Here is a 144179-nt window from a genome sequence, read left to right as displayed (position 1 = left end):
GCCATAAATCAGCTGTGCAGGACCAGGAGGAAAATAGTAGCTAATTCTTAGATAGCATCTACAACATACTAGGCACTGATTTAAGCATCATACACAAGTTCATTCATCTCTTCCTCACTCTAACCCCATCAGTTTGGTATGGCTATTAGTCCAATTTGCACATGATGAAACACCCAAGGGGCAGTTAGGTAAGTGGTGAGACCACACAGCTGGGCAATGGTAAGAATAACATTAGAAAGTCTTATTCCTTTTCCAAGTTCTTCCCTTGGGCACTCTATCATCTCTAGAAAGCTAATTGACAACTGCTTCTGATGGTTGAGAGCTGGAAGGTGACACACACTTGTAGGGAGTTCTAGCTCAGCCAGAGGGAAGAGACCCTCTGTTCCCCAGGTATTGAGCTGGGGAACCAGAAAGTTTATACACAAAAAGTAAGAACCACATCCTAGAGCAAGGTCTTGTCTTGACACTAAGCATAAAACCTAGACATACCCTGGTAAAAAATTGTAACTAAGACAATCCAGTAATAATCTACCTGCCTGCAAGAACAAGGCATCAACTTCACTTAAGAATGAAAGCCAAATCTAGACTATCTAGACTACAACTTAAAAATTACTATACACATAAGGAAAGCTGGAATAGGTGTATTGCTGATGTCTGTGGTTTACTGAGGGAACAATCAACGCTTAAAATTTTCTTTTTTTTTTTTTTTTGACCAATTTTGCACGTTTGAATTTGGTAGTCAGAATGACTGGTCTGAAAACAATATGCAGTATAAGAACCATTGTTGAGCTCCTACCATCTTGCATGGTGAAGCTCTGCACCATGTCCAGTGTTTTATTTTTATTTTTTTACTTGTCACTGTCTTTGATTGTTTGATCAATCTTACATTCTTATGTCTAGTGGACTGAGCAACTTCATTGAAGTTAACAGTATGTAATATAGCAACCGTTGTAAGCTTCTATCATTTTGTTTTGAGGTCATGTATCATTTTTGTTGTTTTTGTGTTGTTTTGATTTTGTCTTCATTGCTGTTTTGTCAGTTTTTTAATTTTTAAAATAGAAAAAATTACTACACATGCAAAGAGTAGGCAAAGGTGAACCAAAATCAAGTAAAAACGCAGACAATCTTGAGATGTTTAGAAATTGTAATCAATGCCCAAGGACTTTAAACCCGCTATCATAAATATGTTAAATAATTTAAAGGGAAATATGAACATGGTAAATGAAAATATGAGAAACCTCAGTCAGGCTACAGAAGAACAAAATAGACGTTAACAAATGAGTATTATATCCAAAATGAAATAGTCACTAGATGGCCTTAGAAGCAGATAAGATGTTGTGAAATAAAGCCAGTGAGCTTGAGGATATATCAGTAAAAAGAACACAATTTGAAGGACAGAAGAAAAAAAAACACTTAAGAAATTAGCAGGGATTTACCAAGTGGAACAATATTATGCAATTATATCAGTCACCTTCCCAGGGACATTGGAACCCAATACCAAATACCCACAACTTGCAATTTAGAGGAGGAGAGGTTTGTTTGGGCTCACAGTTTAAGTGGATTCAGTCCAAAGTTGGCTGGCTTCAGAAATGACATGTCGGAACAACATGTCAGAGGAAAGTTGTTCACTACATGATAGCCAGGAAGAAGAAGAGAAGGGAGGAGCCAGGGATAAGAATACACCCTTCCAAGTCAGCCCCACAGTGACTTTCCCTTTCCAGCCAGGCCCTACCTCTGAACCTGAGGCTTTGAGGGAATTTTAGGTCTAAACCATTGCATTCTACCCTTCACCCTCAAAGGGCTCATGTCTATCTCACTGTGCAAAATACACTTAGTTTGTCTCTAAAAGTCCCTGACATTTAGTTCCAGCACTGCTGAAAAGTTCAAGTCCAAAGTCTCCTCTGAGACTCAAGGTAAATTCTTAACTGTGAGGCATTGTAAAAATTAAAAAAGAAAATTAAACATTTCCGACATACAATGGCACAGGGTAAAGATTCCCATTCCAAGCAGGAGGAATGAGAGAATGGAAAGAAATCAGACAAAATAAAGACCCAGGAGGACAAAGATTAAATCCTGCAGCTGCATGTGCAGCACTCAGGGCAGGTGGTGAGATGTGAACTCCAAACAGTGCAGGCAGCCCCACCTCTATGGCCTTGCTGGTTGCAGCCTGTATGACCTCTCTCTTTTAGACTAGCTGTACACACTGCCTAGGTATCCCTGAGTGAGCAGCATCCCAAAGACTTTCTACTCAAATGAAAGCTACACAGTTCTGTGTCCTTGAGCCTTTGATGGGTAGGGTCTCACCAATTTTTGAGATGTACTCAAAGCATCTTCTCAGTCTATACAAAGCACTTGGTTTCTTTTTAATGATAATTTTTTCAGCAACCATCCATCCTTTGCTTCAACTTTGCAGGCTCTTCCTTTCAGGAAAAACTTCAAATTTTTCAAATCATTCACCTGTGCCATTTGCTCCTGATTATCATTATAGACCTGGATAGAAGCAGTCAGCAATGTCCATGTCACAGTCTGAATGTTAGGTTGTCTTAAAATTTTTTCTACCAGATGAATTAGTCCACTGCCCTTAATCTCAGTCTTCCACAAAACCTCAGAATGTGCATAAAAACTTAGACAAATTTTCTGTCCAAATGTAACACACATGGCTTCTAGTCCAACTGCTACTAGCAGTCCTTGTTCCCAACTGAAACCTCATGACCCTGGCCTTTAAGATGACCATTCCTATCAGCTTTCTGTTATTCTGAGCTCTGACCAGAATCTCCCATCAATCTCCACTTATTCTGCTTATAGCATCCTAAGAGTTCTCTATGTGCATCTACAAACCTTTTCAAACTCCTCCTCCAAACCAGCTTCCATGGCTTCTGAATCACGTGATCAAGTACAGTCAGAGTAATGACCCTACTCTGGTGCAACTGTTTATATTAGTCACTTCACTGTCAATGGGGCAACATATTTGACACTTGCAACTTAATGGAGGAAAGGTTTGCTTTGGCTCACAGTTTTGGTAGGTTCAGTTCATGGTAAGCTGATTCCAAGGCATAAACCACATAGCAAAATAGCATAGTGGAGGAAAGCTGCTCACCACATGATGGCCAGGAAGCAGAAATTGAGAAGAAGAGGCAGGGACAAGAATACACTCTTCCAGTCAGGTATGGTGGTGCATACTTGTAATCCCAGCCCTTGGGAGGTTCAGGCAGGAGGACTGCCACAAGTCTGAGGCTAGCCTATGCTCCTTAGTGAATTCAAGGCCAGCTTGAACTACATAGTAAGACTCATCCTCAAAACAAATAGAATACATTCTTCCAAGTCATAACCCCAGTGAGTACCCCTTCCAATGAAGCCCAGTATAAATGTGAGACTTGGGGGACATTTTACACACATAAACCATAATAGTAATTTAAAATTAAGTAGTCAGATAAAATAAAGAGAAAATTATTTTGAAAGAGCATTTCCCAAATTTCATAAAACAAGAGCTGAGAAGCCCAGGTGGTCCTGAGTAACTGTGATGAACATAAAGAATATCACACCTAGCTATTTCACAGTCAAAATGCTAAATACACATACACAAAAGTAAAAGATAGCTCTGAAAAGCACCTAAAGAATTCACAAGGGAATGTTATATAGTTGATGGGCAATTTCCTAAAAAAGAAAAAGGGGGAAAGGAATGATATCTTTAAGATACTGAAGAAAAACAATATCTGTACATCCAGGAGTGTATATTCAGCAAAAATATTGTTCAAAAAGTGAAATAAAGCCGGTTTTAGATAAAAAAAAAAAAAGCTGATAGAATTTCCTGTCAGGTGATTTGCAACACACACACACACACACACACACACACACACACACACACACACACACTGTTTTTAAAACATTTTAAGCTAAGGAGCACTTAAGCCAGATGAAATTCAGATTTTGAGGAAATAATGCAGCACACTAGAAATGGCAAACAAGCAGCTAAGTATAAAAACTTATTTTTTTCTTTGCTTCAGTTTTCCAATAGACAACTGATAATTTCAAACAAAAATAATAGCATTTATATAGACTCATAACAAATCCACAAGGAACACACTGAAACAGCACAGACAAAAAGGAAAATAAGTGGAATTGTAATGTTACCTAGTTATTAAACTTCAGATGGAGTAGTAGAATACTAATTCTGAGTATGTAAAGAAGTATATCTGAAAAGGATAACAGAAGAAATAAAATACAATATAAAGTAATCTATATGCCCAAAATAAAGCAAAAGGGGAAGACAGAAAGGAAAAAAGATACCCTCCCTCACTCTGTAGGGTACACTTCTTTTCCTACTTTTACTTGGCCCAAACTCACTCTGCAGAGCTTCTTTCTTTTTATATCTTTAAAAAGCTTTGTTACCATTAAAAAAAGGTCAAATAGAAAATAAATGTGAAAGAATAGGTTTCATCTAGCCATATCAATAATAACATTAAATGTAAGTGCTCTAAACAGTAAATTAAGTGGGCAGTCATTGTCACTATGAACCAGACAAGCAAGACCAACTCTATTTTTACAAAAGAAGCACTTTAAATATTGTATCAATTAAAGGAGAGGGAAGGAAGATATACCATTCAGATAATAAACAATAAGAAAGTTATAGTATCAGAAAGGGAGCTATAATTATCAAAAACTTGGACTTCAAAACAAAGAATATTTCCAGATTTAAGTAGGTACATTTCATAATTATAAAAAGAGAAATTCATCAGGAAGATATAGAATCATAAATGTTTATAAACTTAACAATAGATTTTCAAAATATGAAACAAAAAGTAGCACAACTAAAGGAAAAGTAGATAAATCCACAATGATAGTAATTTTTTCAAACTTTTATCCCAGTGGTTAATAAAGAATACTAAATAACAATCAGTAAGGATATGGAAAAATAATATAAAACACCCTTATTTAATAGAAATTTATAGAAACACTATACTCAATAGTAGCAAAATATATATCCTTTTAAAGTATATGAATCAATCATCAAAGTAGACAATATGTACAGCCAGAAAATGAGCCAAATGATTTTGAAAAGATCAACATTTTATAGAATATAATCTCTGACAATGAAGACATTAATTTAAAATTCAATAACAATAGGATATCTAGAATATCCCAAAATATTTGTAAATTATATAACACACTCTGAATAACTCATGGGTCAAAGAAGTGATCACAAAGAATAGAAAATATCTCAAACAAAATAATAATAAAGCCACAAGCCTTCCAAATTTGAAGAGTGTAGCTAAAGCAATGCTTTGAGAAAGATTTGTAGCCCTACATGTTTATATTAGAAGACACAAAAAAATTAAAAATCAGTGCACTAAGTTTTGACTTTAATAAGCTAGAAAAAAAGAGCAGATTAAGTTCAAAGAAAGTAGAAAAAAATAAAAATAAGAACAGAAGTCAGTGAAATAGAAAATATAGATAATAGAGAACATTAGCAAAGAAGGTGCTTCTTTGAAAGCTAAAAATAAAACTGATAAGCTCTAGCATTACTGATTAAGAAAAAAGGAGATAAAATGGAAAATATGAGTATCAGGAAGCAAAGAGAAAACATCACTATTAAAAGAATAATAAATAAATAAATTTGATCACATATATGAAATTTTAAAACTTTATTTAAAAACAATATCTGTCCAAAAAAATGCACGAAATGAAATAGAAAAGGGGACTAGCCTTTAACTACTAAATAAAGTCATTTTCAAAAACTTCCATGAAAGATTCTAGGTTCAGATGATGTCACTAGTAAATTCTACAAGATATCTAGGGGAAAATAATAACAATCTTACACAAAACCTTATAGACTATATATGTAGAAGAAATATTTCCCAACAAGTTGTATGATGCCAGGATTACCCTGATATCAAAACCAGACACAGGAGGAGACACACTACTAAAAATAGGAAAGAGGAGAATTCAAAAATTCCATCCCAGGTTGGGAGTACAGCTCAGTGGCACAAGCGCCTGCCTGACAAGCGCAAGGTCCTGAGTTCAATTCCTAATGCAAAAAAAAAAAAAAAAAATTAAAATTAAAAATAAAAAAAATTTCATCCTTCCACAAAAGCAATGAGTAAGCTAATCAAAATTATCAGAATCACTGTCTTGGAACTCTGAAATTTAATTAAAAACTCAAAATAAGGAGGCAAATGCTTGCTGAAGGAATCAGCTGCTAAATATCAATAAGAGAGCACAGCAGTAGTTAAACTCACCTATCACCTACCCACTCACCAATTCAGCAGTGGCCATGGGGACAACAGCCCACATTCCCAATGTGACTTGTTGGTCCCAAACAGGGAAATACAAATTTTGTGTATGTTGATGTATGCTTAGACTTTCTCAGAACAGCATCAATATACTAGTTGAAATCACCTTGGGCAAGGGATAACAGGGAAAGTAGCAGGCAAACCAAAACACCTGGAAAGGAAGAAACTGTGCCAGCAGATAGGTAAGAGAAAATGTGCTTTGAAAATCTTATTCACTGAATGCTGGAGCATTTAGAAGGCTACACACATGCCGAGGGCTGGATGTAAATACAGAAAGACCCAATAAAGCCCTAAGCTTTTATTTCTGGCTGATACTTAGACTCCATAAAACAGAAAGAGATGACCACAGCAGAATTGTAAGTGGAATGACCAAGTATTAAAAGAATCCCCCAACACAGAGCCAGTCTCAAAAGCCAGGGAGAGATTTGGGAGTGAGGGGTATTTGCGCTTTAGGTTTTATGTTAAGGTTTTTGTGGTTTGTATGGTTTTCTTTGTTTTGGAGTTTTGGTGTTGATTCCAAAAGTTAAGGAAAGCACATTGAACTCACTAGGCAACTACTAATCTAACAGAGCTGAGATCTCAGTGACCAGAAGACAAAGAACTTGATATTTACAAGAAATATTTCAGACAAATCACCCAGTAAATAATTACAACCCCAACCAGCAATAATAAATTCATATATGAGAAACCCAAAATACAAACAAGGAGAAAAATAAAAGAGAGATGACAGGAAGGAGAGAGAGATATTTTGCTTAAATGGGAAAGGCATCAAGAGATGGAGGGGGAAGGAAAGGAGAGAAAGGGAATAAAAACTAATTACTATGGGTCATGTATCTGTATCACCTCCCCACAAGGAATGTAATCACTATGAAATGCAAACACGTCCTAATAAAAAATAAAACTGAACAAAAGAAACTATATGACCAAACTATCTGCTGTCTGTAAAAAAATTCAAATAAATACAAATACACAGATAGGTAAAGATTAGAAGGATGGAAAAGATTCTCCATGCAAATAGTAACAAAAAAAGAGTTGGAGTGGTAAACTAACATCAGACAAAATACACTTAAAGTCAAAAACTGTCACAAAAGACAAAGAAGGACCTTCGATTGATAAATAGTCACACCATCACCATGATGTACCAGTCCAAGATACATCTAGTGGGGGGGGGGACTTATGCTGTGTGTGATGCAGAGGGCTGTTTGTATCACTGAAAGCTCTAAAAGGTTCGCCATCACTGGACCAAACCTAAAATATAGGAAATAAACTGACAGACCTCAAGGGGAAAATAATGGTTGGAAACTTCAGTATAAAACTTTCAAAAATGGCTAAAATGACTAGAAAGAATATCAGTGAGAAAGTAAAGGATTTGAGCAATATTATAAACTAACTTGATCTAACAGACATTGACAGACACTCACCTCCACTCAGTCACAGCAGAATATGCTTTCTTCTGAAGTTCGTGTGGAACATTCTCAAGGGTATACCAGATGTTCAGCTAAAAGAAAATCTCCATAAGTTTTAAAATTTGAAATCACAAAACGTATCTTCCCTGATCACATTGGAATGAAGCTAAAAATCATTAATGAAGCAAAACCGAAAATTTCACAAAATTAAAAAAGAACAACAAAACCAATTTTAAAAAAATTGGGGCAAAGAAAAAATCCTAAGGAAGACTAGAAATTACTTTTTAACAGTTAAATAAAAACAAGTCTTCCCAACTTTATAAGGTGTAGCACAAGCTGTCTGGATTTATATGCATACATTAAAAATAAGAGAGATATCAAATTAATAATAACTGTCGGTTTAAGAAAGTAGAAAAAGAGGCGCAAACTATATCTAAAGATAGCATAGGAAAGGAAATAATAATAATTTCAAAACAGAACAAGATAAAATAGAGAATAGAAAAACAATAAGAGAATCAATAAAACCAAAAAGTAGTTCTTTGAAAGAATCAACAAAATTGACAAATCTTTAGTTACACCAAAATTTTTTTAAATACAGAAGATATGAATAACTAAATCATAACTATAAGTGGTGAAATTTTTATGGACTTTACAAGGGAAAAATTACTAAAAAGGGGATAAAATAAACAATTGGATACCAAGTAGACCTGCATGAAATGAACAAACCTGTAGAAGCATACAAATTATCTAAACTGACTCAAAAAATAGAAATCTCAACAGCTCTATAACAAGTAAAGAAGTTAAATCAATAATCAAAACCTCCCACCAAAAGAAGTCCAGGACCAGATGGATCGGCTGGTAAATTCTACCAAACATTTAAAGAACTATTACCAATCCTTCTCAAACTCTTCCAGAAATTTGAAATGGAGAGAACATTTCCTGACCTATTCTATGAGGTCACCATTACTTTGATACTAAAGCTAGAAAAAAAATCACAAGAAAATAAAACTCTAGAGTACCGTACCTTACAAATATAGTTGAAAATACCCTCCACAAAATACTAGCAAAGCAAATCCAGCAACATATTGAAAAGATTATGCACCATGACTGAGCGGGATTTATTCCTAGAATGCAAGGGTGGCTCAACATATGGAAATCAATTAATGTAATATACCACATAAACAGAATTAAGAGGGAAAACCACACAATCATCTCAATTGATGCATAAAAGGCATTTGACATGATCCAACATGCCTTCACATACAAAGAAGGAAGACAAAAGAACTTTCTCAACCAATGAAAAGGACATCTATGAAAAACCCACAGCTAACAGTACAATCAATTTTGAAACACGACAAGCTTTCTCCCTAAGGTCAGGAACAAGAGAAGAATTCCTACTTTTCCCACTTCTATCCAACATTGAAATAGTTCTATTCAGAGAAATTAGGCAAGACAAATAAAGACAACTGAACTGCAAAGGAGTAAAAGTATCTTTATTCACAGATGATACAATATGTGTACAGTGTTACCTCGGTTCACAAACTTAACTCTTTCCATCATTCTGGTGCAAACCAAATTGGACTAGAATCGAATCATGTTTCCCCATAAGGTCAGTATTGACCCTAACCACTGAATTTGATTAGGTTCTCATCCAATTCTGCTTGTGACTAAAAAACGTGGAAAGAATTACAGTGATTCATGAACCAAGGCACCATTATAGATAGATAAATAGATGGAGATATATAAATATATCATCATTTGCAGGAAAACAGATGGAATCAAGTAAACAAAACATTAAATATGTGAGATTCAGAAAGACAGGTATTGCATGTTTTCTCTAAAATATGACATGAAAATAGAGGGGAGATTATTATGAGAGAAGAGAAATATAAGGGAGAGGACATAAGTAAGAGTCAACTGAGGGAATATTTATGATCAAAATATATATGCATGCAAAATCCCACACTGAAACTCAATATTTTGTCAAATTAATAGGAACTAATAAAAGCTTTTTAATTTTAAAAATAAATATTTCCGTGAACTCAATGAATAAAATGAAAATTAAGAAAGAATTTATACTGGCATGAAAAATAATAAAATACTAGTAATAAAATCAACCAAAGAGGAACAAGACTTTTACATTAAAACATTGCCAAAAGAAATGAAAGAAGCCCTAAACAAATGGAAAGACATCTCACATTTGTGAATTTGAAGACTTACTATAATTTAAATGAGAATTTTATGTAAAGAAATTTACAGTTAATGCAATCTCTAACAAATTTCCAGCAGCCTTTTATGCAAAATATAAAAAAAAACTGACCTAAAATTTATATGTAGAGACCTCAAATAGCTAAAACAAAACTTTAAGAAAAGAATAAAGCTGGAATTCACTCTTTCCCACTACAAAGTTTACTACAAAGCTACAGTAACCAAAACAGTGGATATTGCCATAGGATAAACATATAGATCAATGAAATAAAACAAGTATTATCTATGATCAAAAACATGGAAATAAAACCAAACATCCATGGTCAATTATTTTGAGGATACCAAGGTAATTCAATGGAAGAAAGAATAGTCTTTTAATAAATGTTCTGGAACATTTCTGCATGCGAAAGAATAAAGGTAGAAATTTGCCTCTCACCACATGTTAAAATAAACTCAAAATGGACTAAAGACCTAAATGTGGGAGCTAAAACAAAACTCTTGGAAAACACAGGGGTAAGTCTTCCTGGACTTGGATACGGCCCCTGTTCCTTAGATACCCTTCCAAAAGCACAAGCAACAAAAGAAAAAAAAGAATATATTAGAATACATCAAAATTAGAAATGTTTTAACAATATCAAAAGAATAAACAAAAATATCCACAAAATATAGAAAAATATAAGAAAAATTTGCAAATAGTGTACCTGCTAATATCAGGTAACCAACACCTGTTACCTTAACATGCAACAAGCAAAGAACAAACTGTTTAAAATGTGAGCAAAGAACTTGAATATCTGTTTTTCTAAAGAAGATATGCAAACTCTCAGCAAGCACATGAAGTGGTAATGTTTAATGGCATTAATCATAACAAAATGGAAAACAAAACACAGTGAGTTATCACTTCATACCAATTGGCTGACTGTAATAAAACAGATAGAAAATAACAAGTTAACAATAGTGAATTAATGAGACGGTGGAGACACCAGAGATATGCACTCTGCTGGTGGGAATAGACAATGGCACAGTCACTTTGGAAAGCAGCTTGGTAGTATCTCAACAAGTTAAACATGAAAGTCCCATATGACTCAGCAACTGTGCTTTTAGTCACACACTCAAGAAGATTGAAAATAGGTGTCCAAACAAAAGCTTATACATAAATGTTCACAGCAACATTATTCACAGCGGCAGGCAGATCAAAATGGCCAAATATTCATCAAATGATGAATGGGTCAACAAGATACGGTACTAATAAAATAAAAAATAAAAGTGTTTTTTTTTTTTAAAAAAAGATATGCTACATCTATACAATGAAATATTATTCAGCCTTTAAAAGGAATGGTCTGACAGGTACTACAATATAGATGAATGTTTTACACAGTGTGGATTGTGCTAAGTGACAGAAGGCTGGCACAAAGGGACAGGCATCATATATTCACTTTTATAAAATATTCAGATTAGGTAAAATCAAGGTAACCAAATAAGCAACACAAAGATAACCAAATCCATGGTTGGCAGGGGTCAGGAACAGGTAAGGATAGGGAGTTGCTGTACAGAATTTGAGGCAGTGAAAGTGTTCTGAAGTACCGTAGATAGTGATAATGATTGCATAGTATGTATTCAGTGTCACTAAAATGTACACTTTAAAATGTTTACATTAATAAATCTTATACAGTGTGTATTTTACCACAAAAAAATGGTGCCACAAAAGCACCAGAACAGGTATTACAATGAAAGAAGTTTGTATAATATGCAAATTGTCTCTTTCATATGCATAAATGCTGAATTAACAAAATATTAATAAGTGCAATCTACTGATTTGTAAAAAGGGTAACAAATCATGTCATCAAAATAGAATTTATCTCTGCACGCAAGATTGACTTAATATTTGAAAGGCAAGCAATGTAATTTGCCATATTAAAGTAAAGGAGAAAACATGATTATCTTACTAGATTCATAAAAATCATTTAATGAACAACACATATTCAAACAATTGCAGCAAACTAGAGAATCTAAGAGAATGTAAGAGAATTTTCCTCTATCAATGAGAGGGAAACAAAAAATACAAATTTATAACAAGAATCATGTTTCTGTGGAAATATTTAATACTGCCTCTTGAAATCAAAAACAAGGCAAGTATGGCTGTTCCTAGCATTTCTATTTAATCCTGTTTTACAGACTTTTATCAGTGTAATAAGGTAAGAAAAAGAACAGGAAGGCATAAATATTGGAAAAGAAAAATTACATTTATTTGGTTTTTGTTTGTTTGTTTTCCAGTACCGGGAATCGAACTCACAACCTTGTGCTTGCCAGGCAGGCACTGTGCCGCTGAGCTAAATCCCCAGCCCCAACATTTATTTGAACATTACATGATTGTTATATTTCATGTAATCATATATTGAAGCCCTAAACATTGATGTGAAAACATTAGGTGGGTCCTTTGGGAGGTAATTAGGTTTAGAAGAGGTCATCAGGGTGGGGCCCATATAAAGGGATTAGTGCCTTTATAAGAAAAGGAAGAAATAACAGAAGTTCTTTTTTCCAACATTTGAGAACACAGCTATAACACAGCCAGTTGCAAGGCAAGAAGGTAGCCCTCCTTAAGAATCAAATTTGTTGGCACTTTGATCTTAGACATACCAGCCTCCAGAAACTATGCGAAATAAACGGCTGTTGTGTGACCTACCCAATCTGTGGTATTTTGTTTTAGCACCTTGAATTTAACATGACAATGATTGTTTAAAATCCATCTACCAAAATGCCACTCAAACTAATAGTATATTTAATAAGGTTAGAGGGTATAAGGTCAAATACAAAAACTAATTATATTTGTGTAATTATAAATAAAACTATATTTTACATACTTTATGTAACAATACATATTTTATAATAAATATGTATTTTAATACATTTTTTATTTTGTAAACAAATATAATTTACAAAAGTATATTTTTGTGAAGTACTACTGTACAATAATGAAATAAAATTTAAAGCTCATGCTGCTTTCAATAAAATAAAAAGTATGCTATAATTAAAAATAAATGTTAAAAAATACCCTCTAACCTGAAAACTAAAATGTTTTGCTGAGGAAAATGAAATAAAGTTTAAATTAAAAAGAGGCAGATCATAGCAATAGATCGTAAATCATAAATAAAAATTAAAAATAATCTCAATCTAAATCCAAGAAAATTTATAGGATTATAATAATTATTGTTATAATAAATACATAGGATTACTTTGAAATTTATTTGTAAAATCAAAGAATTTTTTTATTTTAAAGAGAAAAAAGCAGTAACAAAATAACAACAACAAAGACAAAAACAAAACAACACAAAAACAATAAAAACAATACAGAATTTCAAAACAAGACAATAGGAAGTTAACAATGGTTGTTATATTATATAATGTTATCTTCCATGAAGTTGCTCAGGTTACCAGATGTGAGAATGCAAGACTGATCAAACCATTAAAGAGAATTAAAAATAATTTAAAAAAAAATTAGGAACAATACAGAGCTTCACTAAACAAGGTGGTAGGATATCTTTGAATACCCAATACATTCTTTTTTTTTGTACCGGGAGTCAAATTCAAGACTTTGTGCTTGCCAGGCAGATGCTGTACCACTGAGCTATATCCCCATCACCAATACATCTTGAGGGAAAAAAACAACAAAATTGAAGGGTTCACATTACTTGATTTTAGAACTTACTAAGAAGCTATAGTAACCAAAATAGTATGGCAGTAAAAATTGTAGACAAACTGATAATAGAATAAAGCAGATAGATCAGAAATAGACTTAAAGATATATAATCATTTGATTCTCAATAAAGTTAAGGAAATTTAATTAAGAGAGAGAAGTGTCTTCAACAAACAGTGCTGAGATAACTGAAAAAAATATATGGGAAGGAAAGAAACCTCAATCCCTACCTCACACCAAACACAAAGCAGAGATAGATTATAGACATAACTAAAAGCTAAATATAAAAATTGTGGACGATAACTTAGGAGAACATCTTCACTATTTGGGAATAGGGAAAGATTGGTGCATTTCACTGCTTGACATTTTATCTCAGTTGTTTTTTTTTTAAGTATTTATTAAATACATACACAAAAATGTACCCCAGAAGTATAAGCTGCCTATGTTTGCTGTCTTCTATATGGCTTTCCTTAGCTATACTCAGTTTCCAGAACACAGAGAACTCACAAAATATATTTTCACATTATTCTTGTACTTCTAGGAAACAGAGTGGGGGTTATGAACTCTGTTTCACAAATGAACATGTGTTCCATGTTCACAATCAACATGTGTGCCATGAGGGACATAAAGTCCATTACTTCTTATAAAATAACAAAAGTAATATCACGACTACTAATAATAATCAAAAAAAAGCTACTTTATATTGAGTGACTAAACTATATTAAGTCCTATACTATTGTATTTCACCTGATACTTATGCTAGCACTGGCTTATACTAGCTTGTAAGAATCAACTGTTAAATTTTATTTTAAAAATGTGTGTTGGCCTTTAAATACTTTCACCATTAAGAATTAAGTTATATAAATATATAAGTGATTAAGTATATTTAAAATAGCTATGAATTATCAATGTTCATCACTTCCTAATTATTTCATTATTGTCTGTAGTCCTTCAGGTTATTTTACCATCTGTTTTTATGGTGAAAACACTGTATAAACTGTGTGCTAACATGCATCTCTACCTGTAATGATTAAACTTGATCGTGTCAATTTGACTGGCTTGGGAGCTGCCCAAGGGATCACTAGAGCACATTTCTGGTTGTGTCTGGTTGGTCATGAAGGTGAGACCTTGGGTGCTATTTTCAGTTCCTCACTTTTTCCTCTCTGGTGCTGTTCCCCTTCTTTACTTCTTGGCCTCCATGAAATAATCAGCTTTGCTCCACCACATCCTCCCACCATAATGTTTCCCTGCCAGCCACAGACTGAATCCCCTAAAACTTTGAGCTAAGTTAAGCCTGCCCTCTTCTAAGTTGTAAGTGTCAGATAGCATGTCTTAGTAACATGAAAGCTAATGCAGAAAATTGATACCAGAGAAGTGGTACCATCATTTGGTGTGACTGTACCTGACCACCATCATTTTCAGTCTTAAGCAGTTACTCCTCTTCTAGCATGGACAAGCTCAGTTAACCTGGAATATTTATAAACGCATTGCAGATCCACTCCTCCCCAGTCTAGGGGGCTTTTGGGTGAGAAATAATGCTCAAACTCCTTTGGAAGCTGAGATAGCTGATAATGCACTCGCCTTAGCTCAGACTCAAAATCTGCTAACATTTGAAACATGTCCGAAACTTCAGTTCACTCATCATTACTATGATTCTAGCTTTTGTTTAATGCATCCACTTTATCTTTTGGCTTGAACACAGTTGTCATTCTATTCTGAAGTGACAGATTGAGTTCCTTGAACAGGTTGAATATGTTACACTAGCAAGCAAGCAAGCAAGCAAGCTTGGGACCTACTCTGAGTCACTGAAATGGGCTGCTGGTGATGACTAAAAGAAATCTTTGGAACAGCTCTCATTACTCAAACAATCTAGTCAGTGATCTACATTTAGATAGTCATCTCATTTCTGAGTATAAGAGAAGACGTGTGTGCTCTGCACCCATCTCCTCAAGGAGCTGCATGGACAGATGTGAGATAAGAGTGTGCACTTCAATGTGGCTGATAATTTTAATCACAGCATACAAAACACTGCTGAGTTCAGGTGGCATTTTATTGGTTAGACTGCACTTCTTTATGGACGACACAGTATGCAGACCCACATTTGGAAGTGACTTCTTTGACCTTAGTAGTGAAACAAGAAAGCTGTCTAGGCATGGCAGATGCTCTGTCTATGCATCTACTGATACAAAATGACAAATTCAGTTTTCCTGATATATAATAACTCAAAATCTTCCTGAAATTATGGTGTTGGTTGCCAACAAAAGTACACGTAATATATCCTCATTCATATTCCTCCAGAAAAATATGTAAGGAAAATCACTGTTACCTTCTTGTCAGCACCAGTAGACTCATCGATCTAGATTGTATACCCCAGTGGCTCATTAATCCTCTCTAGCAATTGAGCCTCAATATCCTCTACTATTTCATCAATATACCTACTTTTGGTGCTAGCTAAAGAAGGAACATGTATCACCTTTTGAACTGTGGCTTCTCCTCAGAGTTCACCATAAGTGTCGTCACCAGCAAGCAGGATCAACGCTTCACCAGTAGTAAAGGGCTTCTTAGCTTTAGCAGTACAGTTAGGCATTAGGAATGATGCTCTCAATGTAGATACATGTGATGTAGTAGCCTTCAACAATTCCTTCCGTTCCTCATGTTCATGTTTTTCTTTCTTTTAAGAAAACTTTAAAGTCTTATTTTTTCATGCAACATGCTCGGTCTCCATGTGGAAAACAATTCTGAAGGATTTCTAGCTTCACTGGATAGCCAGTCACCACGTATTACACAAAGAGGGCTTAGAGAATAAGTATCGTATGTTTCAATGAACTCATAATTTAGGTAGTAATCTTAGTATTTTCTTTGAAATGCAGCTCTCCTTTTCTTGGCAGTCTTAGAGCCTTCTGATGTCTCCTCATTGGGTCTTTCTGCTTTTCAAAGAAACTCTCTAGTAATGTTTGATTTTCACTCATTTTTTTTAGAGTTTTGTGCATTTTATTTCACAAAGTTAGGCCATAAAAACTTAAATCTCTTTGATACACTGTGCTCATGTATCTCAGCCTAAAGTAAATGTTTGCTGGGAAGTTTGTTTTCATAAGTTCCTTTTGAAGTTCTCAATTATCTTCTTTTTACATTAGGACTATACCTAAACAGACCATCAGCAAGAGGCTCTTCTTTTCCATGTTACTTTTGTACCTCCATTTCCTATTTCAACCATTCTTCTAATTCTGTATTCTTTCCAGCATGATAGACTATTAGATCTGATCCTCCAATGATGTGTGGGAGTTTACCTGTTCCAGGAAATGTGACCTTTTTGAATGTCTTGAAATTCTTTAGTTGACGACCATGATCATTTTTTACCTCGCATAGATTTCTGTAAGTGGAGTTTATTAACCACCGGTGATCTAAATTCAGTCATTAACACCTTTGTTGGAAGCATCTCACTGCTGTCCTGAAGTTTGTCATTGTTAGATATTTCTTTAGTTCACCATAGTGATTCTTTCTTGAGCTCACATTTCTTCCCAACTTTACTTTCTTGGGATATCTTGTCACTTTCTGGTATTATTTTTGGCCAGGGTTAGCTGATAGGCTTAGCAATACTGTGGTTGAGACAAGTGTGTAGTACAAAAAGAGGTGCAGACAGAAGTGCTAAATAAAATAATGTATGGACAAAAATTAAAATGTCAGATTCTGACTTAAAGCCTTCCACAAAATGCAGCTATATTGTTGAAATATATCAACTCACTTGCCACTATAAAGCCTGCCACAAGGTAGAGCTTGTCCCTTGCCTCTTGTTGATAGGGACTTTTTTTGTTTTGTTTTGTTTTTATCTTGCTATATTTATCTTTTTATTTTATTTTAAACAGAAAAGAATAAAAATAAAATAACAAAAACAATAACAATATGTAATACAACAACCATTGTTAATTTCCTATCATCTTGTTTTGAAAGTCTGTACTGTTTTTATTGTTTTTGTGTTGTCTTGTTTTGTCTTTGTTACTGATAGTGTTTGAATATGAGTCTTCAAGCAATTGATTTATTATGGTTTCTATGCAGTCAAACCTCTCTGCTAATGTCAGTTTGTATTCGCAGCTGCTCCCCAGTGCTAGCATCACCACCTCAGCATCTCCAAAGGACACACAGCCTAGGTTCCTCTCATGCACAGTTTACACTAGAGTTTGAACTTTTGTGAGATTCTAATGCCTCTGCTGATCTCACAGGAAGTGGCACTTGGTTAGTAATGGAAACAACAGGAAGCAACTTAAAAATAGATGAAGCTTCACTTGCTCATCTACTGCTCACCTCCTTCTATGTGGCACAGTTCCTCACAGGTCACAGACTGGTATCACTCCAGGGCCTTGAGACAGAGACTCCTGAGCTACAGAACTTAATGTTTGCTTTGCTGGGCTTCAGTTTTGCTGTGCTCCTATTCTTTTCTATCCTCCAATTCTTTCCTTTGGGAATGTTTACCCTGTGCCCATTGTATCTTTGGATCATGTAACTTATTTTTTATTTCTATGGGGATTCACAGTTAAGAGTTTATTTAGCATCTCAGAAAAGATGGACTTTTAAAAAATGCTAGAATGGTTAACAGTTGGGGAAAGGGATTATTGTGCCTTCAGTTGTATGTAAAACAGTAGTATCGTTTTAGGTGGAATTATGACCTTGTGTTTGTTTATTTGGGGATTAAGTATAGCTTAAGGAGATACATTTGGATGTCAAGTTGATACAGGGTGAGATATGGTTAAACTTGAATGTGTCAACCTGATTAGCTTGGGCATTCCCAGGTTATTGGTGGAGCACACTTCTGGGTATATCTGGTAGGTTATGGAATGTGACCTTGCATACTATAACTGGTCCCTCTCCCTTTCATGTCTGGGGCTGTTCCCCTGTTTTGCTTTCCAGAAGTCATGAATTAAGTAGCTTTGCTCCACCATGCCCTTCTGCCATGATGTTCCTTCCTTGTAGCCTGCCAACCATGGACTGAATCTCCTGAAACCATGAGCTAAATTAAACCTCTCTTTTAAGGTGTGGGTGTTTGGTACTGTATACCAGGAATAGAAAAAAAAAGACCAATACAATGCCCAACCCTGAGACTGGTGACACCACATTCTTCTTTTGAAATTGGCCATCATGGGAATATACCCAGTGAAAATTAGCCAACATCACAAAGCAGGGCTTAATTTATTGTTTTATTGATTATTTAGTCCTAGAAAATTAATGAATAAAATGTTAATAATACATATTAAACTTTAAAGTATGTGTCATCTAAAGTCATTATATTGTTAAGCAGTGCAAAAATTTTGAAAATATTTTTCTAATATTCAAAAGTTATTACTCAATTCAACAAGAAGTCTTTCATACCATTAAAATGCATGAAAGTTTGATATACGTTTTGGTTGTTTCACTTTTATCTGTCTAATTAAGGAAAGTGAAAATATCAACAAGCATGCATGCCAGAACTCTGCTCATTCATCATTTGCACCCATAGATTGTCCACGGATGAGAGAGTTTGGCAAAAATCAACAAAACTGTTCTGGGAGAATCAGCTGGCTATGTGACGTTTATAAGAAAAAACACAGTATACTTTATTTGTAGATTGGGTGCTATGTTCCTTTATATTAGTAAGTTGGATGATTTATTTATATGCATACACATATATTCATACAATTATTTTCAAGGGGTTGGCTGTTAAACATTTACAGGCACATTACTGACCTTGTTTTCACCTCAAACAAGCATGTAATAACATATATTATGGATGTTTCACAGAAAAGTTAAGAAACTTGCTCAAGAACTGAGCTGTTTCCAAAGCCCAGGCTTTTGCCCATCACATGCTAAAAACAATTCTTAGAGCCATGGCTTTCCATGCTAGAAGCATGATGCTAAGTGAATCACATGACCCAGGGTTTCTCACACTCACATTTTACATCAAGGAAAACCGAGTCTCCAAGAAGAGTAAGAATGTCTCCCAAAGTCAGTGACTGGTTGGTGCCACAGAGGGGACATGTTCTCATTAGGAGATTCACCCGTGCTCTGGTAGACACAAAGGGAGGGATCTGGCGGCCTCTTTCCCTCCCCACTCTCCCAGAAAGCCTGCCACAGAGAGGCACCCAGCAAACGTTCTCCCAGTGAAGCCAGTTTCTTGCTGCACATGCTTAGGCTATGAGACAGCAAACTATTTTCTCTAAATCACATAAGTTCTCCCAAGCCTGCATTCAGCTAACCTGGCAAAAACTCAGTCTTCACTATCCTTGACTCAGTAAAAGAGCCCAGAAGGACTCACGGGGCCCAGCAAACGGGAAGAGGAAGCCTCCGATTGTCCCCTTGTCGGGGTTGCCCTGTAGCTTCACTGGGAGTCATTCTAGATGTGCAGGCATCGGCCATGGGTAAGCCAGGGAAGCAGCTGCTCCCAGATATGCAGCCAGATGCGCACGTACACACACACAAACACACACACACACATTCACACACACACATTCACACACACACACATTCACACATCTGAACACTGATACAGGCACAGAGAAACACACTCACAGCCTGCAGCATAGACTCACATGGACACACACCAACACAGCCACCCTTAGGCACAAAAGCACTTTTGGTGACTCCATATCCCCACACACGATAACCCAGGCATACATGCATGCTGAGGTTCCCACCCAAACACATATGCATGCTCATAAGATGTGCACACACCTTCTTGGACACACACCAGAGGCACACACTGCCATCTCAACCAAGTGTGACACAATCCCTATGTTCACACAGACACACACTCCCACATGGGCTGATAGACCTGCAGGGAGAGACGTGTGCTTGGATCTAGACAGCACCAACACACACACACACACACACACACAGCCTCACACACACACATGCAGATGGGTTTGCACACCCTGACACCCAGCAGCACACATTGCACACCCGCAGAGCAGCAGGCAGCGTGGATTCTCACATGCACAGGCACACTGTGTGTGCACAGCCCGCAGACGCCACCCGCAGACAGTCCCCGAGCCCGCCTGTTCCCTGGTCCATGCTGCCACACAGTGGAGAGAGCAGCCGCCTCCTCACACCCCTCCCTCTCCTGCTCCCGCCCACCCCGTCAGGCTGCGGCTGTCACGTGCATGACAACACAAAAATGTAGCTGGGGTGGGGGAGGTGGGCAGTGAGGAAGAGAAGGGGCAGAAGATGAAATAATAATACTGCTGGGTTTGTTCATTTCGGTGATAATTAGCGGTGCATTCACGCCGCCTCACCGGCCGCTCCCGGCTGATCCTGCGTGATGGATGCCTGGTGGTGCTGAATGCAAATTAGCATAATTTCATTACCGAGGGACCCGTGAAAAGGTTCAATTATAGAGCAATCTCATTAATACCAGGGCTTGTTAAACTAATAGAAAGAGACAGGCCCCGCAGCTCCAAGAGGGAGACATGGGCTCAGAATGCAATTAATGCCAAGACCCCCATACCTGGGCCACGCCTCCCTCCCCCGGACCCCTGCCAGGGCCCTGCACACATGGGTTCCTAAAGGCCCAGAACCCACATAGGACACACAGAAGCAGAGGACCCAGGCTGTATCCACCTTCACTATTGTCTAGGTCAGAGTTACAGACGGGAGACTGAGGCCCATGGTGGGGAAGGGACTTGCCCAAGGTATGAGGAGCAAAGGAGGCAGCAAACTGCAGGGGGCACATCCAGGAGAGGGGAGACGATGCTCGTCCCCACGTAATCTCTCAGGAGCCTGTCCACTGTGACTTAGCTCCTCCACCTTTATCAGCCATGTTAACCCGCAGCCTAAAGAGAGGAGCTCTGTCAGGGCCCTAAGCCATCAGAAGCACTGGCCTGTTTGAAGAAAAGGAAGCTCCACACACTCCCTTCATGCCCACTTCCCTCCCTTCCCTCCCTGCCACCGGTGCACCAGCCTAGAAACTAGAGACTCAAAGAGACAGCGCCTCTCCTCCTCAGATGCTCAGGAACTGGATGGAAATGCTGACTCCTTCCGCCTTTGGCAAATGATCTCTTGGGGATGCTACAACCGCCTGCTTATCTGACTCCAGCAAAAGTGGGTCATGCTTGGTGCTCGACCTGACTCACCCTCCCCAAACAGCCCTCTGCGATGACCTCACGCCCCAGCTCTCTTCCCAACCCTGGCATTGCACATGCGCTGAGTTGGGTCATATGACTTTGCTGTGTCTTTTATCAACTCTGTAATATTTAATTTTTTTCTGGAATTGTTAGTAAAACAGCGCAAGTCCCAAAATACCCTCAAGCTGGAGAATGACTCACACTGTATATTACTGAACACATAAAAATATGCAGTGACTCAGAAGAGCCCAGCAGAAGTGACAAACCCCACAAAAAGGTCCATTGTTCATATTTTAAAGGTAAACAGGGAGGGAGCAAAGTGAGTGCAAACCCAGAAGACAGACTCGGCTTGGGCTGCTGACATTTGTCAAATGGCCCATCCATCCTTGCTGTGCTCAGGTTCTCTCTTTTTCTAGTAATGTAATAAAGCCAGATAATGCCATAGTAAGAGAAACCTCACTGGAGACCTTGATCTCGATTTCCAAGTGGGATGGAGACAGAGACCCTCAGAGGCACCTGGGCCCCAAAATCCCACAAAGCTGGGGGCCACTGCAAAGCTGCAGCCTTCCTGACCAGGCTGACACCCCCTCTATCTTGCAGGGGCCATGGCAGAACACAGAGAAAGGACACAGGGGTAAAATAAGGACTCGGGAACCCAAGACGCTGGTTCTTGTGCCAGTGGTGACTGGTGGGGGTCCCTGTAGTCATATGATGGAACATCAAGAGGGGGCCTGTGCGGCTACAGCAATGTCAGGGCCTGGAGAACCTTCCCGTGCCAGGGAGGACACCAGGGGCCTCAGGATATGCTTCTAAAAACAGAGACGGAGTAAGTCCTCAAAGTCAGAAAGCTCCCTACCAGAAGCCCTGAAAACCCATAATGGAGAAGGTAAAGAGCAGAGAGGATAAGGGAAATCCTCATCTGTCATAGCAGAAAGTCAATAGAGACCGTCCCAAACTGATGAAGCAGGAGACAGCGGCAGATAGACATTACTCAGAAGCGGAGGTGAAGGTGGGGAGTTAACATGGAGGCCCCCTGGGGAGGGGGATGGGCAGGGGGTCGAGAGTTGGAGGTAAGAGGCTACACTTCATGTGGGAACCAAATAGTGCTATTTTAAATATTTTTTAAAGAACCTTTATTTATGTTGTGAACTGTGCCTCTAATTGAAGCAGTCCCTGAGGACTCATAGGAGTAGGTGTGGCCTGTGTGTAGACACACTCACCCCTATGCCATGCATGCTACCGATCACTGCCCCACTGCAGAGACAGGGGCACAGTCTCTCTCCATTTGGAGCCCATAACTTCCCTCTGCAAAATTAGCTTAAATGAGAACCTTTCACCTTTGACATCCTCAGCTTTAGTGACAACAGAGTTAAAGTTAAAGAACCCAAATTCTATTCTGCTTCTGTCACTTCTTAGCTATGTAACTTTGAACAAGTCACGCAACCTCTGTGTCCATTTTCTCCTTTCTAAGTAAGCAGACGAATGGGATCTTATGCACAGGGTTACTTCCATTGGATCCTTGGTTCAGACTCCCTGGACTCGCAAGAAACACCTCTGCGTGCACTTTTTATTATCTCCTTTCCCTCCCATTCCTGCTCTCAGTGACCACTGGCAGGAAGTAAACTAAAAGCTTGAACTACAGTGAAGGACAAAGAGATGGCAAGGGCAAGACCAGGAAGGGAGATGCCCAGCAGACAATGAACAGATAGACGGTGAAAGGAAAGGCAGCCAAGATAACCAGGCCACCCAAACTCTTTGGGCTGTAACAGAATCCCATTCAAACTGGTTCAAGCAAAAAGTAATCAACCAGCTCATTTCACTGGGAGTCTAATACCATCTTCAGGCATGGCTGCATCCAGAAGTTAAACAGTGCCCATGAGAACCTTCCTCTCTTTCCTTTCTAAGCTCTGCTGTTCTCTGAGTTAGCATCAACCCCTGGGGAAGTCTTGTTCAAAGTGATAAGAAGGATGATCTTGGTAATCCTATAGCTTCTGATTTCAGAAGTTCCTTCCTCTCCCAGCCTCCCTAGCATCTCTCCAAAAAGAACCCTGATTGGTCCTCTTTAATCATGAGTGTAGTTCTGGATCAATCACTACACTCAGTCAGGTGAGGCATCCTGATTGGACAACTGGAGTCACCTGACCTGCCCTGGGCAGGTTGGTCTTTTGATTATCAGATCCTCCCACACATAATCACATGGAAGATGGAATAAATAGGCCTCCAAAAGGGGAGAGGGAGAAACAAGGAACAAATACATGACAACCACTTCCTGTGCCAAGGTTCTTAACCTGGGAGTGGGGTTTGGGGGAGGAGGGAAAGATCTGAGCAGGTGGGACAGACAGTGGGCTAAACAGCAGAGACCTGTAGCAAGACAGGGGGTTGGGTTGAGTCTGAAGGTGGAGAACATGGGTGGTGGAGCAGGGACCCCAAGGACGCTTCACAGTTTAGAGGAAGCCACAGCCAACCAGATCTTGGGTCCCTGAGTTCCCAGCTCAGATGCTCCTGAGGAAGGCAAGTGGGGCTCTGTAGGCTCAGATGGGCAGGCAAGGCTCTGGTCTCAGGTCCGCAGCATTTGCTGGGCCTCCTGATGAGAAAGAGGAGAAAGAGACTTCCAGCAGCCATTCCTGATGCTTCGATGAGACTCCTCCCCCGTCACCACCCACTGTCCACGTTGCAGCTCTTCCTGCCTCCGACCTTGGGTGGAAGGGGATCCCATGGGCCTGTTTAATGGGCGCTCATGATCTGTAGGCACTTTCAATGCATAATCTCGTTTCTTCCTTAGTTCACTTCTGATATCCCCATTGTGTAGATAAGGAAATCAAGGCTCAGAGACGATAAATGACCTGCCTAGGATCACACAGTTAGGATCAACCCTCAAAGCCCATTCCCTATGTTCTGCTTTAATTTTTAATTATATTTATACTTACTTCATCCAATTCTTCTATAGCTTTTCCTGGGCCGGGAATTTTCCAGAGCACGGGGCATGTACCATTCCACCCAATCTTCATTAAATCCTAGCTTGCTGATAACCACATTGAGGCACAGAGAAATTAAGCAACTTGTGCGATGCCATGCAGCTAGTAAGTGGCAGGACTGTGGTCCCTGGCATGGCCTGTAGAGCCTGAACCTATGCCACACCTGACCAAGCTCCCTGGGGGACCGGCTGGCACCCCCTCTGAGCTCGGCACTAACCTGGGCCAGCCAGCACGGTGAGCTTTGGCTGCATGGCCTCCACCTGGCAGCAGGAGGCACTATAGGGAACTCAGCACACAGACCGCACCAAAGGCCCTAACGGGCCTGGAACCAACATTCTCATTGCCTCTGTGTCTTCGCCTTTAAAGGGACTCAGATTTGGGCAAAGGTCCTTTGAAGCATGAGGACAAAGGGGGTGACAGCCACAGAGAAAAACAGAGACACACACACAGGAGACAGAGAGTGGTGGAGAGCCTGGTGGGCACATATACCTGGGCCACCAGCACAGAGTTCTTCCTCAGTCTCCTGCTGAGGAAGAGCAAGTGACCCAGGACTGGGTTCCAGCAGCCCTCAGTATGTCCCTCTCACTTTCCCTGGTCTGCGGGGAAGCTCAGGGTTCCTCCCTGTAGGGCAAGGGAAAAGGGCCAAGAGGGGAGAAACTGCAGGTGAAGACACTGCTGTCTCTTCTCCTAAGAAGCGTGCCCCAGCAAAACCAGGGTCTTCCCGCCACCAGCCCCACTCCCATGCTTGCTGTGACTCCCCTGCCCTCCGGCAGAACACCTACATGTCCCAGCTCAACCGGCAGCTTCACCGCTCTCTCTGCCCCTTCCCCGCCCCTTCCTCCAGCCCACACCAAGCACCCACCCCGGCTCGCTCCTTTGGGATGTCTGGTCTGGGCCTTTGATTCAGCCTCCACCCTACACGCAGAGACCCTGCCCCCTGCTACTGCCCCAGACCCCAACCAGTCTCCAAAGCCGGGTGCAGGCAGAGGGCTGCCCGGCTTTCCAGTCACCTCAGCCCCTCCGGTCCCTCCATTCTCTGACCTCGCCCCGGCCGCACTCCCACCAAGTCTCTTTCAGAGCTCTGCTCACCAGTTCCGGCTGTCAACTGACCCCCCTCCAGTGCCCTCCTGTGGCCCTGCTTCCTCATGGGCACAGGTGAATCATTCTACAGTGTCCAAGGTTGGGAGGATTAACATCAAACGAAGCAAGCAGGGGGTGACGGCACACACCTGTGGTCGCAGCACTGTGGGAGGCTGAGTCGGGAGAACTGCAGGTTCAAGCCCAGCCAGAGCAACTTAGTGAGACCCTGTCTCAAAATAAAAAATAAAATGGGGCAGAGGTGATTGGTTCAGTGCAAAGCCTCAGGTTCAATTCCTAGCACCACCACCCCCAAAATATAAATGTAGGTGAGGCAGGTAAAATGTCTAAAACAGAGCCTAGAATATCATTAGACCCCTCCCAACACTGTTGTTACCACCACCACTGTCAGGGAGCATGTGACGGATTCTATTCTCAAAAATCTTTTCAGGAACCTGCACTCTTGGAGAAGCTTGGCACTTACCATCAAAAACTGGGAGAGTTGGAGTCTGCTCCTCGCAACCACGCTGGACCCCCACTGAGAGAAGTAGTGCTCCAAGACTTCTTAGGCAGAGGCATAAAGAAGGCACAGCCTTCAGCCACCCACTGAGCCCAGGCCGTATGGACAGACCGGGAGTGTGCTCCAGGTGCCTGCCCAGCTAAGAACTAGGGGGTAGCCGACACCACCCACCAGGCACAGGTACACATGGGCTCCAGAACCCAGCAGAATAATGCCCCTACCCCAAGGCCTCCATGCTCTAATGCCTGGACCCTGTGCTGTGCCACACGGCAGGGGAGATGGACCTGCAGATGTGCCTAACAATATCCTCACTGAGAGATGGAAAAGCAACCTGGATGACAGCAGCAGAGCCCTTAGAAGCAAGGAGCTGTCCCCAGATGCTACAGAGAGCTGGCAGGGAGGAGAGTGGCGGAGAGATTGCAAAGAGGGAGGCAGGGACCCACTGTGGCTGGCTTTGAAAGTGGAGGAACAGAGCTGCAATCGAAGGATAGCTCAGAGCTGATAACCACCAGCAAGGAGACAAGACCTCCGTCCCACAATCTCAAGAGACTGAATTCTGCCAACTGCCTGAATGAGCGAGGCGACTTCCCCACAAGGTCAGCCTTGTAGGACTAAGCAGAGACCCAGTCAAACTCAATGGACTTGCAATGCAGGAGAATTGCACAGTGATCAGCATGGTCTTAAGTCTCTGGGTTCATTAATTTGTTAGGGCAGCAGTAAACACTGCAGCAGCTTTCAAGTTTCTCTTCAGAGGCCCTAGACATCGTGGAGCAGAGACAAGCCCCCTACTCTGCCCTCTCTCTGTCCCTGACCCACTGAGGCTGGGAGTAAATATTGGTTTTCAGCCCTTCCTTGCTCAGCATGCAGCTCTAGTAACTGGGCCAGGACTTCCTAACCCTCCCCACAGGGGACCCCTGTGTCCTCCAACTCACCAAGCCACCATTTATTCACCCGGAAAGTAAGAGTCATGACAGTAAGTGAGGCATCACAAGTACTGAGAATTGAACTCAGGGCCTTCTCACAGAGCTACATCCCTGGCACCTTTTAATTTTTTATTTGGAAAAGGGTCTTGATAAGTTGTTAAGTTGCCTGTGTTGGACTTCAACATTCAATCCTCAGCCTCTGTAATTTTGAAGAGAAAACAAAATTGATGACCAATTTACATTATATCACCTTTGTGTAATTAAAGCCCCTATGTTTCCATAATATGCAAGGTATAAAAACCACCTCCATATCCATCCATGTACAAATGGGTAAAGAAAATGTGGTACGCACATTCACACACAAGAGGACACTACTCAGCCTCAAAACAGGAAGAGATTCTGCCATTTGCCAGAGGGTGGATGTACCTTGAGGACAGTGTGCTAAGTGAAATAAAGACACAAAAAAATTCCTGCATGACCTCACTTAAATGGAATCTCAAAAAAAAAGCACATTATGTAGGTAGAAATTAAAGCAGCAGTTAATAGGCTAGGGTAGAGAGGGAAGCAATCATGACATCCAGGTCAAAGGAACAAAATAACAGAGATAAAGGATAACAAAGTGAAGAGAGTTTAGGTGCAACCCCAGGACTATACTTAATAATTGTCCATTGTGCTCAGGAGATTCACTAAATAGATTATACTTGCTCTTGCCATAAGAGGAGAAAACATGAGTGACTCTGAATGATGACTGCATTATTGTTTTTTGCTATCATAACTATTTACTATACACATATATCCTGTAACACTGTCTTGTACACTTTAAATACAAACAGAAAAATATCTTTTAAACCTATGTTGTCATAATGAGATGCCACAAAAAATCTATTAACATGGCTATTATCAAATAAAGAATATTAGCAATAAAACAGAAAATAGCAAGTGTTGGAAAAATCATAACCCTTATGCATTGCTGAGAAGTGATTTATTACCTCCTGTGAAAAATATGTAGCTTTCAAAAATATTACATAGAATTGCCACGTGATTTGTCTGTTCCATTTCTGGGTACATACCCGAAAGAAATCAGGGACTCAAAAAAGATATTTATATACCTGCACTCATAGCATTATTCTCAAGAGCCAAAAGATGGAAACAGCCCAAATGTTCATGGATGGATGAATGGATTTCTTAAGATGTGGCGTACCTACAATTGGATGTTATTCAGACTTTAAAAGCATTGGAATTCAGACACACGTCACAACATGAATGAACTTTGAAGATATTATGCTGAGTTAAATAAGCCAGGTACAAAGGAAGGAAATATCATTGATTCCACTTATAGGAGATAAAAAGATGAGTCCAATTCATAAAGACAGAAAGTCGAATGGTGGCTGCCAGGGCCGAGGGGAGAAAAGAAAAGAGAAGTTATTAAAGCTTATCTAATTGTTAGAGAGTTTTACTTGGGCAAGATGAAAAAGTCCTGGAGATAGATGGTGGTGATGGACGAAATGGTCTATTTTATGCAAGTTCTACTGCAGTTTAAGCCCTTGCTTGTCCCTGTATAGTCCACGTGTATTGCAAAAACGTTACAAGGCTGCGCTCAACATTGATTATCATCAAAGGCACGGTGTGGAATGGAAGGTGGGAAGTCTGCGTTTGACTCTCTATACCTATGTGTTCTTTAGCCATCTTATATAGGGAGCTTTTTCTGGTCCTCGTCTCAGCCCAGGAAGTTTGCACTGTAATCCCATGAAAAATTATTGGAATTCTAGCGAGTTAATTCCAATCTATCACTTCCAGTGCAGCCCATGGCAAGAATAAAGACACTAAGGCATATTTATAGTTATGGGGAGCCAAGGGGGTCCGAAGTCCAGCCACAATGATGGCCATCTGGAACAAAGGCCTCCACCCAGGACTGAACCCAGATTTTATTCATTTGTGAAGAAGAGAGTGGCTTGAGGATGAGTGACTGTGAGAACTGTGGGAAGCAGGTGAGTGGCATGAGCTGGGCTAGGTAGGAGGCCTGAAATCACCTCTGCCATATGCAGAGAGAAGGAGATGCAGAAAGGGTAATCTGCATAAAACAACTCAGGTAGTAGCTAATGTTTTGAGGTCGGGCCTTCAGCTCTGATGTGTAATCTTTTAAGCCCAGGAAGTCATAGCCTCTATCTCGAGGCTCGATCCCAGTCAACAGCATGGAGCACTGGCTCACACATCCCACCTCATCCCAGCTCACTCGTGGGAACAACGCAGGTCTGGGGAAACACGCCTGCCATCTTTAAAGACTACCATCAGCACCTTGGCTAGACTGATATGCATTGCTTAAAGCCAATTGAAGGGATAAGGAAAGGGTCCTAGCCAGTTCTGTACATATCAATACATGGAACTAGGGTCAGCTCAGCCAAAATGGAGGCAATTGCTCCTCTTTTAAGGAGTCACCTCGGTGGTCCTCCACAGTCTTACAAGGAACAAGCATTAAATCTGCAATCATAACATAAGCAAGGATGTATTTTTAAATGGTGACAGCAACACCCAACTCAGTGGGGCAGTGTGAGGGTAACATTCTCACTGTAAGAAAAGCAGTCACCGGGCTCGGAAGGGAGTTCTCCCTCCGGGAATATAAAAGTCCTGCCCCGTCTCTGTCCCCATCCTGAGCACCTCCCTGCTGTAGGAAGAGCCCAAGGGCGCAATGCAGAGATGTCCATCTTACATCCACAGCAGCAGAGACTGGGTCTGTCGAGGACGCCCACCTGTGAGCCCATCCCCTCAGCTTGTCTATTGCACGTGAGCAGGAGAATTCAGTTTTGAGTACTGGAAGGAAAACATGACCCTTCCCAGGTGCCCTCATTATTAGGGGCCACAGCTGCTGCTTTCTGGGTCATTCTCAAAGACCCAGGAAAGCTCTGGGAAGGCCAGCTCACCCATCCTTCTGCCCACTCACCCTGAGCCCCACATCCTCAAGAAAACCGAACTCCCTCTGCCCCTCCCCTATGAAGGTACCAGAGCACTTCTCACTGCCCGAAGTCCTCACGACATCCCTTCCAGGTCTCTCGTGCTGCCAAAAGCCTTGGCCGCTATGAATCAGGAGCTGCTGCCCAGTAGAACAGAAGCTGCTGTTCCCCTCAGAACTACAGCCTCCCCCAACACATCATCAAAGGGCCACAGCAAATACCTCCAGTCCAGCAGTGTGTTATTAGTCAGAGATAAAACCAATTGTGTGTGTGTGTGTTGTGTGTGTGTGCAATCACGCACCACATAATGTTTCAACCAGTGTCAGACCATATATAGAACTGTGTTCCCATAAGATTATATCAATGCATTTCCTAGAAAGTGGTTAATTTAGCTACACATTACTATACATGAAGCAAGAAAGCAATTTGTTATAAGGAATTGACTCACACAATTATGGAGACCAGCAAGCCCCAATCTGCCGTGGGGAGCAGCAGGCTAGGGACCCAAAAGAGTCACTGGTGCAGATGAAGTCCTTGGACAGCCTTCTGGAGAATTCCCCTTCTTAGGGAGAGTTAGGGTTAGGGTTATTTTTGTTCTATTCACGCCTCAGGCCCTCAACTGATTGGACAAGGACCACCTACATTCAGGAGCACGATCTGCCTTACTCAGTCCACCAGTGTAAATGTTAACGCCATCCAGACATCAAACATCTGAGTACTGCATAGCCATGTCAAGTTGACACATCACAAGCTGGTGGATGCGGGTTGCCAATGATCCCGGACAATGACATTGCTAGCTGGTGATATAGCCAGGCCTCTGCCCCAAATGGAGTGGCCCAACCAGAACCTCTGCCTCTAGGCCCATAAGGCAACAGCTGTCCTGTGGCAGGCACTGAGCGCCAGTGCGGGCTTAGAGGAGCCATCCTGGGCAGCCCTTGCTGACCACCCTTTGGGTGCCTTGCTTGTCAGCAGGACTGCATCTTGTCAGAGTCTGAGGCCCAGGCTGTGCAGACTCCAACCTTCCTCCATAGCTAAATGCCGAGCGGCCACGCACACAGGCCGCTAGAAAAGGGTGGGAGAGAACTGAGAAGTTCTGCCACTCACCTGCTTTGTAACCTTGGGAAAGTCACTTAACCTCTGTGTCTGTTTTCTTGGTCTGTTAACTGGAAATAATGGCATCCTTACTGCAGAATATTCTGAGGAATCAGTAAAATGATACATGTGTTGCTCATCTCCATGGAACCTGATATATAGTAAAGCCTAAGCACAGTGAATTATTGTTATGTTTGAACTGACCCTAAAACACCAACATGTATGAACTACTACAAACATGACATCACAACGTACCTAACAGTGTACAATGGTGCCTCAGTTGATGGACTTAATTCATTCTGTGATTCTGGAAAAGATGTCCATGTTGGTGTTTGTCACCCAAGGCAGAGTTCACAAACAAAAACAACATTTTACCAAACTCTTGTTTATGAACCAAATTGTTCGCAAACAAAAGCATTCATGAACCAAAGTACCACTGTAGTATTCTATTGGTCTTTTTAATCACTCCAAGAATAAGTAAACTAGGCATAATGGTATGCCTGTCATCTCTATTCTGAGAGGCCGAGGCAGGAGAATCACAAGTCTGAGCCTACCCTGGCAACTTAACGACTTAGGGAAACCCTATCTTAAAAGTAAAAATAAAAAAGCATTGGGGACATAGCTCAGTCCAAAAGCTCTGGGCTCAGTCCCCAGTACCAAACATTAAGAACAAAAAATTAATACAGTTGATTTTCTTAGGCCTAAAAGTCCTAAAGTTATATAGCAAGAGCAATTTTTATAATTTAGAAATTTTAGGTGATACAAAAATTACAGTTTTTATAAGGCATCAATAAAGTCAATTTAGACAAATGATAGACTTGAGAAAATACTTGCAATATAAAGAATAGAAGATTAATATCTATAATACACTAGTGAGCTGTATAGACAGAGGAGTTATAAATAAGGATATGCATAAGCAAATCACACAAAAGCAAAGTCAAAAGGTTAGTAACCATATGAAAAGAGGTTTGGTTTTAGAGCTCTGAAGTTGAAATAATGATGACATTATTTTTCATCATCGGAACAGCAAAAATTGGAAGTAGCAAAAGATGGGGAGTGAGCAGCATCTTCCAGGAAGACGTGGGGCAGTGAGTCCTCCTGCCCCTTGTAGGGGAGGTGGGAAGCATTTCAGACCACCCGGTTTGAATTGACACTTTAGAATGAACTAGAAATGTATCTTAGGAGCTGTATCTTATGAACCTAAAAACACCGGTACCTAAGAATATACATGTGCTTGTCACACAATTGTTCCCTGTGACAAGTTACTGGATTTAATAAACAGATGCCCTTCCAAAGGCAAGTGAAGGAATGGACAAGCTCCACGGTACGTAGTCATTCAAAAGACACGTACCCAGGAACACCAAGCGCGTCCGCTGCAGCCTTCACCTTCCAGAATCACAGCAGTCTGGAAACAGACTGGAAAGGGTCGAATCCCTAGTGTGAAATCTGCAGCACTTCACAAGAGAAGGGTGGGTCTGCATGTTCTGACGTGGGACGGAGGTCCCTAAGCTACTGAGTGAAGAAAAGCGTGAGGAATGTATTTAGCATAATTTGTTGTGCTGGGAAAAAAAACTCAATTCACAGATGTTGGGTACACAGCTGTCAGTGTACAGGACAGACCCAGAGCCTAGAGAGAGGGAGGGAGAGACGAAGGGAGGAAGGGAAAGAGGGGCGGAGGGAGGGGGCTGGAGAGGAGGGGCACACCTTCCCTTGGACAGTCTCCCCACTACACATGTACTGCATGACCTTTTACCCTGCAAGGGTCTTCCCTACTTTTCTACAAACTATAAGATAAGGAAATGGGCAGTGGAGTGTGACTGCCACTTGCTCTGTCTCTTGCACAGAACTTTGCACCATGTAACACATCCCAGGCTGGACTTGTGACTTTCATTATTATCTGTCCCCCAGGAGAACACCAGCTCCCCGGGGCTGGAATTCTTGCTTAGCATGAAGGTACATATTAGCCACCCAAGGATGTCTGTTGAACAAATGAATGGAAGACTTCTCTCCCCAAGTGGGACGCAGAACCAAGGCACACACGCTCGTGCACACACACACACACACACATACACACAATGCATCTCTGCGATGGCCTGAGCAGGGCCCTGCTGAAAATCCCCTTCTCCTTCCCACCAACTCCACCTGACAAAGCCTCAGGCAGATGCCTCTCTTTCTGGAAGCCTTCTCCTATCACTCAGTGATTCACTCAACCATCAGTCATGGAGCATGTGCTCTGGGCCAGGGCCTGAGCTGGGTACTGCGGACACAGCAGGAGGAACACAGTCCTAAGCTCAGAGCACTCACAGTTGTGGAAGGGGCGCAGGTAAGAGCCCCACCCTTTCTCCACCACCTGCAACGCACACTGTGCTGAAATTCAGACTCATACCATACCCTACTTTCTGCTGGAGCAGGCAGCCCAGAGCACCAAAGAGGCCTGTTTGTCTCGTGATCAGGGCGTAGAGGCCTCATGAGGAAGGAGTGGAATGAGCCACCCTCACCCCCAGGACACCTGTGCTGGATGCTTGATGTTCATTTATCCAGACAAGATCATTCTTATGGGAGGACAGAAGCTTGTTTCCCTATGGTAAAGTGTCCCAAGGGGAAAAGAATCACCTGCGAATGCTGGTGGGAGAATGAGGAGGATGGCAGGCAGCTTAAGAAAGCACAGAAAGGGGGTATCTTCAGTGGGAAACCAGAAAGAGGCTCCAAAGGGAAACCAGAAAGAGGCTCACTAACAGAGAAAGACACCTCCAGCACCATTTGCAAGGGGCAGGACTTATTTTAATAACATTATTAAATCATTTAATGATACAAACTCCTCTTGTGATGTTTTCCTCATATGTCTAGGGAGTGGAAAAGGGACATAATATGCTGAAAGACTTTATTCAATTTAGGGGGCCTGAAGGGGTCTTGAGATGCCTCCTTCCTGAAGATGCTTGGGATAAGAGGGGTCACTCTGCGAACAAAGATGCCCACAGCCAAAGCAGCAAAGAATTGGAAAATGCGTAAATGTTTAAAAACATCAAAGCCACTCCATGGAATAAATGCAGCCTCTAAAATAAAGGTCTCACGCACTTGATGGAAATGTGTCCTCCTGGTAATATTTTAAGTGGAGAAAAAAAAAAAAAACACAAAATGGTATCTAGCTGAAAGCCACACTGCAAAACCATCCACTCACAGAGACAGATGAGAGCAAGCATGGACAAGTCCTTAATTTCAGACGATCACAAATGGCTTTTTTGTCTTTTACTTTTATGGTTGTTGCTACGATAATGTTTGTGCAATTACAAATGCTGAGGTCCAAGCCAAACCCTTTAAGGGTACTTACAACTCAGCTTTCTCCAGTGGTGTTTCTCCAGTGGTGACAATTGCTTACTGAGCATCCAGCATCACATCTGTGACTAGCCCTGAGCTGGGACTTTCAGAGCACAGTGACAAAAGGATACAGAGACTGTGACTGACAAAGTCATGGTCAGAGCCAAGAAGCATGAGACAGAACCTGAACAGATCACCACACAGTAGAAAGGCTTTGCAGGAGGTCAGAGGTGTAGCTCAGTGGCACAGCACGTACTTAGCAACATAAAGATTTGGGTTCCATCTTTAGCACTGCCAAAAAAAAAGCTCTGAGTGAAATGGGCACATGAAATTATAATAAAATGCTAAGAATGATGGTAGTAATGATGTCAAGCAATCATGTACCATTTCCTAGGCAGCATAAACAAGGTTCTGCTGCAGTAACAAACAAACTCACTATCTCAGTAGCCCAATACAGCCTTGGTTTATTTCTTGCTCAGGCTGCTATTCATTGTTGGGAAGCATGGGAGGAAAGAAAAGAGGTAGCTCTGCTTATTAGAGTTCTAATAAGCAAGTGAAACAGCCACTGTCTCAAAAATTACTGGTAACTATGCTAGCAAGAAAGGAGCATCTCCTCCTCTGTCCAGAGGATGTCTTAGTCTTACAACTAAGTAATCTGGTCTAGTAATTGACACCCATGGCTTTGACAAATATTTATTTCCAGGTTCAACAGCTCTAAGCCCCACTTTCAAGGGGTAGGAGGAAGAGGACAGAAAGTGCAGTTGGATCATGCTTATACAAGGCAGGGAGCCAGTGTTTAGAAAGATGTATTAATATAAACAACCAGAAAGACCTACTATTTCAGGTACCATGCAAATACATTACATAAGGTACCTTATTTAACTCAAATATCAACTGTAAGAGGTATGAATTATTATCCCTATTATACAGTTGAGGAAAATGAGGTCCAAGGTACCCAATGTTATCTGACTTATCCAGGCCACAGAGTGAACCCAGGATTCTGCTGCTGGGGCCTGACCTCATAACTGCACCACTCTATGTAGTGGACACAGAAGAAAAACACCCTCTTGGCCTTGGGACAGGATGGTAGTGTGGAAAGGTGAGGTTCAAGTTGGTCACAAAGCCAGGATACACACTTACAGTCTCGAAGGGTGCTCTCACATGATATCACACATCTAATCTGCTTGCGCAGAATACATGATCTGAATACAGTCCAGAGGGGCCTATCAGACAAATCCAAATGGAAACATCTTGCAGTGCAGCTGCCCTGAACAACCCAGCAACCTGAGTGTTCTCAAGGACAAAAGTAGGGGCAGAAATGCTGCTCAAGAGTAAAGCAGACTAAAGGAGGTGTGGTGTGTCAGTGCAACCTTGGATTCTCAGATGGATACAGCATTTGGGGAAAATGTTTTAGAGGCTTTTATGGAGACAGTTGGACAAATCTGGGTATGGACGCTATGTTGGATAACAGTGTTATGTTTGTGGCGACTTTCCCACATTGGAAGGTGGCCGTGCTCACCTCTGCACCACCACTGCAGCTTCCTAAATTGGATCTTCATGCTCTGAGACATTTCCTGATGTCTGTTCTGGTATCTGTCCTTCCTCTGAATCATAAAAATCACATGAGAGAGAGAAAGAAGGAGAGGGCATACAAATATAGCTAAACACTGAGAGAGAATGCAGGTGGTGGTTAACAGACATTCATGGTTCTATTTTTTCCATTTCACATAAATTTAAAATTTCCTCCCACCCAAAAATTTTAAACAAAAAGTGTCAAAAAAAAAAGTGTCATCTGCCTTCTGTCCTGCTCAGGTGTGTGCAGGGGCTGGCGGAGCAAGGGAGGTTTCACCACCGAGTTGGTGACAGAAGTCCTCACCTGCCAGCCTCCCCTTTGAGGACTGGCTCATTCTGTTCAAATCAGCCTGAAAGTGTGCTCAGTAGCCACTCAGCTTAGACTCTGTCACTTGTCACAGCCACTCTTCCCTCCATGAAACGGCCCTGGGTACAGTCCCCCCCATTCTGCCTTCTCCTCCCCACTTCCCAACAGTTTTCCCAAAGGCTGTTTTGAGGCTGTTTTCCAACCCTATGCAACTCAAAGGGAGGTAGAAATCTCTACCTCAACACCCTCCCATGGATGAAGTATATCCCAGCTTCTTGAATAGGAAGCAGCCCCTCCTCCTCTCTCCTGAGGCCACCAAGCAGGCAAGACAGGGCCAACAGCACATGTACTCTGTGTTTATTTCCTCTGGATCAGATTTGTTAGACAACCATGCCCAGGGATAAGATCAGGTCCCGCTACTCCTCCAACCTCCATGGAAGTCTGAGATGGGTCAGGATGGATGTATAGATACGTGGCCATTTGCTTCTGTGCAGTTACCTAGTCAAGGTTGGGCCATGTGCCATTTGCCTATCAATAATGTTTTATATCAAACTACCCTGGATTCCATGGTTTATGTAACAAATAAGTGGCCACTCGTCCTCCAGCTTTCTACCCCAGGCTTGCTCTCACTGTGGAGAGAAAACGCCAGAAGAAGTGAGCTCACAATGGGTCCAAGTCATTTTTTCCATATTCCACTGGCCCAAGCAACTCACAAGTTCAATAAGTGGGAAAATGACAAGATTTTCCTTCCTGATGGGATAAGCTACAACATAACCTGTTGGAGACAGGGACGGGTAGAGCACTGGAACCAATTTTGCAATAAATGTATAAAAAAAGCAGATACTCAGGCATCTATCTGTATGTGCAAGTCTTATAAAGTATGAGGCTGTGGGAGCTGTGCATATGTGAGAAATGAAGAAACTGCATTTACCACATAGCAGGCTCTTCACGTTCCGGAATTGTTAATGGTGAACTCTCCGTCTCCCTCCCCCAAATTCCTCTACAAGGCAGACCAAGACTGCTGGTAACAGTACAAGCTAAAAACACCTAGCCCCAGTGCCTAGCTTAATGATAGGACAAATTACTCTCCGGTAATGCAGACAGCAGGGCTGGCTACATCATTTGTGGGGCTCAGTGAAAAATTAAAATGGAGAATCCCTTATTCCAAAATTGTTAAAAAGTTAAAGACAACTCTCAAGAGAATGAAGACAAGCCACTGACTGGAGATGATATTTACAAAAGACTCTATGATAAATCATCAGCATTCAAAATTATAAAGAACTCTTAAAACTCAACTATAAGAAAATGAACACTCTCATTTAGAAAGGAGCCAGAGGCTCATTGGTGGAGCATTTACTTAGCATGCATGAGGCCCTGGATTCGATCCCCAACACCACAAAAAATCAGTTAATTAAAATGGAACATAGTGGGCTGAGGATATAGCTCAGTGGCACAGCACCTGCCTGGCAAGCACAAGGTCCTGAGTTCAATTCGTGGTACCAATGAAATGAAATAAAATAAAATAAAATAAAATGGACCATAGAGTTTAATGTAGATACCTCATCAAAAAAGATACACAGATGACAAATAAGAATGTGAAAAGATGCATTAGTATGTCTCCAGGGAAATATTAATTAAAACCACAGTGAGAAATCACTGAATACCTATTACAATGGCCAAAATCCACAACCAGATACCACCAAACGCTGGTGAGGATGTGGAGCACAAGGGACTCGCATGCACTGCTGATGGAAATAAAAAGTGGTCCAGCCACTTCAGGATTCAAATCCCTACAAAATTAAACATACTCAACCCTAAGATCCAACAACTGACTCCTTGGTAATTACCCCAGGAGTTGAAAACTTCCCATTTACAAAAACCTGCACATGGATGTTTCAGGAAGGTTCATTCATAATTGCCAAAATGTGGAAGCCACAGATGTCCTTCATTAGGTGGGTAGGTAAATAAACTGTGGTATATCCAGCCAATGGGGTATTACTCAGCACTAAAGATAAATGACCAACCAAGTCACAAAAGGCCTGGAAGAACCTTAAACACATATTACTGTGTCCCAGAAGGCAATCAGAAAAGGCCACATACTATATGATATGATGTTATGGAAAAGAGATGATTATGGAAAGAGTAAAAAACCCCATGGCTGCCATGGTTGGGCAGGAGGGAGGGATGAATGGGCAGAGCACAGAGGATGGTGAGGGCAGGGAAACCACTGTTTAATATGACAGTGATGAATACATGTTATTATAAATTTGCCCAGACCCACAAAATGTATAACAGTCCGAATGAACCCAAATATAAACTATGGACCAGGGTGCTAACGCTATGTCAGTGTAGGCTCATCAACTGTAACAAGGGCACCGCTCCAATGGCGGGCATTGATACTGGGGATGTGGACCTGGGAGTACATGGGAAATAGCAGAACCTTCTGCTCAATTTTGCTGTGTCATTTTGCCATAAGCTGCTCTAAAAATACAGTCTAAACTTTCTGAAGACAGCTACAGCAGAGGATTCACTGAGCACACGATGTCCCGCTAAACAGGGAACTTGCACAGGTCACACACTCATGAAGCCAGCCCCAAGTGCCAGGCCTCCCCCACCTGGCACTCTCTGGCCACCCTGCACGGGCAGTGGGAGCCACCACACAGTCACTGCTGAGCCCACCTTCATTCATTCATTAATCACTCATTCACTTACTGATTCAGTACAGATTTCCTGTCTGCTACACTCCAGGGATGGCTCCAAATGGGGAACACAGCAGCACGCGAACAGTCCCTACCCTCACGAAGCTTACCTTCTAGAGGAGACAAACAGTGGACAAGATAATCATATGTCACACATTAGACAGGGGACAGGACTGTGAAGAAAAAAAGCAGGAAGAGACATATGAGATGTGGGCAGATGCAGGAGGTAGAGAAGGCGTGGAATAAAAACCAGAGTGGGCAAGGAAAGTGCCGCTGAGATGATTCAAGATTGGAAGTGAGGGCCTGGGCCATGCTGGGTGAAGCAGGGGTGTGGGGGACTCCGGAGGGGAGAGCAGTGGTGCAAAGGGCAGAAGCATGACTGGAGTATCCGGGGGACAGTGAGGAGGCTGGTGTGGCTGCAGGGCAGGGAACAGGAGGGGCGGCGGGGTCGGACCACACAGGACCTTCTTCGCCATGGCAAGGAGCTCGGTTTTTACTCCAAAGAGGAAGAGGGAGACCAGGAAGAATTTGATGAAGGGTGACCTGGCCTGACTTAGGTTTCAAAGGGTTCAGCCTGGCTGCCAAAGGAGGATGGGAGGGAGCTGAGGGAAGCCCTTTGAGAGATGCAGGCTTCCCCCCCCCCCCCCGCCTGCTCACCGCTCCAGCTCAGGCCTCCCTGCCCAGCAGCAGCAGCCGGACGCCTCTTCCAGCAGCTCTTGCAGCCAGTTCTCTGGTCGCAGGAGTTGCCGGGAATTAACCCGGAGCCGCCCAGCTTCCTCACCTGGGGTGGGTGGGGCAAACAGCTTCTGAGATCTACAAGCTCAAGGCGCCTGCTTTTCCCACTGCCCCCCAAAGCAGGTGCCAGGCCCAGGTGGGGTTCAGCCTCCAAGCACCTTGAGCTGGGGCTTTGCCCTGACCGCAGGCCCTGGAGCCCGGCCGGCAGCCCGAGTCCCTCCGGGAGAGGTGCTGAGGCTCTGGGACTTAATGAGGTCCCCGGCAGAAGCACACCCCACTGAAAATGACAAACGAACAGCATTACAGACCGTTCCCACAATTACTATCAGTTGGCTATAATATAAATATGCAAATTCCTTGGGCTTGAACTTTAACACCCTCTGTAGAGACCATTCATCTCTTTAAAGTATTAATTTAAGTTGTAAAAGGGCCCATACATCACCGCGTGTCATTTTGAAAACAAATATTAATCAATTTTACCCTCGGAATTGCTCCGGAGGAGGCGGCCCCCAGGACGGCAGAACAAGAAGGCTGCGGAAGAGATTTACATATTCATCCGCGCTTAAGGAAGCCCGCGATAATGCAAGTACAACCCGCGCGCTTGGGCCTGGGACCTTATCTGCACCACCTGCCGGCGCTTGTGCATTTGCTAGGGAGGCTCCACCGACCGCTATCTGCATGACCTTGAACGCGGGGACAGCAGTCAGAGGCCGTCTCCCAACTTTGCTTTGCCCGGACAGTACAAAGTACAGGAAAAATCTGAGCTTGCCCTCCCCAAACGGGAGGAACAGCTCTGGCCTTGGGGGTCCTGAGCCAGCCAGGCCCAACTCTGAGCTAAGGAATGTGCCAGCCTCAAGTGCCTGCAAGAGTGGAAGGTTCTGAGGCACGGCTTCGGGCATAGGGGTGGACAGCACCAGAGGTGGGGTTCGAGGCACAGAAAGGAAAACGGCTTTTGCAACCCTGGGCTCAAAAACTGCCTCTGTATGCACATGCTATGTTCGTTTGCACCAACAGATCTGGCCTTTCTGTGCCTCGGTTCTATTACCTGAGAAATGGACCTAGATATTAAAAATAACAATTTATCAACGGCACAGCGCCTTCCTGGCAAGCATGAGGTTGTGAGTTCGATTCCCGGTACCAAAAACTAATAGTAATAATAAAATAACAATTTATGGTTATTTTCAGGTTTAAAAATTATCTGTGAAGATCACCTGCCATAGAAATGGATTTAGAACCAATGCTGGAATTACATTACTATTACTCTTTCCCCCACCCCACCCCCATGCTGGGGATTGAATGCTGGGACGCTCTACCACTGAGCTACATCCTCAGACCTTTTTATGTTTCATTTTGACACAAATTCTTGATAAATTGCCCGGACAGGCCTTGAGATTGTGACATTCCTGCCTCAGCCTCCCAAGTAGCTGAGATTAATTATTCTCTATGCTGAGCATTGTCCTCACCACCACTGCTTTCATCTCGCCTTGAAGTGAGTTTGAGAGACAGGGTCTCCTGCCCAACCCTGCCTACTGTCTGGATCCTAATCACACAGACAGGGATTCCCGTGCCTAAAAATCTGCCACTTCTTTACAAAATGGCAGGAAGTGCACAGAGCCTCTGGAATGAAATGTGCATCTGGGTGAAAGGTTAATGGCCCCCAATCCACAAGCTTCCGCCCTCCCTAGGCTACCCCAGAGAGATAAGACCTCTGCACCCTGGAGAGCACACAGCTGGAGCCCCTACCCTGCAGGTCTATCTGAGCCACACAAAGTGTTTACATCTGTATGTCAGTCACATGTGAATATGCACATGTGTGTAGATTGGGCCACATGGAGTATGTACATTGTACACATGTGTTGAGCTACAAGCATGTGTACAGATCTATTGAACAGCATATCTGCACATGTATGTCGAGCCAGAAGTAAGTGTGGACATGTATGGTGTATTGCACGTATGTGTGACACGTGTGGTAACATATGTTGGATATGTGTACATGTGCATGTTGAACCTTACATCAGTGCAAGCAACCATTATGTTGGCCTCTGCAAGTACATGCAAAACATGACAACAAGAGATAACAGCAGAAAATAACTAGAGATGGTCAGTGGCCAAAGAGAAAAAAATTGATCCCAAGCACCCTAGACTCAAAAATTTCAGTCACCAAGCAATCATCCCACAGATGTTTATGAAAACTCTGGTCAGTTTCGGGCACATGTGCAGCAGGAGGCCAGCAGGTGAGTCGGGGAAAGAATACATGATTCACGTTTCCACCCAGCTCAGCAAACCAGAAGCCATGAAGGAAGGTAGCTGTGATGAATTCAGGAAACCCCAAGTCGAGTCCTTTACTTCTGCCCTAGGACTTTGTAATTGGCATGGTCGCACCTGCTCCATAGGCAAAACCCACAGCTTTGCAGGCCAGGGTAATAGGGAAGTGGGAAATCCCAGAAAACAGGTGCAGTTTTAAGGAGAGTCTAGGTTTTTCTTTTCTAAGCAGTACCTTGAAATGTGTTGGCCTTTGAATAGGAAGTCTATCTTCATACAAAGGTCTACACAGGCCCAGACACCCTTGTCAGTAGATCTCTAAGCTCCTGCAGCCAATTACCTGATCAGTAGGACACTAAAGATGTGACCTTGGCAAAGGACCCCCTGGGCTTCCAGTTCCTCACACAAAAAACAGGCAGAATGCCCTGCCTGTCTTCCAGCTTTGCTGTGCGAAAGGAACCATAGCCAACAGTCCGTGGTCCTTCACAGGCACTCGGGAATATTAGCTATCATTCGTCGTCATCATCATAATTAATCAAAGCGCCAGACACTTTATTTTATCAACAAAGTTTTTGTGTTCAGTGCCAGCACTGAAAACTAAGACAGCTGATGTAAAAATTCAGAATTCCAGTTCCTCTTTTAAAAAATCCAAACCTGGCCAGCCCAAGATGACATGTGGCTACAGGCGAGTGGTGGCGGCCCCTGTGGAGAGGCGGGTGCCCTCCTGTTCGCCACACTCCTTGCCCATCCCACTGGCAACTGTACTGCTGCCTGCTCCAGAGTAAGCCTAAGGATCTGTGGGAACCTCAGCCTCCAGCATGAGGAAAACTGAGGCTTAGAAAGAACCCCAAGAGCCAGGTGCCCCCAACTCCTGCTTCAGAACTGTTTACACCCTCCCATGTTAAAGTCCTTAGGCCACAGGACCAGAGAGAGCCTGCAGTCTCAGCTTTCATTTGTCAAAGCTCTAAGAGATGCATCCCCTCCCTCACTCAGCGTAATGGGATTTCCAAAGATGGATGAGGTCACCAGCTTAGGGTGGGGCTGGGGCTGGGACCGGCATGTCTGGTGTTTTGCATTCTCACCTCTTCCACGGTCTCCTACATTTAACATATTACCAATATTAAGGCAAAGTAGATCTATTAGACAATTACCTAAGGGAACTCAGCTGCTACCATAAAGCCAATGAAGTTATGACAGCGGGGCCCGGGAGGAATCAGAGCTGAGTAAAACCTGTCGAGGCTGCTGACAAATGATGATAAAGTGATCGCTGGTGCCAGCGCGCAATGGAAATTGACAAGGTGAGCCTCCCCACCTAATGAACAGATCCAACCCTTGCTCCCAGTGAAATGCACAGCAAGTGTAATCTCAATAAGCATCAAAATAAATTTGCGCCCATGTTTAGAAAGCACACAGACACGTGGGCAGGAGCTGTAGGCTTCATAGCGGGACCCAGTGTGCAATGTGAGGGTGAGAGTGAAGGGGCTGGGGGCTCCCCCATGTAGAGGATCCCAGCTGCACCTGCCTAAAAATACCTCCATTGCCCACCCCGCCCACTCACAGAACAGAAATGAGGCTCAGGTGGCACCTACGTCACAGAACCCTAAACCTCAGAGAGAGCAATTGTCTCAATGACTCCTATTAAATGTGTGCCACTCTGGATTCTTATAAAGTAATGTCAGTTACAGAACAATACCCGCCTGCCAGACAAGACACAGTAGAGAAACAAGGCGGGTGGCATGGGGGTGGGGGGAGAGACACCCCCCCAACCAACCCTTGGAATACAATGCACCAGCTGCACATTAATAAATATGTAATGTTTGATTAGAAATATGTATAGTATTTTTCCCTCCCCAAATGCCGGCTCGCCCTCAGGCGGAAGACGGGATCTGGCCCACACTGACGGGTTTCTTTCTTGCTTGCTTTGAAAATACAAACTCAAATGTTTTCCTGTCCCAGCTGTTTCCCATTGTTGCTGTTTATCAGCTTGAAGGATGAACAGTGGAATAAAAAAACACGCTCGCATTTCAAATGTGCCAGTCAGTCACTCCATTGTTCAAAGAAGAAAGCTTAATTGTCTGTGCTGGCAAACTTCTTTTTGGTGAATGTCCAGGTTTTAAGAACAGCTATTCAGCTGTGCAATTTGTTTAATACATGCAGAGAAAAGCATATAAAATCACACGTTTTTTTCTGGGGGGAAAAAAATTAAATAAGGGGGAAAAGAAGAATTTTGGAAAAACAGTGAGTCACATATTGAAGTTCTCCAACTTGCCCCCACCAGGCCCAACTTTCTGTGTTCTTCATCATGTCGCCCTTACCCTCAACAGTGGCTGAGCTTGGTGGAGACAAACAGCACCACCGGCCGCCGAGCGGACGCGGCCCAGGCCGCGGAAACCTCAGCTGGTGCCGTCCACAACTCCACTTGCCCAGCTGATCGCACCGACTTCCATTCCAATAGCCGCTGCTTTCTAGGAGTAAAGCGCAGACTCAGCCAGCGATGCCTGGGGACTCATCTCGAAGGTGTATTCTGGAGTCCTCTCTGGATGTAAATCTCTGGTAGGAAAGTGTCCTACGGGTAAGGTTAGTTATGCCCAAAGTGAATGAGACCTGCCACTTCTACTGACCTGTCAAGATGGGCACACAGGAGCAAGTGTGGGCACCCCGCACAGCCCCTTTCATTTCAGGGGCAAGTAGAATTTGTGGTCACCTGGTTAGCCTTGGGGAGAAGCCACCTTTTTCACCACCATCCCCCAAAGTTGCCTGGAATGCGGTTTACGAACTGCACAGTCTTCCACCTGTGGTTCAACGTGCTTGGCTCACTTGGCTTGACTGTGGCTCCAAGGGGTTTCCATGCTGAAGCCGAAGGCTGATTTCCAACAGCAGGAGGAGCATGCTCAGTGTCCCTTCCAGACTCAACTGTCTAAGAAACTGCCCATAAAATGTCGATGTCAGCTGTCCAGTCCTTATCTGTGGGAGAGGAAGGAAAAGGATTGGGCATGATGGAGCCCAGGACACCATCATGACACAGTGGGGTGGACAAAAAGGGAGAATCACAGTGTACCCAGAAGGTGACAGGAGGCCCCATCTCAGCCTCTCCACCCGCCCCGCAAGGTTTTGCCCCCACAGTACCTTCCTACAGCTAGAAGGATGATCCATGCAACCATAAGCGCCCTAGTCTGGGTCATAACACTCTTCCCCCAGTTTTTCAGCATTCTCCCCCCACCATTCCCATATGTCACTCACAGGGGACTCCCCACAGCCACCCCATGAGGCCAATATCACCATTACCTCTGCCCAGCAGAGCACGCGGAGCTCAGAAGTATACACGTACTCAGTGTCCGCAGCTGCCCCTCTGTGAGTCATGTCCAGCCCCCTCCTCGTGCTCCATCTCAACAGTGTGATGAGTATCCCAAGCAGAGAGTGTTAACCAGTTAACCAGCATCTTCCCAAGTTTCCCCAGCTTCCAAGCCAGCTCCTGCTCAGAGAGTTCTGGACTGGCTGGGACTGTCCCTGGGGGCTGCACATCTGACCCAAGGATTGGCTTCTGGAGGACAAAGAGGCCCCCATTTCCCAGTCTGCTCTCCCTCTCCCCAGTGATGATCTCCATCCCACCCCTGTGGAGCCCCTGGGCTCATCTCAGTTATTCCTCTCTCCTCCTGACAGCGCAGAGAACACGTGGTGTTTACTTTTAGGTGACACCTGGCTTGATCGAGAGACACCTAGAAATGTGACAAAGTGTTATATTGAGAGTATGTGTGGCTGTTCCCGCAGGAGGCCAGCAGCAAGTCTGGATGGGCCGGGGGGAAAATCCCCACTCAGAATGGGCAGGCATCACCTGGTTGTCCTGGCTGGAGAGGACAAACACAGAAGGCAAATTGGTCTGCTCTCCAAGAGATGGATGGACTCTTTCTGCTGCCTTGGACATCAGAACTCCAGGCTCTGGCCTTATACCAGTGGCCTGCTCCCATGCCCCAGCAGCTTTTGGCCACCTACTGAGAGTTACACTGTCACCTCTCTAGGTTCTCAGGTCTTCAGACCCCCGTATGGGCATCCTAGGGTCTCCAGCTACAGATGGCCTGTCATGGGACTTCTCAAATGTAGTAATCATATGAGCCAAGTTCCCTAATCAATCCCCTCTTCTGCAGCTATATGAACCTCTTGTGGCCCTGTCTCTCTGAAGATCCCTGATGAATATAACACAGAAGGACAAACGGAGGGATCACAATTAATTTTCTACCACCAAACCTGTGACCACCCCCACACCTATGTCTTCCCTGAGCTGACCTGCTTGGCTAAAGCCGGCCAGACCTTCAAGCCCAGCCTCTCATCCTCCCCAAGACACACACTATATCTTTCCTGTATCTTCTACCTCCCCTCCCCTCCTGGCCCCTTCATCTCCATGGAAACATACCTTCATCTCTCCTGACTTAATAAAAAAGAATATATACAGTGATCAGATCAGGGGGATAATCAAACTATGCCTCTCTACCTGTCCTTCTGTCTCAAAACCCTGAAAAAAAAAGCCATATTTACAAAAGAAAAGGTAGGCCTATAACTACACTGGAAAAGCAAGAACTGGTCCATAATTTCTAGAAGATGGGAAGCAGTGGGATTGGGTTGGCAGACCTGGAGAAAACCATGGCCAAATCACTGCAACCAGAGCTACTGAGAAAGTGAGGAGACTCCAAAGTAATCTGTGTTCAACGTAAACAAATACAAAGGGCAGGGAGTAGAATGATTGGCAGAGAAATTGGACAAATAGTCATGCTCAGATCCATTTTCACTGGCATGGATGGAGCCCACACTTACCCGTGTACACAGAGGGAGGCTGCAGCAGCATTTAACCTGAAGCCAAACCCCAAGGACTGCACACTAAAGAAAGTGAACTCATGTCTGTGGGGGAGTACGGCATCTCCACTCAGGAGCAAGTAAGTGATAGAAACATTTCCTTTTATTCCAGCCAAAAGAATCCTGTCATGATGTAAGTACAATCCCAGAAACCCTACAGGCTCATTCACAATGAAAACAAAATATATATAAAATAACTAGGAATAAACCTACCAAGAAATGTTCAGGACCTATGTGAAGAAAACAATAAACATTTACTGAGAGACATAAAAAAAAAAGACCTAAATAAATGGAAAGGCATCACCACAGACTTGGATGGAAACACTTAATACTGTAAAGATGTCAAATCCCCTCAAATCAAGCTATAAATGCAATACCATCCCAACCACTATCCCTACAGGATTTTTTATGGAACTGGACAGCTGATGTTAAAATTCATTTGGAAAAAAATGCGTGAGAATAGCCAAGAAAAATTTGAAGAAAAGAGTCAATTACATATTTGCTCCACTAAGTATTAAAACAGACCACAAAGTATTTTTAAAAACATGTAGCTAATGGGATTTGGCAAAAAAAAAAAAAAAAAATCAAAGAAGAAGGGTAGAAAGAACAGAAATGGAGACATATACATTTATATAAGAAAAATAGGGAAATGATGAAATTTTCAATATATGAGATTATGAAATGTATCTTTCCATTTGGAAAAAAGAAAAGGTCCCTACCTCACATCATATAAAAATAAATTCTCACTTTATTAAGAATCTAAATATAAAAGAAACCTAGAAAATTTTAGAGAATAATACTGCATGTGTGATTTGAATAATTTGATTTTAAAATCATGTAATATAAAATTAACATGTCCGTTCTATATGCAAATTTTAGAATAACCCAAGAATAAAACAAGGAAAAATTTGTGGAATTTTTTGTAAAACAAGTGGACAAAGTGAACTAAAACTGTGCTTAGATTAGTGCAACATGGTGATGTGTATTTAGCTGGTAAAAAAGACCCAATGTCCTTTATCATTGCTATGTGACATTAATTGTTGTATCTCTGCCACAGCTTCCTAAAGTGTGTCTGGTCAGTGGTGAGTGTTATCTTTAGTATTAACTGAACTCATCATTTCAAATATTTTTAAGTTTTTAATGCAAGCATTTATTAGAGAGTAGTAGAAATGCTAGAGTTTGTGCTAAAAAAAAAAAAGAACACCCACACCAATACACATGCACCTCTAAAAATTAGTAACTCTGGGCTACAGAACAAAGGAAGTAGTTATTCTGAAGACCAAAAACCACCATGTGCTGATAATTTAGGAGTGCATGTAAAATACCAAAAACACTATTGGTGGTTATTTTCGTATATATGTGTGTGTGCTAAGAACACAGAACTATCATCTAATACCCTGTAGGGAAATTAATCTAGCTTTGAATTATATGGGGTCTTTAGGGTGATGTTCCTTCCCAGAGCCCCTGGCTGGACTCCAGCTACTGTGAGCCAGGCAGAAGACAGCTCCCAATTGCACCTTCTCTGGAGAATTGTCTTCAGCTATAGAGAGCCACTTTGACCTGGAAGGTAAACCTCAGCACACAGCAAGGGCACCCCCTCACCCAGTGACTGACCAAGGGTTTTGAAAGACCCTGGTGTCAAGGTAAGGGACAAGCAGTGTAACTTACATTTCAGAGCTCCCTCCCACAACATGGTTCAGACAAAGACCAGGCTTTGATTGAGGTTTGCTGTATTACTCCTCTTCTCTTACTCTGCTTAGTTCCCTCCTTGACAAGTTTTATTTTTTTCCTCTGAAGAAAACTTGCTTAATGGATCACATGCTCCCAGAACCTCCCTCTCAGACTCTGCTTCCAGGGACCCTGAACAAATGTAGCTGGTACAGGAATGGTCCTAGGAAACAGACTAGCTGGATGGGATCGAAAACTTGCAAGTTAGCGGCCAGGGGTAATGAGTGGGCTTCAGAGAGGTCCATGGCATGCTGCAACAGCCCAGGTTCTGAGACTTCCACCGGCATCACACCTGTGATGTGGGGTACGATGGAGAGGTGCACTGCCTCATGCAAGAGCTTTGATGTTTGAAGGCTTAGGAGAAAATGATCTTGAAAGAACTGAAATTGGGCCCTGGGGATTTAGCTCAGCGGCACAGTGCCTGCCTGGCAAGTGTGAGGTCATGAGTTTGATTCCCGGTACTGGAAAAAAAAAAAAAAAAGAACTGGAATTGGGTGTCCATTGACGAACACCATGGATGCCTTTAAAAAGAGGGAACACAGACTGGGGGCAGTCTGTCACAGTGTGGGGGTGAAACATGAGTGTCCCAGAGCCCAAGCACCATTATAGAGACTCTCATCCCCTGAAGCTGGACCAGAGCTGGCCCTCTGGCTCTGGACTTAAAGGCCAGAGAAGCAGAATTTAAGGATAAGGCTGAAACAACTTCAGGGAAAACTCATTTCTAATTCTCATCTTAAGCCGGTTTTCTGCACCAAATTTGGACCTTTACTAAGGCAGGTGTAGGACTCTGGACTGTAAAGTAGGAACATTGGAGTCCACCCACTAGCAAACTCTGAATCCTCCAGGCAGACATGGCCACGGCCACTGTTAGGCCAGTGCAGTCTGCTGCTACCTCCTCTCTTGGCCACCAGACTAATTTTTAGGGTCAAGTCTCAGCATAAGTCAACTGTGATGGACCTGCTAAGGGGTGGAAAGGTTTCTAAGTCTGAAAAAAGAAAATAAAAGCGTGCAGACTTTCACTGGCAAAAGTGGGAGAGGATACTCAGGAGTGGATCTGGAAGATGGGGGCCAAAGGAGGAACATTGGTTGACAAGGTGCCCGATCCTTTGACATAGGACTCAACCCCCTGCTGACATTTCCAGAAGAGGAGCCTAATACACAGCTATAATGGCCCTGAGAAGCTTGGGGAAAGCGATGGCCCATACGAAATAAAGCAGAGATGCCAGAGCTCCATTGCCAGTGGTGGAGGAAAGGACTGACCAAGCGGCAGCCAAACTGCAGCTCCTGGGCCAAAGGTGGCAGGTTTGCTAGAGCCAATTGACACAGCCACAGGTGTGTGATTTGACATTTCTGATCTGATAACTATGTCCTTTTCCATACTGTGCTAGTTTCCTAGGGCTGCTGTAACAACTAGCCACAAATTACTGTCCTAAAACAACAGGAATGTGTTCCTTTATAGTTCTAGAAGCTAAAAATCTGAATTCAAGGTGTCACTGGGGCGATGCCCCCTCTGGAGGCTCTAGGAAGACTCCTTCCCTATCTCTTCCACTTCCTAGTGACTGCAGCAACCCTTGACATTTCTTGGCCTTGGGACATCACTACAGTCCCTATCCCCTCTCTACATGGCCTTCTCCCCTCTGTATCTCTTTCTCTTCTAAGGATACTTTACATTGGATTTATTGCTCCCCCTAATGCAAGATAAACTTATTTTGAGATCTTTAACTGTATCTTCAAAGGCCCTTCCAAACAAGTTTACACTCATAAGTGATAGATGGACATATCTTCATTTGGGGAAGCAGCATTTAACCCACTACACATACTCATCACAGATGAGGATCAGAGCCAGGTGTGGTGGCACATTCCTATAATCCCAGCACTCGGGAGGCTGAGGCATGAGGATTGCCATGAGTTCAGTCCAGCCTGAGCTACGTAGTGAGCTCAAGGTCAGCCTAAACTGCGTAGCGAGACCCTATCTCTCAAAAAATAAAAACAACAATAACAAAAAAAAAAAAATAGATGAGGATCAGAAGCTATTTGCATTTACATGCAATGGACAATAGCATACATTTACCCTTTGGCCTTGGGTATTCTGCTCTCTGCTGTGATATACTCTAACATGATGTAGACCATCCAGATATTTTGCAAAGAACCTGACCTTAGTTCCTTATTTCAGTGATATCATGTTAACTGGGTCAGATGAACAAGAACGAGCAAGTCTTCTAGGTGCCTTGGCAAAGTACATGTTCTCCAAAGGGTGAGAATTAAGACTTAGGAGTATGCACCAGCAAGGTTTTTGAGGGTCCAGTGGTCTGGGGCAGTGAAATATCCCTCCCAAAATAAAGTACAAAATGTGGTACTGCACAGCTCCTACCACTAAGAAAGAAGCTTAATGGTTAGCTGAGCTGTTTGAACGCGGAAGAAGCATATGTCCATGCTTGGGAAACTGCTCATATCCTTTCAAAGAGCTATGTGACAGGATGTTGGTCTTGAAAGACTCAAAGCAAGAAAGGGCTCTGTAGCAGGTCCAGGTTATACTGTAGGTTCTATAGCTTGCACTCTAGACCTCATAGGATTTACTCAGTAGACTCCCTAGTATCGACATTGGAAAAATGACTTCAGCATCTACCTTAAGAAGCTAAAGAATGAAAAGCAAATGAAATTTAAGTAGGAGAAAGGAAATAACAAAGATTAGGAAAGAAATCAATAAAAGAGTACTAGGAAAAAATCAATAAAACTAAAATCTGGTTTTTCAGGAAGATCAATACTATCAATAAAACTCTAAAGAGACTGATCAAGAAAAAAGAGGAAATGCAAAAACCAATATTAGAAATGAAAGCAGAGACATAACTACAGATCTTATGGGAATTAAAAGTGTAATATTATGGGTGACTATTCTAATAATTATGGTAACCAAGATGAACCTAAAAATATCTTAAAATACATAAACTACTAATGCTTATTTCATGAGAAATAAATAACTTTCTGTTAAAGAATTTGATTCATACCTTAATTAAGGAAGAAACTTGTCTGGGAAATAGCAATGAAGATTATACCTTTCAACGCACTTTGAGGCCAGCATTGCCCTTATATCCTGATATCCGGCCAAACAGAGAGCTGAGCTGAGGGTACAGTTCAGTGGTACAGTGCTTGTTTAACATGTGCAAGGCCCTGGATTTAATCCCAGCAACACACACATACACACACATACACACACACACACCCCAAGACAAAGCTGCTACTACAAGAAAACCATAAAATGATATCTCTCTTGGACTCAAAAATGAACAAATGTAATTCAGCAATATTTAAAAAGAACACTACATCATGACTAAGTGGTGTTTATCCTAGAAATGCAAGATTGGATTAACATTCAAAAAGGGAACACGCTGGGGTGGCTAAGATCAAAGGCAGGGATCTGCCTTATTTGCATACCCAACATGCACAGCGAGCTTTCAGCCCCGTCCCTCAGTGTAACAGCCCTGCAGATGCTATAGGAGGAGCACTCTTCAGTCCCTGCTCTGGCTTTACTCTAGAAAGGCTCCTTCTTGCGTACTGACCCCCTGTGCTGTAGCACAGGCCCTGTTTCTTTTGTTTTTTTCTTGGGTGTTCTTGTAAAACAAAAAGTGTAAATTCACCATATCAACATGCTAGAAAATAAAAATTAAATGACCATCTGGATAGATATAGTAATAGGGATTCAAAAAATGTCCCTTTCCCTCCACTTCTGTTAAAGTACTAAAGGTCCTAGACTGCAGTAATGAAAGCCAAAGAAAATAAAAATCATACATACTGAAAAAGATGTATGTTTATATATATTTACTTATAGTGGATATGATAGTATATATTCTTAAGAATCCAATGGTGTCTACCATAAAGCTATGAGAACTAAAATGTGAGTTTAGTTGTCATGATGTGAGATCAACAAACAAAAATCAGAAATGAATAACTGGATCAATGGAACAGAGTTAAAAGTCCACAAGTGAACCCACATCTACATGATTGACTCATTTTTTGATAAAGTGCCAAGGTAACAGAGTGGGAAAAGAATAGTATTTTTACCAAATAGTGCTATAAAATTAACTATTTATTTCAAAAGAAAAGGAACTTTGATCCTTATACAAAAAGTAACCAGAAATGTTTGTATAAGCTAAAAGTGTAAAACATCTAAAGTAAAACACAGAAAAAATGTTTTTGACATGGACTTAGAGTATTAATTCTTAGAAAACAAAATGCTCAAACCATAAAAGAAATAATTGATAAATACATTTCATTAAAAATTCTGCTCTTCAAAAAGTATTGCTGAGAATATGAAGCTGGGCATGGTGGTATACATCTATATTCCCAGCACTCAGGAGGCTGAGGCAGGAGGATTGCTGAAAGTTTGAGATCAGTCTCCAAAAAAGGGGGGGAGGCCTTGGGGTATAGTTCAGTGGCACAGCACCTGCCTGGCAAGTGCAAGGCCCTGAGTTTGATTCTGTACCAAAAAAAAAAAAACAAGGAAAAAAAAGAAAAATATATATATATAAATATTTAAGAAAATGAAACGATAAGCTATAGATAAGAGCAAAGATTTGCAAAACATATATCTAACAAAGGTATGCATTCTTAGTAAAGATGATATCAGTTTCAAGGGGGCAAAAAATGTTTTGGGGGTGCTGAAAAATCTCAGCTATTACAGTGGTGTGAGATCCCCAAAAAACCATGGTGCATAACAAAAGTATAGTCAGATATATGTTATTAACCTTACAGTGTGATAGACTTTGGAAAAAATGCCTAAAAAAGTTCTTGGTGGGGCAATGTTTAGAAATATACTGAGAAACACTGGACAAAGGGCTTCTATCTAAAGTGCATAAGAACTCTCTTATATCACAATGAGACAAAAATGCAACTTTAAAAGTTGGACAAAAATCTGAACCAGTACTACACTAAGGAAGACACATGGTTGGCAAAAAAAAGTACATGACATGATCTTCAACATCATTAGTCATTGAAGAAATGCAAATTGAAATCACAGTAAGTTACTACTAACACATACCAGATGGGCAATATTTAAAATACAGACAATCCAAGTGGTTGTGAAAACAGAGCAACTAGAATTCTCTTAGAAAATATTTTGCTAATCTTTGATAAAGTTACATACACTCACCTCATGACCCAGCAATTCCAATGGTATTTACCTAAGAGAAATGAAGACATATGTCCAGACAAAGTCCTGTAGTCAAATATTTGTCGCTGTATTACTTATTAGCCTACACTAGAAATAACTCCAAAATCTATTAACTAATAAATGGATATGATACAGTTCTGCTTAGCAATAAAAAGAATGATCTATACAGCAATCTGAATGAATCTCACAAGTATTATGGTAAGTGAAAGAAGCCAGACCCAACGTGTATGATCCTATCTATACAATATTCAAGGAAAGGCAAAATTTTATAAGAGCAGATCAGTGGTTGCCAGAGACTGTGAGTGGCAGAAAAAGGACTTTGACTGAAAAAAGAAGAAACATGAGGGAAATTTCTGATTGCAAGAAATGTTCCATCCCTTGCCTGTGACTATTATGTAATTGTACATATTGTCAAAGTTCATTGACTCATACACTTCTTTTTCACAGTGCTACAGATCAAACCCAGGGCTTCATGACACTTGGCAAGCACGCTACCACTGAGCTACACCCTCCCTGAACTGTTGATTTTTGAAATTGTTTGCTCTATGGAAGCTATGCCCCAATAAGCCTGGCAAAAATGAAAATGTAAGAAGCTCTAATTGCATGCCAGACGGGGCAGATGATATTCTCATGAAGTTATAATCCTTTGTGATTTATTCTGCATGCTTTGAAGACTAAAACTAAAATCAATGAATGGGAAAAGGATAGGAAAGTACAAGTGAACTCACTGTAGTGTCCTATGTCTTAGTCTCCCTTATCTTGCTATAACAGAAGACCACAGACTGGATTATTTATAAAGAAAATATGTATCAGGGACCTGGCCAAGATCCCCAACTGCCTGTATAAGGGGTACAGCGAAAGGATGAAATAAGAGACAGAGATAATTTAGTAATGCATAAAGGGGGGCTGGGAGGTCAATGCCTCAGAATGGGCAAAAACCAAGACTCTCCAGCTTGCAACTGTATTATTAGCCAGTGAGTGGGGGAGGGGTAGCAAGTGCTTCCGGAAACAATAGTGGTGTTTACTGTGGGCTAGTAAGAAGAACAAAGCATTCTTGCAAGGAGACAAGGAGCAATAAGGAAACTGCAGTTTCCCCAGGTGACACTCTTTACTGCTGCTACTACACTGCTTTAAAGATCCTTGTTGTCCTCAGCGGGTCTTAATCTTGCCCTGTGAGCACCACAGTGTCACTAGCCATGACCAGAACAAAGCGGGGAATTTCCTTCTTCCAAACTGGCTCAAAGGGCAGGATAAGGACGGCCTCAGACATCCTCTAGACTCAGTGTATAAGAAGTTTGCTTTAGCTCACTGCTCTGCAGGCTGGGAAGTCCAGGGCACTGTGGCAGTGTCTGGTGAGGACATGGCTGGCAGAAAGTGAAAGGGAACATGAGCAGCCTCTGCAAAAGACAGGACAGGAGCAAGAGAGCTCACCCTGCAATAACCAACTCTCTCAACAACGAGCCAACTCCCGTGAGAAAGACGTGAAGCCTTCTTAATGGACTTTACTACTCTGAAGGATTCCACCTTCCAACACCACCATGTCAGCCCCCAAATTCCAACGTGCACTTCAGAGGGACAAGCCATACTCAGCCACAGCGTCCTGCTCACTGCCTCTGATTGGTTCGGTCCTCCCACCCCGCCGCAGAACATGGACTGACTGATGGCCATGACGGAAATACAGTTCTTTCCAGCTGGTTCTTCAGATACGGTCCCCAGATCAGCAGGATCAATATCACCTGAGGAATTTAGAAATGCCAACTCTCACACCCTTCCTTAAACCACCTGAATCAGAATCTGCATTTTAACCAGACTGGCAGATGTTCCTGTAATGTCTTCTCCAGACCTATTCCTAGTTCCCAGATCCATTCCTATAATTCTAATGAAAGTTTGGCAAGTTCTGGTCTAATCACCCAGCACTATCCTCACCTGGCTTTTTAAATTGGTGACCAAGAGTCAGCTGTGTACATTCCCAGGCCCGTTTATTGTTGTTTACACAACAACTGGCACGTCTTGTTGTGTTTCTGTAACTCTAAATATTACATGAAATATGAGTGGGAAAAAAATGAACCTAAGTTGAATGTTTGCTAAAGATTCCATAAAGGTATGGTTACTCCACTTATCTGAGAGGGATACTGTACCAGATCCCTAATGTATGCCTAGATCTTGAACCCTATATCATACTATGTTTTCCCTATATACACATACATACAATATGATAAAGTTTATCAATTAAGCACTGTTAGAGTTTGACAATAACAATAACTAATAATAGAATAATTGTAATAATATAACAAATAAAAGATATTTGCAATTCATGAATTATTTACTCCTGGAATTTTCCACTTAATATTTTCAGGCCATGGTGGACTGTAGGTATTTGAAACCTCAGAAGGAAAAACCAGGGATAAGGCAGACCACTGTAATTTGCTTTAAAAACTGATGTAGAAATAGGTGTGAGCAAGACAATTGTAAAAATAGGAGAAAGTGTAAGAAATCCAGGTTTACATGTATTCAGATTGCTTCATAAACATCTTTGTCACTCACCCTTTTAAAAGTTGAAATTGGATGAAACCAGCCTGCATCATGGATATGATTCGTAAAAGAAAGTTAAGACTGCGTTGTAATTGCTGTAGAATTCACCCCTTAGCTCTTAGGAGTGGATTTAATAGTGGAAATTCAAAGTTTGTGGCTAACACCAAAGAATTATTTGTAGTCAGGTGCTAAGAGCTCAGACCCAGCCCACCCTGGGCAGTCTGCAGCACCCCTCACAGACCTGCTTTGGCGCAACACCTCTCCCCGCCCCGACAACAGCCTTAACTGTATGGAGCTCCGGGCTTCAGGGCTCCAGCCTCCCCTCTTTCTTCCCCACCTATTTTCCATACTTCCCAATACCCTAGAGCCTCCGGCCAAAGCTGTCTTCTTGTGGGTTCTCTCACAAAATCCTCCAGCCCTCCCCCACTCTGGGATCCAACATGGTGGACAGGAAAGCCAGAGAAGGCTTAGCCAAAGAGTGGCCCAGGTCTTGGGAGGCTGTGAAGGAGCACAAGAAGCACGCACCTCTTTGCAGTCTTCACAGTCCTGTCTCACACCAATCTTTCCATCACGATCGTAACAGTTAGTTGTTAAATTGCAATAAAAATTGTAACCCACCATAGTCATTTTTCCTGGCTTTCATAACAAATTACCACAAATATACTAGCTTAAAAGAGCAGAAATTTACTGTCTCATAGTTCTGCAAGAAGTTTAAGAACAAGATGTTGACACGACCACTCTCCTGAGGGAAGATCTCTTCTAGCTTCTGGCGGCTGCCAACATCCTCGGCATTCCTCAGCATCCCGTGGTTGCGAACTCTTCACTCTCACTGCCATCTCCACCTTCACATCGCTTTCTGTCCCGCGCGCCTCTGAGCGTCTTTTCTCTGTTTTATCCCCTGTAGGAACACTTGTCATCAGATGTAGGACCCACCCTAATCCAGGAGTGATATCACTGTGAAATCCTAACTTTACATCTGCAAAGACTCTGATTCCAAGTAAGGTTACTTCTGAGGTTTGAGGTGGGTATCTTTTTTTGTTTGTTTGTTTGTTTTTGTTTTGTTTTTCTCCGGTACCAGGAACCGAACTCACAACCTTGCGCTTGCCAGGCAGGCGCTTTGCCGCTGAGCTAAATCCCCAGCCCCTTGAGGTGGGTATCTTTTGGGGACCATTATTTAACTACCCCCCATCTCTACTATTGATGAGTAGGCACGAAGGGATCGGCCCTCCCTCCTGGGTTTCTGCCCCTGGTCACTAGCCAATCAGGAAAAATCTCCACCTGATACTGAAATCCAGCGCTCAGGTCATTAGTAAGCCAAAAGCTGAGCTCCCTGTCTCTCAAGAGGAGGGAGGGCCTGGTCTTTTGAAAGTAACTTCAGGGTTTCTGCTCCCTAAAGAACAGGGAATGTTTCTTCTGAGTCTGGGGAAGCTCTACCTTCCCTCAAGCCACCCCATGAACAGGTCCAAGATCTTCTTCAGGAGCAAAGAGGGTTGATTTGTCATCTTCTGGCTGACGAAACTTATCAGCATCTACACAAGCTAAACAGATCAAGGCAAGATGCAGTGAATGTGACAAACAGGGTGAGGATGACGTGCCAATCATGGGGGTGACCAAGGCGCAAGAGGAGATGGCCCTCCCCCATCTCCATCGGCTCATCCCCCTCACTCTGATGTGGACAAGGAGCCTTTCTTACTCCTGGACAAAGTTTATACAGATACTTCCCCAAGTCCCTCCCTTCCAATAAGAGCTCTTCCTACAAACAAAATTGCAGAGTCAGGGGCATGCGGAAGCAGAGAGACTGCTTGGATGATGAGGGAAGGCTTCACAGGTGCACAAAGTCAACACCCGAGCTGGAGTTGGAGAGCATTCCTAAGCAGAGGAAACAGAAGAGAACCAAGCAGAATCAAGGCAGCACCCAACAGAGCAAGGCCACACTGACACACAACTGCAAGGTTAATAGTAAGTACGGAAGAGCTGTGAGAAGGACTCTAAGCCAGGGTCAATAAAAGAGTTCTGTGGTCAGTTAAGGACAGCTGCCCTGGGAGGAGAGATGTGCTGGAGTCATCCCTAACCTAGGCAGTTCTGTGTCACTAGGGGAAATGAAAGATCAATGTAACTCCCCTGGCCAAGTGAAGTCCATTGCTAAAGCCACCTGTGAAGATATGTTAGAGTCCTGTCCCTAATATCCTACCTGACCTTATTTGGGATGAGGATTATTACTGAGATAATCAAGTTAAAGTGAGGTCATTAAGGTGGCCCCTGGTCCAATATGACTGATGTCCTACGGACAATGGAACACAGAGACAGACACATGTAGAAGAAAAGTCATGTGAAGACCCAGGGGAAACACAGCCACCCACAAGCCAGAGCAAGGGGAGCAGGTCCTTCTTCACAGACCTCAGTGGGCACCAACCTGGGGACATCTTGATTGTGTCTTGATCTCCAGAATCATAAGACAGTAAGTTTTATAATCAAAGCCTAAAGAGAAAAAGATGGTCCTCTTCCATGAGCCTAAGTACCTTCATTAGCATAATGTTTAACCATTTTAACTATGGAGTTAAATGCACCTGGTAATGGAGTTTCAGCCCCACTACTACTTACTAGCTACAACTATGGACAAATGACAAGTATTGATTTTATGCACCCACTTCTGTCAACCATAAAATGGTGTTAATAATGCATGGCCCCTGGGCATAGTCCCAAAAGAATTAAAGACAGCGTACTATAGAGATTCCTGTGTACTCATGTCTATAGTAGTGCAGTTCACAACAGCTAAGCTATGGCAAGAGCCTCAGTACTCACCAACGGATGAATGGATAAAGGAAATGTGGTATATGTACGCCACAGAGTACTACTCAGCTGTAAAGAGTAAGAAATCGTGTGATTTGCAGAAAAATGTGTCGAACTAGAAACCACTATGTTAAATAAGCTAGACTCAGAAAGTTAAATATCATGTTTTCTCTTACATAAGAAACCTAGAGAAAATTAATAAAAAATAAAATACAGATGACAGGAAACCAGGAGGTAGACTTCTGGAGGTGAGGAAAAGGATCTGTGGGAGGCTGAAGGAGTGAGAGGATTGAAATTAAAATACATTAAACGTATACACCTGCTTCTCAAAATGAACTCCACCATTATGTAATATTAGCCTGCACTAATAAAGTTTAACAAGAAAATGAGAATATATGTAATACATTATTAGTCTATTTCAAGGCAAAATTTTGTCCAGTTCCAGCTTCCTAATTTGACAGAAGCAGACTTTGCACTTGTCTGAGTCCTGTCCTCAACCTTCTAAATTCACATGACAAAAGCAGACCCTAAAATGCTGTGACTCACCACCTCTAAAATGCAAGCCCCTCACCCAGCAGAGGACCTAGGCAGCCAGCACAGTGCATGAACATCTCAGCAACACCAGGGGCCACAAGTTGAGGAAATGCTTTGGTGGGTGGGAAGTTCTTATTAAAATTGAAGAGCAAATCCCCACTCTATGTGAGATGTTCCCCTCCACACACACACAGCTCAGCCTATCTTTGATATTCACCCATTCAAGTGTCGCACAATTCACGCCCTCAATCACTTGTGAATTCCCTCTGTCATCCCCAGGGTACTTACTGAGACCTACTGAGAGCCAGACCCTGGACCAGCCTTTGCTTTCCCATCTAAAAAACCAGAGCCAGATCACCGCTGCAGTGTCAGAACTAACTGCGTTGTCTCCAGAGTCAGTGTTCAGAAAATGTCCGGTCTCTGTTCCCCTCTCTTCCTATAAGAACAGGGGCTGAGAGTTCCTTCCCCTAAAGCAACACAGGTCTTCACCTTTTCTGGAAGATAGAGTGCCTGTATCCTGAAGGGCCCTCCCCTCACACTACAGACTGCAGGCTTATTCCTGGTGTCCAGGTTTTAGGACCCTGCCAGGCGTGGATTGGGGGAGAGCAAGCTCAGAGGTTATTGGGGTCCTCTGCTGCCACTGTTGCCTTTCCAGAAAACAAGCCCTGATGTGACAGCTCTTCTAGTTTTCCAGGAGATCCAGATTATATATGAAATCTTTCATTTTTAAAATACTGGTGTATTTATCAGTCAAGAGATAGATTATGAGGAATTGGCTCACCCAAGCATAGAGGCAGAGCAGCCCCCCAGTCATCCCTCTGCCAGCTGGAGACCTAGCACAACCAGGGGTGTAATTCAGCCCAGCCCCACAGGCCAGAGAACCAGGGAGCCTATGGTACAATCCCAGGCTGAGGGCGGAAGATGAGATGAGATGAGATCTCCCAGCTCAAGCAGCAAAGCAGGAAAGAGGGAGATAATTCCTCCCTCTTCCACTGTTTCTTCCCTCCAGACCCTCAGTGGATTGGGCCATGCAGGCCCAAGATGCGGGTTTAGTAGGGAGGGGTCATACTTCACTGAGTCCACGATTCAAGGACTCCTCTAGGAACGCCCTCCCTAAAACACCCAGAAACAGTGAACAATCTGAGCCTCCAATGGCCCAGGCAAGTGGACACATGAAATTAACCATCATAGCTGATAACTTGTCACACTGACTTGCAAGGGCCAAGGAGACATTGAGCATACAGTTGTTACTCAGCCATAGTCTGCAGCCTCTGCGGCTTCCCCGGGCTGGGGCAGAAAGTGCGCAGAAACACAGGTAGAGACACAGGCCACCCTCTCCTGCCTCTGCAGGAGCTGGGCCCACAGGCTGACGCAGTAGCATCTCCTCCACTCTCCAGTGTGTCCTATCATATCTACCACCACTCCCCAGCCCTGCCCTCCCACGTCTCCAGGTCAGCACTGAAGGCGCTCGCTCTGTACTGACACCGACCAAACTGTCTCCAAGGTACACGGCCACATGAGAACAGCAGGTGCAGGACCGAGCGCAGGAGTCCCAGTGCGTCCTAAAAATGATGGTGTACATTTAATTGCCTGTGTCTGTTCACAAATATGTATTTCAGGAAGGAAATGAGAAACTGGTTGCTGAGGTTTGGATATTATTTGAGTGCCCACCCCCACCAAGGCTTCATTGTTGATATGTAATTCCCATTGTGAAGTATGAAGCGGGTGGGAGCTTTGGTGTTCAGATGGGGAGCCTTTATTAGGACTAGGTCAGGTCAACAGCGTGGGACCCCTATGACTGAACCCTGGTGGCTTTATAAGAAGAGATCAGAAGAGGCACACGCTGCCTGTGTGCCATCAGGCAGCACCCTGTCTGTACCACCTCAGGACCCTGCCTGCAAGAACAGCCTTGCCACAAGTGGCTGCTTGACTTCGGACTTCCAGAACTGTGAGCCAAAGTAAATCTCTTCTCTGTAAAATTCACTCAGCCTGCGGTGTTACGTTACTGGTAACAGAAAACAGACTAAGACACTGGTTGGCATGTGGCACTCAGCTGGAAACTAAGATAGAAGGGAGGTTTGTTTTTTACCTTTATGTTGCTTTATATCCCTTGTAGCCACATGGTTATATTTATTTTTAAATAAATTGGTTATTTGGGGAATGAGTTCAGATTCACAGGAGAGCTGCAAAGATAACAGAGTGACAACACGCCCTTCAGCTAGCTTCCCCTCATGTTCACGTCATGGGTAACACCAGTACATGGGTGAAAGCTAAATCATTGTCCATGGCGCAGTCCTGCTGACTAACCCACAAGGCATTCATCCTCGTGGCTCCTATTGTCCTCCAGTCTATGATCTGTCTGCCTTCCCTTGTTTTTCATGCCCTTGACACTTTGGGGAAGGTACTGGTCAGATACTCCGTACAATGTCCTTCAGTTTGAGTGACAAGACCGGAGTTGTGGGTTTGGGAGAGGATCACGACAGAGCTGAACAGCACTCCTAACACATCTTGTGTGGGTAGATGGAAAATATGACTCACCTCTGGTGACGTTAGCTTTGATCAGTTGGTCAAGATCACGTCTGCCAAGCCTCTCCATGCAAAGATGCTGGGTTCTCCTTCCTCCGCCCTGTCTTTTGGAAGAGAACCACTAAGTACAGCTTACACTGGAGGCTTCTGCTCCATCTCCTAGATCAGTGATGGTGAACCTTTTAGAGCTTTCAATGATAAAAACAGCCAGCTGAGGCACACATGTCACAGGTTCGCCACCACTGTCCTCAAGTCAGGAGATCAACATAGCACATTATTTGTAACTTTCTACAAAGAAGATTTGTTCCTTCTTCCCTGGTTTTATTTTTTTCTTGTTCAATCATTTATTCATTGGTATGAACCCATGAATACTTATTTTCTTTCTTTGGATTATAATCCAGTACTGTAGCTATTTACTTTGTTGCTCAATTTGTGCCAGATGTGTTTTTTTTTCAAAAATAATTTTTTTGGGGGGGCGGGGTTTCCAGTACCAGGAATCGAACTCATGACCTCACGCTTGCCAGGCAGGTACTGTGCTGCTGAGCTAAACCCCCAGCCCCAAAAATAATTTTTAATCATAAAAACCTACCACTATCGAAGGAGCCTATGATCAGGGCTGAATTGCTTCAGATTATTAGAATCATTCCCTGGCCTCAATCTCCCTCATCAAAGGAGAAGGACGCAGGAGGCATCAGTGAGCTCTGCTCCTGAGAAGAGCCCATGAATGACAGTTCTGCCATGTACAAGGTACAAGACTGTGGACAGGGTGTCTACCTGTCAGAGCCCCCATCAAGACATTGATAAAATGGGATGATTAAGATTCTTAGCAATACTTCCTACTTTCAAAATGTGGTGACAGTGTCTGTAAGCGCTCAAAATACCACACGGCACATGAAATGCACCCAGCAGTCACTAGTTACTGTGTGGGTGCACATCCGGGAGCAAAGTGGGCTTGAGGGTTCTGCACACTCCCCTCCCCTCCACCACTTCTGGTTCTCAGCAAGAGCAGCGGGGCACAACCTGGAGGAAGGGAAACATTTGGAGGTGGCAGTCCTGAGTTCCAGGAAAGCCACCTCCAGCTTGGACATCTGGGGCCAACTGAGGCCCCCCGCCAGGTCCGAGTCTCCTCCTGTGCAAGGAGGGGCTCAGAAAGTGGGTATGCTCCTTCCTTGCGTGTGTGAGAGGTTTGGAAAGGGCATGGTCTGGGCCAAAGTTGCATCCAACAGATCCTCAGAGTTACTCCGTCTGACAGGGGATGAGTGTCTTTCCTCTGCTGGCCACCCCGGTCTATCCGAGGGGCCCTCTTATAGGCTTCAGCCAGCTCAAAAGACCCCTGTCTGTTTCTTCCATTCTGCTCCCAGAGCCCCAAGCAGAAACTGAATGAAGTGAAGTCTCTCTACCACTTGGCCTGTCATGGGCACCTGCTAGCCAGGGTGGTAGAAATAGAGAGACACAGAAAATGGAGTGGTCCTCCATGCACTCCATGCTCCTGGTCACCCCATGCCCGTCTTCTGAGCAGTGCCGTAGATGGGAGCGCATGTCACAGCCCTGAAGGTCACAGGGGTGCACAGCTGTGCACCGAGGCCGCAGTTAACCTCTGAAGCTAACATGGTGAATAAGTTTCTGGGTTTGGACTCAGCCTCAGTGCGGACCTCCCCTGAGAACTGCACCCTGCCCACCAACCCCCTGGGTCACCATCCCTCGGGTGGGAGGAAGACGCCAGAGGTAGAAAGCATAAGCCCCGCAAGAAGGAGCCGTCTCTTTCCTCTCTTCCACAGCTGTTCTTCCCACCTAGATCTTGTTCTTGGGAAGCAGCTAGTGCGTGCACCGAGCACTCCTCTGAGCACCCAGACCCTTTCTCAAGGCCCCCCACTGCCCCTCTAGGGAGCCCTATCAGCAAGATGCAGAGGTCTCTGGATGGATTGTCTTGGAATTGAGTTTGGATAGCCAAACATTCTTAGCCAAAATATCCTAGGTAAATAACTTACTTTGTAAGATGGAGATACCTAGGCCCACTCTCGGGAATGTCTGCATGGATGTAAAGCACTTGGCCTTTGGTAAGGGATCAGAAGGTAATAGATGGTATTCTCCCTCCAGTCAGAACTTGTAGGGTGTCCCAGACCAGTCCTGTATCATTTACTCCTTCATTCATTCAGCAAGTTCATGGCAGTCAAAATCTGAGAACCAGTCCTGAATAAAAGCAACAAGACAGCTCCCTTGGAGCCTGCGACCTGGTGTGGGAGACAGATGGCCATCGCATAGTCACAGGGATGTAAAACGTCACCTGGGATGAGTCCCCAGTCCCGGAAAGCTTGATGAAGTCTGGTAGGTCAGAAAAGCAGTGATGCCTGAGCCAGCCCAAGGATGTTGAGGGATGAGCTCAGGACACTGGCGCCGCAGACCCTGGGTGGGGGCCATGGTCCCCCAGTCCAGAGACAGGAAATGGAAGGGAATGTGGATGGGGAGGTGGCCACCAGTAATCTGGTGAGCATCAGAGCACAGGCAGTGAGGGAGATCGGAACACTGCACTCGGGCTGGAGGGCAAGGGAAGCCGCCCATGGGCAACCAGCCTCTGGCTTGTGTGTGGAACATTCTGCCCCATCCAACCCAGCTGCCATAGGGGAGTCCTCATGCTCCCAATTCATTACCTGACATAACTAATTGTCTGGTGACATTTCCCATATTATAGACAAATGTGAATTATGGGCCCAGCTGTTCCCCTTCTTGTCACCAGGAATCGGTTGATAAATATGTTTATTCGAGGTCAGCCTGGCCTCATCCATTAGAAATATTGTTTTTCTAAACATTACATTGATTTAATTTAACTCTAATCAATTTAAAATGGTTCTGACAATTAACAAAAGCTTCAAATATGACCTTAAAGTAATAGGATTCATTAGCTATGTTTAGGATTAAACTTACCCTAATAGGGCAATTTTTCTTCCAAGAGTATTTGGTAAGCGACTAGTGGTCAGTCAAAATGAAATCAATTATTATAAATTATACAGTTAAAGTTGATTATATATCCCCTGCTAATTTGTATAAATAAGGGTCTCTGACAATGGGAGTAATTTATTAATAACTATCTCTCCCCCAGCCCGGGATCACACTTCATGTTACAGCTGCCAGGGCATCTGTAACCCATGAAGTATTATTTTCCAGGGCTGCTCTCGATGTATGCTAATTAAACCCATAATTAATTGAAACAGTTATAGTTAAAGACACAATGCTGGTGCCCTTTGCCCTATTATTCATGACAGTCAACCCATTCAAAGACAATCTGATCAAAAATTCATACACCAGCTCCGGCGCCCCAAAAGGAAGATGATCATGGTACAGAGTGCCACTGACGTGACAGCTGGTGTGCTGGGGAGGGGCGACGCACAGTCTGAACACAAGCCTGTCAGTGTCTGGTTTTCCCACCCTGCCACCCCCAGCCCCTGCCCTGATGGAAGGGGGCGTGGACTCATAAAGTAGCAGAGCAGCGCGTCTAGGCCGGGGCTCACAGGGACCAGCCTGTAGTGTTTAAGAGAGGAGACTGCCAGAAGCTTATGAATGGAGAACTCTTGATTCTCCTGGAAATTTATGAATTGTTTGAAAAGTCAGAATATACCGAGCCTATTGCTCATGCTCCTTTGCCCACCCCGACTTTCAGCTCTCCCCTCATGTTACCTACCTGGCCTCTGTAGGCTCATGAGCTTGAAAGCCTTGTTCTGCAGGTGGAGAAACTGAGTCCCACACAGACACAGTCTTGCCAAGGAGCGTAGAGTGTGCAGAGTCCAGGCAGCCGGGGCTGGTTACATGGAGCATGTGGGGCCCATGGGAGGCGAACACGCCAGGAGGCAGACATCGTCCCTTTGTAGCCTGGTGAGAACCGGCTAGAGGAGCCTGGTCCGGTGACCCAAAGCCCAAGGCTCAAGAGGCCCTGAGATACCTTGGTGGAAACAGACCGACCTGAAAGCAACAGGTTGAATCTGTTACTTCTTTAGGCTGATCCCAGATCCTTTAGGATGGGCTGGAGCAGGGTCAGGGAAGTTCCCCTGTAGTATGCAGAGGACACACCACATGAGTCTGGCCCCATTCATGGAGGGAATCAGAAAAGAAAAGTCCTGAGAACCAGCACAGCAAGGATGAAAAAGAACTTCCAGTTTGGAAATGCCCTGGAACCAACCGGGGTCATGCAGCTCTCAGTAAATCACTCTGTCTTCCATCAAACACGGAGTGTTCAGGACAACGTGGCCTGGGCCCCTGCGGCCCTACTATCGGAGGTGACAGGTAAGTACAAAGCACTGAGGAAGTCCAAGACATTTGGAGGAATCTGGGGGTAGGAGGTGGTCATCTGGGGGTCAGGGTAGACTGCTTGAGGTTCTAGAGGTGACCCAGGCCTTTCTCTGTCCCCAAGGAAGCACCTGAGGGTAGTTTTCTGTGTGGGAGCAGCAGGTTGGTGAGGAGGGAGGAGGAGGGGTGGTGCAGGCCTGAGGCCTGGAGGCCTTGTTGGTTAGGGTCCTGAGAAGCCCTGTGGCACGCTCACCTCAGGACCAGAGACACGCCCTTCTGGAGGCAGAGTGTGTATCTGTGGTCACCGCTTCTGTCAGGCTTTGGAATCCTTTTAGTCTACCTAACGAACTTTGGGCTACCTCACCCCACCCGCTGCCTCCCAGAGAAGGCCCAGCATGCTTTGCAGGACATGCCCACCTCACCTGGGACAGTCCAGGGGTGGTGCCCCCCACCAGTGCCCGGGGGGCAGGAGAACTCCGCCCTAAGCGGGGAGTCACATCTGGTTCAAATCAGTTCTAATCCAAGACTCTAGTTCACCTGCACCCTGGTGCAACCCCACATCCCCAGGCCACAGTTCTCCAACTTTAAGATGAACAGGTGAACCTCATCTCAATGGTTTTGCAACCCAAGTTCCCGAGGCACAGACAAAGGCTGCTGTCCGACCTGATCTGCTGGAGAGTTTTCCCAGCCTATGCCAGACCTCAGTTTTATGAAAAAAAGAGAAAAGGACACACACATACACATGCACTCACACACACACACACACACACACACACACACACACACACCCCTGAGCTGTAGGTGACTGCTCAATAGTCTGAACTTTAACACAAAAGGAGAGGATATCAAACTGTTTACTTAACATGTGTGCATCTTACTGTATATAAACTACACTTCAGTGAATTTAGTTTTTAAAAAATACAAAAAGACAGAAACAGGGCATGTTGGAAAAGCTGCAGAGAACGGTGTGGAGGATCCAGGGAAGCTAGGCGCACCTATCCGTGACCTCGCCATCCCGCCTGGGGCGTTCCCAGGAGAGCTGTTCACACGTGCACTCTGGGAAAGCCACCGCAGTGCCGCACGCGATGCCCCGCCCTGGAGACAGCACCAGTGTCCATGGCGTAGGTAGGCAGCAAGAAAGGAGAGATTTGATAGACATGGCACACATGGCAGGGATGGAAACCGCACCCACTGCCTTCGCAATCGATATCCGTGGCTCCCTCTACCTGCAGCCCAAAGCTGGCAGCGTGAGTCTGCAGAGACAGAAGTCAGAATGGTGGCCCTGGCTGGACAGGGCTTGACAAGAGAAGCAAGGGGAGCCAGGGCCCCTAGGTTGCAGATCTGCAGGCTGCGAGCGTGCATGGTGTGTAAAGCCCCCACAGAAGACTCACTGCTTAGTAAAATGAATCCTAATAGCAAAAAAATTAAAGAAAGAACACTGCAGGCAGGTGAGCCCCTGGCATCCACAAGGCTGGATGCTAGCCACACCTAGGTGCCTCCCCTGCCCTTGGGTTCCAGAAAAGGCAAGTCCCTTACCCCATGCCCATTTCAATGGCAGGTCCTTGAAAACAGGGTCCTGCCGGGCGTGGTGGCTCACTCCTGTAATCCTAGCACTCGGGAGGCTGAGGCAGGAGGATTGTCGTGAGTTTAAGACCAGCCTGGGCTACAAAGTGAGCTCAAGGCCAGCTTGAACTGCATAGCGAGACTCTGTCTCAAAAAGACAAAAAAAAAAAAGAAAGAAAACAGGGTCCCGAGTCCAAGCCCCATAGTTCTTCCTGAGCCCTGGTTTCATCAGGAACTTGGGGGTGAGGTTCTCCTAAGAATAACACACATGCACGCATGCACACACACACACACACACACACGGGCACACACATACAGACTCTGACCCAAGACCTGCTGTTCTCCAAGTGGGGAAACTGAGGCCCAAGGAGCAGACATACCTTGCTTTTTTATTCATCAAGTTTCTCTGTCAAGTTCTGTGCCAGCTCCTTCTCGGATTTCAGTGCCCTCAAAGCCACTGTAGCCCCCAGCCCCAAGCAAATCCATCCCACAAGTCCTTCCTGGGCCCCCACTCCAGGTGTCTAGGTCACACTGTCCTACCCACGGGTGGCCTTTGCCCTAGTCAAAACTGCCCTGTCTCTCAAGTTCCCGCCCACACAGCGCACCCCAGCCATGGCCCCCTGCACCCCAGCACCCTTGGCTTGGGTGTGCCTCTGTCCCCGACTTCCAGGAGGCTGGGAAAGCATAGCCACACTTTCCCAGGGCGGCAGCCTGCACTCTCCTCTCCTAGGAGGCGAGTTTGCACTTACAGAGCCCGCAGGTCTGAGCACTGCGGCCAGCCATGGTTAATGTGTTCTCTCTGGTGAGACCAGCCAGCTCCATCGGCCTCAGTTTCTCTACTGGCTTCTAAATCTCCCCATTCTGTTCAGTGAGGATGAAGGGCATGAACAGATGTTCTATGCAGCCACATAGGTGTGAGCTGTGAGCCCACCACCTGCTCACACCACCAAAGGCTCAACCTGGAGGGAAAGATGGGGAAAGTGCCCACCATGAGCCAGCCTGGCCCAGTCTGTTCCCTGGCGGTCTTCCTCCTCCTCCTCCTCCTTCTCCTCCTCCACCGTCCAGCTCCTTCAGCCTCCTCAGTGTGACCCTGACAGCCATGGCCAATGTTGTTCCCTTCCAGACCCAGCAACAGAGCGGGCCTCCCGGTCTTAGGACAGCTTTTGTTGTGACTGAAGCCACTGCCAGGGCATGCACAGTCCCGTCCCTTCAGTGTGCAGAGCTCTCGGTCACCTCGCCTTCCTGTGCCAGTTGCAGCTCTTTCCCGCCCTGGGGTCATAAAACCTGCCTGATCTCCAGCCTTTTTCCCAGACATAAACTTTTGCTTCTGGGGATGGCCAGGAGCCTGCTCATCCTTCAAAAGTAGAAGAAATGCACTTGGGTCTTTATCACACTGAACGACCTCCAAAATGACCACTTCACGTGCCCCGGCATCGCAATGGCATTTGATTTACAGCTCACAAACTCTCTCACGACCACTATCTCCCTCTGATAAATGGTCCCTGCCCAGCCACCTAGCCTGCACACACTGTCATTCAGTCAACCCTGGTTTTAATTTGAATAAGACTGGCAAGAGCAAGACAGAACCATGGTTTTCATCCCTGTGGCTAGCATAGACCCTGCTAACAAGACATCCATACACTCACAGATCTTTTCATAAATAAAATTAGGACTATTATGATAATTACATTTTTATAACCCACTTTTTCCACCTAATACGTGGTGCTCATGTCCTTTAAGTGATCTAGAAGAACCGTGGTCCACTGCGCCATAGCCCACCACCTGCTCACACCACCATGAACCAAGGTCCTGCACATTGAAGCTTTCCCCATTTGGCCGACCATTAACAATGCTGCCTGGAGTCTACAGGCAATCACAGGCACATCTGTGATCATGAATTCCTTAAAACAATTTCCCAGCAACAGACGTGCTGGGTATAAGGTATGCAGGACATCAAGACTTTTGAAAAGCAAGCACACATGGATTGCACACCTCTGTGACTCATAATTTGTGGGCAGTTGTGGGGGGGGAGGCTAAAGAAGAACCGAAGCAAGAGAAGTTAGCAATCTGAGAAAGGATCAGTGTACACACCGTGTGAACATGATCAGAAGCGGCACCTGGGAAGGGAGCCTCTGATGGCAGAGCTGCGGGGGACAGCACAGGCTATGGTCCCATTCCCCTGTGTGAGTGATGGAGAAACCAGGCCCAAAGAGATCCAGTTTGCAGTAAGTCCTGCTCAAGGAGAAGGCCCAGAGGTATCACGCAAGCACAGCTGGCCAGAGAAATAGGCATGGTTCTTCCCCTCTGCCCAAGCACAGCAGGGAGGAAGATGAGCATTGGGGAAGCCCTCGGCCGGCCTCACACACGTATGGGGAAAGTAGCAGTAGTAACCTAAGAGCCCCGTCCTGTGCTTACGTCCAGTCTGGGGAGTTGGGTCTGTTCTCACTTTGCATACAGCAAAATGAGGAAAGGCGGGTGCTGTGGCTCTGTATGAGATGCTTGTTCTCACTTGCATAAAGCAGTTTATGCAAGTCTTAACCTAAATGCGAACTTTCAGAAAATGAAAAAGGAATGGCCTCAGTGACCACAGGTAAGGCAGTGACTCTTCCTGTGTATGTGATTCACTTGGTGGAGGAAGGGGGTGTGTCCAAGACGAAGGTTCCAGGGCTGTGCCCTGAGAAGCTGGAGCTGATGGTTTTCCGTGGACCCTTTGAGCCTGCATCCCTGTCTCCCCTGGAACTGTGAGGTTTCCAGTCTACCCATCACACTAGAAACGCTCATGAGAATGTAGTTAATTTTCATATTGGGACCCTGTAGGGAACTTAGCACAGCCGAGTTAAGTTTACATCGAGAAATGCACACCCATTAAGGGGTGTGATGTCAGGATCCTATTATGTGCCTACTTTCTTCCCATAAAGCTGGGGATTTGTAATCTTTCCTTCTCAGAGGCCGGATTCGCAGCCGACCTTTCTACATTTACCCAGTAGATGGCGCTAACTCATTTTAAATACTATTAAGTACAGCATTCCCAAAATAGACACAAAAAGGGCAGAGCCAATTAAGAGAATCAAAAGCGGAAACGACTAACAACAACTGACTTGAAATGACACGGAGGAAGCCTAGCCCCAATCGCATGCACGTTGTAATCTGCTGTGTAGATCTAACTGTCGTATCTATTTCCAAACATCACTTGCTGCTCCCCAAACCTGGAGTCTGGCCACTACTTGGGAGCCAAGATCTAGGACATTGCAATAATGCATAATGACCAGAAGATGGCACCGCTGCACTCAGAAGGACAAGCTGCCCAAGAAAGCCTATCGAAAGGGGCAGTTAGGGGCTGGGGATTTAGCTCAGCGGCAAAAGCGCCTGCCTGGCAAGCGCAAGGTCGTGAGTTTGGTTCCCGGTACCGGAGAAAAACCAAAAAAAAAAAAAAAGAAAGGGGCAGTTAATGCTTAAATTTTTTGACCGATCTTGTATGTTTATATCCGGTAATCTGAACAACTAATTTGAAGACAACAATATGCAATATAACAACCATTGGTGAATTCCTACCATCTTGTCTAGTGAAGCTCTATGTCGTTTCTGTTTTATTATTTTTTATTCTCTTTAATGGTTTGATCAATCTTGCATTTTTTTTAATTTTTTACTTTAAAAATTAAAACAAACAATAATGAAGACAAAATCAAAACAACACAAAAACAACAAAAATGATACATGACTTCAAAAAAATGATAGGAATTAACAATGGTTGCTACATTCCATACTGTTATCGTCAGTGAAGCTGCTCAGTCCACCAGACACAAGAATGTAAGACTGATCAATCAAAGACCCATCTTGCATTCTTACATCTGGTAATCTGAGCAACTTTGTTAAAGATAATAATAGGTAATACAACAATCACTGTTAATTCCTATCATTCTGTTTTGAAACCCTGTATCGTTTTTATTGTTTTTGCTTTGTTTTATTTTTGTCTGTGTTGTTGTTATTTTGTTACTGGTTTTTTTCTCTTTAAAATAAAGAGTTGAGTATGTCTTGAAAAACATCAAAAGGGGAAGGGAGGTGGAAAGAGGCATGCTGATTAGACTTGCAACTTGTCTCTGAGGGGTTTCTGAGTGCCAGGCACTGTGACAGGCACGACATACATGATTTCAGTTAAGATGATAAAAGCTTAATGGGGAAGTTCTACGATGTCTCCACTTCTGAGATGAAGCATTGTATGGAAGCCAGAGGCTGGGACGTCTTGTACTTTCTCGAAAGAAATAGGGACAGTGATCCAATTCGGGCCACATTAACAACCGTGAATAGGGGAACCGCTTCTATTCATAAAGGCTGCAAGTTCCTTCCTTCATTCAGCAAGTATTTCACCACTCGCTTTGTGCCAGGCACTGATCAAGGTGCTAAGGAAAGAGAGCTAATCAGAGACTGTCCCAGCTTTTAGCGTAGAGATCACAGTAAACACGTCAGGGGATAAGTGCAGAGGGGGAAAGGAAGGCTAGAAGGGCTGCAGGTGCATTTGAAACGGTGTCTGATTTACCAGTTGGGGCTATTTCCATGGCTCCCAAGAGCCAATCATTAAATTTTCAGGAACGTCAGAAGCCATTTCATTAACACATCCATTATTAAAGTTAAATTGTATGAATTTAGAATTCATAAGTTATATCCGAAACAGAAGTAATAAATACGTGAAACACCACTTCCCAATTATTTCACATTTTACCTTTCTCTATGCCGGAGGGGAAAGCAAACATTTTCTGTAAAGAACCAGACAGAAAATATTTCAAGTCTTGCAGGTCTGTCACAAGGATCACGCTCCACCCCTGAAGTACCAAAGCAGCCACAGGCAGTGTGCAGATGAGTGGGTGTGGCTGGGTTCCTCCGATACAAAGGTGGTGGTGGGCTGGGCTCCATCCACGGGCAGCAATTCACAGGTGATGGCCTGCACTCAGGTGTTTGTCTATCCTGTCACAGAGGAATGTTAAACTCTGGTGTGTTAATCCTGCTGTGCGCTCTTCCCCGAGATGTCACTTTGGTATTTGCAGTCCACTATGGTGTGGATTTACACCACACAGTTGGCAAAGGCTACAAACCAGAGCCTCCTCCGTGTCCCCAGGGCCGGATGCCACACACCTGGCAGCACATCCAGCCACTGTGCAGGAGGCCTCTCTGAGGGGTCCTCCAGCAGACACTGAAGCTGCACTCTGTCTGTCCCACAGCTGCTCACCCATGGCCACGGGCAATCTGCAGGATACAGTGTAGAAATATGGCCTAACGCATGCAGAGATGGGCCAAATCAGTGAAACACAGTTTGATGAAAATACATAATTCCCCTTTCATCAGCCCAGTCTGCAGCAACTCCCTGCATGGCACGCCCCTCTGTAATCAATGAAAACGCGTAGCCAAGCAGCCATAGTTCACGGTCGCAGACCCGACTTCATGCAGTCTATAGTCTGACGAGACCTGCCTGCCACCCAGGGAATGCACAGGTTGGGCCCTGCAGACGGCTCTCAGAGCCACAGAAGTTCGGGAAGAGGGCTGCAGGGGCAGACTCTGGGCAGCATCCTTGATGAAGTCACCTAATCCTCATCAGCAGCCCGTCAAACCCAGTGCAACCCTTAGCTACATACTTTGGAAAAGGTAGTATTTAACTCAGATTTGCATGTTATTGGTAGGGCCATGTTTGAGGCCCGAAATTTAATAAACTCTTAGAAAAGTGGGAGGGTCCAAAGACTTGCCAATTTGCACTGTGCTTTTCTGAAGAGGGTTGCTCTGAGTGAATTACCCAATTTCCAGAACATCCCGATCAGTCTTGGTTCACCTGGCTACTCTAACTGGACCCTAGAAATGATTTCCCTCCAATAAAATTCAGTACTATGAAACAGTTGCCAACATGGGTGACCCAGCCAGACCTGACTGTCCCCAAGGGCCGGCCAAAAACAACCCTTTCCCAAGGGCTCTTCTACCTGCTTCCCTTGGCAAGCTGTTGGGCTTTTTTAAAAAATGACACCTCAAGTCTATGACATGTGAAATCTGCACACCCGCTGAACTATTTCTTGAATAACGATAACACATCTTTATGATACCCCGTCAAGGCTGGTAACTCAAACCCTCTGCACAAATGGAAACGCCCTTCTTGCATTCAAACCCTTTCTCCTGCCTCCAGTACTGTGACTCCGAGGTCAGCAGCTCACAAGAGTTTGCCTGCCTCCAGCTCAGTGCTCATCCATGCCCAAAACTCTTTCACTGAGCAGAAAGTTCACCAAGGAATGACAAGTAGGCTCTGTCTCCCCCAGGAAACTCTGTCCCCCTGGTGAGGACTTCCCAGTCTGGCTGCATGTGGACCAGTGCGGACAGCTTTGATAAAGTCTGGCTAATGTGCTTGCTTGGGTAGCACAGTTACTGAGATAAGTGCCAACTGCTGGCCCCACCTTCAGATTGCCACCAGCCTGCGGTGGGCACAACATCAGCGCCTTCCGAGTCTCCCTGTGTGGATTCCACCTGCAGCCACGATGGAGAACCATTCTCCGGGCGGTGTACCCACGTCCTTCAGGTTGTGACGAGGGACACTGTGCATCAGAAGACTTACAAAGAGGACCAGGGCAGGGTGAGGGTGCCTCTGAGCAGACAGCAGTCCTTGGCAAGGACTAGTTTTCACTAGACTGTCCAGACCCACAGGTGGATACAAGTACACAGACTATCGCTGCCACATGAACACGCCCTGAGGCAGGAAGTACAGGAATCTCTGAGAAAGTAGCACAGCCACTGACTTCGACAAGGACGTTCAGTAATGTTTAGCGGCCCTATTTTATCAGTAGAATGTCCATACAGCTATCGGTTTTGGACTTTTTCACAGAACATTGTTTTGTTGGTTTGTTTTGTAGTGCAGTAAGTCTATGACTTATGAACATGAGTTGTGAACTTTCACAGGTGTACTGTACAGAGTAAGACTCACTTTATCAGACCCAACTTAGGAAAATTCCCCCAGAATGGGACTGTAACAGAGAAGGATTAAACCCAGGACCTTCACACTGAACCCAACCCCAACCCTCCACCCACCCTCCCATTTTTACACAGTATCTGATTGCCCAGGCTGGACTCAAATTTGAGTAATGGTTCAGCCTGCTTCAGCCTCCTAGAGTACTGTAATTACAGGCATGCATCACCATACCTAGCTACAGAAACTTTCCTGAAGGCATAGTGAATATCAGTATTACAACTCAGACCATTCTAGCTTTCCTACATTGGCATGATAATTGATTTGATCTCTAAGTAATTCCTGGGGAAGATTTGTTCTATTACTTAGAAGAAAACTGGAGTACATTTCGGTCCCTATAATGCCATGTGATTATCCCTGGTTGAGGACCAGCTGGGTGACTCTCCTTGAAAGAGGAGCAGTTGTGCCCATTTTGGCTGAGCCTGACCCTGTTTCTGTGTACTGGCATACGCAAAGCTGGCTAGGACTTTTCCTTATCCCTTCAATTGGCTTTAAGCAATGCATATCGCCTCTGGCAGAGGTGCTAATGTTAGTCTTTGAAGAAGACAGGCAATGTTTCCCCAGACCCTCCCATTGTTCCTTTGTGAGTCTGGACTCTGTGGGATGAAGAACCAGTGCTCCACCCTGTCAGCTGGGATCGAGCCTTGAGATAGAGGCTATGACTTCCTGGGGCTTGAAAGACTACACGTCAGAGCTGAAGCACCGACCCCAAAACATTAGGTAATATCTCAATTGTTACACAGATTACTCTGTCTGCAGATCCTTCTCTGGGCAATTGCAGAGGTGATTTCAGGCCTCCTACCCAGCCCAGCTCACAGCACTCACCTATTTCCCAGGATTCTTAGTCTTTCATCCTGAAGCCACTCCCTTCTTCACAAATGAATAAAACCCAGGTTCGGCCCGGGTTGAGGCCTTTGTTCCTCATCATGGCTGGACCTAGGACCCCTTGGCTCCCCATAACTATAAATATGCCTTAGTGTCTTCATTCTCGCCATGGGTTGCACTGGAAGTGGTAGACTGGAATGAACTCGCTAGGGACTTTCATCAGAATCAGAGCTGGGGAATGCGGGCTAGACAGAAACCACACGGCCCAGGGAGACTCTGGCACATCTCCCAGAGCGGGGCAGGGTGTGAGGTTTGCTCAGACAACTGTGCTGACAGTAGAGGCTTCACGAGGCTTAACACGGACAGATGTGCCAGGTACGGCACTTCCCCAAGGGCCCTTCCACGCTGGCCCCCGGCAAACACGACACAAGTTGGAGAGACCGAGTTCCAGCTTTCCCACAGCCCCGGACCCTTCCCCAAAGAAACAAAGGAAAAGGAACCATAAAAATCTCATTTTAATGATACAGAAATAGTATATAGTACATTTCTTTCCACAGCAGCACTTCGTTCATCTCTAAAAAGTTTAACAAAATTAAGGCTAAATCAGAGCTATCTGATAATAAAGGGGTATTTTATGTGGTGGTGTTCTTAAAGAATGTTTTCATTAGATGTTCTTCAGGCAAAAAATGTGAAAGTGCTCAACAGGACACCAGAAATGGAAATGTGGAACAAAACGTGCTCCTTTGCCTACCAAGAGCCACAACGCCCCTGCGAAGCATCAACAGGATGGGTCTTCATGAGTGTTTATGGCAGGATGCTAAGACTAGGAGTTAAAATTTCATACAAAAGCAAACACAGCTGGGTCTCCAGCATAATCCCTCAAGAAGAAATAAAAAGTGAAAGTGAACAGGGTTTAAAAGCACTGGAGAATTGTACCTGCAGCCATGGTCCTTAGGCAATCCCTCCAATACGGGCCCTCCTCCCCGAACTGCTAGAAGAAATGACTGAAATTCAGTAAGAAAAACGTGCGGCCACTGCCCGGAAAGGAGAAGGCTTCGGCACCCGCTGTGCTACCCTCCACTCAGCTTCAATTCTTCACGTTCCGGGCCACCTCCTGGGCCACCTCCGCTGCTTAACTTCCTACCACCGTTTCCTGACTCAAGAGAAGGCCTTGATCTGCTCCAGATCTATTGTAAAATGAACAGCTCCCCCGCCCTCCTATCCCCTCCTCCTAGTAAGACATCGGAGAGGAGAGATGAGAGCAAGGCCATCTCTGCGGGAGCCTCCCTGTCTGAAGTTCTCATCTGGGACCAGAGGGCCAACAGCAGCAGCGCGGAAGCCCTGCCTCCATGTGGCCACCTGCTGTAAGGGCCGCGCCCATCTCCTCCTCCCCCTTCCGGCTCTCCAGGGCCCAGCGTAACAACCCCCGCGGGCTCCCCACTCCCCACTTGCTTTAGGAAATCCAAGGACTCTGTCCACCGATGGAGAACTGGGGTAGTGTTTATATCACCAGCCCTAGAGAAGTGGCATCGTCCTTATTACAGAACTTGTGGCACATCTACTTTATAAGGTGGCCTGTTACTCCAGAGAACTGTATCACCACGAAATTTTATTTTTCCTCATAATGTAGCAGATAGTAAGGAATTGCATATTTTTTTCCTTACATGAGAATTGTGTTTTCCTATTTCTTTGGTTTCCAGAGCCTCAATTTCCCCTAAAGAAGTAAGATAGAAGGAAAATCCCTATATCAAATATCCTCTTGAGACTCATTTATGTTCCAAAAACTGCTAAAACTTTTAGGGAATTGTGGGTTGAGGCTCACATACTGAAATGCATTTCTTATATAGGTTCATATACAAACACAGACAGCAATACAATGAATACCCAATTACTCACATCTATGTGGAATAGTTAACATGACAGCAGTATATGGTCACCAAAGGAGAAGGCCCTTTGAAGAGTTTTCCACCCTAGCTGGTCATCAGGTTCAGGTGAGAGAATTACCAGCACATTTCCAGCCCCGCCTGAGGGTCAGGTCCAGCAGCCATGGCCTGGGACCTTAGAATTTGTACTTTTTTTCCCTATAAAATCACCTCATAATAGAGAAGAAGACATGAAAGCCCACGTAATCAAGCCATCTAACAACACAGACCAGGTAATAGAGAAAGGGTTTAGGTCCCTTATCCCTGTCCTTTCCCTTCCTGAGACACCACGCTGCCTTCCAAAGTGTCGCCTCTCACTTCAGCTAAGCAGGCCTCATGGATGCTCTGTGGCTGAAATTAGGTGCTAAGTTGCTTGGGAGCAGGGACCAGGTCTTGGTGCCTGTGACACAATCCTATGCACTGAGTCAATGTCCAGTAAACACTTGCTGGCAGCTGCTCTGTGAAGGTTTAATACCATATTCTCCATGCACAGCAAGGACTACAATCATCCAAACAGATGCAAAATTATCTAGCTGCACAGTGAGATCCAGCTGAGGGGAAGGACTCCAGAATCTATGAAGATGTCACATTCGAACAAACAAATTTGGAGGACAGCGTAAGATCCGTAAGACTAATTCCTGTCTCCTCCCTTTGTTCCCAAGAGACTGTATGTGGGAGAATAAATAAGTCAGAGGACAGCAAGAACCTGACCATTTACAAAGCATTTGGCAAATACAAATTACAAAAGTTCTAAAATGTTCTGAACAGAAAAACCTTAGCAACTGCAATAATTATACTAATTTTTAAACTGCTTCTCTTGGTTTCCATTATGTTTTCCCAGTCTCAGAAAACATTCTTTTGTGGCTGGAGTCAGACTCCTTTACAAAGCTGTAGTGTGGGACAGGCCACATTTAGCATCTGTAACACAATCCTATGTCTCTGTCTCTCCCCCTACAATCTGTTTTCCACACAGAAACACACAATAGACACACATGTATTTACTTAGAGGTGGAGGAACACGACTTGCTATATTGGTCTTTGTAGCTGTGAATCATGAACCATGATATAAAGATGATTGTACTTACTATATTGTCATCTTCAATTTAGATAGGAGGAAAACGATAATCAAAACATTTTAAAAGCCAACAGAATACTAGAGAAAACATAAAACTGAAAGTTACGTAACACAGCAGGCACACTGGCCATCCATGCATGCAGCCCATGCCCCCTGAACACCCCAGGCCCTACTGGAGGAAGGAACAAGGTGGGACTGCCCAGAGGAACAGAGGGACAGGTGCGGGAAGAGGCTTCCCTGGACATCCTGGTGGTTCTCAGGAGCAGACAAGGACATGGGTCTTCCTTCCCACATGCTCCCTTCCCCAGCAATGAGCTCCACCTGGAGAAAACGTTGGGAGCCATTTTTGGATGAGGCCCCTCCCACTTATAAGGGCCCTGCCCTGCGGAGTTGGGAATCAAGCTGGTTTCTAAGTAAGTCTCCAGCCTTCTACCATGCAGGCTGTCCAGCAGTCTTCCCCATCTTGCATTTTGTTTCCCTTTCTAGAGAAAAAGAACTGTCTTCTCTCTCTCTTTAACTGTTAAGTTCAGTCTCACCTATTTACAGATGCTTGATCACTCCCCCAGCCAACTTGCTGGAATCACACTGGTCCTCATTCATCCATTCTTCATTCAATACCTGTTAGCTATGCAATGATTAGACTTCACACGGTTAGAGCCAGAGCAGAACTTAAGACACTGCATCCTGTGCCCCCATCTGTCCCTAGGGGAAGAGGCAGAGCCTGACCCACAGCCAGGAGTCCTCAGCCTATAGCCCTCACCTAGTTATCCCCTCAAAGCTCAACATCAGCAGTACAAAACCCGGTTTAAAAAAAAAAAAAAACGTATTTACTTGTTCACTTCAAAAAATGAAAAGGTTGTAAGATGGAAAAGTTTTGTACCTCATTATGATTTAGAAAGCTAATAAATACTAGCAAAATGGAATGATAAAACCAAAGGGTACCTTTAAAAAAATAACTGCAAGGTTGGTAAAGATCCTTTCCAGTTTTTTCACATTCAATATTACATAGTCATATGCTATAATACATATGACATCTTTTCTGTCTTTCTGCAAGGTTAGAAAATCATTCCAAAGACACAACAACATCATAAAACAATACTCAAGGAATACATGTCCCACAGCACTGACGTTTATACTCTACGATTCTAGTCTACAACATCCACTGTGGTCTCTATGCACACTAAAGATATACCTAAGAAAACATCCACTTTCTACATATTTAATCACAGGGAGGATGACACTGCTGCTAACAATTCAATAAAATATGATTCACACCATCATTATCTCAAGGAAAACCAAACTGAATTTACTGAATGAACTGGTTGAATGATTGAACTTAAAATAACCACATTACTCAAAATAACAGATTTATTTAAAATAAGCCTCTAATTTATTTAAATAAAGGTTTAAATATCTATCTTTTCAGGGAAATATTAATGAGTAATTCTCGATGCCAAATTTTCTTATGGATTGTGTATTTGCATACAAATGTTATTTACTTAGTACTTCAATCCTTTCAGGAAACTTACTATGCCTTGCCGCATAAAATAGTGCCTAAAAAAATCCTGTTAGTTGACAGTTACAATGACTAAGAGCTTTAGTTGCTGAATACCCTAACCCTCCAAGAAAAGTACATCACAAATGGACATTTTATGACAGAATCACTCATTTATCTCAAAACTGGAACAAATAAAAAGCAACACTCTTAAGGGAATTTCGGTATTTTTCTGACCACTACTGCAGAAACACAGAAACTCAGCAGATTGCAGACATGCAGGAATCAGCAGCATAGAGGAAAGAATTAACAAGGCAAACTCAGCACACCTTTAACAGCTGGACTGAAAGTAGACTCTTAATAATACCAAATTATTTCTTCCTCACAGCAACCATTAGCTACAAAGGAAAAATTATTTCATATTCTTGGTCCAGAAAGAAGAAACATTTATTTACATTCTCAGTGGACGAAAAAAGGTTTTAAACTGTCACAATTAAAATTTATGCTTCCAAAAAATATCATATAATCAATGCAGTTAACTTAAAGCTTCAGGTATTAATAACTTCATTTAGACTTCTTATAAAACCAACACAAACATACTCTCTGGAGTGCAAAATGCTTCTTATTAAATACTTCAGCAACACAAAAGCAATTGATTTTGAAGCACAGGAATCCTTTTCTGAGTCGCCACCACACAGACACCCATTGCCGGCAATGGGCGTAGAACAGAACCACCAGCTCTGGGAAAACGCAACACTGAGATTTTGTGTTCGGTCTCTTCACCTCTTGGGATGACCCAGCTATTTGTACAAGCTCATGGTTGGACTCTGGTACATGCACATGTATGCATCGCAAAGAAGTCTGCGAGCACAGCCTTGGATTCTCCTGGAGTCCAAGGAGTGCAGGTCCTCGGGAGACATCTTCAGGTACTCGCCCACTTCCGGGCAGGGGGTCACCTGGGGAATGTTGAAGCCATTCTGACCACCTGTGAGGAAGAGGGAGAGCGCTTTTTAGAGCAGGGAAATTCTAAACCCTCAATGCTGGCCCTGCACCCCAAACCTACTGTACAATCCTCAGTAAAGGCTGACTTTTGAGATCCGAATGACCTTATTTTACTTTTGCCTTCTAGACATTAAAGGCCCCTTTACCACATGATGCTTTTCTCATTTCTTGGCTTCTGAAAAGATTCTGGAACTAAGAGTGAACAAAACCGGTAAAAGGAAACATCCTGAGAAAAGCCCCAAACCTGCTTTCCAGGCTTCCCTCTGTGTTTGATTTGGGAACAATGGAAAATACAGCATTCAGTTCCTCGCATTTCCGCCTCCCTCCCAGACCTGCACATCCCAGCACACTCCACCATAACCCTGTCCAGTCCACAGCAGGTCCAACCCTGCTGGGGTCCTCCAGTTTTAAAAACTTGTGCACACAGGGGGCTGGGGATTTAGCTCAGTGGCACAGCACCTGCCTGGCAAGTGTGACATCGTGAGTTCAATTCCCGGTACCGGAAAAAAAACAAACAAAAAAATGTGCACACCTTTGGCATGGAAACCAAAAAAAAAAAAAAAAAAACACGTGTACACCTTTGGCATGGTTTGTGTGTCATGTCATCAGACTGCACACCAAGGTGCTCTGATTGCAAGAAAAGCCCTGGAGCTCAGCCCTGGGCAGGCACATTTACAGATGGGGCTGGGATGTGCTCCTCGGGCATCTGAGAGCTGAGAAAGGCTGAGAACTCCTGGTCTGGAGCGTGGCCTCTGCTCAATAAATGGGTTGCCCCTAGGGGGAAGGTTTTAGCTTCTTAGACAGCCACACCCGAAGACCATGCAGCTGGGGGCTGGAGAGTCAAGAGAATGGAAGGATGCAGAGGGCAGACTTCCCAACTGTGCCCAGGCGGCCCTAACCCGTGAGCTCCAGATGTTGGGGGAGCTGTAGTGACTCAGACACATCGCTCCTGAAATCTTCTCGGGTCTCTAGCCCTCAGATGTATCAGTAATGACTAATGTGCTAGAGAATCCAGTTTAGCCCCCTTGTCAGGGAGAAACACATTAAATGCAAAATGGGCTTATTCTCCAAAGGGGGTGTTTACTTCTGGTTTAGCTTTTGTCATTTCAAAGATAACACAGTTCAGTGTTAAAAAAAAAAAAAAAAAAAAAGCATGAGATCAGAAAGTTAAACACAAGCTATGTGACCTCGGCTTTCATATCAGAAAAATGGGACACATTTCCACCTTTCACATATTTAGGTAAAATGACTTATTGTTCTGCCAGAGAGGTATACCCATGCTCAATAAAACTACTATGGTTTATACAAAAAAGGAGAGGAAGAGGAAAATAAAATCTTTCAGCCCTCAATAAAGAATGTCAGGACTCTACTCTTAACGAAGAGCATATACATGTCAAAATAATGCAATATTATTCCTTATAATGTTGCTATTATAAGGACTCATAACAGCAGGGTACTGAGGCATTTCACGATGAAAGCCTGTGTCATCAAGATATTCCTGAAAGGATTTTCTCAGAAAACAAGATATCTTATTACTCAGAACAGACAGTCCCACTATGAACTGTCCCACCACAAACCCACAGGCTGCCACATGCAGAAGAAACAGGCTGGACGGACCATCCCGGTCGGCCATGCTGTCGAAGAAGAGCCAGGCAGAGTCGTCTTTCCCATACTTCACAAAGGCTACATAATGGCTCGTTTCTATGCACAGCACAGCGAACAACTCCATCTTCTGGCAGGGGATGCAGCCGTGTCTCCAGTCCCAGTCAGGCAAATCTTTGGGGAGCGACACTGGGTTATATTTATGATTCAGCCTCTTGGGATGAAGGTGGACCTACAACGGATCATGAAGAGAACAGCACGAGTGAGCCAAGTGAAATGCTTCGCGCAGAGGGAGTCCACGTACTGTTAACAGCACCCAGAGAAACAGCAGCCAGCTACTCCACAGACGCGCAGCAGTCCCAGGGCAGAGGCATACGCAACACCATTTTACTAAGAACTTCTAAAGCTAAGTACGAGTTAAAGAGCTTTTAAAACCTGAACTCTGTTTTCAACTACACATAACTTACTGTTCCACGAGAGATAGTCCAGTAAGTGAAGGCCGCTTACTTGAGAGTTGCAGGTTTTACAAAACTGCTTGATCTTTCCAGCTGAGATGTCCGGGTCATCATAGCATTCTCTACACTCATACATCGCGAGCCCTCCACAGATCCGGCACTGCCTGGGAGCTGGGGTGGGGGACAGGAAGGACGTTAAGGGGCCTTTCAAAAACGCATTCTTATGCCGGGCATTGGCACACACCTATAATCCCAGCACTCGGGAGGCTGAGGCAAGAGGGTCATTGCGAGTTTTGAGATCAGCCTGGGCTACAAAGTGAGCTCAAGGCCAGCCTGAACTGCATAGCGAGACCCTGTCTCAAAAAGACAAAAAAAAAAGCATTCTTAGTGGGGAATGGTGTACACTCCTCTAATCTCTGAACTCTAGGAGGCTGAGACAGGAGGATCAAAGATTGGAGCCCTCTTAGCAAGACCATGTTTCAAAATAAAAAAATTAAAAAGGGCTGCAGATATAGTTCAATTCCTAGTACCACAAAACCAAACAAACATTCTTTTATTAAAAAGATTATGTTCAGGGCTTCAAAAGACTCTATCATTCTCCAACCTTTAACTTGAATTTTCCTAGATATGATGTATCATTGAAGGCATTCTTTTTGACCAAGTGGCTGCTTTTTAAATAACACATTTTAGAGTGTTTTCTCCTCTGATCAGAAAATGTTCACTGGTGAAAATTCAAGATACAAAAAAGTATAAAGAATAACACTAAAAGTATCAATATTACCATGAATTTTCTCCAATTTTATGTCTCAATGTTTATGCAATTATATGTGTATAGGTATTTACAGAGTCAGATGTCCATATTAAGCACCTATCAATGTCTCTACTTTTCAATCAGTACTACATCATGACCATTTTCAAACGCAATAATCTTCAAAGACCTGAATTTTAAGAGAAGTTTTATTGTACAGATATACATTAATTTAACTAATGGACTCTTATGAACACTTACGTTGTTTCCAATTTCTTATGACAATAAGCAAATCTACATATAAAATATTTATTTTAATCTCTAATTATTTTTTCAGAATAAATCCCAGAACTAAAATTATTGACTTGAAAAAAAAAAAAATTATTGACTTGATACTTCTAAGCTCTTCAGACACTGAATTGCCTTTTCGAGATGATACATCTGGGACCAATGAGAATGGTCTGACAGACTATTTCTGAAAAACAAACAAAACAATCTAAAAAATCTTATACTTACTGTCTTCAAGTAAATCTGTTATATTTAATTCCAAAGATGGAAAAATTTTTTTAAATAATTTAAAGTCTTTCCCAAATCGAGGCATCTGAATAATCAGACATGATGGTGCCTAAAAAGAGAGACAGAAAGACACATTTTAGAAAACATCGAAGTGCTGAGAAAAACATGTTTCCCTATGAAACTCTAACAGTCACCACTGTCAAAGCAAGCAGTTTTCATCCTAATGCTGATGGCCCAGAAAACAAGATCCACATGGTGAACATGGAGTGTGGACAGAATGCAGTCACGACCACCAGTCTCCTAGTCACCCCGTGTCACGTGACACAACAAGACCAAGAAGGCAGGGGCTTCAACAGTCCCGGGCCCAGAGAACACAAGAACGACTTTGTATCATTTTATTTTGGGTTTCTATAAATAAGGGTTTTGGATAAAGTATTTCAGCAAATATACAGAAACCGTCAACACAGAAGGATGATATTCCTGATACATGAACTAATAAGAAACAGTGGTTGTTAAGGTTTTATCAAAACCTCCCTTCAGAGGTAACACAACAAAAATAAACCACAAGCCTGCACTTACTGAAGTTATAGATACTCAGGAAATAATAAAAAGAAAACTAATTTGTATCATTTGTCCATTAACAAACCAATGTAAGTAAACCGACGACATATTGTCTCTTCATGAAGAGGGGAAAAGTGAAAGTTCTCTTTTGATATATTTGGATAATACCTTTGGGTAAAATGACAATGTTTTACATCCTGCTTTTTGTGTTAAACCACTTCAGGGTTTTCAAGTTACAAACTAGCTTTGTGGGTTTTAGCACAAAAATTCTAAAATTCTCAAACTTAAGTCTAATGCATTTTCTGCATGGACAAAGTTGAACTTCTTCATACTTTTTTTATATCTGTGTTTTTTAACAGCTAGTTCCAGTTGGTTCAACTTAACAGACACTGACTCTGTTAGTTCCCTTAGGAACCCTCCAGGCTTTCACAGAAAACACAGTGACACTAACCTCTGCAAATTTCAGGTTACTGTTGATAAACGACCATTCTAATAACTGTTGAATTGTAGGGACTCCAACTTTCTCATTTTTTTCCATAAAAATCTGATAGAAGTAACAGTCTTGTACTTTTTGACCTGCTGATCTAAGAACACACAGAGAAGAACACATATGATTTATTTATTAAATGCTTAAATCACCGTGTGAACTTGTTCCACCAGGATTTGAGAACAGAAAACTCATAAAACTGATGGAGCAACTTCTTTGGATGGTCTGAACAATGGGAGAAAAGACAATTTAGATGAAATAATTAAACATATTTATGCACAACACCGTAAGTGATTTGTTTTAGTTTTTATTTTGAGAAGTTCTCTTGGTGCCCAGAAAAAAATCGTGGAATAATATCTCTAGTCAAGAGGTACAGTATGAACAATAATAATCAAATGCTAATATCAGTTAGCTCAACTTCATCGTCAAAATCTACAAAGAAGCAAACTGCATTAGATGCTTGAAGCAGGGAAACAAATGCTTATATGCCTACAGACCTTTACAAAATCTTCCAGATCAAACTTTTTTTTAAACGAAGGTCCTGAGAAATAAAGAAGTACCAACTCCTCAGCAAATCAAGAGCAGAGCAAGGTATGATGTCAAAAGGCCAAAATTTTTTGCGGAAGCCAAAAAGCATAGAAAAATTAACAGGCAGCAGAGAAAAACAGGAGGAAAGAAAGCAGGAAGTAAGAATGTGAGCAGTGATAACGGGAATAAGTAATGATAGTGGCTGAAGAGAAGGGATGGCGTCTGCAGAGAGCGCAAAGTTGCACACACGGAGAAGGGATGAGAAAGACGGAACAGGACATGCACGGCTTTGGGATACAAGCCATGAGAGTGGGACGCAGGAAAACAACCTCTCACACCTCACTCCTGAAGTCACAGAAGCCAGAACCTTCAGAATTATAACAAAGCTGGTGCAACCACGCTGCAATATGTGACGTACATTAGTACATTCGCTACTATGGAAAATCCAAGGGCGGAGGACACATTTAAATGGGCTCACTTCACAAGAAAATGGACAAGGCAGAGAAGACAAAAATGCTCATGGATCTGTACAATTTGGGACTATCTACCTCCATGACACAGACTGTACTAGGTAGTCACTACAGTTCCTTATGGGTTCAGGGCTACCCAGCACCATCAAACATAGTACAGATATGACATTTTCAAGTAAGAATACCCAGGCTGTGTTCTATAGGAGAGGTACTCAGGAATGCAACCCAAAACTTCCTCTGCATCTTAGCTTCTTGATTGCCGAGGTTAGTCCACTATCTTTTTCTTTTGCCTGCCTCCAATTAGTACCCTCTCATTAGTAACTGTGCCTTTAGCTTCACTTTATCCAGTACACACACAATTAGTCACTATGATCTCTACCATCATTATCATTGTTTTTTAAATGTTAAGGTCTATTTTACCCAAATTTACCAATTTCTTGATTCTTCCTTGTTTCTTGCATCCCACTCCTTCATTCTAAATTCATTCTAAAGTACATCTTGTAATACATCTCCAAGTGGTAATTTAGTCCTGGTTCCTAAGGAATTCTGTACATCTTTATTCTTAGAATTAAGTCTGTCGAAAATTCTGAAAATCTCGTGAGGCACTACTTCTGCCCTATTCTCTCAAGTGCCTCCTTTAGGACTCTGATCAGAATCCGTCTTCCACAGCTCGCGTTCGCTCTCTGGGGACCTCATTCTCACCTGCTGGCCCTGCTGGCCTGCATCGGGAGCACCTCCCACTGTGCTGCCCAGCCCAGGGCACACACCTGCTCCTGCAAGTGCTACGTCTGCCTGAAAGTTTAGTCGATGCCATTGGTCAAATCTTCTCTTATCTCCCATCAGTATTTGCCCCCTCTTTTGCCTCTTCAGACATTTTAAAATATAACCTCTTTTGGACTGTTTTATTATTTCCCATTTTTTACGGCACTCATCCTCCATAGGTGCCATCACCTCACTCCCTGGGTCAGGAAGAAAGGTGCATGCAGGGGAAGAACGATATTTGGGGAGAAGAAAGACTAACTTAAAATATCTTCTTAGCATCTTAAACAGCAAATCGAAATATGAAAAGGCTGCTTGGGGGTGAGGTGGGGACAGTGGACCTGCAAGGGTGTAAGAACTCTGCAAGACCCCGGCCCCCTCACAATGAGCAGTGCCTGCCCCTTCTAGCACCTCAGAGAAGCACTATACTATTCAACCTATGCTAATACTGGGAGGGATTACATCCCTTAGGTGTGGTGTGTTAGAAAAGTAAAACAATAAAACAACTGTTTTAAGAATCTGGAATTTATTTCTTTAAAACATGGGAAAAAAAACTGACCTTTTCCCCAACTGCCTGCTGCTGTCCTATATCACGTATTAAATATATCTTTCCTCCCAATCTGTGTTTGAAGGCTGACTTCTAAGCTACTGAAATACTACTGAGCCTTCTATTCAGTTCTACTGATCGATTCTTCTAATTTTACTCCTGTATCAAACACTGTTTCAATGTCTATCGCTTTGCCTTTTAAGTTTAAAATAGAATTCTTTAAAAAAAAAAGTATTCTTCATCCACTTTATTTTGTAGAGAACTCTCACATCACTTTCCTTTCCTGGGTTTAAAAGAAGGTAAAGATTAAGATCCTGCGTATGTGCCAATTATTTTATAAAACATTAGCATCTTTAAAGTATCTAGGGCTCAGGATACAGCTCAGCGGCACAGCGCCTGCCTGGCAAGTGTGAGACTGTGAGTTCAACTCCTGGTACAAAAAAAAAAGTATCTAATTTTCCCACCTAAAGTACAATCTACCTCATTAATCGAATTACCTTTCAGCTCTATGTCTTTTCAAAAATCTCTCTCAATGAAACTGACTGCATGGTATTTTACTTTAAGTATGGAGTTATTCCTATTTTAAAGCAATTTTAATCATTTCTAGACAGTTCCTAAGGGTTTTCTAGGTCCACCAAAGGCTATCACCAACTTTGACCAGATAATGAATGAGTACACAAGGTGCTTATGTATCATGTCTTATTTCCTTCATTGGAACATTCTGTGCAATGTCCAACTACAACTGTGGTGCTCGCTCCTCTTCTTCATCTTGCCCATCTGTTCAACACTGGCATCAAACAACATCACCTAAGACACACAGGACAGTAGCACTTGTCTATAGTTAAGTTTTTAAGGAAAAGGATGGTACATTACCAAGATTTTCAACAAAGAAACACAGGTTTGAATGGAGACAGGTCCACCACTAGGACACTGCACACTAAACCACCTGGGAAACAGCACCTAGAATATATCACTAAGAACTTTACAACAATTTAAAACTTACCTTATTTTTAATAATGGTTCTACCCTTAAAATGTGATGAAACAGGATATTTAAGAATTCTTCAGGATCTGGAAGAAAATTAAAAACTAAGTCACAGGCAAAACTTCAAAATCATTCTATTCTTTACAGCTCATTTTTATACTGAATTCAATTTCATTCTCTCAATATTACTCCAATTAAAAGCACAGTTTTCAAGATTTCCTGATACAGGAAAGCTATAAAGGATATTTATATGTTCTGAGAAAGCTTTATGTTCCAATTCTGTTATAACTTTATTGCATTTGAAAAGTATAATGACTCACTCACATAGAGTGAAATAATTTCACTTTGGGCTGTTTAAAATAAGCAGGACAAAACAGGAAGTGCGCCCTATTTTTTCTTACTAAAGTAATTATCAAGCTTCTAAGCTTTACAGTTGGTTAAGAACACTGCTAACAACTTCAAAGTCAGAGGCTGAATCTTCACATAAATCGATTAGCTATGAATAGATTAAAACACTGACTGTAAACTTAATCATAGTTTGCTGCTTAATAATGTTCTCTTACAAGAAAACTAAGTGGGAAATATGGGGGGCTCAACACACCCCTTCACCACAGAAAGAGAAACAACTCAGAATATCACCGCTGCATTGGAAAGGAAAGGAATTTGATCCATTCATTTTAATACAGTGCAACAAGAGCAGCCTCTTAAAACAGGTTCATTATTGCACATCACTATAGTTTTGGAAGAGTGGAAGAATTTACAAAATGGAGAAAAATGTGTACCACATAAAAAAGAGTTCTTTCTCTTATTGTTTGCTTGTTTGTGGGTGCTCGGAATCTGAACCCAGCATACCAGTACAGTCTTCTACCACTGAGCTATATCCCTAGGCCCCCAATTCTAACTTAAAATTAAACCACAAAACTATATAAACACACATCTTAGCTAATAATTTAGCGTATTTCATACATGGTTTCAAGTTTTTTCAATGCATATCTATAAAGGAAGATGGTCACCTTTTTCTTCAGAGGTAAATCCTGATGCAGCCTCAACTTTTTCAAGTATTTTCCTCAGTTTCATAATTTTTGTGGCACATACATATCCATATCTATGTTAATAAAAAAAACTATTAGTTAACTGGTATGGACATATAATGAATTATGTAATATATCTTAATAATGACACACATAACACCAACATGTCCTATATCAATAGACCAGGCAATTATTTTGAAGAATACAATTACAAGCTTATTAAAATTTGAAAAATTAAATATCTAGTACCAGAATTATCCCAGACACTATTACACACTCTCAAATAACTGTCACGTAATGGGAGAAAAAATATTTTTGAAGTTCATGATGATTAATTTCTTAACTAATTTTTGCTTAAGAAATTAATTATTTTTGTTTTGTTTTGTTTTTGTTTTTCTTCTGGTACCAGGAATCAAACTCAGGACCTTGTGCTTGCCAGGCAGGCGCTGTGCCGCTGAGCTAAATCCCCAGCCCCAAGAAATTAATTATTTACAGGGGCTGGGGATTTAGCTCAGCGGCACAGCGCCTGCCTGGCAAGTGCGAGGTCCTGAGTTCAGTTCCCAGTACCAGAACCCCCCCACACAAAAAAAGAAATTAATTATTTACTTTATAGAACAGAATATACCATTTTAAGAAAGAAAGTTCTTTTTATACCAAAGGATGAAATAGCTCCCAAGGGAAGTAAGGAAGGTTACTGATGTGATATTGAAAATCTACAATCTGCAATCAGCTCAACCAGCATCATTATGTTATTTTCTCTCATCTTTGAGTACAGGACACATTCAATAAGCTCAATGTCAATCCTTTACAAAATTCTACTACTAAAAATGACTCCAGAAGAGACCTTGATGGCTACCATGGGCTTAATAAGGGCAAGTGAGAACCACCTCATCTTCTATGTGTTTTTTGTACTGACTATTCATTCACTATTAACTCTCTTCAACCAACACATATTGAGCATCTGCCACTTACATACTACTCTAACCTGTTAGCCTCTGGGACTACAAAAGGAGTAAGGTGAGAAAGACAGGGTCTCTGCTCTGTAAAGTTTGTGGTGGAGAAAGCAAGATTTCAGTATCAGATACAACCACAAAACAAAAACAGAAGTGGCTGCTGCAAACACAGAGACTCTGGGTGGATACAGACCATCTGACAGGTTTCTTATCATGGCCAACGGGATCCACAGAATGTTCCACACATTCTGTAGGCATAACATTCTGTAGGGTACGACACTGGGTTACAACAATCTATCCCATACTTTTCTATTGTAAATTTGTACTTCAGCATAATAGTAGCCAGGTGTGCAACTTATTAGCTGCTCTTGGGGGCTATAGGAAGCAATCTTTGTGTTTACCCACTTGGCATGATAGGCAAAGAACAAGACGTGTGAACGTGTGCAAGTGTCAAACTGGGATTTTTATCCACATACTGCCACCTCTAACAGGTTTTGTGCATGTTTAGCTGGGCATCAGAAGGGATGAAATACACCCACACCACTCTTCTGCTGTGTAAACATGCGTTTCCCACAGCGGAGTATGGGTGTGGCTCCAGGAGTATGCCTGGGGAAAGCAACAGCCCATCTACGTGCATTCGCTCACTTGGCAGATGAACGGCAAGGTGTGCACAGGAGCTCCAAAGCAGCAGCAGGTGAATTTCACCCGTGAAATTCCCATTGCTAAATTTCTGTGCATTTAAGGTTTGTTTTTAAAAAGTTTTATTTTGATTTATCTGGTAGAAGTAGCCCAATTACGTACAATGGCACATGAAAAACCAGATTTGCAAGTTCTGGAGGAGGTCAAAAGTGAATCATTAGATTACTTATGCGTGGATAATGAAGATGACAATGACTTTCACTTTGGCCATGTGAGCCAAAGTTCCTGTGACAGTGAAATGGAGCAAGAACTGACTAAATACAAAGTAGATGCTGTTGATGAGTTATGCAGCAGCTATGATGGCACTCAAAACACAAAGCATCAGCAATGGCTGTGTTTTACGTGATCCTAAACATGTTTGACATAAACAGTTTAATAGTTCATAAAGAAAAGCCAAGTACAAAATACCACAAAGAAATTTTCTTAGAGGACTGGGACCGGAATTTATAAGAGACATTTACAGCAGAGGAAAAACAAAATGTTTCTGTTCATGGAACTATACAAAACAATTGTGAACCACACTGGTAAGCTGACAGGTGAACAGGCAGGCACAGCATCACAAAGGCCTACTACGACAACAGGATAGGAAAGAGACAGCAACTGTGCCCTACAAAAAAGGACAGGAAAACCAAACATATGCACTATCAGTGGAAGCGATACTTGTGTACAGAGTGTGCACTTTTCACATGTGCAGACTGCCTTCAGTGTGGCAGCTGAAGCAAATATTATCTCTGTGTTAAACTTTTGTTTGTGTTCACATTGTAGTTCACATAGGTTATTTATTTCTGATGTTATCTTTTAGGTTTTGGGAGCGAGTAAATAGCTGATGTGAAAACACTGGTCTATTCTAAGCACTGATTATATACTTGATATTTTATTTCACTGATATCTTATTTCCCTGCTAAGTGCATGCTGTACAATACAGTAAGAAGCTCCTGACAAAAGAGGAAGACAAGAAAGGTGACAAGAATAGCCTGCCACACAGGAAAGGAAGGCTAAGCACATGTGCTATCAGTGCAAGTGAGATGAGTACATGGAACACGCAGCTGTCATGTGTGGAGACTGCCTTGGGTGTGACAATTAAAGCAAAGATTATTTTTGTTGCAGAGTTCTATTGTTATTTTCATTGTAGTTCATATAGGAGTTTATTTCTGATGTTACCTTTTAGGTTTTATAAGCAAGTACACAGCTGATGTGAAAATGCTGATGTTTATTCTAAATGTGTAGTACATTTTAAAAATGTAAATCTTTTATTGGTATTTCATACATTGTATTATATAAGAAGAACCTCCAGACAAAACAGCAAGACTAGTGTGGTATCAAGTTATGTCTTACAAAAAGGCCGGGAAAGCAAAACACACATGCTGTCAGGGTAAGTGATATGCGTCTATGGAACGTGCTGTTGTCAGGTGTGAAGACGGCCGTAGGTGTGATAATTGAAGTAAAGATTGGTTTTTTGTAGAGTTATATTGGTATTTTCATTGTAGTTCATATAGGAATTTATTTCTGGTTTTTTTTTTTAGACTTTGTATACCAAAAAACAGTTGTTGAAAATTTTTAATGCTTTTTATAAACACTCAATAAATATTAAAAATTCAATACTTTATTTTTTGATACTTTTTTCCTGGTTAAGTATTCATTGTTTAATACCATGAAACTCATAAAATTAAAATTAATATTTCATCAATAGAAACATTCTAAAGAATAAAACTGGGAATTCTACACTCACACTAATGTGCCTTTATGACAAAATTGGCGTTATTAATGGATTTATAGTGGTTTATCTTTCTTTCTTTCTTTCTTTTCTTTCTTTTTCTTTCTTTCTTCTCTCTCTTTCTTTCTTTCTTTCTTTCTTTCTTTCCTTCCTTCCTCCCTCCCTCCCTCCCTCCCTTCCTTCCTTCCTTCCTTCTTTCTTTTTGATACCAGGAATCAAACTCAGGACCTCACCCTTGCCAGGCAGGCACTGTACCACTGAGCTAAATCCCTGGCCCCAAGTTACGGCATTTTACAAAGAAGGGAGAAGGTGGTAACGTGGCTTAGAGCCGTGGTGGCAAACCTATGGTATGTGTGCCGCAGCGGGCACACAGAGCCCTCTCTGTCGGCACATAAACCAAGTCATCCTAGCAGCCAAGTGTCAGATGACAATTGCTTTTTCTAAACTAAAACCTCAGCAGTGAAGTTTAATTGCAGTGTCAGCACTTTACAGTAAATAAGTGGGGTTATAGTTTGGGCACTCAGCCTCTGAAAGACTGCCATTCTGCCTCAGAGTAATTTGACTTGTCTTGTTCTAGTATCAATTATTTGGGGGCAGGGGAATTAAGAGTTCATTTAAATGTTTGCCTAAGACCAAATAATATGAAAATCAACACTCATAATTCTCATAAAGCATAAGGTAACTATAGAATTTAAGAAAAATAAACACCACAAGTGGAGAAATTTATTCTTTTATCGTTTACTTTCCTACTCATGTGACACAGTAGGTCATTAGAAATGCTCATTAAATTTCGGGTTTTTGTTGATCCAAATCTTGAATCTAACTATCTTTAGTTTTAATTGTTAAATAAAAAAAGTAGATCACAAAATTTAAATTTAACTTAGTATGGCCTGTACATTAGTTTTTTCCCTGTGTTTCTGAATGAACAAAACTGTTTTACAATTTATGGCTAGAATTCTTCACAGTTTAGAATTTATAATGTGACATCATCAACACATCACTAGGACCACTTATCAAGTCTTTACAGATGGTTTCTGTCACTTCTGCTTATACTATTACAAATAGCTTCCTATGACCCAAATGGCAGACATATTTATAATTCCTAAACTAGAAAATAGAAGAATCACCTTGGTAAAGGAGACAGAAGGAGGCCTAAATATATTTCTTTAAACAAAAAACGTATCACCAAAATACATCTCAGCTGTTTCTACAACAGAAATATTAAATAGAAGTCATTCTATAGTTAAGTAATTTCTCCTTTTCCTTCTCTTTCAGGTAAAATTAAGTTTGGAAGACAGACTACAGAACTTTCATCAGGAAGCAGAAGTGCTGTTAGGAGTAGTCCTGAACAGATTATTTCACAAGATAAGAAGCCTAAGTACTACAAATTAGCTTTTCTAAATCTACTGCAACTGCTAACTTGTAGTATACTTTACCAAAATGGTTTAAATCACTTCATGAAATATACTATGTTCTATATAGCCAGACTTTAGAAATTAAATAACCAATGGACGTATAAGAACCAAAGCTTTAAAAAAAATCAGTACTTCACCATGAGAACTAACTTTCACCCACTTCTGTATGACATGAAAGCAGGGCAGAAATCAATTCCTGTACCAGAAAAGAGAGAACAGAACATCTAAAGGCAAAACATGAATCTTCTACTTACATTCTCAGAGGATTAACAATTTCTGTCCTCAGTAGCTCTTGTGTTTCACTATAATACTCTACATCATTCTTTTCTTTGGGTCTAAGTAACACAGTGTCCAGAACAGAGCTAAAAGCAAATAAGCTGCAAAATAAAAACAGTATTTTTTCTCACGTTATAAACATGTCATTTGTCAGCAAACTGATTCTTAAAAGAATCATCAAGAGAAAGAAGCAAAGTCTAAGCAACAAACAGCATAAACATCCATATTTCTCCTGAACACAGGGATCTAAGAGCCCTGTAAGGATTCCCACAGTTCAATCATCAGGCCCAGAGAACTTTCCACAGTGAAGAGAAAACTAACACCAAGAAGGCAAACTACAGACTGGCAATGTTAACAGATAAAAACATGCCCCAAGCGTATTAAGAAACCAAACTTCTGTGCAAAAGCTAAAAGAGGGCCCACAAATCTGAGTCACACTACAAACACATACCATAGGAGGAAGCCTGGAAACCACTTCTCAGAGCAAACACTATGCCATACTCCTCTCTCCCTTTCTGTCCCTTTGCAAAGTCCTAAAGTTCTTTAAAATCACTCGTGAATGACTAACAGCAGACGTGTGCTAGTGTGAAAGGAAACAGAATTTGCTAATACAGATTTTTATCAGGCAATCCGAAGAATATTCCATCGATGCTATAAGGCTTGTTCATGCCAGTATATCCGGGAGACTGAAAGTACTCTGCCAACAAAATGGCTCGGCACCTTCATTCTTTTCTCTGCTTTTCAAATGTTAACATCCCATATTAACTTCCTAACTCTAATGACACGCGTGCAGGACCAGCAAGTTACCTCACCTTCACTGGCACTGCACAATCCTTGGGGCCTAAAGATTCTTGCTTCAATCCTCAGAGCCTAATGATTCTTGCCATGTTAAATTGTTCCACTTTAGAAAAAAACTATATATATGGGGGCAACAGTGCTTCTATTAAAAACATTTTTTAAATAAAGTCATTTTATGATTGCCTCTACCTACTAAAACAAATAGGCACACATCAACCAGTAAGTCATTTTTTGCTATGTGCACAAAGAGACCATATTTATTCACTTCAGACACCCCTGGTATATCTGTCCCACATGTATTACTATCCTTTACCTCCTATTATTCACTGCACTACTTTTCATACTAGTTTTTTAGATGAAGGAATACAAGAAAACAGGACAGGCTTCCAAAGAGTACATTATGGAAGGCAAGTCTCCCTTTCCTGACCCCCAGTCACCCAGTTCCCTTCGCAGAGGAAGCAGGCGACCTGTTTCACACACAGACATATAAGCACACACATGCACACACGTACAGGAACCTGTCTCCATTATAAACTCACCAAAATAAGGTTGAATCTAAGTAACAAGAATTGTAATGACCTTGGATACCTTTCTTCTTTCCAATCATTATCTCCAAACCTTCTTTTTCCATTTTTGGTGGAGTGTTTTCTTCTACCACTTCACTCAAATAGCCTCCAAATGCTGAAATGATAAAAATGAAAATGAAAAGAATTCTTTTAAACTATTACTCTATGTATGTCATTTTAAAATATCATTTGGTTTTTTGATACAAAATTTGTTTCTTAACCTTTGGTTAACTGCTATTCAGACTATATTATAAAAATGCTATTATTCATTTTCAATCTCACTTTCTCCACAATTTCAAAAACACCTTAGAGTATTAGGTAACATGTACAGGGTATCTGTCAAGTTAAATATATTGTTTCCATTATATTTTATTGTTTATCCAAAATGTTTCGTTTTCAAGTCTGGAAAAAAAAATCCAAAGTGTTACTTCATGGTTACAAAAAATGTTCTTCATAAAGATACATTTTCTATTTACACCTGCTTAACACTTGAGATGCTGCACAACTGTTCTCTAGAACTGGGAAGCGACAGCATCCGGAAACTGCCCCTCTGTTCCAGGTGATGGAGACAGCTCTTTCATTATCAGGCTAAACACTAATATCTTGGTGGGACATGCTGACGGAGGAATTTAAGCAACACAGTGAAGAAGGAATCAGTGCAAAAAAGAGAGTCATGTTTCAACCTCTACTTCCTGTACTCCTGAAAATTAAATGCCTAGTCAACAGGAAAGGAAACATACAGCCTACTCTTTCTTACTTAAGTCCCACTTTTCCTAACTAATACCCTTAAAATGTCTAGTTTGATGAATTTTGGCAAGAAACTCATTTAAGCACTGTACCATCCCTATGTAAAATGGTATGAAATGGGGTCCCTTCTTACTAGTAAATAAATGGAACGCATCCACTACCTAAGGAGTTGCAGCGCTCGATTTGATTGGAGACAGGCTGCAGGGATGCAAACCTGGAGTCCGGCCTGCAGCTCTTCAGTTTCACAAACAGCGCCTTCTTCAGGGCACAGGTGAAGTACCGAGTGCCCCTAAAGGTTCCATCTGTGCAGCCTGCACATTCGTCCTCCTGAAAAACAATGGCTTCCGTATGTACATATACCCCTTAGAAAAACAGCGCTCAAAGAATTTAGGTGTTGAAGATGTGTTCCTAGTTTACCCTTTCTCTGACTACCCTCTTTATTCCTGTACTGTGAACTATATCAAGAAGAGGTTGGTGCCTTCACCCACAGCTAATGATTGACAAATTCAATCCCTTAACCCTGCAGGACGTCCTCATTTCTTCCAGAATATGTGTCTACCCCTTCTTTGGTTAACTGAACTTCCTGCACCACTTCCGCACGTAGTAAAATGAGGGGTCAGTTGGGAAACGTAGCTCAGTGGTACAGCACTTGCCCAGAAAGCACCAGGCCCTCGGTTCCATCCCCAGCAATACAAAATAGACAGACAGACAGACACACAGAGTGGGATGAGGAAGCTAATTATTTTAACTCTCTTGCCGATGGTATTCACTATATGGAAACAAACAAGCAAGCAAGAAACCAAAACAATCCAAGAAATATAAGATAAGCCAAATGCATTCAAATTCTCCTCTCCTGATTATGAAATGTTCATTTCCAAAGGGAAATCTTTCCTTCTACCAAGAGCTCAAAAGATCTCTACATATTTAGGTGATTAATTTTAAAGCTATAATCGATACATCTTTGTGGAGAAGGAAGCTGAGGAAGGGAAAAGCTGTTAACAGATCTGCTGTCCTTACGGCACTCCATTCATAAAAGGAACCTAAACACACTAACGTAAAAGCCAACTTTTATTCTTTGAATATAGATCAACTAATATTAAAGCAAATTAGCAGAAGCTTAAGGAGTGGCAAAGAGAAGTCAGGTTACATGGGAATAATATTTTTCTCGAGTGATGGCTTTTCTGACAAACGTAACAGTTTGCCAAAAAAACAAAACAAAACCAAGACACATACACACGGGAAAAATCTTCACAAAACCCCACATGAAAAAGAACTGTAGTTTTTAGGTCAAATTAAATTACCAGTTCCAGTCCAGCTAGTACTTCATTGAGCCCCGGTGGCTGACCAATCCAGCGGATGACCCCATAAAATGGCGGATTCTCCTTCACTTCAGCCAGGGAGCCCACTTCCAGCCCATGTGAGTTACCAGAGGTCATGGGCAAGGGTGGGCTCTCCTGCACAGGAGCATTGTTCAGCTCACCCATCACAGACTGCACTGACAGCGAGAGCGGACTGTGACCCATGCTGCCATTGCTGTTGGGCATCTTCGTCAGACTGAAGGGCAAAGAGTGAAATCTGTTCTCGCTGGACAAGGAGTTCATGGAAGGAGGCTGCAGTGGTGGTGAAGAATGTCCAAAGTCTGGAGATAACTCTGTAAGTGATTTTGCAGGATCTTCTGCAACTTTAAAAAAGTATTCTTAATTAGGGAAATCTATTCAAGAACATTGAATATGCCTTACATCTCTAAAAATCAATACACAGATCTAGTTCAATTGCCCACCTGACCTCTCTATAGGATTCTTACAGGCACTACAAGTTTATTATCTCTACCATAGTGTTCATGCTTCTCTTCCCCACCTCCAAACTTTCCTACCTCAGTCAATGGAACTCAACTGTTCAAAATTTTTAAAAATCTATTACTGATTGGCATTACCTAAGATATATTCTCTGTAATACAATTAAATTAGAAATTAGTAAAAAAGATACTAAAAATTAAGAAACTATTCTAAATCATTTATGGAACACAGAAGAGATGAGAAGTTTTAAAAACAAAGAAAAAGAAAAGGACACAAAAACAAACACTTGTGAAACACATAAAAAATAACACTCACGGAGGAGTCTATCATACACACTATACAACTAGAATGTAAGTCCCGTGAGAATAGCAGTTTTGTTAAGTCTTTCCCCTGGTTGAATTTACAGTGCTTGGTATACCACAAACACAAGAAAGTACTTGTAAAATATTTATTTTAAAAAAGTAAATTAATCACATGTTGTAAAGAAAAGGTTTTTAAAATGTTGCATAAGGAAAATTAACTAAAGGAACAATATTCTTTGCAACTAAATCACTTCTATTTTCTGATTTAAGGGTGAAGCCCTCCATACAAATTTCATTCTTTTATGTTCCATGTAGGTCTTTTAGGATCAGTACTGTCTCATGAAATTATTACATATTAGATTCTAGTAGCATCAAGAAGTCAGGGATATTCTTATGCAATACAGAATCCATATTAATAAGAAAGATAAAATTACAGCATAAACCTGAACGGCTGACATTGCCTAGATTATGGTTGCTAGTTTCCTTTCCTTAGAAAAACTACTGTTTTTCCCTATGGGAAAAACAGTAACAACAGGACAAGAGGGGTCTACACCCAGTGTACCTGGATGGGCCCTGTACACATCCATTATAGTATCCATTATACTATAAATTGCTATTTTCATTTAGTTTGCATACAATCACTAAAACCACGACTATCGAGTCCTGTGCTGAGTGTAGGAGCTCGCAATCTGGCTGAGGAGAAAGACAAAGCAGCAAAACTTCTTTGAGGACATTTGATCTAACCTAGGAGAGGTAGAAGAGCAAAGGAAAGGCTTTACAGATCAACTAAAGAGCTGAGATTTCAGAGACAAGTAACAGTAAGCCAGACCACCAAACTGGAAGAACAGGAAAGACTTCCAGGCAGCAGAAACGATAGGCACACACACACACAAGAGAGAGAGAGAGACAAGAGAGAGACAGAGAGAGACAGAGAGAGACAGAGAGACAGAGACAGGGAGAGATAGAGACAGAGAGAGACAGAGAGAGACAGAAAGACAGAAAGCACAGTACAGCCTAAGAATGGAGCCAGTCCAGTACGGCTGCAGCAGGAAAAAAGAACAGAGCTGAGACAGAGGCTACACCACAATGAATCCAACATGCCAAAGTCAGGAATTTGGACGCTTATGTTCAAGGGTAGGGAAACATTAATACACACTGTGCAAAGGAGAGGCATGAACAGATACACCTTCAGAAAAACCACTCTGAAAAGTAGAGACAGTATGGTGATTGTAAGCCTGAAGCCTAGTGTTAAACAGATCTGGGCTGAATATTGGCTCCATTATTACTAGACATGTGACACTAGGCAAGTTATTTAACTACTGTAATGAAAATATATGTACAAATATCTACCTCATAAAGTTGTGAAGAGAGTAAAATAAAACAATGTATATAAACAACATAACCCAGGGCATATTGTAAGTGGTCGAGAAATGTTAGTTCAGTGATGCTGAAGATGATGACTATGATGACGGTGGTGCTGGCTGTTACCCAGAACAAAGTTTAGAAGAATGATTCTGCTGCAAGGAAACCCGTTAAAGGCCATCCTATTCATCCAGACAAGGACAAACATAAGATCTGAATGAAGACTATGTTCTTAGACATGAAGAAGCAGGGAGAGATTCCATGATATTAAAGATGAAGAAGTCGAGAAGACTTGGTGTCAACTGGATAAGACTGAGAGAGAGGGAGCAAGGGGGAACAGTCAAGGACGCAACCCACACTTGTGTTTCACCCATCCGCCTCATGTCTCCATGTCCTCTCCGCACACCCTCGGCACACTCCAACCTGGCCTCTGAAATTCCTCCAACGAGAGAACTCTGAAGGTCACCAGTGGCTTCAGATGACTAACTCCAGGGGGCATCCTGTGGTCTTCGTCTTCTTGCCCTCTCACCATTCAGCATGCTGTCCATTTGCTCCTTGGCTTCTTGACCCAACAGTCTCTTGGTTCCCCCATATCCCTCGGTCACTTTTTCTCTGTCTCCTTTCATGACTTACCTTCCTTCCACCCTAGCCATTAAGCTCCTCAAGGTTCAGTCACAACCTGTGCCCTCCACCCTCTCTCCTTACACAGTACTATTCAAAGGACTGTAACCACCTTGTGATGACAACTTATTTCTTTCTGTAGCTCTTACTTCTGTTCTAAGCTCCACACCCATACATCCCACTGCCCACTACATGATTCCCTTCTAGGAAGTTGCGAAGGCCCCTTCAATTCAACATGTTCAACATCAAATTCCTCACCTTCTTCCACCACCATCCAAGTATGCAAGCCAGAAAACCAGAGCCATCACTGACACGGCTTTCCTCCAAAATTTCACCTTCCACCGCTATTTAAGTCCTGTCAACCTAACTGAATCTCAGATCTATCAGCCTTCTCCACGTCTTCCCCAAGTCTAGTCCCAGACACCACAACCAATTACTGAGACCTGCAACAGCCTGCAGTGTGGCCTTGCATTCACACAGTCACCCTTCAACCTACTGTCTGCTCTGCAGCCAGAATGACCCTTCCCAGAGGCAAACGTGGTCCCCTCACCTGTGGCTGAGAATCCTCCAGCAGCTCTCCACTTCCTTTTGGTGGGGCGCTCCAGGCTCCACATGACCTGGCTCTGCTGCCGCTCTGCTCTCATCTCATTAAAGGTCATGTCTGTCCCTGCTCGAGAGACACTGGCTCTTTTGGGCCTTGGCTAACAGTTAGCTCCATTCTTCCCCAAGCCTTAACATATGCTATTCCCTCTGACTGGAATGCCCTTCTGTCCTCTCCCATGGTGCCATCTATCACTCTGTAAACCTAGGTAGCTGTCACTTCTTCTGAAGCCACCCTAAGCCCCTAGGCAGTCTCATTGCCCTGATAGCATTCTGTTCACTGTCCTCATCCCACTGCAACTCCGCATCTGCTTCTGTGTCTGATTAATTTCTACCCTAACAATCTGACTATAAACTCAAAAAGGGCAAGGGCAGTGCCTACTTTTTTTCCTCATCATTATAACCTCAGAGAATTTCTGGCATGTAATAAACCTCAATAAATATTTGTTGAACAGATGGACAGGAAAATGAACATGCCAGAAGAAAAGGATGTCCCAGAACTAAGGGAAGATGGAATTTTTTAAAGGGAGTACTTTAAAGAGGTCAAGAAAGACAAAGACAGAAAAGCTTTCAAATAACTCAACTGATTCTAGAGATCTCCTACTCTAAGTAGATCATTAAGAGAATGAGCTACTAAACATTTTAAACGTTTTATTAATCTTAACAGCAGTGCAGTTCAAATTGTGTACATTTTAGTTTAGCAATATTAACAAAGGTCTATTCATTCTGTCTCAAAAAACTCCAAATACTGATTTTAAAAATCCTTTTTTTTTTTTTGATGAGTTAAAAGGACAAGTTCATTATAAAGAACACTGAAATTGTAGATTACCTTCATCAATGTACCATGTATTTTTTGATTTGGATTGTGGTTGTGAGTCAACAGAAGACCCATTTAAGGTATAAAATAATTCAGATCTATTTCTATTTCCGGGGTCTGAGGTAGATCCTGGAAAACAAGAAAGGTTTCTTTTAAAAATAAAGTCAATAGATTTTAACAGTTTTTTAGTAAGACAAATTAATACACAATGTTAACATCTGTTTGTACAATCAATACATGTACACAAACACAATGTATTTTATTATTGTCTTTGGCTTTTAAAATATTGGTGACCCTTCAGTCAATGCAGGAGGGAAACAGAAATAAATTAAAGCCTGTTCATTTTTTTCAACACAAACTGCTCTAAGAAATCACAGTATAATTTATCTCTAAATGTCAAGATTATCATTTGCCACTGCATCTAATGAATCTACTGGTTCACAAATTAAACTCTCACAGCCGTGCATCACACAATGGTGTTTCAGTAAAGGACAGACAACATACCACAGTGTTTAGGTGTGTGGTGTGCTACACCAGCTGGTTTGTGTATACTTTGTGACGTTTACATGAAGACAAAATCACCTAATGATGCGATCTCAGAATGTATTCCTGTCAGGAGTGACACCTGGTTGTATTTTAAACCAGGTGCTGTCAGAAGAACATAATCTTCAAATGCTGTATACAGATCAGAGCATAAATTAAATAAAAAATTTTAAAGTTTAGGTTGGGGAGGTACCTTAGTGATAGCGCACCTATTTACCACACACAAGGCTCTAAGTTCAATGCTGGACACCGCATTGAACAAAGCAGAAATATAAATTTAAAAAAATTTAAAGAAAAAAGACTCGATATTTAAACTTTTTAGAATTGTTGATCATCAAATTTATCACTTAATTTCATCCGTCTGAAAAGTGCAGCACTGTTATTTCTTCTGTATTGATCTACTCAACGTAAGAGTTAACACAGCTGTGTCACAGACATTTCCAGACTCGGCACTAAGTCAGTGTTTACTACGAGGATGAGCCACAGCAAAGAGCAGCGAGTCTTCAGACTCCACAGAAGCCAAGTTCTCGCCCCCAGTGTCAAGCAGATCCCTCTACACTCTGTACCTTTAGCTCAGACCTGCCATAACATAATCAACACCCTGTGTCTGGTGTGCACCAGTCACTCCAGCTATTCAGGAGGCTGAGGCAGGAGGATTGCTTGAGGCTAGGAGGTCAAAGTCATCCTGGGCAACATAATGAGACCCAATAACAAAAAAGGAGAGAGGAGAAGAGGGGAAGGAAGGAGTAAGGGAGGGAAGGCAGGAAAGGGAAGGACAGGGGAGGGGGAGGGAGAAAGGGGGTAGTAGGAGGAGGAAGATGACAAAGAGGAAGACGGGAAGAGCAGGAGGAGGAGAAGAAAATGAAAGAAGTAAGAAAGGAGGGAGGGAGGGAGTCAAGGTAGGAAGGAATATAAGCCCCTTCTTGTATTTTTTTATTTTAAGACAGGATCTCATTAAATTGTTGAGTTGCCCAGGCTGTTATCAAACTTGTGATTCTCCTGCCTCAGCCTCCCAGAGTGCTGCTTTTTAAATGAGCTGTTGGGTTTGTTTAACTACCACCCTATCAAACTACAGAATATGGAGAAGCCAACAGAAAAAGAGGTATAAATCTGACATGTATCATGAGGAAGTTCTGGAAAAGAGACAAAAATTTTTGCTTAGGAGTTTGCAATTTAATGTGTGCCACATCTAGTTAGCAAAATCCCTATTATCTCCAATGTACTTTATCCTATATAACTCTATCCACATATGATTATATAGTTGTGACATTACGCTATGTATACATGTATACACACACACACACACACACACACACACACACACACACACACATTCAAAAGCAGGGGTTTCCAAAACCAGCTGATCACAGACCAGCAAAACACTCAAGTACTACAGGAAACTTCTCAGGTAAAAGGTGAGGAGTTGATGGTTTAAGCAACACCATCTACTTAAAATTGTTTAAAAGAAGTAAGTCTAGATATATGTTTATAACCTTTTTCAGTGCGTGGGCAAATCAGGTATTGTGTAAATTACCAAGAACTGTATCTTGTTAATCCATACCTGTAGCCTTTGGTTTATTATGACTGGATGAACCTTTGTCCCCAACACCTCGTGACATAAAGGCAAGTTTGGGAGGCCTCCTTTCCTGTGTCATGTTATCTGAAACAGTAAATATGGTTTTTTAAATATAAAGGCAAATTTGTATGGACTGGAAGTAAGAAAACAATGACAATAACAAAAACAAAAAAGCTTCTTTCCAACAAAAAGCCCAATTTTTACAATTTTACAAATTCTTTTTAAAGCCCATCAAAAGAAAAGCAACGCTGTACTTCAAAATACAATTCTACAAGAAAACACTTATAAAATACAATTCAGCTAAATGCTTTAAAGTCTTGAAAACTCAATAATATGTAGCCAGTTTTGTTTGTTGAGTTTTTTGGCTTTTGTTTTTTGTTGCACTGGGGACTGAATTCAGAGCCTTTACACTTAGCCACATCTCCAGCCTTTTTTAATTTTTTATTCTGAGACTCCATCTCGTTAAGTTGCTCAGGCTAGGCTCGAACATGGAATCCTATGCCTTGGCCTCCCAGAAGGCTGGAATTACAGGCATGGACCTCCACACCCAGCTATCTGATGTTTTAAAACACTACAAAGAAAACCTTATTCACAGTTTTTGCAGCATTTCTCAAATCAGTATGCTCAGAACACCCCTCTGTATTATGAAGTGTTCCACACTCAAAGATTTCTAGAAGATACTGAGACAAAGACAATTTCTTTACTGCATAAAACCAGAATCCTTAATATCCTAATGCACACTGTGAGTCTCTCAGGAATGGGTATAGTAAACTTATTGGATAATACTTTTTATACCATTCTACTTAGTGTCTCAGATTAATATATTTCACGGAATGTAGTTTGAGAAAACCCTAAGCAGGGCTACGTTATCACACAGGAATGTGCTCATTAGGAATATATGTTAGTTTTAAGAACAGATACATGTTAAGAGTAACACAGATATGGCTGCAAACACACATATAAACAGGAAAAACATGGAGAATTAATTACACACAGATTAATAATGTGGAAACAGAGACATATAACAGGAATATTTTTGGAGAAAACACCCTAAACTTCTCTTTGAAGTATAGGTGCAATAAATTTGGCAACCTTGTTTTTGACAGGCCTTTTTAAAGCTTCAAGCCCAGTTACATTTATAAGATACTCAAATACTGATCAAGTAAATGTAGAAGAGTTAGTATGAAAAGTTTTACCCTCAAAAAGTAAAACAACACATCCGTGAGTCCAACATGACACTTAGGAGTCATACCTGATAAAGCTGTATATCAGCAAAAACGATATCACCCACAGTGGATTTTTGAGGACAGAAAGAAAATAAAGGAAAAGTTTTACATTTTAAATACAAGAAAAAGGCCATTGTTTTAAAAAAGGAAATCATATTGAATTAATTTTATGTAAATTATGGTTGGTAACATTTTCAAGGGTTGGAGGAAGAGGGGAATACACATTAAACTACATATCTTAAATTTGCTCAGAATGTGAGCAAGTGAGACACTGGAATATTAGTTTAATTCAAAAAATATACTGATTGACTTTAACAAGTGCTAGAGTAAAAGAAATGTTATTTGCTTACACTTTTATGATGTTACCATTCAGATATCTATGAAGGTCACCTGTGACAGTTACCTTTGCACTGGGAAAAGTTCCCAAATTATAGAAGATAAACTAAATATAGAAACTTAGCTTCCACAGTTAGTTGTCATTAACTGCATACAGCTGTTTGAAAAGAGATACTTTCATTCGGCTGGATACACATACACCCACAGTTAGCAGGCCTGTAACAAATTCTGGGAACGGCCTTTCCTCCATCAAGCTGTGAAGGCAGCCTCCAGTACTCCTGGACCAAATGAATGAGCTGCTGCTGGGGAGAAATCCATGAACTGGGCATGGAGTTGGAAACTATGGTCACCTTCCGTCAGAGACTTTGAGAAGGAGTCAAATATCAACTTTAAGGAACAGGACACTGCAACTGAATCCTCAGCACATCTAGCTTGCCATCCAGCAATTATGTGCCAAGTATTTCTTATTACTTCTTCACAACTACGATCATGATCCAAAACCATGTGGATCATAAAACAAAGCCTTCTCACTCAAGTAACTTTTAAGAGATGGCTAACTTGTAGAAAACAAAGGGAAAAACTTAGCAGAAAATGTTATAAGATTAAAATAACCATAATTAAAAATGTTAAAAGAGATAGCAAGATCTCACCACCAAGCAGCACAGCATGTACCAAAATGTACACTGCAATCCTATTCATAACAACCAGAAGCTGGAAACAATCAATTCTACAAAATAATGGATTAAAAAAAATTGTGGTCTACTCAAACAGTGGAATACTACATAACAATAAAAAGGCGTAAACTATTGTTATACACAACATGAACAGTGGTTTGGGCAAAAAAAATAAAGACCTAAAGTGTGCATAACATACTCAGCAGAACTGCATGCAAAATGATGACATTAGCAGGTTATCTATTACTCCTATTTATTTAATCAGAAAAGGAAAATCCCTTGGAGAATCCTCAAGTTGAAAATCCTAACAGTAAACTAGTGAGTAAGTTTTTACTAACCAAAAGAAATGCCTGTGTATTTGAATGACTCATTAAATTGAGCAACACTGCTTAATTGATATATTGCTGAGGAATTACGTTCAGCATAATTCAGCCACAGTATAATTCAGACCCAAATGACAAATTACCACCACAGAAAAATCTTGTGAGGAAAATATAAATTCACTTGACTAGAACAAGGTATTGTAAAATCTGATGCCAAGTGTAGTACACATAGCAATTATCAAAAAATGTCCCTGATGTTGGATTACTGGTAAGAATAAATACTTTCCTTATATTTTGGACAACTGTATATAAAAAGTGTATCTATGTGAGACCTTAAAGATGATACCAGAGTTGCATGCTGAGATCTGGTGATTCAAAATATCCTTTTTGGGGCTCTGTCTCATAGGACCAGAAATTCTGCCTATGTGGACATCACTGAGGGTGATTCAGACCGACAAGCAATCTCTGTAGAAGGCATTTATCACCACCTATCAAAATATAAACTGTACACCCCTTTTGGCCTAGCAGTCCTGTTCCTAGGAAGTTATCTTTTACCCACTCTACTGGCACACGTGCAATCTGACACATTAGCATATATGAAGTTATTCCCAGATACTATATATAAAAGAAAAAGATTGAAGATAACCTAAATCATCAGGAGGGGAATGATTTAAAAAGTTTATAAAATATTCACAAAATACAATGCAATAACTTAAAAGATTACTTCTGCAATTTATGTACTAATACAAAATGACCTTGAAAACCAATTGTTAAAAAGGAGGGCATAACTTTCACTTTAGGAAGATAGAGTAGGTATAATTTTCCCTATTTGCCCTGCTAAGTACAATCAAAAATTTTGGACATAATTTGTAAAACAAATATTAGACAACTTTGAAAGCTGGAGAGGAGCATGGAGACCACCTAGGGGCCTCAGGCTCAAGCAACTACAAGAACAGGATTTCCCTAGGTTTCCTCCTAGCCTCCTACATATACTAGTCTTAGAGCTGCAGAAGTCAGCAACCTAGAAACATCCATGGCCACAGACAAAAGGAAGCCTCAACAAGTCAGCTCCCTGTAGCCAAAGGACAGCACTTCTCCCCAAATCAGACTCAGTGCAATCCCCACAAAATACCAAGATGTTGTGTAGATGTACACAATTCAATTCTAAAATGTATGTAGAGAAGGAAAAGATCTAGAGTAGAAAAAATATTTCTGAAAATACTTTTATTTGCAAGACTTACTATTTAGCTATAGTAATTGATACTACATGGTATTGACGGTAGGCTAGAACACACAGATCAATGGCATAGAATCGAGAACTAAGAAACAGGCCCTTGCAAATCCACCCATATAATTTTGGATAAAGGTACAAAAGCAAGCCAACAGAAGAAAGACAGCCTCTTCAGCAAGTGGTGCTGGAACAACAAGGTATCTATAAAGCTAAAACTTTAAAAATTTCTAAGGTTCATATCTTACAAAAATCAATTAAAAATGAGTCATAGACAAATGAAAAATGTAAAACTATGACTAAGCTAAAAAAAAAAAAAAAAGAAAGGATGCAAAGAAATTCCATATATTGCTGGTGGGAGATAAAACAGTGTGGTCACTTTGAAAACAATCTGGCAGCTTCACAAATGACTAAACATAGAATTACCCTGACTGAGCAATTCCACTCCTGGTCATACACCAAAGAGAACTGAAAACATATGCTACAAAAAAACCTTTACGTAAATGTTCTTGGCAACATTTTGTATGACAGTCAAGTACCAGAAACAATGTAAATGTCCAGCAACTGATGAACAGATAAAACAAAATCCACTAGCATGCTATTCAGCTATTAAAAAGGACTTGAATACTGATACATGATACAACAGGAGTAAGTCTTGAAAAACACAGGCTTAAGTAAAACAAGCCAGTCACAAAGGTCATTTACATGAAACATCCAGAACAGGTAATTCCATGGAGACAGATGGGTAGTTGCCAGGGTGCTGCAGAAAGGAGGTTCCAAATGACAAAAAAAAATTTGGAACCAGAGAGTAGTGATAGATGCAAAACATTGCAAATATACTTAACATTATTGAAGTATGCTTTCATAGGATGAAGTTCTAAAGCTTTTTACTATTAATGGTATATAAATTATAAAATCTTCTAAATCTAGAGTTGAGCAAAAGTTGTTGGGATTGACACTAAAAGCATGAATCTGTACAAGGAAAATTTTATAAATTTGACTTTGTAAAATCAAAATCTTTTGCCCCATGAAAGACTCTGTTAAGAGGCTGAAAAGATAAGCTGCAGACCAGGAGAAAATATTTATAAATTATGAATCTTACAAAGGACTACTACTGTACCTACAACATGCAAAGAATTATCAAAACTCAACAGTAAGCTGGGCATGGTGGTATATACCTGTAATCCTAGCACTCAGGAGGCTGAGGCAGGAGGATCACCATGAGTGTGAGGCCAGCCTGGGCTACATAAGCGAGTTCAAGGCCAGCCTGCATTACACAGGGAGACTCTTCTCAAAAAACAAAACAAATAAAGACTCAACAATAAAAAATAAACTAGTTAGAACTTAGGCAAAAGAGACAATTTACTAAAAAGACATATTACAGATGACATTAAACACATGAAAACACGCAATATCATGAGTTATCAGAGAAACTCAAAACTACAATGAGTTATCACCCCACATCTTTCAGAACAGCTAAAATTAATAATGATAACACCAAATGCTGGTAAGGATGTGGAAAGATGGGTTTACTCATATTACCGATGGTCATGGATAATAGTATAGTCACTCTGGAAAAGTATAACAGTGGCTTTAAAAACAAATCATGTAAATATTATATGAGCTGCATACCTGAACATTTATGCCAGAGAAATGAAGATTTGTGTTCGTTCAAGAAAACCTGGACACAAATCTTTACAAAAGTGTTTTTCTGAGGGCTAAAAACTAGAAAAAAGTAGGTGTAGTTCAATGAATAAACCATTGAACAAACAGTGGCGCATTTCTAACATGGAGTCTTATCTGCAACAGAAAGGAAGAAACACCATGATGCACAAAACAAAAATGAATCTTAGAGAAATATGCTGAGCAGAATAAGTCGATCCCAAAAAGTTACTGTGCTCTACATAACACTCTTGAAATGACATTAGAGAAATGGAGCAAAGGTCGGTAGTCGTCAAAGTTAAGGAGACAGTGGGAGTTCGAGGAATGGAGCTGTGGGATAATAAAAGGGCAGTGTAACGGGTCCTTGTGTTGGCTGCTATGTCGTGTGTCTGGACCACACTGGATCAATCCCAACTGTGAGCCTGCACTGCAGCTTACCAAGATGTTACCATTGGGACAAACCAGCTAACGGGCAAATAACCTTTCCCTGCAGGTGAATTGCTAATAATTTTAAGTGTCTGTAAACCACATATCTGATAAAGTCTTTTTATTTGGAATTTATGAATAATTCCCAAAACTCAGTAATAAAAAAATTGGTCAAAGGATTTGCACCAAGGGTGATACACAGATGAAAAATAAGCACCTGCAAAAATGTCTGACATCACCGGTCACCAGTGAGATGCAAAGCCAAAAAACTCACTAACAACAGTAGCACCCATTTGACAGCTGAAAATGTAGTGAAAAGCAATGAAAGCATCTGACCATATAAAGATCAGTACCTGAATTCTCATAGCCTCATTACTCATAATGGCCACAAACTAGAAACCACCCAAATGTCCTTCAGCAAGTGAATGACTAAGCAAACTGGAATACTTGTCAGCAATGAAGAGGTCAAGAGGGAAAAATCAGAAAATAAGCAGGCTGAGTAAAATAATCCAACCCCCACAAAAAAAGCGCATCCAAGTTATTCCACTTATACAAAATTCTGGAAAATGTAAGCAAATGTGTAGTGACAGAGGATAATCACTTGCTGCCTGAGTTGGGGTGGAGATGGCACAGGCACAGGGGGCGATCCCAAAGGACACACTTTGGGGCAAGGCCATGGTCACTTTCTTGACGCTCTCATGGGTGCACACTTATGTCAAAACTTAGCAAACCGCACACTAAATCTGCGCAGCTCACTGTATGCCAGGTGTATCTCAAGAAAGCTGCTCAATACTAAGAAGGCGGGTCTTAAAGGGTAGAAACAAGCGAGTTTGGAATGAAAAGAAAAAACTGCTGAAGGATACAAAAGGAAATAAGAAAAATGGGACCAATATCTGCAGGAAAAGTTCTCACCAGATACCTTTGAAAAATTCTGTGCAACTGAATGTACAGCACAGTCTAAAAAAATAAACACCATTATACTCTAAGCCCCAAAACCAAAAAAGAAGACACAACTGAGCTGGAAAAGCAGAAGCATGTGATTTAGGGGTGTCACTAATCGATATGCCTCATCACAACAACTTCAAGAACCTGAACATAATGTCCTAGTATATGTGTCAGCATTCTGAACAGCAACGAAGAGAGGAAAATTTTTACAGCATGTCTAAGATTTCTGCATCTTTCAGTCTAAAGTATCCAGAAGCCAACAGTAACAAAAAATTGACTGGGATAAATTCTTTCCTAATCTCACCAGCTGTTCAACTGCTCCAAAGAGAATCTTTCTTAAATGCTGGAAATATTAATTTTGTCCCACAAATGAAGGTAATTGGGCAAGAAAAAGAAACTAAGCAACTAAAGGAGACACTATGACTCTTTTTTTTCCCTCAAGAAAAGAATGTTAATGATGACATGAAATACAGATGAAGATTCATTCAAATAAACTAAATTAATTTTTGTTTAAACAACTTTAGTTTTTAAAGTCTGTTTGCAAGCTTTATTTTGTTGGCAAATAAGCATAATTTATGTATTATGCTACAAAAGCTGGTATCATTCTTAATTAGCTCCTATTCAGGGGTGCTGAATGCCAAGCTGTAAAAGAAAGGAACAAAGAGCACTCTTCTTTCTCTGCCTCACTCTCCGCAGCACCACGTCGGTGACAGCTACCGATCTCGAGGACCACCGTGCCTGACAACTGCCTCCCCACGAGCTTTATTATTTTAATTCTTATCGATATTTAAATGAAATATCATTATAAATGTCTTTAAGATAAATACTGCTAAAGAAAAATTCTTTGCCAAGTTATATTCATTTCTACCACAGGAAAAATAGAAATGGTAGCTTTTTTCTTTTCTTTTCTTTTTTTCCTAAGTGCTACTGCAGAACCCAAGATAATTTACATTTCAAACCACACTGCGAGGTGGAAAACACACTCAGAGAGAAATACAGCTGAAGAATGGCGGGGGAAAGCACTTCAAATCTTTATTCCACAACAACTGAGAAAAACACCATCAATTATACATAAGCGAACTTTATACTTCAGGTATTTCTTTCTTTCCTTAATGATAAGACTAACCATGATTTCTCCAGTCTCCCAAATTGCTCAATACAACAACGTAATAAATTATATGCAGTTTTAAAATGTAAAATTCAAATAAATGCAACTAAAGGAGGTAGAACGGATAGTTAATCTAAAATGGATAAGGTTTTAAGCTTTCAAAAGTGTCCTTCGAACACCCTTCCCCCTCACACCAACAAAAAAATAATTATATAGGAAACCCACAAAGTTTCTTGATTTGGTGAGTGAAGTGAAGTTACATTTAACTTTGCTATTCTGGCAAAACATCATTAACCAGAATTAGTTAACCCTGCAAGAATACATACATAATGAAAGACAAAATTTTTACACAAGGAAATCCCTTAACCACTTAGCAAGTTAACAGAATAAAATTAGCATAACTATCCCAATGTGTTTGAAACAGGGTCCTCAACTTAGCTCCACTAACATTTTGTACCGGACAGTTGTTGATATGTCCTGTTGTGGAGCTGTCCCATAGGATGTCTAGAAGCATCTCTGGTCCCTACCCAGTAGCTACCAACAGTATCTCCCACCTCAGAGTGAGGAACAAAACACTGCCAAATGTGCCCTGGGGGCAAAATCACTCCAGGTTAAGAACTATAGGCTCCAATCTGAAAGAACCTTCTTAGGAAGGTTTTGTACTAATTCCAATGGAAGGAAGAAATGGAGGAAAGGAAGGAGGGAGAGAAGAAAAGAGCTAAGCAGAGGAGGACAGCAGAGGAGAGGGGAGAAACAAAAAACTGGAACAATTCAGTGGCAGCAGCTGGGGACCTGCCTCGGTGGTATGGCACTTGCCCAGAATTCCTGAAGTCCTGGGCTCAATCCCCAGAACCATGAGAAGAAGAAAACTGTTACACAATCAAAGTAATATATATTTTAAATAACAAAAGATGGGAAAATTAAAACTAATCACAAGTGTCACCATACCTTCCCAGGGAAATCTTTTCTTCAGTAAGTATGTCTACATCCAAACATGTTTACAATTTAAAAACAGAACTGCTATGGTACAGGGAGTTCCTATCAGACCATTTCTTCTACAGATGATGGATATAAACTTTAACAACAACAAAAAAACCTGTGTGCAGGCAATATTGAAGGAAAAAAGCAGATGATGAGGCAACTCAAAGGAACAGCGGCCCTGGTGGTCTAGTGGTTAGGATTCGGCCTCTCAAAGGAACAGCAGCACAAACAGAGTCTAGAATTGTTCCACGTACAAAAAGAAAAAAATAAACTGTGCTCTATTCTCAAAAGGAGAAAAATCACAACAGCTATCAATCCACAGATGGTAAAGATTTTGGAGTTAACAGATAAGGATATTTAAAACAGCAATCATAACTACGGTATATTCACAAAGGCAAAGGGAAATCTGCTTAAAGAAATCCCTGATCAAGGAAATTAAAATTATTTAAAACAAACAAAAGAACCAGACACAAAGTGTTAAAAAGAGCTTCGAAAAACATCAAAATGTAGTACCTGAGAAAATAATTCACTGGATGACACTATGGGGTTTGAATATGGTTTGTGTGTGTCCCCCAGAGGCTCAGATGCTGCCAGTGTGGTCCCCAGCAAGGCAGAACAAGGTGGCATACTGGCGTACTACCACCTTCAAGAGGTAGGGCCTAGTAGAAAGTAATTTGGTCACTGGGAGCATCAGCAGGGAAAGTATACATGCTGGTCCTATGAAGAGAGTTCTCAGCACAGTAGGCTGCTATAAAAGAGCAGGAGCAGCCCCTCCCCATGCTCTGGTTTCCTGTCCCACAGGCAAGTGAGGCCTCTGACATACACCCCCAGCATGAGGCCCTCCAGGAAAGCCAAACCAAGGAGGACACTCAGTCTTGGATTTCCAGTTTGTAAAACTGTAAGCTAAGTAAACCTCTTTTCTTTATAAAGTACCCAGCCCTTACAGCAATGTCACAGCACAATGAGGATTAAAGAAAGAAAGGTCAGCAAGGTAGAAGATAGAACAAAAGAAATCATCCCAGAATAGACATAAAAAATTTGAAAAAAGTTAACAAAACCTCAAAGGGCTTGAGGAACATTAAAAATTCTAATGGGGAGCTAATTGAAGTCACAAAACAAAATGGGACAGAAAAAGCATTTGGCTAAATAAGAGCTAAAATTTCAAATTCAAAAAGTTTAGCAAAACTCCAAGAAAGATACATTTGAAGATAAACATACTAGACAGATCATAAACTTCTCTAAACAGAATATAAAGAGACAATCTCCAGCTCACCCAGACAGAAACAACAAATTACCATGGTGGCTATTTAAGATAAACAAGGAAAGAGGGCAGTAACAACAAAAATAGTTTCTTTAAAGGTGATAAAAAATATTCTAAAATTGAACATATGACTTCTCATATTTGTAAATACACTAAAATACTTGGAAATATATACTTTAAATAACCAAATCTTAAGATTGTGAAATAATTCTCAATAAAGCCATCATTTAGAAGAATCAATTGTATGTTTATACATCAGTAAAATGCTATTGGAACATATATCTTACTTTATTTATTTGTTTGTTTGTTTATTTATTTATTTATTTTGGTCTTTTTTTGGTAGAGTCTTGCTCTGCAGTTCAGGCTGGCCTTGAGCTCACTTTGTAGCCCAGGCTGGTCTCGAACTCGCAACAATCCTCCTGCCTCAGCCTCCCGAATGCTGGGATTACAGGCATGCGCCACCATGCCCGGCTAATATGCCTTACTTTATAACCTATAAAAATGTATACAGCACTTGGAAGGCTGAGGCAGGAGGCTTACCATGAGTTTGAGGCCAGCCTGGGCTACAACAAACAGATTCAAGGCTAGCCTAAACTACATAGCGAGACTCTGCCTTAAAAAACAAAAATGCATACAAGCTCTTCACAGAAATAATTATAAAATTTTAGTAAAATGAGATTAAATATATGAGAAGATATGCAATGTTCATATGCTAGAAGTTTTAATATAATCAAAATATCAGCTCACCTCAATTTGTACTATAGATTCACTGCAATTCCAATCAAAATCTTAACAGAACTCTCTTGTAATATTTGAGAAGCTCATAGCTGAACTTACAGTGAAAAGCCAAGGGCCAAGAACAGTGAAGATACTCATTAAGGAAAAAAGAAAATAATAAGAAGGGAAAGAAGGGATACATACTCTTAACAGCTACCACAACTTCTAACACTATGATAAAGACGGGCAATAGGCCTTAGTGTAGGGAAGGGAGACAGACTTACACATATATATCAATTGCAAACTGACTTATACACAGCAAGCATGGCGATCAAACTGTGCATTTGCACCCATGTTTTATATCCAACACAAAATCAAAGCTTGATGGATAACAGAAGTGAAAAGCAAATCTGTCGAAGTTTTAGAAGACAATATAGAGGGCTGGGATGTAGCTCAGTGGTACAGCACGTTCCTAGATTTGCAAAGCCCTGGATTTGACACTAAGCATGGTCAAAAAAAAAAAAAAAAAAAAAAGATAAATGATCATGTAGAATAGGAAAATTGAGAATGGCAATGAGACAGGACTAGTGCTACCAGTATTAACACATAAAGATGCACTACGCACAATGTGTTACTGATGCACGGGGAGACCGAATGGAAATTCCAGAGGTACACCAAGGTACACATAGGAAATCAGTACAACGAATGTGCCATCTGAAGACAGTAGAAAAAAGGTGGACTTGCTAATAAATGATGTTGGAACAACTGGGTACTTATTTATGGGAAAGGAAAAGAAAAGAAATTCTGTCCATATTTCATATTATACACTACTTAAAATAAAAACAGATCACAGATGTATATGTGAAACATAAAACCACAAGGGCACTAGAAGAAAACACAGGGAAATTCTTTATAACCTTAGAATGACTCAAAATCCAGAACCTAAAACACAATTGACAAATTTAATTGTGTAAAAAATTAAAAATCCTGCGTGGCAAAAAGCCTAAAACGCAAAGTCAAAAGAAGCTGTTCTAGATGAAATATGCCAGATACAGAGGACGAATATTGTACGACTCCACTTATATGAGATACCTAGAATAGACACATTGATAAAGACAGAAAGTAAATTTCAAAAGTTACCAGAAGCTAGAGAGGACAGAATGGGAGTTATTTCTCAATAGGTACAAAGTTCCTGTTTGAGAAGATTAAAAAGATCTGGCAATAGCACTGATTATTGCTCAACACAGTAAATGCACTTTAAACCACTGAATTGTACACTTAAGAATAGTTAAAATGGTAAACTTGTCACATAATAAAAATAAAGAGGTTTCCAGATAAATAACAAAAAAAGACAAATGGCAAATAGGATGGGAAAATAGAACATTTATGCCTCATATCACAAAAGAGTTTACCACAGTAATATATAAAGAAGAAACTAATGATAAAAAACACCCATATCCAACTGAAATACTGACAACAGATATGAACAGTTAACACCAAGACAATTATAAACTACCCTTAATCATACGAAAAGATGTTCAACTATGCAACTTAAAACTATACTGGAATATATTTTTTACCTACAGGTTGGGAAAACAATATACTCTCATACTAAACCTATAACAAAAGTTACCCTTGCATTCTGCTGGTATAAATAATTGCTAAAACATGACTGAAAGCAATGAACAGTATCTGTAACACTACAGATGCACGTACCCTTTCGTGATAAAAGACCCCACTTCTAGGAACTTACATGCTAGCACATGTGGGAAATACATACGTATATATATGGTCATAATAGCACTGTGGTGCAGAATAGTATAAAGTTTGAAACACAAAAACCCATCAAAAGAAAGTTGGTTTAATAAATTATAGAACTGTTTTCCACACAATGGAAAAGTATGCTCTTGTTATGGTTTGTACCTGGATGTCCCCTCAAAGCCTCATGAAGTCATGGGGTGGGCTTCTACAATTTGTGATTGACTCATGGTCTAGTGCTGGGATTATGGGTCTGAGTGCTCACACCCACCCTGGGGCAGGCAGCCTGCATATAATATAAGGGAGACAAAGAGGCTTGCTTGCCGTTGCTTCTCCCTTTTTGCTCTTGCTTCTTTTGCTGTTTTCTGCTGCCATGAACTGTTGCCCTCTGCCATGTACCTTCCATCCTTGGAGCCAGCCAAGTATGGACTGAAACGTCCACAAACTAAATAAGGCTTTCCTTACTTAATTTTGGGCGCCAGGTATTTTGTCTCAGCAAGGACAGAAAAGTAACCAAGATAACTCTGTAAAGAACAAGATGCTGTGCATGGTGGCACATGTCTGTAATCCCTGCACTTGGGAAACTGAGGCAGGAGGATCACCTTGAGTTCAATTTCAGCCTGGGCTATATAATGAGTTTGAGACTAGCCTGAACTAGCATAGTGGGACCCTTATCAAACCCCACCTTACCCCCTCAGAAAAAGAACCACCTCGCTGTTCAAGTATACAAAGAGCTCCAGGACCCAAGGTTATGAGAATAAAGCAAAAAGCAGAATAGTATACCTGTATACTTTTTATATTAAAGTAGAAAGAGAAATAAGAAACTAATAAAAATAGTCACAGAGGATGAGTGAGGGGAAAATTGGGATAGAAAGGATGAAAAAATGGAAACATGACTTACTCTTGAAAACCAAAGTCATGTGAATGTATTTTTCACTAGAACTGCTTTAATAACTTGATAAGGATTTCTAATCCTAGGATACGTCCACTAGTCAAAACTCAAACGATACAATGAGCATTACACATACGACTTTTATCCCCCAAAAAACCCTTAAGTACTTATTTCTAGTTAATTACATGCATGTTGAGCTATTTAAGAGGAAGTATTCTGATGTCTGTAATTTGTTTTGAAATGTATAAAAATAAGATTAATACCTGGATAGAGAGACGAACAGAGACACACGTGTTAACTGTAAGAGCAGAAGGTGCTCATTATAGAATTCCTTCAACTTTTCTATGTCTGAAATTTTCTAATAAAACACTTTATGAAAAGTTTAAAAATAGAGAAATCATAAATCAATAAGCAGCAGAAATAAGCAGAATATACAAATGTGTACAGTATTTAATAGAAGACACAAATGTTCCATAAACATATGAAAAGCAGTTCAACCATACTTGTAACCAGGGAACTACAAGTTAAATCCATCTTGAGATACCATTTTTCAGCCATCAGACCAGTAAAAGTTTTCATCAGTACCAAATATTGAAGAAGATAGGAAATAACTCCAAGCACAAACATAAGAATGGGTCACTAAATTGTGAGGGATTCACAAAATGAAATCTATTATTAAACAGTGACACTGAATGAACTATCAATCCCCTTATCCACAGAAAAGAATCTCAAAATACGTTGTAAGTAAATGATGCAAGTAAGTAAAGAATAAACATGTTTCTAGTTATATTAAGTTCAAAAACAAGCTAAACTAAAAAATATATCATTTAGGCATGGAGACATGGTAAAACTATAAAGGAAATTCCTAATTCAAACAAATCAAAATAGTGCTTAGCCCTGGGAGGGTATTGCAGTCATGAGGGAAAGAAGCATCTGTAGTTTCTAACATGTTCTATTTCTTTCTCTTTTTTTGCATTTCACAAGGCTTTCCATTTTTATGTTTATTGCTACATGTTTACCACACATAATGACTGCCTTTCTTGTAGGGAGTTGGTCCATGTACATTCATACATCTTACTTCTTTTTACTTCCCCTTGCCCTTCCCCAGCAAACCATTTTCACACCCAGTTCCTCATGATTCTCACACTGTTGACAGAAAAGGAAACTGAGGCCTAGCAGCACTCCCAGCCCCATCCCCAGAGAACCTGCGTTGATTCCTCTGGGGCAGGGCGCTGGATGCTGCTTCCTCAACAATCTCCTGGGTCACTCTGATGCCGCAGATCCAAGAACCACGCATCAGTAGCAGCACCCTGAGAAGTCCCTTAAGGCCTTGTCTTAGCCACCACTTCACGCTGTAGGCTTTCTCAAAAAACACAGCATTTGCCTCTTTCCATCCTTGTGACAATTAGAATGCTTCAGAAATTCAACCGGAAGAGGCTTAGATAAGAGAATTTTATTATCTTACATAACAGGAAACCTGAGCAGACACAGGGTTAACGTTCTGTTTCTTAACTTGGATGGCATATCACCTGAGTGTTCACTATTACTCTTCATATATATTTTTCATACCCTTCTGTAAATATATTCCACATTTAAATATAAAAAGTTTCTGCATTATTACACATTTCAAGAATTTAAAAAGCAAGCTTCTAATATTAAACATTCAAATGAAAGTGTTTAATAGGCATCTCAACCTTAATACATCCAAAACCAAACTCCTGACCTTCCGCAGCACCACCCTCCCACCCCGACATACACACTCGCTCCTCCTGCTCTCTCCCACGTCGATAAACAGCCCCTACAGCCTTCCAGTTGCTCAGTCCAAACCTGGGAGTCATCCTGGGTTCCTCAAGCCCCACACCCAACTGTCTACAGGTACTTGTTACTTTGGGGTTTTTTTTGTTTTTGTTTTTGTTTTTGAGACACTAGGTAGCTCAGGCTGGCCTTGAACTCACTACATAGTGCAGGCTGGGCTCAAACAGAAATCCTCCTGGCTCAGCCTCCCAAGTTCTGGGATTATAGGTATGCACCACCACTCTCAGCAGCTTTTTAAATTATACCTGAAATCCACTCACTCTCACTTACCTCATCAGACCACTTTGGTCCACTGTTTTGCTTTGTACTATATCCCCAACATCTAGAAGAAGCTTCAGTAGGGGTTTAACATTATCTGAATGAACAACCTTTTTTTCGGAGTGGAATGGTTGAGACAAGGTGTTATTATTAGTCCAGGCTGGCCTTTAACTCACTATGTAACCCCGGCTGACTTCAAACTCACAACTGTTCAACTGTTCTGTCTCAGTCTCCCAAGTGCTGGGATTACAGGAGTGCACCACCATGCCCAGTTTATAGTACTGCTTTTTAAATAATAATATTTATTATAATATTGAAAACAATTTCAATTCATATAGTAAGTTGTGTTATCCCCATAAACAGGCATGAAAAAGTAAATTAAATATCACTAAATAAAATATGGAACACACACATACTTTCTCCTGAATATAAACCATTTGTTTCTAATGGGAAACAAACAAATTGCTAGGAATTCAATTTGTAAGGTTAAAAACCAATTTTAAAGAAATCAAGAAAAGCGAAGTATGTCAGATTTTTCCAAAGCAACACTGGAATAAAACTATCATTTGAATCTCAAACCTCCTACTAAATTAATATACTCTTCCTGCAAAGCTAAAAGCCAAGTCGAAAGCATATTCTCGCTCTGTAAACCAAATGTTTATGACTTGCCTCACCACAAGAAAGCAGGAAGTGCACACAGTGGACGAGAAGTAACCCAAACGTTCATCTAATATTACCCCTTCTACTTTTACCAAACAAGGAATGGAGGACCTGGCATGACCTATAGAAAACTGAAAAGTGTTCTGTCAAAATGAAGAACAATTGAAAAATGCTAGAAGGAAAAATAAACAATTTAGCTGGCCTGTTCTGTTTTGATCCTTGCTACAGTAAAAATTCAGCTTTTATAGAATTAGAGACAAAACACATCTCCATGGAAACAGGATGTGGGACCAAGAAGTATGGTTTTCTATGCAGGTCTTCACATAGCAAGAACACACACAGGGTGGGGGTGGGGGAGGTTGCTGAACACAGCACAGCTTGATAGTCAGCTCTGGATTTGAGTTCCGACTCTACTGGATTTGAGTTCCGACTCTAGCACTTACTCTGACCCTAGGCACTCTTCGTCCTACTAGACCCCCTAGTTGTTCTTTTTTTTTTTAACCAGCAAATTGGGATTATTAAGACCTACTCTATAAGATTATCAGGAATGTAAAAGAACACAGGTCATCTAATTCAATTCCTGGCACAATCTTGGCCACAGTCTACCTGCAGGCTCTTGGGCATTTTATTCCTAAGTGCAGAATGTGCAATAAGCATCAGCCTCTCTGCCTCCGTGAGCTTTACTGCACCAGCCTATCACTGGGATTTCTACTAACAGCGGGGAATGGCACTGTTGACACTGCTACCTCTAGGAACTTGTCACTTACCTGACAGTAGCCATTAGATGCTCTGCATATGAGCAAAATAAATGATGCTTAGGTTTTTTTTTAAATGGAAAGTTAATAATCTGACTACAACTAGAAAGGATTTTCAACAAGAATCCTCTCCACAGTAGACTAAATTAGGTAAGATGACCATATGCTATTTAAAGGCTTCTGATTTAAACCAAGTTTTTACTCTAACAAATACCAGTTTATTGTATTTCCTGAAACTTCTAATTACCAGAATGAGGTCTTCCCTACCTTAAAATAGCTAAGAGACGAAAAGGTGAAAGATAATGTATAAATGGCACCCCTCACTCACATACTTCTGGAAATAAAAATCTTTACCATTTTCATTTGTGGGTAAGAAAGGATATTCTATTTAATAACAATTCTTTCATATAAAAGTCAAATTCAAAACATACATCCTGAAACACATATTTCTATTTTCATAATAAAATACATGTTAGAAACTCTGCCTTACAAATACTTAAAACATAAAGAAACATACCTGGGATGATATCATTGATGTGCAAGAGAATTGTACTTTCAACACTTGCAAAACTACAAAGCTGTACTCCATCAAATTTTCCATCCCAGTTGCCAATAGGGTTATCCTAGAAATTAAATAATAGGATAGACTTTCAAATTCTACTCAATAAAATGTAAACATAAAAATACGCATTTTCCATAAAAGGATCCTCTAAAATATTTTATAATGATGAATTTTAACTATTTTGCCTAAGAGAAAGAAGATATTAGAAATAACTGCCATAGTAGTTACGTTTTTTATTCGTTTCTAGAAAAATAAGTACTAAGAATAATCAAGTTATAGTAAACCCATAGCTAAACAAGGAATCAGAAGTATCTTTCATACTTTACTGGACAGTAAATATTAGTCTATGGAATAATACCCATCTGAGACTTACAGACATTGTTTTCATAGGGATATTTATTATTAATACACCATTTTACACAGAAACCTGCCCCAAAAGGCAATCACACCTTTATGTTCTCTGAATAATTAAACAATTCAAACTATTACATCCTTTCTCTATATTTAAAGCCCATTCTTAATTGTTGTTTTGTCATTTTACGGGTAGGTAAAAATTTCTTCCAAAACAGAGTTCTCTATTTTAGTCACTGACTAAATGTACACTGACTAGCACAGCGCAGTACATGGAGCTAGATTAATAGACGGCCCAGGAAGACAACTGCCGTCAGGATTCTGTGTACAGAATCCTGAAATGTCCCTGAAAATCAAAATGTACGAAGAAAGTTGCATCCGCTTGTAAGCAATGCTTACACAAGCCTACTGGGCGATGGACCAAGACAGAAGGAGGAGCTGGCCGACCAAGCAAGGGCGGAAGCAGCCTGCCCTGGGCAAACAAGATGGTCTCAAGGCTGCCTAAGGAGGTCAGCCCTAATTGGCTTTTACCAAATTTGGGGCCAAGCCAAAAGACCTGAAGTTAGGGAAGACTCATCTAAATAACCAGCAGGCCTCCTTCTCCAACATTCCCTCCACTCAGCCCATAATTTCTCCTCTAAAACACTGAAGTAAAACTCATAGAAAATCAGTTTTAAAAGGAGTTCTGTATTGTTAGCTATCTTGTTTTACTTTGGCTTTAATTTCACATGGTAAGACTTCAGTAAACATTGGGTTAGTACAACTAATGAGGATCAAATAAAATTTCCAAGCACAAAATAACAGAAACTATTGTCAGAACACCCTCACTCTGCCAGTCTGTTCAAATTATACCTGAATAGATAAAGGATTACTGAAAACATTGCCATCGTGAGTACAAAAGTCTATTACTCACATCCTCTCCTAACTCATCCTAGTATTTAATAATTCCGGATGAATTTCCTTCTTTATACCTAACAAATTTTTGCCTATATTTTTAATCTATGATAAAAATGTTCTCAGCCTTTTTTTTCTTGTTCTTTTGATGCCATAGGTATAACTTAACATGTCACGCTGGAATTATTAAGTACAATTATAAGGTAACATCAAATATGAATGCCATAAACAAAAGGACAAACACTTCATGATTCCACTTCTATGAGATAAATAGCACAGGCAAATTCTAGGCAGGGTGTTAACAGTGTATGGGGACAGTAGGCAGAATTTATTTAGTAAGTACAGAGTTTCAGTTTAGAAGGATGAAAATGTTCTAGATATGGATAACAGTAATAGTGTAATAAGAATACACCTAATTCCATTGAGCTGTACATTTAAGAAGTTAAAATGGTAAATGTTTTCTTATGCATATATTTTACTACAGCAAGAAAAAAAGGCATAGTGAATGATATCTCATGAGAATATTTTAATTGTCTATTTCTCAAAAGCAGTATGGCTGTCCTCTACTGACGTATTTTCTATAAATGATTTTTCACATTATTCATTAAAATTAGTTCTGCCAACAGAATTCTGTAAAATATTACGAAAAGAAAAATATATATTACAAAAAATATTTTCAAAATAAAGAAAATATGACATATATTTGGGTTTGGTAGGGTTTTTCGGGTAATAAGTTGTTTGTTGTTTTGTTTTGTTTTGTTTTATTTTGTTTTAGCCATCAGTCAGTTACAATAAGAGTAAAGGCAATTCTATACTTAGATTCCTATCCCATTTCAATGCCCCTTTACCAAAGATAAATTAGAACATGTTCTTTAAAATACTCCCAATTAGTCTACTTTAAATACTCAGCATGGTCAATATGTATCTAAATTGGCCATAAAACTAATACATATATTCACAATGAAAACATAATCCAAAATTTTCTTACCATGTCTACACCAACAAAATATCCTAAGCTCTCTTTTCCTGGTAAAACATCACAGAATATAACTGTTCCAGATTCTATACCTTCTCCAACCTTCAAAGAAACTCTGGAGTTTATTTCCAAAGGGGGAAGTTCAACCTGCATTGTGTCCACTGGACCTGCGTAATCACTTTCCAGTCCATTGTCATCATCTTCTATGATCTCCAGCTTGTCCAATGCGACAAATACTCCACAGTCTTCATCACACTGAAAAAGCTGTTTCCCTTGATATACCCCATCAGTGAAACCTTGACCACGACCTTCTTCCTAGTTTTTAAGAGATTTTTTTTAAAAAGATATAGAGAAATTATCCACAGGAAAAAAGATCTACCCTAGGGATTTCAGAGAAATTACTTCAAAAAATTCTAAACAACACATATAAGAAACAGAATGATTAGCAGTTATTGCTGGATTTATGATGCTTAAGACGTAAGGAAAAAGGGAAATCTGATGCTAACATAAAATTACTTGGCAATTTCAAATTATAATTAGATAATGAGAGAGTTGGGCTGTATTCTCCATCAGTATTCAAACACTGCTTTTGTCAGAAAAAGAAAAATTTACTTTAACAGCAATGATAGTTGAATTATTGAGCATTTACTACATCCCAGCCACTGTGCTAAATCCTATATCAATATCAAAATAACACTACAAGTTGTATACTACCATCACCACTTTCGTGAGGGGACGAAGACTTAGAGAGAATAAGTAGGTTGGTTAAGTCCAGCTAGTAAATGGCATAACTGGCAGCTAGGCCTCCAGTTTTTTTAGTGCTTATAAAATTAAATCAAGAAGGAAATAAGGCATGAAACTCTAGTCACAAGAATGTCAAAATGTACCTGACATTTAACTTCTTGAAAATCATATTAAATATGGAAACATTCACAGAGTTCGTGGGTCTCTTTCCAGTAGAAACACCTTTCAAGCTGATGTAACATGTATTACCCGAGACAACTATAAGCAAGTTTAAATTGTTGCAACTTATTTTTTAAAAATCTTATATCTAAATTGTTATCACTTAATAGCACATATTAAACAAGTGAGAAACCTATAATGTCACAAGATCATAAGCAATTTCTGAAGCAATTATAATTAGTGTTCACTTTTTAATATAGGCAATGTTAGTACCTCTTAGATAAGAAAGCCTGTAATAGCTGTGTGATCTATTCGTACGCTCCTACTATAATAGGCAGTTTTTAACAGTTTCTAAGCATGATGATTGCATCACTTCAATCCAACATTAAAAAGTAAATCCTGGGGCTGGAGGTAGAGCTCAGGGGTGGAACATGGGCCTAGCATGCATAAGACCCTGGGTTTGAGCCCCAGCCCTACATACATAAATGAATAGTAAATCCCGAAGATCATGAATATTAAAAATTACTTTAGACTTTGGGGAAAACTTATTTTGTGTTTAAAGAGGAAAAAATACATAGGTGCATACAAATACACACAGATACAAATACATACACATGCACACAGCCCACTAAAATGGTTCATCAAACTTACCAGCAATTCTACTCCAAAGAATATCCCCGACACCGTCCTCTCTGCTAATAAGGGTCCTCTGAAGCGCACAACTCCTGGAAATTTCTCTTCCCCAGATCGCAGCTGCACTTTCACAGGGCAGCCCACATCTACCTGGAGGCCTTTGCTTAGTCTGCTTCTGTTTTTAAACAAGCTGAGCCTCTCCTCACAGTTGGTTATTGCCAACAGTAACTCTGTGAATTTTTCATTTATTTCTACAACATCCTTTTCATCAACAAACAGAACTGCATGAGGTTGCTCTAGGATTTTTAATCCAATCTGATTTTTCTTGCCTTTGGCAGAAGGAATCCTCGAGTGCCCCACAGAGCGGTCTTGGATATACTGTCCTATACTCCCCTTTGGTACTTTAAGGAGCTTTTGCGTCTGTTTGTCTGTAACACTGCATTCTTGAAGAAGCAAATAGAAAATCCGCTCTTCCCAATAGGATGAAGTAACTTTTTCTTGGCTCCATAAGCCTGAACTCATCGTGATAGTAACTTCAGAACATTAGCTCAAACAAGGGACCACTAGTAAGTTTGTCGTAAAATTGCAAAAGATAAATTCACTGGCAGTCCCAAAGTATGTTTTTAGCAATTTGGTGTCCATGCTGTAAAAAGACAGCAAATCAAAATGCCTGGTGAACAAGCAAAAATAAACTTTAGACTTCATTCTAAATAATCTAAAATTAAATTTAAAGGCTTTTAAAATTTTCATTGACTAATACACACACATGAAATATTTCCAAAAATACCTAAAAGGGATAAAAGACATATATAACTTGTATCTACTTCAACTGTAATATTTAATTAAGGAAATCCAATTGGACAGTATCTTCAAAGACAATATAATAGTGATTGTTTCCAAGGCTCTGAAATTTATAAAACCAGATGCCAGCAAAAATTTTAAAAGTTGCACTCAAATACATATCTGACATTTTTGAACTAAAGAAGTAGCATTTTTTTTCTGGAGACAGAGTTTCACTGTATAGTCTAGGTTGGCCTTGAACTCACTATGTAGCCCAGGCTGGCCTTGAAATTGTGACAATCCTCCTGCCTCAGCCTCCTGAGTGCTGGGATTACAGGCATGCCCCACCATGTCCAGCAAAAGTAGCAATTTTAATGGATTCTGCCTAACAAATGGATAAGCTGCTGCATTTGGGGAAAATGTACATATATCTTCTGATAAGCAGGTTATCATTTCTGAACATAGTTTAAATTAAAATTTACACATTAAAAGTTGAACATCTTTTTTCAATGAAAATGTTGTATCACATTCTTACACTGTAACCACAATTCATTTATCTATTTCAGTAATGGAACATTTTACTTCTGACTCAATTTCATTTCCTTAATCACTTACACTTTGTTTTTAGACAGGCAAATACTAATCATATTCATCATAGTCATCACTGAATTTCTCACACTCACAAATATCAGCTATTATAATCTCATTAAAGATTTTTGTAGCAGCAAAACTCAACACTATATAACAAAGACATACAATTTCAGTATAGTGATACTGAAGTATCCAACAAAGTAATGCATAAAAGATTTCTCTTTCAACTTTAAATTTTCACTTGTAATTTTTACAAAAAAATAATAATTTTTTACAATGAAGTAGCCTTTCTCAAGCCTGCTTTAATAGATGGTTAAACACTAGACAGTTTCATCAATTTAAATTGAGGACTGCATTATTTTAACAAATTATTTTGCTGAAAATAATAGCTCATATGTATTCTCTGTCACAAGAATGTGGCTATTTAGTTTCTAAATACAGTATTTATTTCATCTTTATTTGAGATGGAGGTATCCATTTCCACTAAGCTAGCTAAAAGCAACAACTGATGTCACTATCAAATTTACTCATGTTGTCCTTAAAGAATACCTCTGAAACTGACAAACTAAGTTTAGTCATTTAATGTAGTGATCCAAAAAGCTGGAAAAATCTACACACAGAGTAACATTTTTTTAGAAAGCATCATTTGGCAATGAAGTGTCCCATTATGGTAAAGTTTTTACAAGTCTGACCCTCTGCAATCCAAAGTGAGACGCACAAGTTACCTCAGATAGGGTGAGAGTCTGGCACCCCTTCAAACCAACAATGCTGAGGGACTTATGTCATAACTTGCGAGGGCGCAAGCAAGGGTAGGTAAATGAAGCGAGTCTCTTTTGTCTTCTTTTTTTATAATGTGTTTGCTTTAATTCCACTTGAGGGCACTGTCTCCTTCAGCTGGCACGGAATCAATTTATATCTGCCACTTACATAAGACACCTGTGGACACCTCACTCTTGGCACCACATAAACAAAACCCCTTAAAAGGCTGCTTAAACAACAAACGAAGCCCTTAATTTGGCTCTATGCCTTTCCAGTACCATAATGAAGTGTTTGGCTTTTTTTTTCTTTTTACTAAAATGCTTTTAAAATGCCAGCGTTTTCAAGAAGGATATTATTTTTTCTTGGTCATTGAATTATCATTAGGAATATAAATCATTATGTGTGACTCTAAATCTGGAAGGCTCTTTGTTACTTTGTTAAAAGGCTTTAGGTAATGCTTTCTGTGCTCTTGGGCCTACTTTCTATACATCTACTGTCTACAGTCTCTCTGGTAATCAGCCATTTTCTGTGGTTTCCTGTAGCCCACACTTGACTGTCTTTACAGCCTCATCGCTTTCCTACTTACTGCTTCTGAAAGGTTTGAGAAGCTGGATGATAAGATATGTTTATTTACAAAAAAAAAAAAAAAACAAGCAAAAAAGAGAGGAATACATAAATTCTGTAAGAGTCTTTAAGATTAAAATACATAGGCCATAATGCAGAGATTATTTTGTTTGCTTCCAGAAGGTTTAAATAGTCAAAAACTAATATCTAAAACAGTGACCAAGAACAGTCTTGGTTTTTTTAAAAATGTACTATATCAAAAATTTTCGAAAGGCTGAAGCAGTTCTATTTTCAAAAGAATTTCTTTTTGTAAACTTCTAAACACGGTTACCTTCAAATTGAAATCAGAACCTTCTCTGAATCTTAGTAATTATTTATATGCTAATAATTCCTACGCTGTTGGTTCTCTAGTGTAACAATTCATGTCACAATTTAAAATAAAAACCATTAAGTGGAATAAAATGTTATCAAGACAAAATTAAATTATTATATGTAATGCATCAGTACACCATATTTTAAATGAATTTGATTACAAAGTTGCTTTTTGCAGCTTAAAGCCAGCAATCCACAGTGAAAACTGACTTAACTAGCTGCTTTACAAAAAGATGGACAGCAATAATCAGCAGTTTTCAGGTACTGTTTTTCAACCACGAACTACACAAAGTGTGGTAACTTTTCACTACCTTCCAATAGAACAAGCAAGAATGAGCTTAGAGTCAATAGGATGGGTCATGTTAGATAACTAAAAGAGCCAAAGCAAAAGCTATAAATTATTTAAAAAGCATTGTCCAAAAATAAAAAAACATGTGGCCTTTCCTCTTTTAGAAAGAACACATTAAGAATAGGTTTGAAACTATCATATTAAAAATTAATTATCCTTTTTTGCAACTCACAGAGAAAGTTGAATGGGTAACTTTATGGCCCTAGTCTAGAGATACATATGAAGATCAATTTAATGATTAATATTCTCAAATATCAGTATTACAACAAAAATATGCTAATACTGAATATAATGAATGAGCACAATGTCAACATTATTTTGTGTGTGTGTGAGAGAGAGAGACTGTGAGAGAGAGAAAGAGAGAGAGAGAAACAGGGTCTTACTTTGTAGTGTAGGCTGGCTTTGAACTCATGGCAATCCTCCTACCCCAGCCTCCCAAGTGCTGGGATACAGGAGTGCACCACCACAAGGCAATAATAACCTTTTAGGAGGCTACACACTACAGTTAAACTCAAGATGACCCAGCAGTGAAAATCGCTGATCATAAAGGAAAAAGATGTAAAACCCACTGTAAATGGGTTTTTACCAATTGGGAAGACAAGTTTATAGGGTTAGTATTTTGATGCACTTGGTTCAGTGTTAGACAGTGAAAAACACGGAAGCTTTAAGATCAGATCACTGCCTTCAACAAATCACCCCTTTTCACCCAGGCTTTCCCTTTAAGCAAAGATCACAGGAGCAGCAGGACAACCCAAGGAAGGAGAAGCACAGTCAAATTCAAAATCAGGATAGCGTGGTGGGGGAGGGGGTCGGTGTAAAGGGAGAAATTTTCACTTGCATTCTCTTATTACTGTGTATTCTCATTACTTTGCAGATGGAGTCAGTTTGAGGGTAAGTATATCACAAATGACTCATCTAAATACTATCTTATTTCAGGCTGAATAAGTGAGTGATCATGAATATCTTGATAATTACTGTTAAGTAATGAATGAAGATACCAAAGAGTTGAAATATTTAAACTTCAAAAGCATGCTGAGTAGAAGGGTTTTCTTTTGAGGACACTGAAGATGAGGGAACAACTCAGTGTCACATAGATCTGAAATCTTATCTGGTTATCTGAGCTTATAGATGGTCTGGATTCAGATTAAAAGGGGATTTAACTGCATTACAATAAAACCATTAAACCAAGATGAGGTTAAAGAGCACAAATTGATCAATTTCCTATGAATGAAATGGAAAGATGATCAAGGAATAAGTCATATAAAAAATAGTAAAGATTAGAATTACCAAGTTACATGAAGTCCAAATGATCATTAGCTACATAAAATGGGCAATAGATAACTTATCTAGAAGATACAATATCATTTTGATGCTCAAGTTATCAGGTGATACCATTCATAAGAACCTCACAGACAGATGTAATTCAAGAACTCCTGGCATCTCCTGAGATATCCTGCTTGTTCTAAAAACGACAGGAAGCTACCTAAGTCAGAATAAAAATTACCACACTAAAATATTGCCCCAAATTATAAATGGCAAAGAGGTAGGAAGGTCAGCACAAACACCCAAGAAAGAAAACACGTGAGCCTTTTTTCCAAATGCTTCTAGAGCTACAATGACTACCATTTTAAGAAAGAACATCTCTCAGTAAAAGAACAAGTTGTTATATTCTTATACAGCTAAACAGAAATATAAAGATCCCAGAACCAGAAAACAGACTGGCTCAGTTTTAATATTCCTCACAAGTACACAGTCCCTAAAACAAGTGGAATTTATAAGCTTTTTATTTTTAAAAAGTGCTCTTGAAGCTGCATGTTCATGTCAGAAGGATAAGCAACACGGCTCTCTCACTAGAGTTAAACCTAGCCATTCCACTCCCAAACTGTGAGTTCTTTGTACTTCCAGGGCCCAAACCAGAAACTTAGTTAAGGCAATGATAATAAAAATCAAAATGTCATTTTATCATCTGAACTGCCAAAAGCTTCCTCCAGGTTAAAAAAGAAAAACTCAGTAGTATTTAATGATTTTTGCCTAAAGCATCACCAGCCGCTGGATAAATGACCGACGTTCACACTACTTCACTGCTGATCATGGAAAATTTCACAATTATGAAATCAAGTTGTTTTCAGACTCATTTAAACCAGATTCCTAGAACTCACACCATGCGTGACACTTACAAATTCTGTATGAACAATGTAAAAAACCCTGGCCAATTTAAGATCACTAAGTGAAAATCAGGAACAAACTAAAATAATTTGATGAATAGGATTATTACTCTTCTGTTCTTTATTAAAGACTTCCTTAAATCAAACGGAACCACAGCTTTAGCATGCCAGACCACAGAAATCATTGCTGCTCAATGTCGGTTGTTTTATATAACAGGTGGCCTGGCCTGGCCTTACAAGCACCTCTAAAAAGTTACCACCCAAAACAAGCTTTCTTCACAAGAATACATTAAAATTTTGCAGGAGAACAGCTGAGAATGTTCTAGGTATTATCAACATTCAGGGTACATGAACTTCAGCAAACATTTCCAGCAAATCATTTTTTCTTAATACTGTTCTACTTCAAACCCACCCACTACCCAGTGGGGAATGGCAGGCTAAATTCTTAGGGCCATTCAATCTACTTGGGGCATGAGGGGGCGTGCAGAAAACCAACACTTGAATCAACACCCTCTTGAGGCCTGGGTTTTTCTCTGGGAGCCTAAGATGACAAAATGAGCAATCTTATTCCGATCCCTAATTAGCACCAATTCAAACGAAAGGTATGAACGCTTTTTAGCTTAGCGAAGGATACACCTTTCCAGGGAAAACTGGGGAGGTGAAGGGAAGATGAGGGTCTGGAGGCTGCAAGGCCACAGGTTTGGTGACTGGATGATGACAAGCACCCTAAAACATGCAAACGCCAAGGAGCGGAATAGAAAAGCTGCCAACTACACGAATCACCGGGTAGCTGACCCGGCTGAGCATCAAATTCAAGACCATAATCTCCCTCCAAGATTTCAATTTCCCCAGGGATCGTTAAGAGATAATAAAAACGAAAAACGTTAAGGAAAAAAGAATGACTGTCCGAGCAGGGCACACCTTTCAACTAAAGAACTCGGAGTTGTGTAAAAACCTGCCTCACGCTGGGACCGGGGAAACTGAAAGAAAAAGCAGAACACGCCATGAAGGAGATCAGAACCCCGACTTGCTCTTCCTGGATCGGCGCCCCGAACATCCCCCCACCCCCTAACCCTAACCGATTCACACGCCGCAGGAACAACACGAGACATTACGACCTGGGGCTCTCGGCGTCAGCGGGGGCCGGCAGGGGTCAGCCGGGAGTCCGTGCCTCAGTTTCCCCATCCGTACATGGCTGGCGGCAGCACGGACACCGAGTCCCCGCTGCTCCCACCAAGCCTCTCTCCCGGGTCCCGGCGGCGGCGAACACGCTCCCACGGACTCTGGAGCCCTCGCGGGAAAGCCCGCAGATGGAGCAGCCGGGCTGACGTCACGGGCGCAGCGCCCCGCGACCGGCGGCTTGGGCAGCTCGGGGCAACTAACGGGCCGGCGCCCAGGCCCGCCGGGCACCGCGACGGCTCGAGGCGCCCCGGAGCCGTGAGGGGGCCCAAGGGGTCTAGCCGCCCGCCGCGGATCCGGATCACTCACCCACCACAGGCGGTGAGGCGCCGCTGCCCGCCCTGCCTGCCCTCCTGCCTGCGTCCCGGGCCGGCCCGGCACCCCACACCCGCCGCCCTAATATTTACCTCCGACGCGCGGGGCCCCGCGCAGCCGAACCTGCTACCTGGGCCCGCCCCCACCTGCCCCGCCTCCGAGCCGCCAGGGAGAGGGAGGGAACAGAGGCGGAGGAGCCAACCGCCGCACTAACCAATTGCAGCCCGAGCTACATTCCTGCGCACACTCTGATTGGGTCTCTCCGTGACCTTCCTCCAATAGCTGCCGGCGCGGCGCCGACTAAAGGGACTTTCCGTTCCGTCAAGCTCGGTGGAGCCTAAGGGAAAAAGGAGAGGGGAGGGGCGGGGAAGAACCAAATGGGGGCGGGGAACCCTGGATGATTGGACCAAAGCGTGGGCAGACGCATCACCATTGGCTGTTACTGGAGCCGGGGCGGGGCGCTGCGCTCTGCTAGCTCCACCTCCTACGCGCGCGTCCCGGCTCTTGCCTTAGCTGTCAAAACTAGGGTGGGAAGAAGTCCAGACGAGTGCTGGGAATAGTTTTTCAGGATTTTAAGAAAGAGCAAACCTTAAGAATCACACCTAAGATGGAACCTTTTGCTCTCTCAATTAGTTGCCACTTGCGATGGAGAAGTCATAGCCACTCTGCGCCTCAATTTTCACATCTGTAAAGTGGAGATCTTGTAATAGTACCGCCGGTCTTACAGGATGGTTGTGCAATGCCGCGTTCAAGCTCCTGCCCCTCGGTAGAGGTTAAAGCTCTTCCCTTGGGAAATGGCCTAGGACCCTGCTAATAAAGCCTAAACCTCTGTTGCCGCCTATCCCGTTCTGAAAGGGAGGTTTTCTAAGAATGATGAGAAAGTGCTTCCGCGTGATACCTAACCCAGCCCTGCAACCTTGGCCACCAGCCAGGACACGGGGTGTAGTTAAGGAGCTTTCAATTAGAATAGGAGTCTTCCGATTCCCAAAAGCGCTCAAAATATTTAAGGAAATGCTTTTTATAATCAGCCCCAGAGCTTTGAAGCATGCCTTCTGCACTGGATACTCTCGTTAATTAATTCCTTCTCCTTCGACATTTTAAGTACTAATTATGGGGGACGGTGATTAATACTGAGGAAGCAGAAGGGGGGGTGTGTTTAATGACAATTACATTTCGCCAGTGGAAAGTGACATGTTTCTGAAGATCCGGGGAATTTAAACCAATGAGTACATAAAAGTAATCACATGAGGGGTTACTGAGAGTAGCCCTAAACAGGCCGTGCTTCTCCCTTGCCATAATCACAAAATTAAATGGATATCTTTTGAAAACCTTAGCTCCAGTCGACTCTTGTCTTTCCTTAGTCCGTCTTGAACCTGTTTCTCAGGCTTCCTGAACATCCTCCGGAAGGAAACAGTACGATGGGAATCACCAGGTCTTGCTCGCAGTGTGCCCTTAGGGAAAGCCAGTCCCCTCTAGAACTAGATTCGCTAAGGAGCTAAGACTCTTAAGATCACACTCTGGCTGTCTAGGAGGAAACATCAGCCTGAAGAACGCTGTTGCTCCGCCCATATATTAAGGATGAGGAGGAGAAGAAGAAGGGGTGAAGAAGAGATCTCTGAACACTTTAAACACTGTAAGCACCCTCACTTTCTCCAGCTGCCGCACTCCTCACCATTCCTTATTCCATGTCCTCGAGCCACTCTTGCTTCTTGGCCTCTGAAGGCATTTGAGATTCCCACCCAGACTAAAGCACCTTTGCCTTCTTTTCTGATGATGGCTTCAGGCGCTGCTGACTCTGCTGCAGTTGGGCTCCCCTCCCCACCGACAGTGGTCAGCTACCTTGCTCAGCACCCCAGTCACAGGATCACTGAATCAGTGTCTTCCTCCAAGAGATGGGTATGGAAGCCAAACCAGACAAACAGGCTCGTCTCAATTACCATCTCATATGAGTTGGTGATGGCTGCCTAGAACTGTGTGTTGGTGATAGTTGTGAAGCTGTATATCCAGGCTCAGAGGCCAAAGAGGCCTGCCAGGTGTGAGGCGGGAGGACAGTGTCATAGTACTATTTATTATTTCAAGAGCTTCATCACCCAGCCTCTCATTTTACAGAACAGAGATTAAAGGTCCCGGGGAAGGGCTAGGACCCAGATTCTCCTGATTCCAAACTACAGCTCTTCCTACCTCAATAAATGCATTCTCCAACCGAAACATTCATGCTCTCTGCCTTCCAAATCCTCCTTTCATGTAGAGCCCAGCCAAAGCCCCGCCTCTTCCAGGGGGTTTCCAGATTCCTCAGCCCCCACTGGTCTCCTCTGCCTCTCCACATCCTCTCAGCCTGCCCTACCCAGCCAGACCCAGGGCTCAGCCTGGCAACTGGTGGGTGAGTTACTGAGCAGCTACCGAGAAACCAAGCAGTGGACAAAGGAGACGCACCCACACCTCTGGCAAGATAGGTCAATTTTAAACAACTAATTACATAATTGTTTTCCTAATTACAGGCATGGTGAGCTCTGAAGAACATCTCTGAGCTTGCCTAATGGGGTGGGGAGGCATTTAGAGAAGGCCTGGTGAGGAAGCTGCCTTTCAGAAGAGACAGGAAAGATGCTGGCAGTCGGGGATGAAGCAGAGCTCTCCAGACGAGGGGAACAGGAAGTGCATGAATGTTGAAGAATCTGAAAAAGGCCGGCCACAGACAGTGCGATGCAGTGGGGTGCTGGGAGCCAGGGCCAGGCTGGCCTTCACCCCACAAGCAGTGGAACTTTTTGAGGGATTTTTAGCAAGGTGGTGAATGTGACTCAAACTGTCTCCCCCCACCCCATTGCACAGGATCCCAACAGGAAAGCAATGAAATGGAATGGAATGGAGCAAAGCCAAGTTCCCAGGAGCCCAGCAGAAGCCTGTGACTGTAACAGAGACAAGACTCAAGGAAACCTCAGTATTGATGGACTCGGTTCTGGATTAGGTGCCATCTCATCTTCCTTCCCTGTAGGTGCCATAGGCTAGCTCCTCCTTCCAGCCTCACCAAATTCTGCTTATTTCACACTTTACTGCCTGCTTGACATTTCCACTGGAGACAGCCCAAAGTGAGGACCTGATATTCCCCACGCCTTGTGACCTTTCTGCCTTCCTCCTCTCGGTGAATGACAACTCCCCATTCTTCACCTAGCCTCCCATGGTTCCAGGCATGCTCCTATCATTCATATAAAGCTGGCCACTCAGAACAGCTTGGTGCCAAGGGGCTACCTGGGCTAGGCATCCCTGCAGGCAAGGATAGGGTACCAGTGCTTTTTCCATAGTAACCCCAGAAGACATCCTGATCGACAGATGAGGAGTTGATAGTCCCCCAGCTCAGAGAAGTGCTTATCTCTCAGGGAGGGAAGCCCTCCATGCAACTGAACATTCTGACTGAGGGCTTTCACTCTGGTCACCTAAAAGCTCTTTTTGATAAGATAAAGAGGGATTACTTTAATCACCTTTAAACTAATCCAGCTGAACTATAAACCCATGCTCTGCTGTTTGAACTATGTGCTGTTATCAGTGACAGTTTCTTTGTGTGATTTTAAAAACACAGAGAGAAAAATGCCTTAATGCTCACTGAGGTCTTTATGCTACATTTGGAATCTCATTTGGGGCAGCTGATGCACTAGGAACAGTCCCATATCCAACAAAACTTTTTTCCTTTAAGAAAGATATACTAAGTGTTAGAGGAAAGGTGAGTCATTCTTCTGATCTTCCCCAACTTCAATTTTACTAAGTATAAATAAGTATAAATTATTTTACTAAGTATAAATTTTACTAAGTATAAATACTTAGTTAATAAGTATTTATTGAGCACCTATTATGTGCAAGTACCCTTTTAGACTCTGAGGTCACTGCAGTGACTGAGCCAATATTCCAGGACAAGTGACTTAGCTTTCAGTCACACAAAATACCGGAGAAAATCAATTTATAAGAAAGAAGGGTTTCCTTGGGCTCATGATTTCAGAGGTCGCAGTCCATGGTCACTTGGCCCTGTTGTTCTGGCCTGTAATAGCACAGTATATCATGGTGGGAGCATAGATAGAGAAAAGTGTTTATCTCATGACAGCCGGGGAGGCAGTCCCTATATGCTCTTCAAGGCACATTCCTAATGACCTAACTTCTTTCACCATCAAAAGGTTCCACCACCTCCTAATAGCAGCCTGGGCTGGCAACCAAGATGAAATATTTTGGGCTTGAGGGATACTCCAGATCCAAACTGCAGCATAAAGGAAGAAAGAAATGTAGATCAGATTGTGCACACCAAGAAGACACTATTAAGTAGATTAGGGGAGAAAATAGTGGCTAGGGATGGATAAATTGTCAGGAAGGAGTTGCTTAACATTTGACATTTGATCAAAGGAAAGGAAGAAGCAAGCCACACCACTGGCTAGAGGAAGGGCCATAAAAGATACAAAGCAAATGGAGAGGTCCAGGAGCAGCAAGTGCTTGGGACTCTCAAGGAGTAGCAAAGCAGCACAGAGAATGTAGGTGTCATTTGCAAAAGTGAGACCAATGGGAAGAAAAAATAGTCCAAAGCAGCACCAGACCGAGGCATTTACTTTGCACCAAACAGGATGCCCCAAAGGGTTCAGATCAGAGCCGTGGCTTATCTGACTTGTGTTTCAATAGGCTCACTCCACAAGTCCAGAGCAGGGAGATCAGTCAAGAGACAGAGCTGTAATCCAGGCAAGGATGGGGCCTAAAGGAGCCCCATTTCCTGAAGGTGGGAGCAGAGCAGGTGAAAAGGGTGAGTGATGAGGACTGGACTGATATAGACTACTCATGAAGTGGTGCTAGGTTGACACTAAATTTAACAACAAAAAAAGAGGGGGTATCTTGGAAAAGCACAAGCCAAAAAGCTGGGATTTCACATCTGCACAGCCATAGTCTCTGTGAATGTTACTCTTCAAGAAGTTCCTCAGCTGGGCCCCAGTGTGCTACAGGATCTTGCTGTTTATCTGTCTCGTTTCCCCAGGGCCTAAGGCTATGGATTCCCTCAAGTGTAGGGATTTCCAGGATGTTTCAAGGATTGCGGTGTGTTTCACTCACTGGCTGGGCCAGTCACTTCAGGGGAGAGCAGGGCTTAGAGATATATTGGTACAATGGCGGAGTGAGACTCTGGTCTCTCCTCAGCCCACTTGAGATATGACTGCACTGCTCACATTTCTGTAGGGTATATTCATTTCAGTGTCCTGTTTCAGGACTATAGAGAACATGGGAGGGGTGGAAAACATTTGGATTGACACTGGGGGTGTTTTCTTCCCAGACAATGGTAAATATAATGAAAGTCAGGTTATTTTGAAAACTCCTGCTCTAACATTTTGCTATTCTATACATAAAAAGTATGTACTCTTAGCCACAAATCTGCAACCTACTCCTGGATAAGCCACTGCCCAGGAGCACATAGGTTTCAGGACCTCCCTACCAAGAGACTCTTGAGAGTTAGACTCCTGGTCCCCTAGTTATATACATAGGCTCAGAATGCTTTTGCTGGTGTCTTGCTGGACTTCTGAAAGTCATGAAACTTACACTTGGAATTCTGCTGTAATCACATACCAAGATGCCAGGGTCCCCCCTCACCCCTTCTTTCTCCATAATCTCTCCCTGGGTTACATGATCCAGGCCCAAGGTTCCCATGCCCCTTTTGATGCTCAGAATGCCTGTGCCATTATTTCTAGCAGTGATCTATGTGGGCTCCAGGCTCACACTAATACAAATAGTACAAGTGGTGCTGCAGAGCCACTCCTTTCCACTCACCTTAACTGGGCAGTGTCCCAGGGCAAACTCTCCTCCAAAACTTTGTCCTTAGGCTTACTACTCACAGGCAGATATAAGAAAAACAAAGACCCGTGAGCCTGTCTTACAATATTCTAAAACCTCAAACCAGGGCCCATGCATACCAGATCTTCCTGCATGATCTACAGTAACCTCTCTTCACTTGGAGCTCATTGAAGGTCATGCATATGGACTCTACCTCATACATCCAATTATAACAGAGTGAATTATGGGAAAGGACATGTGTGATAGATATAGCTAACATGATTCAGCACCCTGTCAATCACGTTGTCAGTCATGCTCTGGAAGACCCAACAGGAGGAGTCTTACACCCAGCCCAACATTTTAAATTCTTAAACTCACCACCCTCAAGCTCTTGTGCCATTTTCCTTTCTGCTAGCTCAGCCTGCTCACTCTGAGTGTCCTGCCACCTGATTAAAACTTTGCTGCTTTTTCCTTAACCATACTGCATGCCATGTACAATTCTTTGCTCATCATGCACAAGAATCTAGAAACCTACCCACACCCCCATCACCCACAGTAACACCACCATAATTTGACATCTATGCTTAGGCGTCTCAAATTTGACAATCCAAAAAAGAAGACCTTCTCCCTTCCAAACTTGTCTCCTATGCTTTGGCCCCAGCCCCCAGATAATCAAGTCAAAAATCCAGGAGGCATTCTTGATTCTTGCCTTTCTCTCTCATCCGATCCCTCTGTAAGTCCTTGGGAATCCACATCCAGGACGTCTCTGGAATCTGTCCTCCTCCCTCCACATCCAGCCAGGACCTAAGCCTGGCTCACTGTCCCTCACCTGCCACAGCACCTGGGCAGCCTCCCCACTTGCTCTTCCCAGCCCCACCTGCACTCCAGCCCCAACTCCACCCAGATGCAAGATCTTGAGTAAATGTAAACCAGGCCGCAGATTCCCTGCTGAGAACCTCTGATGGCTTGCCAGTCTTCTAAGATCAAGACCACATTCTTGACATGGCCCTCTGAGCCCCTGAAGAACTGGCCCTGCTACCTCCACTAACCGTCTATTCACAACTCCCCTTAGCTTGCTGCACACATACATTAGTTTCCCATGATTGCTATAACAAACTAACACAAAGGGACACAAATAATTGTCCAAAGAGGACTGCACCCAGAGCCAGCAGGACAATGCTCCCTAACAGGCTCCAGGACAGACTGTTTGTTTCCCTGTCTTCCAGCTTCAGAACTGTGTTCCTTGCCTCCTGGCCCCTTCCCCCACTCCGAAGCCAGCAGCCTGGCCTCCTGCTTCAGTGGTCACAGTCCTTCTGTGTCAAATAGCCCTTTGCCTCTCTCTTATAAGGACCCTTGTAACTGTATTGAGGGAATACAAGCTAATCCAGGACCACCTCCCATCTTGATATCCTTGAATTAATCACATCTGCAAAGTCCTGCCATGTAAGGTAGCCTTCACAGGCCCCGAGATTACGGCCTGGATAGCTTTGAGGCCATAATTCAGCCTGCCACACATACCAAGCTCTTTCCCATGACAGGGTCCTATATAGCTGACTGTGTGAGTATAATGCTCTCCCCCCTCACTCAGGGAATGCTCAACCTCTTCCTATCCTTGGGGATACAGCCTCTCCGGCACCTCCTCAGAGAACCTGTCTCAGATCAACTCCTCAGGAGTCGGGAGACAGTGCCCTCAATCATGCACGTTTGTTTATGTCTATTAAGTCAGCTTTCTATTGCTGTTACAAAATACCTGAGACAGAAAACTCAAAAAGGAGAAAGGTATACTCTGGCTCACTCTTTCAGAGGTTAGTCCATGGTCACTTGGGCCTGTTCCTTTGGCCTTGTGGTAACACAGTACATCATGGTGGCAGCATATGGCAGAGGAGGCTGCTCACCTCATGATAGCCAGGAAGCAAAAATGGAGAGAGAGGGGATTAGGAGTCCCAGTACCTCTGTCCAGGGTGCATCCCAATGACCTAATGTCCTTCCTTCCAACAGGCCCCTCCTAAAGGTTCCATCACCTCCTGATAGCACAACAGGCTGATGCCAGGCCTTGAACACATGGGCCTTTCATGGACATTCAAGATCAAACAACAGCAATTTCCTTCCTAGTACTCAATGGACCTTTTCCTATAGTTTCCAGTGTACTTGTCTTCTACCTGCCTTTCCCACTACCCTCACTTAAGAGCTGTGGGGACAGAGAACACATCTGCTTGTTCATCCACTGGCTGTCTTAACATCACTGGTTAATAAATCATTGCTTCATGAACCTAAGGAAGGTGCATTTACAATTCAACATGGTGCCACACAAGTTTAGAGAAGGCAGACCCATCTCCACCTGCCCCCTGCTCACCCACCAGGAACAAGGGTCCAGGCAGAGCAGGACAACAGTTATAGAGCCAATGAACATCTCCTACACAGGAGCCCAGCTAGATGTCACACATTCAATAAGCCAAACACACAAAACCTTTCAGTAGAGCAGGCTCTACCATGGCCGGTGGCCACCTGAGCCGTGGCTCATTAAATGCAGTTAAGAATTATTTCAGCAAGGCCTTTGAGGGGAGCAGCTGGTGGTGGAGGAGAATCACACACAAATCTTCTCTATCTTCTCCTGTGAAAGATTCCTGGGGCAACTTGGAGAAAATTGAGGGAGCTCCAAGGGCCTTTTAACATTTGCTGCAGCTTTTCAGTCTAGGCACCACAAGGCTCCTGCACAATTTAAAAACTCATGCTTCCAAGCTGAAGCCAAATCTGTTTTGATTACCAGCCTGTTTCTAAGAATTGCTTTTGCCTTAAGCAATAAATTACTTGGTTGAAAACATCATTTTCTGCCCTTCAGGTAGAACAATGTTCTTTAAAATTTGACAAGTTTTAGGAATACTTAAAGATGTTTGGTCACAATGAAAGCAGCTTTGGTAACTCAACAGTATTCTCCTCTATGATTATTTATAGCAAAAAGCTCACAGTAACATTTTGTTGTCCCCCCACCCACCCCACCCCCAGTACCGGGAATCCAACTCACGACCTTGTGCTTGCCAGGCAGGCACTGTGCCGCTGAGCTAAATCCTCAGCCCCCTGGTAACATTTTCTATAAAAATAACAACCTGGGAGATTAAAACAAAGTAGTTTACAAACATTAACCAGTTTTCACATATAATAATATGTAAAATAATACAGGTGCAACACCTGACATTTTAAAGTCTTTGACATTTGCTTAGAAGAAAAGCTTTGGTTTGGGGCCCTGTAAACTGCCAACCCCTAACTATACATCCTAAAGCATTCTGCATGAATGAAAAGGAACTGTCTCTCATGGATACGTTTCAAAAGTCTGTTGTCAGAGTTCAGTTCACAGACATCAACCAGAAGCCTAGTGGGGCCATTTGAAATTCTGGCCCAGATTAATTTCAAAAAGATGCATTTGAACTGAAGCGGTTTCCAAAGGCTTGGCTGAAGAGTAATTGATTTCACTGGAAATAAAGATCCATGTATGATCCCAGCTGGAGTGTGGTCATATTTTTCTCGCTAATCTAGTGTCTTGGGGAAGAGAAGGCTGCCCTTTGTCTCTTTCCAACAATGTCTTAAGCACCAGGAAGGAGAGCAGGGTGAGGCATAGCCCTTCCCAGCATGCGTGCCAGGGCTGGGGTACTACTGGATCTCATACAGGATGAATGGAGGAACCAGAGCAGGAATGGCCTGGGTAGGTGACCCAGAAATCGAGAAGGGGCTGATAGCTACTTCCTGAATTCTCCTCTTCATAAGGGGGGGGTTGTCTTTCACATGGATCCAGGTCTCTCTGCCAACAGACACTCTCCCCTCCACCCCCAGAACCCCAGAGGATCAGGTGGCAACCACCCCATAGTGTGGAGGAGAAGCTGCTCCTCATCTGCATCTCATGGGTGGGGTCTCCAGAAGAACTTGATGGCAGAAGTAGGTTAGGAAAATTGTTCTTGGGACACTGAGGCACTTCTCTGCAGGAGTAAGGTGACTTGTGGTGCTCCCAGCAAATCAATTCAGCCCTGGACAGGACTTGGCTGTGCCAGACATAATCCAGCTTCCAGGGTCCAAAGCCAGGCTCGCTCACAAACAGGTGAGCATCGACCTGGAAACATCAAAGCAGGAGTCTGGTGTCCCTGTGGCTGAGCTTTTTGACTTCCTCTGGGGAGAAAGTGTTGCCTCGGAGCCTGGAGGGATAAAGGGAAGAGAGGCTTGAGTAGGGACAAAATTAGAGCAGGGCTGTCAAAAGGAAGCTGCACCCTTCAAACCCATGCCAGGGAGGGGCTGACTCTCTGGGCTTGTGGGAGGGAACTCAGTGCCGTTTTACCCTCTGTCACCCAGGGCAGCTCATGAATCATTCTGTGTGGTGAGCAAGGCTCCATGACTCTGCAGAAAGAGTCTACAGCACTGGGCCCCCAGCTGGCCACGGACTCCCCAAGGCCGGCCACTCTTTTTCAGGCAACAACCTGATCTGTCAAGAATGCAATGATCAAGTGCTGACGCCCTCCCCAGCTCCGTGGGCGGGCAACAAGGGACATCAGAGCCCTTAAAATACTGACCTGTTGCCGGATTACTCCCTGTACACAAAATGTGACATTTCTTAGGGCTGTGCAATGGTTTAAAAAAAAAAACACCCTGGCATCCAGGACTTGATGGCCTTGGAGGCTATGAGGTTACACAATCATACAGAAAGCAAAACCTATCCAGCCCAGGGCAGATTTTAGAAGTTCTTGCTTTTAACTTCACCATTTGAGATTGACACTTCCTGCTATTCTGATGTGCTTCTTTGAGGGCGGGACAAGGTCTGCGTATTTAAAGCAGGGGCCACAAGCCACCAGGGATAGGCAGGTAAAATACAGGAGAGGGGCCAGGGTACCAGTGCTAAGTTAACAGGCCTGGTGGTTTTGCAGCCAGCGGGAACAGGCCTGTCCAGCTTAGGAGGGGTCCTCTTTCCCTTCTCTGGCTAATGAGCTTTGCACACAGGGCTCCAGGGGTGCTGGATTTTTTGAGAAAACCCTAGAATATAGATCATTATGGGAATTCTTGTAGTTTTTAAGATATTGGTCTCTAGCTCAGGGCCTGAAACCTATACAGTAACATTTGCTCATGATGGATTAGACCAGGCAAACTTTC

General features: G+C 42.0%; 2 protein-coding genes across 7 annotated transcripts in view; both read right to left on the bottom strand.

The window, feature by feature from the left end:
• Positions 1-76382: 76382 nt before the first annotated feature.
• Positions 76383-133441, bottom strand: Cyld (cylindromatosis (turban tumor syndrome)). Of its 6 annotated transcripts, none has more exons than XM_005388275.2 (18): positions 133364-133441; positions 126216-126867; positions 124674-124976; positions 122396-122501; positions 106106-106114; positions 104839-104937; positions 102747-102863; positions 98538-98917; positions 97398-97563; positions 96463-96604; positions 95104-95226; positions 90051-90142; positions 89057-89123; positions 85714-85846; positions 84702-84810; positions 83490-83608; positions 82998-83214; positions 76383-81363 (listed from the first exon to the last, which is right to left on the bottom strand). In XM_005388275.2, exons 2-18 carry the CDS (start codon positions 126717-126719, stop codon positions 81179-81181), a joined length of 2871 nt encoding a protein of 956 aa, XP_005388332.1. In that variant the 5' UTR covers positions 126720-126867; positions 133364-133441; the 3' UTR covers positions 76383-81178. The 6 variants fall into 6 exon arrangements, with proteins under 6 accessions (XP_005388332.1, XP_005388334.1, XP_005388333.1 ...); XM_005388277.2 differs by having other exon boundaries at positions 126216-126840; positions 133364-133409; XM_005388276.2 differs by lacking the exon at positions 133364-133441 and adding an exon at positions 133266-133347.
• Positions 133442-142188: 8747 nt separating this feature from the next.
• The window catches only part of Nod2 (nucleotide-binding oligomerization domain containing 2), a 33907-nt gene continuing 31916 nt past the window's right edge, over positions 142189-144179 (bottom strand). Inside the window, exon 12 of the mRNA XM_005388272.2 lies at positions 142189-143233. Coding sequence (XP_005388329.1) covers positions 143161-143233 — 73 coding nt within the window. The 3' untranslated portion in view covers positions 142189-143160. The remainder of the gene's footprint in view (positions 143234-144179) is intronic.

Source organism: Chinchilla lanigera, unplaced genomic scaffold (genome assembly GCF_000276665.1).
Source record: "Chinchilla lanigera isolate Chin_1 unplaced genomic scaffold, ChiLan1.0 scaffold00032, whole genome shotgun sequence".
Lineage (NCBI taxonomy): Eukaryota > Metazoa > Chordata > Mammalia > Rodentia > Chinchillidae > Chinchilla > Chinchilla lanigera.
This window is presented reverse-complemented; position numbering and strand designations above follow the sequence as displayed.

Coding starts and splice junctions, on each gene's coding strand:
- Cyld (XM_005388275.2), bottom strand. CDS start 126,719: ATGAGTTCAGGCTTATGGAGCCAAGAAAAAGTTACTTCATCCTATTGG. Junction 90,143..95,103: donor ATTGTTAATCCTCTGAGAAT/GTAAGTAGAAGA, acceptor TTATTAACATAG/ATATGGATATGTATGTGCCA. Junction 83,215..83,489: donor GTAAAACCTGCAACTCTCAA/GTAAGCGGCCTT, acceptor GATCCGTTGTAG/GTCCACCTTCATCCCAAGAG.